At 36.5% G+C, this 144179-nt stretch overlaps 2 protein-coding genes across 2 annotated transcripts; both read left to right on the top strand.

Annotated features, from left to right (window-relative positions):
* Window positions 1–52139: 52139 nt before the first annotated feature.
* Window positions 52140–106795, top strand: Smp_139410 (hypothetical protein; the record flags this gene model as incomplete). The annotated part of the gene is made up of 12 exons (XM_018798812.1): window positions 52140–52181; window positions 56620–56900; window positions 64079–64199; window positions 68663–68771; window positions 68805–68992; window positions 82181–82302; window positions 85137–85272; window positions 88056–88166; window positions 90758–90885; window positions 93999–94068; window positions 101067–101168; window positions 106772–106795. 12 exons carry the CDS (start codon window positions 52140–52142, stop codon window positions 106793–106795), a joined length of 1434 nt encoding a protein of 477 aa, XP_018653717.1.
* A 10872-nt stretch (window positions 106796–117667) lies between these two features.
* On the top strand, window positions 117668–118075 carry Smp_188960 (hypothetical protein; the record flags this gene model as incomplete). The annotated part of the gene is made up of 1 exon (XM_018798811.1): window positions 117668–118075. The coding sequence occupies one exon, from the start codon at window positions 117668–117670 to the stop codon at window positions 118073–118075; it is 408 nt and encodes a 135-aa protein (XP_018653716.1).
* Between the last annotated feature and the right edge of the window lie 26104 nt (window positions 118076–144179).

Raw genomic sequence — 144179 nt, 5'->3', positions numbered from 1 at the left:
AGATCTGGTTGAACTCCACTGGTCACTGCTTCCCACTAGAACTCCAGGATATACCTCATGGAGCCAGTCACTAATGAGCATATGTTGATTAATATCAGAAGAGGTTTTGTGGATATTATAGTAATTTCAATAGTTGATGCCAGCTCAGTGGTCTAGAGGTTAAGCGCTTGCGCACGACACTGATAGGTCTTGGGTTCGAATCTCGCGAGGCGGAATCGTGGATGCGCGCTGCCGCTGAGGAGTCCCTTACTGGGACGAAACGGCCGTCTAGTGCTTCCAGGTTTCACATGGTGGTCTAGCTTAAACTGACTCATGATTTCAACTATATAAAATGACTTTGTTTTAAGAGTTATTTATGGATACTACTTATATGTTTTTCAAACTAAACGCAAACATCTATCCAATGTTCATTGTTTCTAATCATTCCTTGATTAACGAAGTAATAAAGACGATTCATAATAGAAATAAAATAAATAAGGACCTCCGAATAATAATTCAGTGGAAAATTAAATTCTACAAATCAAGTCAGTAAGTAGTATTGTAGTGAACGAGAACAAAACTGAGGACAATTGAATGTATTTGAACTGAAAATTACAGAATCACTTAGTAAAATCTGACAACTACACAATAAATACTTCATTTGTAAAATGTCAATCAATTGTCTTGAACCTCACTGTTCTTTCGTTCCCACATCAATCATTCTTTGTTCTCATTCTCTTTCTTTCAATGTTTTTAACGTCGTGTCTCCGGTCATTTCACTTTTGATTGATGATACATATTACTTATATCTGTCGATGTCATTCATACTGGTGGTTGATTTTCAATGTTCTCAAGGGCCATTGTCGTTGGGACATTGTAAGGCATATCATCATTGCTAACATTAATGAGTTTGACTGTCGTATATGAGGAATAGGTCAACTTTGGCCTGTTCATGCTGTGCATAATTTATTTACTCAATGAATGACCGGAATAATTATACATATGGTGTATATATGTATGTAAATGTTGAGGACGGTCCAACATGGTTCTGGGAGCCTGTGTTGAGCTACAGGATTGAGCTATAGTATTCAGATTGTGGCGTTAAAGCCTATATGGTTCTCCTGTGAAGCGGGGTTGAGCCGTACTGCTCGAGTTATAAATTTTTAAGCCTGGGTAGTGTCTACCTGCAAGTGAGATTGAGTTGTACTGTTCATGTTATACCTGGGCTATGTCTCGCTCTCCTGTTAAACGGGATTAAGCTGCATTGATTGGGTTGTCATGTGAAAGTTTGGATGGCATCCGGTTCTCCTGAAAATCAATGTAAAATTACCGTAGCCTATAGGAGCATATATATGTTTACATTTGACAATATTATTTTCTTTTCTATGAGCTATCCATTGATAAAGGCTACTTTGTGATTGACTGAAAACTAACTGTAAACGTATGGTGATAAACTTCACTCTCGTTCATGGTTCTAACCCTGCAGCTGGTAACCAACCAAAATGAGGTGGGAATTACTATTAACACTATCGTACCCTATGATAGATGGAGTGTTTCACTTTCCGTCGTTTTTTGTTAGCTTACACGAAAAATACAAGTTTTTATTGGACGAAAATACCACCCTATTACGCTACGAACGTGTCAAGTATGGAACAGTCAATCATGATAAAAGAAAAATTACAACACACAAAACGTCTTACCTTCAGTTGATTTCATGATAGAAAGTATTTCAAACTATTTAAAATTGTATGACAAAATAGATGAAAACATAACCATCATTACTAATTACGATAAATCCAGATGACTTGACAACGTGAAGTTTATACCCAGTCTCTTCCCTATTGAATGTATCGAATCTTCCACACTTACTGACATGAACACAAATAGGTCTCACATGCATAAACTCACTTTGATTGACATGATGTTATCAAACCTATTTGATGTGTCGGAGAGGATGATAATAACTAAGTCATAAAATATTAGTAAATGATGTTTGAAGCAAACGGTACTGGGTTCGAGTTTCAGAGTAGATATCAATATGTCTGGGATACAGATACATCCAGCCAACGAGGCTCAAATAGGACTAAACGAGAGTCCTCGATTCCACTCCTAACCACTATCCATCTTTGCGTTGTGATTTTAAAAGGATTGACACACTCATCATTAGCTCGTACTTATTATTCAGTTTTAACATAAGCTAAAAATTAAGTGTATCCAATTTTGTTTGTCCTTTATTTCTTTGTTTTACATAAGTTAAAATACGCTATGACCTAAGATGCTTAGATTGTTTGTACTATAATACATTAATCATCAAAGTTTATGTTTATCTAATATTATCATATTTCATAGGACAAACTATACATAACATAAATCATAAGAGAGATAAATGTACTTTGTATTGTTTGTTTGAATCTTCCCATTGATGTGTTAGGACTGCAATTGATCAATCTCTTATTGGCATATGTGCATACTGTGCGTATTGCTTCGATATAGCCTTGATTCACAGGCATGATAAGCAAAGATGGATAGTGGCTAGCAATGGAATCCAGGACGCGCGTTTCGTCCTATTTGGGACTTATCAGCTGGATGTACCTGCATCCCAGATATACTGATGTTCACTTTGGGACTCGATCCCAGTACCAGAAATCACCTTCTAGATTCCACTGCTAGCTACTATTCATCTTTGCTTATAAGATAGATAGTTAATTTGGTAGGAAATAAAGGCATAAGTCCGGGAGTAACCATTATCAAGTTTAGAACGCAGGTACATCTAGCTGAAGACTGCCGAATAGGATGAAACATGATTCCTTCATTCCACCGTTAGTCATTATTCATCTTTGCTTATAAAGAAAGTAAATGTTTTCTTCTTCTGAAATATTCACTCCTTCAGAAAAATGTTGACCCAGTATATTTTCTTTATTGTCATAAAAAGATCAAATTGATTACATCACTGTGTGATTTATTGATGGAATGATCTTTTTCTTTGATCAGTTAACTCATCACATTGTTACTTAGTGAGATAAATCACATGAATATGACAAAAATAAAGAGATCCGATATATTGAAATGTCAACGATTTGAAGAATGTATTACATCAAGATAATACAAACTGAACTAAGGTTGTCAAATACTATTTTATCAGTATGGGGTTGTGGAGATGGTTAAGTTTTTGATTAAGATCATGAATCGATTGAAACATCATTAAAAACCTGGAAGCACTAGACAGGCGTTTCGTGCTAGTATGGTACTCCTCCGCAGCGCGCATTCACGATCCTCCACGCAGGATTCGAACCTAGGGCCTTCAGTTTTGAGAGCGAACGCTTAACCTTTAGACCACTGAGCCATCATCCGACGGCGTTAATGCCTAACTTCCATCGATCCACGAATGGTTGATTAGTGTTTTTTGGCTGCCCTCTTTTCAAGGGATGTTTGTGAATCGCATGCCTGGCCCTTCCGAGCCGTAATCGTAGGAGGGCTGCAGACTGAGTTATATTTTCAATGTAGGATACCTAAACGTTTTGTCACAATTAGAACTCACAAACTTGACATTGTGTGTCTGAATGCTTCTAGTATAGTAATGAACAGATGTCTGATGTTGTGTTGTAAACTGAGTAGGGAACTATTTTGATAAATGCTCTCTTCATCTCCTTAATGTCATAGCTCGGCCAATTCTGTTTCATGCATATGCATCTATAATTTTAGATTATTTTAATGAGCCAGTCTTAGATCAGAGTCAGAAACTTCAATACGAACGTCAACACAGTTCTACTGTGCGGAGATGAAACTTGGAGCACTACTACAACCATCATCAAAAAGATATAAGCATTTATAAACAGTTATCTACACAAGATACTCAATATCCATTGAACGGATACCATCAGAAACAGTCTACTTGAGAGAGAATAAACCAGGTTCCAGTTGAAGAGGAAATTAGGAAAAGACGATTGATGTGGATAGGACATACATCAAGGAAATCACCAAACTGCATCACGAGGCAAGCATTAACTTGAAATTCTGAAGGTAAACAGAGACGAAGAAGATGGAAGAACACACTGTATCGAGAATTAGAAGGAGATATGAAAAGAATTAATAACAACTGGAAACAACTGGAATGAATTGACCAGAACATATTTAGATGGAGAATGCTGGTTAGCGGCCTATTCTCCTCGACGAGTGGTGACAGGAGTAATTAAGTATGTATGTCAGTTTATGAACAGAATGACGTTTAAAATACTTGATGGAATTACATTATATTTCTCAGATTTAGAGATATTCACTTTTCGTCCTCTTAATTTCGTAAACAACATCCGTAGTGCAAGAATGTAGTGAGTAGGACTTCCCTGATAGTGGTTGTGTATTCGTGGCTATGTGAGAGCATTCGGAGAGGGAGAGGGATTCTTTTCACCCTCAGCCATATCAAGAAATTCGGGGGCTAGAATGTCAGTGAAAACTTCATCATGAAATCATCCAATTCAGAGAACGTAGATAGATGTATGCAAACGTTTAGTGTAAATACATTACTCTGTTTATGGCTGTTTCTTTTATTCATACATGTAACTTACTTTTCCATTGAAATTGGAATCAATTTAAATTTATTTATCATAATAAACACTTTGTTTGAAGCTCTATAATGCTTGTACGGATTTATGTGTCATTGGGCCCGTTGATAAGTCCCTGTTCTCTAGGTGTCGATATCGTTATGTTATATATTAATAGGACAGAAGGTCAAAATAGATGACTTATTCACCAGTGTACAAGTAGAGTCATTTGAGCATTTAAGTATCTTCGAAAATTCATTACAGAGTTGTGTAGAGTGTTGAGTTTTAATTGATATCATAAACTTATCAGTGTTAGACCACCACTGAAAACCTGTAAGCACTTGACAGCCATTCCATCCTAGTATGAGATTCCTTCTCAGTGAGCATCTACAATCTAACATACGAGACTCGAACCCAGTACCTTCGGTCGTAGCCTAGTCGTCTGGTAAATAAGCGGATGGATTGACCAGAGTAGTGTTGGATAGAGAATACTGGTGAGCGACCTATGCTCATCCACGGGGAGTAACAGGCATAAGTAAGTAATTAATTCAGTAACTTGTTTAACCTAAAATTCTATTAACCAGTATGATAACGTATTTGTGAGTGATTATCATTGTGTCGTGATGTGTGGAAATGAAAACGGAAAAGGAAATATTCAAGGTCATGTAATTTTAAACAACTTTGACAGTCATGGTAAGCAGAGATGGATAGTAGCTAGCAGTGAAATCCAGGACGCGCGTTTCGTCCTATTTGGGACTCATCAGCTGGATGTACCTGCATCTCAGACATGTTGATGTTCACTCTGGGACTCGAACCCGGTACCCTCGCTTCAAACGAAAGGTGCGTCCACTGCTAGCCACTATCCATCTCTGCTTACCATGCTTGTGAATTAAGGCAATATCGAGGTGATATGCATAGTATGCACATATGCCAATTAGAGACTGACCAGTTGCAGTCCTAAACATCGATGGGAAGATTCAAACAAACAATACTAAATGAATTTAACTTTAACAGTCATTTGTAGTAAAAGTACAAATTGTGAGTATTAACAAAAGAAATGAAAATATTTCTTAAAACTTAATTACAAAATAAGTCTGTTATGACTATCTGCAATCAACACCAAGATCAGAATTTTCAATACAAATGTCAAGATAGTTCAACTGTATGGGGCGGAAACATGGAGAACTACGAAGGCAATCATCCAGAAGATACAAATGTTTATTAACAGTTGTCTACACAAAATACTTCGAATTCGTTGGCCGGACATTATCAGCAACAACCTTCTATGGGAGAGAATAAACCAGATTCCAGTGGAGGAAGAAATCAGGAAGAATTATTGGTAATGGACAGGACACACATTGAAGAAAGCACCCAAATAAGTCACAAGGCAAGCCCTCATATGGAATCCTGAAGGTCAAAGGAGAAGAGGGAGACCAATGAACACATCACGCCGATAAATGGAGCAGACATGAGAAGAATGAACAAAAATTGGATAGAACTAGAAAGGAAGGCCTAGGACAGAATGGGTTGGAGAATGCTGGTCGGCGGCCTATGCCTTATTGGGAGTAACAGACGTAAGTAATACATAAGTAAGTAATGATTATCTCCACATAGCTCCATTCAGAGTGTCCAGAGGCAACACTGAGATGTTTAGTATGTTAGTGTACAGAGTTATATGAATGTAGTCGAGTACAACAACAACATCGACAAATATAAATAGTATCAAAGAGTAATCGCAAAGTAAGTCTATTGTGACTAACTCCATAAGTGTTTCAACTAACATCTAGATGTAAATAACAAATTTACCCTTACAACTGTTCTATTTATTTACCATTTATGCAAATTATAAACGAATCATAGAAAATTTCCTTCCTTCTTTTAAATTTCTCATAGATACTAATACATTTTGTAACATTCATCCAAATTGATTATTTTTTGTGTGAAAAAGAACACTGGTAGAAATTTCCGACTGAAGTATATCAATTATTTTGCTTAAAAACTATCTTGGAAGTTGAAGGATCCTCCCATAGAAGAGTTATGGCATCTCATGGTGAAAGTCTAGATTCTTCAAAAGCCAATAGGCTGATCCACCTTCTGAAAATCAGAGCAACATAGATGTAGGTATACGGAATGTTTAGATAATATGGGAGACTAGGAGAGTCATTCGAATAGCCACAGAAATGAATAGACATGACCTGATCGTGATTGACACAAGTTAGACTTGTTGAATACAGTTTTGACAGGAAAACTGACTTTAGGAGAACGTTTACTGTATTCTGGTCATGGAGGAAATGTTTATGATCAGTTGCACTGTTCAAAGAGGTACAACAAGCATTTATGGTATATGAAACCTATGCTTCTAGGGTCATAGGGTATTCTTCAAAGCAAAGAAGGCAAACATTAAAATAAATTTCATTTAGTGTTATGTACCCACCGATGATGGCAATGAGGACGATAAAGATCAAACGATAGAAAGTCACAGTTTGTCCTAGAAAGATACCCATGAAAAGACCTGACCATTTTGGTGGAGAACCTAAATGCCAAAGTTGAGATGGACAGCAATATGTAGCAAAGCATTATAGGGTACGTTTCTCGGCTCTTACGGACAATGAATGGACGTGGCAAAGGTAGAAAGTCTCGTGGTAAGTCCAAAACACGATCAGTCCGTGCTGGTCTGCAGTTCCCGGTTGGTCGTGTCCATCATCTTCTTCGCAAGGGGATCTACGCAGAACGTGTCGGGGCGGCGAGACTATAATTTATGGACGACATTTGAACGAATCTTAAGTGACCTTGAGAAATATTAGCCAATCAGTGAACAGTCAGCATAGAGTAAAAATATATTCTTCAAAATCAAATAATTAAAGTGGATACACTTCTTTTACGTGGTCCGAAAACTTGTCAAGGTTAGAAGAAGATTCAAAGGTTCCGAAATCGCAATGCATAAGGTAGGAGAACTCATCCATATGGCTTCATAATAGTTGGTCTCTGGAATCATGAAAAGGTCACGAAAACCCTCTCAGCCTCGATCACATAGCTTCACTATATTGTTTGTGTGTACTCCGGTTGTATATGTTTATCATTTTTATTATGGATATGTCCCTACAATACTCATACCACTGAACAGCCGGAGCTTCAGTAACATCTGCGAATATTGCAGCCAATGTTACCAGTGCTTTTATTATACAGTTGGCTGCAATTATTATAATATGCCTTAGTCTCAATCTGGATAGAACGATAAAGGTTCCTATTCTAGCAAACGTCTTCCTTCAACATATATTACATCGAAGGGCAACATCACGGTAGTCTGTACAAAGTCTACAAGTAATTTAATACTCATAATTACAAATACAACAACTTCTTAGTAGTTTCGTTTGTTGTAGCCGCTTAATTGCCAAGTGTTCTCTAAAATTCTCTGTGAACCGATTGTACATGAGCATCAGGTACTGAAATTGGCGCCGTGACCTTGAAATCCCTCGAATGCTTCTGATTGACTCGTGCATAAATTATAGTCTCGCCGTCGGGGCTGGTGCACCTGTCTATTTGTCAGCTGTCCTCGAGTACCTGGCGGCTGAAGTCCTTGAGTTGGCTGGCAATACCGCTCGAGACAACAAGAATATCCGCATTATCCCTCGCCATTTACAACTGGCCATCCGCAATGACGAAGAGTTGAACAAACTCCTCGGTAGTGTAACCACAAGTGTTTTAACTAACATCTAGATGTTAATAACAAATTTACCCTTACAACTGTTCTATTTATTTACCATTTATGCAAATAATAAACTAATCATAGAAATTCTCCCCTATTTTTTTAAAATTTCTCATAGATACTAATACATTTTGTAACATTCATCTAAGATGATTATTATTTTTTTTGGTGTGTGTATGTGTGTGTGTGTGTGCGAATATTTTTTTTAATTTTTCAACGAACGGGTTAATTTTCTTATCGAATACTTCAAACAATCTGATTGGTTACAATTTACTGCTGAAATTTGATTGGTTAATAATTTATAAAAATCAAAAAAAATAAAAATAAAAAAAATTAAAGTAAACATAAATAGAATTTTATTCTTTATTGTACTTCTCTTTTTTTGGGAAAAAAAGAAAAAAGAAAAGAAAAAAAGAAAAAAGAAAGGGAAAAAAGTTTGGAATACTTGGATACTAAATTAAGATCTATTCATCGTTTAAATACAAAAAAAACTTTTTCCCTCGTTCCGTTCTCCTCCTTGTTCTTCTACTACTTCTGATAAACAAAAGACGGATGAATGTAATGTAAACTACATAAACAATTACAGTCTACTAATTACTATTTAGTAGTAAACTCATAGAAAAAATTGAAACTTACACACCAAAAAATTTTTTCTCTTTTTTCTTCAATGAGTGAAGAGGTATCAACAACTGAAATCCCCTTAGCAACTAAAAATGATAATCATAATGATGATGATAATACAATGAAATCAAATGATTATCTGAATGGATTAACATTATCTACATATTGTACACCACCATCAACAGAATTATCAACTCCATTACTTATGATCACTAGTCCAAATGATACAATCCAATTAGATAAATTATATAATATGGATGATATATGTTATCATGATGATCATCAACAACAAGGAATGGATAATCTAACCGTAGATAGATCACATTTATATTGTATAAGTCCTTCTGATAAGGATCATGTGACAATACATTCATCTATGAATAAAATAAGACGACATAGTGATCAAGGTAATAGATTATCATTAAAACAATCTAATCTATCTACTATATATAAACGACAAAGTTTATTTAATATTAATACAAATACTACTAATAATAGTAGTAGTGGTAATAGTAATACTACTAATAATAGTAATAATATACATGACTTTTATAAAACACGTTTATATCCACCGACAAGATTAAAAAATTCTTCATCATCTAATGTGGATTTATTAGCTGAAGCTATATTGAAAATGCATGGAACATTGAATTGTAAGTCTTTATATTTAAAAAAAATCTTTTTTCTTTGTATTGCTTGCTTGTCAATAGGCAAATAGGGGATCCAATGTCGACATTCTAGAATGTTCCTCTAGCGATGATTGGATTGAATGTCTTCATCTCGTTCTAAGCTTCTTGAGTTTGTCGACGAGTCATCCTTACAGTATTTAATCAAATGAGGGAATAAATTTGGCGCCAAAATCCATGACATATTATCCTAAATCTGATTGGTTTGTTCATAAATTACACATTGAATCATATTAAATGTGTATGATTAGAATGATTTATATGTGTTAAATAGTTGATCTAATATGATTTTATGCATCCTGTACTTACTTACTTGATTACTTATGCCTGTTACTCCCAATGGAGCATAGGCCACCGACCAGCATTCTCCATCCCACTTTGCCCTAGGACTTCCTTTCTAGTTCTATCCAGTTTTTGTTTATTCTTTTCATGTTTGTCTCCATTCCTCGACGTAATGTATTCTTTGGTCTTCCTTTTCTCCTTTGGCCTTCAGGATTCCATGTGAGGGCTTGTCTTGTGACGTTAACCAGAAAAAATTATTCAAACCATTTTTTTATTGAGTTTAATTTAATAATACATTCTTTATAAGTAATGGTGAATAGATATTGGTTAGTAGTGGAATCTAAGACGCATGTTTCGTCCTCTGTGGGACTCGTCAGTAGGATGTACCTGCATCTCAGAAATGTTGATGTCTACATCGAGACTTTGTTTCAAATATCATTGTGTTATTCATTTAGTTACTGAGTTCTGATGACCATTTATTTGTACAATGGAGTGAAGTTTAAATTCATTTGGTATTGTTTATTTGAATCTTCCACTGCTAGCCGTTTATCCATCTAGGTGATATGTACAGTATGCATATATGTCAATAAGTGACTGATGAATTGAAGTCTTAAACATCAATGAGAAGATTCAATAATATTTGGAATTAAATTGTTATGACTTTATAAAAGAAGGCCGTATGCCAAGTTGTTATGATCTTATGCCCGGCTTTTAACATGTGAGTTATCCGCCAATCGGAATACGACTTTCTCCAATCTTAGCACTGTGCAATATCAATGACGTTCGACCAGTATGAGCAGTCTAGCGTCCTTATTGGTCCCTTGTCCTCCTAACCCTTCCAATTGAGTCCAGGACGCCAATTGCAGCTTCTCCAATGCCAATCATTTATTTCAAGCATAGTCGGTTTATATACCAGACAGACAGACCGCACCACACCATAAAATAGAAAATAATATTTGTACAAGATCAAGCCAAATGTGGCTGTGAATGTGGGAGACAATAATCATAAACTGAATATAATTTAGGAACAGTAAATCGTACAGTAATGATCCATAGGTCCAAATGAAGCTTATAATAAGATGAATATAGATATATACAATCTAATTACTCGATAGTTAAACAATAAGAATATATATAGAATAATAGTCCATGAATAGGTCCCGGAAGTTACCCGTACTTATGTCTTCGCTAGGATATAACACTTATCGTCAACAACAGGGACCCATAGTTCAAGTAAAGATATATTATATTTTTGTGATCAACCTTTTCTAACATCCTGTCGCCGTGCCTATGTACCCTCGTCAATACAGTTTCGCCTTAAGACAATAGATTCTCTACTTTAATTGTTATCAGTTTCCAATTGGCTCGTTTTATCAATTGTTTGTTTATGAATGGTATGTTGTGCTCTAGGAATTATATGAACGATAAACTTTAAAAATGGAACTAAACATTTAGAATGCTCTGTAGAATGTTGATCAAGAAAACTTCTAGAGTTATGGTATTCTTAAGTTAAATACTTTTGTAAATGTATACTTTACCATTGTGAACGAGAACAGAAGTGGGAGACAATCGAATGTATTCGAATACAACAATACAGAATCTCTTATTAAAACCTAAGAACTAGACTTGATTGTTCTTTCGTTTCCGCATCAATCACTGTCTATTGTCGTTCTCTTTTCTTTGATCTTCTTAACTTTTTGCCTCTAGGTATTTCACTATTGATTGATGATACATACTATTTACATACTACTTATACTGTCGACATCAGTAGTACACATCACCATTCATTATTCATGACAAAAAATTGTCCTCTTAGAATTAAAGCATTTATTATATAAATGATTATATTTAAGGTTCAAACTGTATCATCGATACTCTTGTTTTGAGCTACTTTACAGTTTCACAACCCTTCAATTACACATATATAGGTAAATTGACTATGAATAGTGACTGTAAATGTTTTCAAATGAGATAATTGCGAATTCTGTCACTAAACCTTAGAATTACCGAAATCAGCGGTAATTTTGAAAACGGTAATCATACACTAATCTATATCACACTGTTGTTAATGTAATGAAACTGATATTCCAGTTTCAACCCTGCCCCGGATAATTCTTTAGAGTTAACAATCATCCTTTTCATGTTTGCTTCTGTTTCCCGAATGTAATGTGTTCTTTGACATTCCGCTTTTCCTCTTACTGTCTGGATTCCAAGTTAGGCCTTGCTTCGTGATTTAGTTTAGTGATTCGCTTGATATATGTTCGATCCACTTTCAACGTCTTTTCCTAATTTCCTCTTCAGATGGAACCTGGTTTGTTGTCTCCCATAAAACTCTGTTAGTGATAGTATTCGGTCAGTGAATGTTGAGTACTTTGCGTAGAAAACTGTTTATAAATACTTGTACCTTCTGGACGATGGATGTAGTAGTTCTCCACGTTTCTGCTCCGTTCAGTAGCACTGTGTTGACGTTCATATTGAATATTCTCACTTTGAAATTAGTTGACAGTTGTTTTGAGTTGCATATGCTCTTCAATTGTAGAAATACCGCCCTTGCTTTACCAATCCTCGCCTTTACATCTGCATCCGATCCTCCTTGTTTATCAATGATGCTTCCCAGTTACGTGAATGTTTCCACCTCTTCCAGAATTTCGCCATCAAGTATGATTGTGTTGGTGTTCTTCGTGTTGTATTTACGATTTCACTCATAACTGACAACATTTTAACTATTTATTATCTTGAAGGATAATCTTATTTGGTATATCGTTACTGTCTATATGTATAACATATAATTTAATAGTTAAATTAATGAGTCATTTGAAACTAAACCATTATGGAAAACCTGAAAGTAATGGACGACCGTTTCGTCCTGCCGTGGCACTCCTCAGTAGTGCTCATCCACAATCCTGCCTCACGAGATTCGAACCAAAGACCTATCGATCTGGTGCACGAACGCTCAACCTCCACAACCATAAAATTACATCATTCTTTGTTCTCATTCTCTTTACTTCGATCTTCTCAACCCTCTGTTACTAGGCATTTAACTTTAAATTGACAATACATACTACTTATATCTGTCGACATCAGTAGCACACACACACACACCAACATTTATCATTAAAACCAGGATTGACTTTAAAAATTCTTTATTCATTATATGTTTAGTATGAACAGTTGAAAAGTCCATTCATTACCGTCATGACATGGTTTGTTAAATATTCAATCCTTATTATTCAATAGTTCAATGGTGTTGACATCTCAATATTCAATTTAGAATAGGCGTAAGGGGGGGGGTTAAACCGAGAAAAACTGACAGATTCAATTTTATTGATGAAATGGTATAGACATTAGGAAAATCCTTCATAGAAACAAGGAGAGGAAAAAAATCGTTTTATCATCTTCATTCGGGAAACATTTTAAAAAAAGAAAAAAAGTTGCCTAGAAAGAAAGAAGATGGAGACAAAAATTCTCTACATGAAACCATTCAGAATAGATTGTTTAGTTAATGTCTCTAGAGTAAATGAGAGATTAGTGAGTTAATTTATGTTTATTACCTCTCGTGAAGGATCACAGGTAGCTGGTGGATGTGTCACTCGATTTCATGAATTGGTTGAAGTTAGACATTAACACCGATGGATGTCGGATAGCTCAGTGGTCTAGAGGTTAAGCGCTCGTGCGAGAGACTGATAGATCCTGGGTTTGAATGTGCGAGGTGGGATCGTGGATGTTCACTGACACTGAGGAGTCCCATGCTGGAACGAAACCGCCTTTCAGTGCTTCTAGGTTTTCCATGGTAGTCTAGCTTCAATGGATTCATGATTCGCGATTGAAATTTAACTTATTCTAACGTTTCATCTAATTAACTTGTCTGGACTTCTTCAGGCAATCCCTCCCAGTTCTTTATAGTTGCTATTCATTCTTCTCATGTCTGCTTTCAATTCTCTATATAGTGTGTTATTAGACTTCCCTCTTTTTCGTTTCCTTTCAGGATCCCAAGTTAGTGCTTGACTCAATGTGTATCTAATTAACTTTCATCGTCTTTCCCTAAATTCCTCTTCGAACAGAAGTTAGTTTGTCTTCTCTCATAGTAGACTGTTACTGATTGGTATCCAGTCAACGGACATTGTGTATTTTGAATAGACAATTGTTTATAAATACTTATACCTTTATGATGATGGTTTTCATAGTTCTCCATGTTTCAGCTCCATGTAGTCGAACTGTATTGACGTTCATATTGAAGATTGTGACTTTGATATTAGTTGACAGTCAGTCAGTCAGTTACAACGTAGAACTTCGTACGTACATACATTAGTTCGAGTTGTCATACCACATTAGCACAGAAATGCAGTTGTCGATTCAAATCCCTTAGTGGTAGAAGTAGTAAAAGCATAAGAAGTAATCGGAAAGATTGGGGTTTGAAGATGTTATCGAAGGAGTATAATCCAGTGAAATAAATTTGGAGAGAGAAGAAAGCTAGAGACATGAAGAATTCGGAAGATTAGAATATGGGAGAACACAAAGAGTGGATGCACCTTCGCCATTACAAACGATTTTTAGCCATGTCATTCAAGGTCTCTAACCATCGATTGCTATTATCTCGCGAATCCCAACCAGGTAGTCTACACCTACCAACATGGCTCAGTACACTTGTCAGTGACTTCATGGATTTGTTCCAAGTTTTGGTCTAATCGCCTCTAGCTTTCTTGCAACGTAGTCTTACGCCACAAAACATTACACGTCGTGGAAGTCGGTGGTTGGGCATACGTAACACGTATCCCAGCCATCTCAACTGATGAAGTTTCATAGAAACATGGTATTGTACTAAACAAGAACACAAATGGAGACAATCGAATGTATTCAAACACAAAGTTACAGAATCTCTTCATTAATTCTGAAAATTATCCAGTCAATACATCATTTACGAATGTCAATCAATCATCTCAGACTTTATTGTTCCTTCATTTCCACATCAATCATTTTTTGTTCTCGTTCTCTTTATTTCGATTTTCTCAACCTTCTGTTAGTAGGCATTCGACTTTGAATTCATAATACGTACTACTTATATCTATCGACATCAGTAGTACACATACCACAACAGTAGTATTCTTTACATCTCTTCACGTTAATTCCTACTTTAAAAAAAGGTCACCCTTACCGAATATAAATTTTATGATACTTCTATACAATTCTCTCGAGTAATACCATACTAACCATATGAGAAAAAATCAATTCAGATGTTATTATTGTTGTCACCGTTACTAAAATAATTTTTTTCCGTTTTTTTGTTTTCTTCTTTCAATTTATTGATGTTATTTCTATCTTAGTTTCTTTCTTAGTTTATCCATATTATATATTTATACTTACTTACTTACTTACTCACTCACCCACTTACTTACTTACCTACCTACTTACTTACTTGCTTACTTGCTTACTTACTTACTCACTCACCCACTTACTTACTTACTTACTTATTTACTTACTTACTTACTTACTTACTTACGCCTGTTACTCCCAATGGAGCATAGGCCACCGACTAGTATTCTTCAACATTTAGTAAATAGACACTTCCACTTGTTTATTTCTACTAATAACTATGAATGTACTAAAGACTTAAAAATGATAAAATTATTAGGTCATATCACTTCAGGCTATATAGTTTCATTTAGAATACAATCAAAGTTTCTTAATGTAAGATATTAAGTTACTTATCAGCTTGAAAACAACTAGTATTTCAACAGTTGAGTTCATGAGTTCATGTAAGCTAGATCACCAATGTAAACTTGGAAGCACTAGACGGTTGTTTAGTTCTAGTACGAGACTCCTTAGCAGTATGCATCCACGATCCTGCCTAATGGATTCGAACACAGGACCTATCGGTCTCACGTACGAATGCTTGATCTGTGGATCACAGATCTAGCCGACATCTGACGGTATTATTTTCTAACTTCAACCAATCCACGAAATTGAGCGACACATCCACCATTGTATTCAGTGAGTTACTATCTCACAACAGACCCAGTTAAAATCCACTGGTTACTGCTTCTCACTAGAATTCCAGGAAATACCTCTTGTAGCCAGTCACTATAAAACAACAACTCTGTATAACAGAGGAAAGATGGTATTTAGCTTCTAACATAAATAATGATATATAAAGTTTGTTGTCAGCCTGAAAACAACTAGTATTTCAATGGTTGAGTTCATAAGTTCATGTAAGCTAGATCACCACTGAAAACTTGGAAGCACTAGACGGCCGTTTTGTTCTAGTATGAGACTCCTCAGAAGTGTGCATCCACGATCCTGCCTGAGGGATTCAAACACAGGACCTATCGGTCCCATGCGCGAACGCTTAATCTATAAACCATTGATCTGGCAGCATCCAATGGTGTTAATGTCTAACTTCAACTAATCCATTAGTATTCCATTAAAATTTGTAATGTAGATGTGTTCGACTTATTACATTGTTTATATTCTTGATTAAGCTTTTAGTATAATCCATGGTAAACCCCGAATATAACAGAGGTAAAAAGAAGTATATGGATTAGTTCATATTCATTTCAATGTATAAACTTTGATTAGTGCATGTCAATTGACCACTTGGATACTTAGTTACGCCTGTTATCTATTGTCGAGAAGTATAAACCATTCACCATCATTCTCTATCCAACACTGTTTTGGTCAATCCATTCCAGTTGTTTTTAGTTGCTATTCATTCTTTTCATGTTTGTTTACGATTCTCGACACAATGTTTTCTTTGGTCTTCCTCTTTTCCATTTCTCTTCAAGATTCCAAGTGAACGCTTGCTTTGTGATGCAGTTTGATGATTCACGCAAGGTTTGTCTTATACACTTCCAACGAATTCTCCTAATTTCCTCAACAACTGGAACCTGGTTTGTTCTCTTTCACAGTAGACTGTTGCTGATGGTATTCAGTCAAAGAACATTGAGTATCTAGTGTAGACAACTGTTTATAAATACTTATACCTTTTTGATGATGGTTGTCATAGTCTCGGCTCCATACAGTAGAACTGTGTTGATGTTCGTATTGAAAATTCTCACTTTCATATTGATTGATAGATAGTTATTTTGTGTTCCATATGTTCTTCAACTCTAGTAATGCTTTACCAATCCTCAACTTTACATCTGCATGAGATCCTCCTTGTTCATTGATGATACTTACCAGATAAGTGAAATATTCCATCTCTCCCAGAGTTTCTCTATCAAGCGTGATTGAGCAAGCTAACAAACATAGTAGAAATAAACATAAAAATTGTACTTTTGATTGATTTGATATTCTTTACCCTATTTTCAAACCAAAAAAAAAATGACTCCACAGAAATTTGTTTCTCTTTATCTTTATGACTTATCTTAACCTCATATTCTTATGTACTAAGTATTTAATACAACTCGAAAGATTGTTGTCTGTCAACAAATATGTTCTGATTTAGTCAATAAATATCAACAGTTAAGTTTGATTTGACAAACCAGATTTCAGCTGAAGAGAAAATTAGGAAAAGAATTTGGAAGTGAATAGGACATACACTGAGGAAATCATCAAACTGCATTCCAAGGCAAGCCCTAACTTGGAATCTGGAAGGCGAAAGAACACATTACGTAGGGAAATAGAAGCAGATATGAAAAGGATGAATAACAACTGGAAGGAACAGGAAAGAGTTGCCCAGGACAGAGTTGGATGGAGAATGCTGGTGGGTGGCCTATGCTCCTCCATGAGGACCAACAGGCGTAAATAAATATGTTTGATTGCTTACTGAATTCAATCTGAACACCACTGCAAATCAGGAAATAATGAATAATGATTTTGTCCTTATCTCAAGGGGTTTTGTGGAGATTTTAGTAATTTTATAGTTGAATTCATGAGTCAGTTGAAGCTAGATCACCATGAGAAATCTGGAAGCAATGGAAGGCTATTTCGTCTTATGGTGGGACTCCTCAGTAGTGCCCATCCACGATCCTACCTCGAGAGATTAGAACCCAGGACCTATCAGTCTCGTGCATGAACGCTTAACATCCAGATCACTGAGCCGGAATTCAACGGTATTAATGTCTAACTTTAACCAATCCACGAAATCGAGCAGCCATTCACCATTGTCTTCAGTGAGTTGATATCTCACAACAGACCTGATTGAACTCCACTGGTCACTGCTTCTCATCAGAATCCCAGGAAATGCCTCTTGAAGTCAGTCTCTTCAAGGTAACAACTCCATATAACAGAGGAAAGGTTGTATTTAGTTGTTACAGAAAATAATACTTTTCTTTTTCGATAGATCAAAATTCGACAATGTTTATGATTGATTGGCTGTCAGATATATTATAGAGTTGAGATCATGAGTCAATTAAAGCTAGACCACCATGATAAACCTGAAAGCACTGGACGGCCGTTTCGTCCTATTGTGGAACTCCTCAGCAGTGCACATCCACGATCCTAATGTATTAGCATGCTATCAATGATTTGCTATGACTCAGTTATAAAAATGTTCAGGAAATCGTTATTTGAGTGAGAAATCTGGCATAACTGAAGTTTAATTTATTGTTTTTAATCACAGAGTGATTTTAGTTAGACAACTATTATAAACTAGAATGTATTAGACTGTGATTTCTTTCCATTATGGAACTGTACAGCAAAACACATCTACTGTCCCACTCAAAGTCGAAACTAGCACCATCAAGGTCTCACAACGAGCAAGTAGGGACTGTACTCACAGCCAATGATTAAAATCCCTAATATCAATCAATTCTAGATATTGTTACCTGAGAAATGATATGGTTGAACTCCCCTGATTACTACTTCTCACAAGACATCCATGAACTACGTTTTGCAACATCAGTCATATACTATGGTAACATAACTATTCATCGCTTCCTAGCTTTTAATGATTGTATAACAAAAAAAAACAAATTAGTTATGTAGACTATATAAATTCAATAATTTTCAGAATCCTTACCGTCTCAAATGTAGGAACAACATAAATTAACTGAATGTTCTAACAAGTGTAGGTGACTTCACAAATCAAAATAGTGAATAATTTTAATGGTTGAATTCATGAATCAATCGAAGTTAGATCACCATGGAAAAACCTGGAAGCACTAGAATGCTGTTTAGTCCTACTATGAGACTTCTCAGGAATGCACATTGGCGTTCTCACACGCAGGGCTCGAACCCAAAACCTTCTGTCTTACACGTGAACATTTAAACTCCAGACCTGTGAACCGAACTGGTTGAAGTTAGTCATCAACACCATTAGATACCCTCTCATTGGTCTAGAGTTCAAGCATTCACACGCGAGACAGAAGGTCTTGAGTCCTATTCCTGCGGAATCGTGGATGCACACTGTTGAGCAGTTCTGTACAGAGACTAAACAACCATCCAGAGCTTCCAAATTTTTCTATGATTGTCTAACTAATATAGATTCATCAACAACTCCTCAAATCTCCCTTTCTCATGATAAATATAATGTGTCATTTTGTTTTATTTGTAATTCAATTGTTTGAACTATAGTCAAAGAAACAAACAACATTCAAGATTCATATTACTGATTATTCCCTAAAGATCGGATTGTAATTTTGATAATACATTTACTCACATTTATATGTATGTATACATCAAATAGAAGGGGAATATTATCATTATTATTATGATTACTTTTGTACTATGGATACTAATGTTTACATTATCCTTACTGGTAATCAGATTACTTACATATATAGAAAAAAAACATTCATCAAGAAACCTGTCTGATTAGATTAGATTAGAAAAACACAAGATAAAAGAGATTAGTAACGGTAATCGATTATTTTCAACTGAAGTAATGGATTATAAGCAAAGATGGATAGTGACTAGTAGTGGAATTCAGTTTGACGCGTGTTTTTGTCCTATTTGAGACTCGTCAGCTGGAAGTACCTGCATCTCCAACATGTTAATGTTTACTCTAAGACTGACCAGTTGCAGTCCTAAAACCATCAATGAGAAGATTCAAACAAACAATACTAAGTGAATTTTAAGTAATGGAGTTAGTAACTGAGATGAATAAAAATTGATCAGTATATTATAGATTACTCAAATACAACATGAAGAACACCAACCCAATGACACTTGATGGAGAAACTTTGAAAGATGTGTAATAATTCGCGTACCTAGGAAGCATCATTGTTGAACAAGAAGGATCTGATGCAGATGTAAAGGCGAGGATTGGCAAAACAATGACAGCATTCCTACAATTGAAGAATATATGGAACTCAAATTAACTGCCAAATAATTTCAAAGTGAGAATCTTCATTAGGAACGTCAACACAGTGCTACTGAACGAAGCTGAAACGTGGAGAACTACTACAACCATCATCAAGAAGGTACAAGTATTTATAAACAGTTGTCTACGCAAAATACTCAAAATTCACTGACCGGATACTATCACTAACAGAGTTTTATGGGAGACAACAAACCAGGTTCCATCTGAAGAGGAAATTAGGAAAAGACGTTGGAAATAGATCGGACATACATTGAGGAAATCACTAAAACCGCACCACGAGGCGAGCCCTAACTTGTAATGGTGAAGGTAAGCGGAAAATAGGAAGGTCAAAGAACGCATTACACCGGGAAATAGAAGCAGATATGAAAAGAATGAATGTTAACTGTAAAGAACTGGAAAGGATTGTTGAGGACAGGGTTGTATGGAGAATGCTGGTGTTCGACCTATACTCCTCCACGAGGAGTAACAGGCGTAGTAGTAGTATATCATAGATTTAATACTTGTTTTACATAATATCTGATAGTTGTTATGCAAGTCGTGTATATTTGTAAGAAAGAGTTATTATTATCCTATTGTTACTGAGTAATTGAGTATGGTTAAAGTAATTCAGTATATGTTTAGTTAATCAATTAGTAGTTAATCAATAAATTTGAATTATGTTTAGTAATAGGATCTAGGATACGACTTATTTACTTACTTACGCCTGTTACCTCCAATGTAGCATAGACCAACGACCAGCATTCTCCAACTCACTCTATCCTGGACCTCTTTTTCTAGTTCTCTCCAATTGTTCTTCATTCTTCTCATGTGTGTCTCCATTTTTCAGAGTAATATGTTCTTTGATCTTCATCTTCTCCTTTGACCTTCAGGGTTCCAATGTGATACTTCTGATTAGCGTTTTTTAGCGAGTTAGTTTTCTACGAGATGGGGTCGCTAACCTCATGCCTAACCCTTCAAACTTGGTACCGGCAGAAGGCCCCGCGGAGGGACTATAGACAAAGTTATCTAGGATACGAGTTTCATTTTATTTGGGATTTGTTAGCTCAATGTATTTGGATCTCAATGTTGATATTTATACTAGAATTTAAACTTAATATCTAACCAATCCGATCAAGATTTATATACCCTTATAAAATTTGATTACCAAGGAAGCTCAACATTGAATTCTTGACTAAACAAATTACATAGTGATCTATTATCATATTCCTTTCAATTATCATCAAAGGGATATATAAATATAAGTTAATGGTATAGTATTTAGGTGAAGAAGATATCTGTTACCATGTGAACTATTACATTCAATTGAATGTTATGAATAATAAAAAGGTTCTATAACTTCAAAATGATCATTGATTAACCTTTTGAATTGATGATGAAATGATCAAATACCCAAGGTGTAATAAACTTTGAAATCTTTAATTCATTGATTCAATGATTGTTTATTATCAGAAGAGGTTTTGCAGAGATTTAGTATTTTTTCATAGTAGAAATCATGAGTCAATTGAAGCTAGACCATCATGGAAAACCTGGAAATACTGGACGGCCGTTTCGTCCTATTATGTTTGTTTATTAGTTCAATTTAAGGAAATGAAGGAATCAACAAATAGATTGTAGCACCGTAAATCTGATTCCTTTTTAATCGTACATACTATCTATCATTGTATATAATAAATGACTTAATCCGCGTTAGTGAATAATGGAGTTAAATAAGTCAAATACGAGAATGAAGTTAGAATACATGTAATTTCTATACTCATTGATCTGGTTAGAGAATCAAAGTGATGAAGCGAATAAAAGCGAACAAGGCGAAAATGACATACAATGGAGATGGCTGGGAAGCCAACTTGTTATAAGTAAGCATTACTCAATATTTATAATCAGATAAAAATGAATGATAGACATATGATGAATAAGATACGAAGGGTACCCATATACGCTCATATAAAAATATAGTCAAGGTTAATAAACGAATAATGAACAAAATCAAAGTATAACTCATAGTGTATGGGTGAATTAGTTCGGCCAGTAGCTAGAATAAAGTATATGGGCTTAACATAACAACCGATACTACAAGATTTCTGAAAAAAAAACACTGGATTGTAAGCAAAGATGGATAGTGGCGAGCAGTGGAATCCAGTTTCACGCGCGTTTCCTCCTATTTGGCACTCGTCGGCTAGATGCACAAACTTTATTTTACAATGCTTGTGAATTGAAGCAATATCGAGGCGATACGCACAGTGTGCACATATGGTCAATAAGAGACTGACCAGTTACAGTCCAAAAATATCAATTGGAAGATTCAAACAAGCAATACTAAGTGAATTTAAACTTCGCCTCATCGCGCAAGCAAGTGGCTATCAGGACTGAGTAGCTGAGTCGATAACCCGATTGTGTTTAAAGCAAATGGTACTGGATTCGAGTTCCAGAGTGAACATGAACTCTGATATATAGGTACATACATCTGATGAATCCCAAATAGGACGAAACACATATCCTCCATTCCACTTCTAGCCACTATATAAAATTACCATAATATCCATAAAGAAACCCCTTCTGAAATTAATAAATATTCCTTTAAAATAATCTCTATAATTATATTTTTTTGCAAAACTGTCAAAATTGAACAGGATTACGATGGTTCTTTTTCTTTTTCCTTTACTTTTCCTTTTTTCCCGTTTTTTTTTCTTTTTTTAAAAAAAAATTTATGATTCCCTTAGGGGTTTTGGTTAAATGGGGGGGGAAATCGAGTATTTTTCATTTTTTGTTTTTTATTTTTTATTTTTTTTAATATTTTTTTTTGGAAAATGTTTTGTTATTTCATAAGTTACCATTTTACTTTTATTGACCGTCTCCCCCCCCTTCTGTCTTTTTATTACATCATTGATATTTTTGTTATTTTTTTGCAAATGGGTAAAGTCGAAAACACATTTTCAAAAAAAATGTTTGTTTAAATCGTTATATTGATTTTTTAGGATTGTAATTGATCAGTCTGTTATTGTCGTCGTCATGTATGTATCCTGTATAGATTACCTTTATTTATAAATATTATCAGCAAATATGATTGATGGGCAATAGGGGAGTCTAAAACATGCGTTTCATAATATTTGAGATTCGTAAGCTAGATGTACCTGCATCACTGACTTGTTGTTATTTACTTTGTGACTCGAAACCAGTATTGTTTATCTTCAAGCAACATCTTGTTATCCACTTAGCTACTGAGTCCTGATAGCCACTATTTGTTATTATTATTTGTTTATTTGAACACATAAACATTGGTACAAGTGGACACCAAATACATATGCGCCACACAGTAACAATGAAGTTAGTAACAGTTATCATTGATATGTGTGAGGAATGTGATACTGCCCGAATGGTCAAACCGAAGCAAGTGGATTTCTTAAAGAGCCACATTCGGAGCCTTTGATCTGAAGTTTTAATCTATTAGGTAGTGGAGCGACGTTAGAAGATGCAGTCCCATGTTAGCCGGTGATCACAACAGGTTCATACGCCTTTTGTTCTCTCAGGATGTGCACTATTGGTTTGAATTCAAGGTTTTCCATGTCCCTTAGGTAAATCCTCCTTCTGATAGTCTCTAGCAATTAATTAGTCTCTTAATGGCGTATATGCATCCTGTACAGAGTGCCTCGATATTGCCTTAATTCACAATCATTATAAGAAGAAATGGATGGTGCCAAGCAGGGGATCAGTGACTATCATGACTCAGTAGCAAAATGGATAACCAGACGGTGTTTGAAGAGAACAGTACTGGGTTTGAAGTGAAGAACAACAAGCCTGGGATGTCTGTAGATTCAGCTTACGAGTCCCAAATATCATGAAACGTGCGTCTTGGATTGCACTACTAGCCACTATCCGTCTTTACTTATACTTACTTACTTACGCCTGTTACCACTCGTGGAGAAGCATAGTCAGCACACCGGCATTCTCCATTCAACCCTGTCCCAAACAATCCTTTCCAGTTCTTTCCAGTTAACATTCATCATTTTCATATCTGCTTCTATTTCCCGACGTAATGTGTTCTTTGGCATTCCACTTTTCCTCTTCCCTTTCGGATTCCAAGTTAGGTATTGCCTCGTGCTTTACTTAGATAGTTTGAATAAAGTTTAAAACAATAAACTGGTCACTGTTATCTAAACACATATTAGGTACCTGCTCTAAGAAGGACTTGATATACATGATATTGGTCATTACTTAAGGATTAAACAATTATGAAATCCAAAATATATAAAAGGTATCTAATCATTAATCTCCAAGTTAAAACAACTTGTTGATAATAGAAATAAGCATAGACCTCATGTAAGTTTTACCATTTACTAAATATCTCTTACTTACACTTGTTACTCCTTATGGAGGAGCATGACCGAGTGTCCTGTTAATATATGACATGACGATTCCCGTCAACTGAAGAAGAGTAAATTATCGATCAGAGCAATGATACACGAAAACCGTACAAGCAGTCTAGAGTACCTGTCGATCCTGCTATCTGCCTAGCCCAGCCAGTTAAGTCCAAAACACCAATAACAACCTCTGCAATATGAATCATTATATTTCAAACATACTGAGTTTGTATACCAACCAGACAGAACACTTCGTACCATGAAATAGAAAATAACATTTGTACAAGATTTAGCCAAATGTGGCTATGAATAGGGGCAACAGTAATGCATAGACTGGGTATAACTCAGGAATAGTCTGTGGGTCAAAATAAAGCTCATAATAAAAGGAACATATATATGAATAGTTAAGCTACTCAACAAATATATACAATAGGAAACATACCCATCATATTGGTCCATAAATGGTGTTCAAAAGTTACCATTCATAATTGTTTTCTGGATATTACTTACTTACTTAAGCTTGTTACCCCCAATCGAGCATAGGCCGCCGAACAGCATTCTCCAACCCACTCTGTCGTGGGACTTCCTCTCTAGTTCTATTCAATTTTCGTTCATTCTTCTCATGCCTATCTCCATTTCTCGACCTAATGTGTTCTTTGGTCTTCTCGTCTTCTTCTTCTTTGGCCTTCTGGATTCCATGTGAAGACTTGTCTTGTGACGCGATTGGGTGACTTCCTCAATATGTGTCCCTTTCGGGATGTAAAAATGAGTAAATTAATCATTACATATATTAGAATAGGCGAATAACTTGTTAAGTATAAGCGATAGGATAATCAGTGATAGATATATAGTTACTTTGATCTTTAGAATTACTTCTTTACGGGGTTCTTTGTTTTGGTTTATTACTAATAAGAATGATTTAATCTAAAAGATTTTTGTTCCATGGTTTACTCTTTCTCTCCCCTCTCTCTTTCTTCCCCTTCTCTCTTCCAATCCTTCTCTGTTTTTTCTTTATTTTTTCTCTTCTTTCCTCTTTTTTCTTTTTCCTTATCTAATCTATCTATCTATCTATTTAACCATACATATATCACTCGTTTGTTTTAATAATGAAATGAATGTTAACACTAGATCAATGTTCACAAGAGGGTTACTACATCTATTCGAAATCTTTTGATGTTGCTATGGTAACATCTGATTCAAATTAAGATTATTTTAAAAAAAATTAAACATTCTATCATTTAGAATAGTACTGTAATGAAAATAATTAAGATTAGTAAAGGGGAAGGAATATAAAATTACAACATAGAGAACACCAACCCGATCATGCTTGGTGGAGAAACTCTGGAAGACATGGAAGCTTCACGTATCTAGGAAGCACCATCAATGAACACGGAGGATCCGATGGAGACGTAAAGGTGTGGATTGGCAAAACATTCCTAAAGATGAAGAACATATGAAACTTAGAACAACTGTCTTTTGTGTTCTGCCGAATTCTAATCTTCTGAATTCTTCATGTCTCTAGCTTTTTTCTCTTTCCAAATTTATTTCATTGGATTATACTCCTTCAATAACATTTTCAAACCCTAATCTTTCCTATTACTGCTTATACTCTTACTACTTCTACCACTATGGGATTTGAATCGACAACTGCATTTCTGTGCTAATGTGGTATGGCAATTCGAACTGATGTACGTACGTATGAAGTTCTACGTTGTGACTGACTAACTGACTGACTAAGAACAACTGTCTGTCAATCAATATCAAAATAAGAATCTCCAATATGAACTTTAAAATAGTTCTAATGTAAGGAGATGAATCTTGGAGAACTAGTACAGCCATCATCAAAAATGTATGTAAGGTACTCTATGTCGGTTGACTGGATACCATCAGCAACAGTCTACTGTGGGAGAGAGAACAAACCACGTGTATACACTGATTGTTATCCCTTTAACTGTGAGATTAAAATTGCTTGATATCTTTCTACGATCTAACTCTTTCTTCTTGTATTTTATCCTTCTACAAAATCTTTCTTTTATATATTACTACCATTGAAGTAACTGTATCTATGAATTCGGTGTTGATCTTGTTGTGCTAATGAGGTCTAGCAACTTTGACTGATGTATATATGTACCTGATCCTACGATCTAGCTAACTGACTGACTTGTATAATCTTATTGAGAGATCATGTCTTATCTCCGTTACATCGAGTGTTCCATGATCAGATATTTACTTATCAAAATAAGTATTTCTACCAAAAAAGTTTCATATTAATGGTATCACGAATCGGCTAGGTTAGTTATCGATTGAAAACCAGGAAGCACTGAACAGCTGTTTCGTTCAACATTGAACATTCATTACATAACTTAGAATCAAATAAAAAATCTTCAATATCAAGTGTAAACGCTTGACATCAAGACCATTGACCACAGATTCAATGGTATATACATCTAACTTCCATCAATTCATGATATTACACAATCATCTTTCATTGTTTCCTATATCTGTATATTGGTTACATCTTTCCACTAGAATTCAGTAATCATCTCTTAAAACTAGTTAACAGTAAGTATACGATTGAGAGTTATTTACATCAGGAACAGACCTAAGCTAGATATTCACTGAAAATCAGCTTAGGTCGATCGATGATGAAGATAACATCTCACTCTTATCGATTAGTTCAAAGACACTTTCAATTGAAACAAGACATTGAATGTTCCAATATCACTTTCATATTATTCAAAGTTTTCCATCCGCTGAATTACTAGTTTACTCAAGTCAGTCAGCATATATTATGACTGACAGCATGATACAATTACTGGCAGAGAGATATAGACTAAAAGAATATTTGGTATATTAGTTAGTAGGTTAGGTAGATAGATAGATAGGTAGATAGATAGATAGATGGTGTAGTTAGATAGATAGTTAGATATGCACATTAATGACCTACACTCAACTTATAAACTCTACACCACAAATTGCTAATTGATTATCAATTACCAGCTACTATTGTTTCCAGCTGTCTTTCATTCTCTCAGTTCATCATTAAAGTAGATTCGATTTTTCTTATGGATTATCCGTTTCATTGATAAGTTCACTTTAGTTTTTCAATTATTTCATCCAGAAATCAAAATTAGTTAATCCATTCAATATTAAGGAGAATGAATATTCATATCAGAAAGGGGGTTTTTGTGGACATTATAGTAATTTTAATAGTTGAGATCATGAGTTGCTCTATTTCATGGATTAGTTGAAGTTGATCATTAACACCTCTGTATGCTGGCGAAGTGTTAAAGAGGTTCGGCGTTCGCTTGCGAGACCGTTAAGTCATGGGTTTGAATCTCGCGAGTTGGATCGTGGATGCGCACTGATGAGGAATCCCACAATGAGACGAAACGACCGTCCAGTGCTTCCAAGTTATCCATGGTGGTCTAGCTTCAACTGACTCATGGTCTCAACTATTAGAATAAATATTGTTTGTTTGTTTGTTTCAATGGAGATCTCAATAAACTATCATTTTGATTCTTCTACATGAGCATATACATACATATACATACCATATCAACTAAACATTCATTGTCTATATTGTATGTTTGTTGTAATCTATCAAGTGTATGGAAGTTATGCAATGACTTCCATCAAAGCATTATTTCATGTTAATCAGCAATTTGGTTACAACTGAAATGTTCGTCTGTCAATTAGACTGACATTGAAACCTACCGAAATGTCCAACGATTACCGGTAATAAACAAGTAACTGTAGATTTCGGTTGTGTTATAAATGGAAATAGTCACTAAGCTCAATATTCAGTCTTGACCTAATCATTGAGTTCTCTTTTATCAGTTAAGTCCCAGTCAGTGAAGATTAATGGGAACATTTCCGACTGGTATTATGTGACGTCATTTGAAACCACATTTCAAATCTTTAAACATTGATGACACACAACGTGCCAATCAATCGTAGACTTCTTAGAAGGAACATCAAAAATATTCATCTTAGGTTCATTACAGTTCCAAAGTGTGAATGTCATGATGTTTTCTTAAGAAGAAATACTGTTCCTTTCCGTCAAACACCTGAGTGATTTCATGAGTTCATGTTATAGATGGGAATTATTTGGAAAGTATTCCTTCACCTTTAATAGTTTGTTTTATAAAATGTCTTACTACGTATTCGATCAAATAATCAGTCATCATCCATTAATGACATCATACAATACACCGTTAAGAACACAAGAGTATTGGATACCTGTTTCCTTCTTAAATAAGACAACTTCACAATCCACAATCATGAAGGATGGTTCAGCAACATTATAGATTAATGGAAACTGGGTGTAGTTTGAGTATACATTAAAGAACTTCTGTAGTGCCGTGATTCGCTAATCGTTCACCTTGATAACCGTTATAATACAAATCTTAACGGTGCATAAAATAAGAAGGCAAAGGGAAGCGGCAGCTACAGTTTATTAACAAACGACACACATTGGAGATGACGGATAAGCCAACTCACTTTAATCAAGCGTTAATCAGTGTTTATAGTCAGACAAGAATAAATGACAGGCATGTGATAAATAGAATAAGAAGTGTACACACACCTACGCTCATATAAAAATGGTCAGGATTGATAAGTGAAATACTAACAAGGTGAAAACATGACTCGTGATGGATAGGTGGATTGACTTGTCCATAAGTTAGAATAAGGCATATGGGCTTAACATATAAACCGATACTACACTCTGATTCCTTAGTCCGATTTCGGGAAGAATCGATGATACTCACTTCTCAACATTGCGGTGAAACAGATGTCTAGTGTTTTCTCATCTACTAATAATGCATAACTAAGATTAGTCAATCCGTTATGTGAAACATCAACAATATTATCATCAACCCACTATCAACTTAAAAGTTCTCAATGACTGTCATACAAATGCAGTATAGCATCTCTGACAGTCACACTCATCCACACATATTCGATTCTCATACAGAACATTAACATCGTCCGCTTCATTCATACCCAGTTTACTGACAATTTGTTAACTTGCACAAACTATTTCTCTACTAAACAATTCACATGAACAATACCCAAACATGATAAGTGATTCATTGGTGACAATGATGAAATCTCGAACGAAAACACTTTCCATTATTTATGTTAACAATTCTGTGTAAATATCTTGGATGAACAGTGTTGTTATGTAATCAATCATATGATCAGTAATGTTTGAGTGTGTGTGTGTGCGCGTGCGCACCTTTATATGTGAATTGTGGGTAAATAGTTATCTCATGATAACTATCGATAAGTAGTTTACATTAGTTGTAAATACAGATATACATCTGTTTCTTATATAGATCTATATACATATAATACCGGTTATTAGTAGTATTCACGCTGGTTAACATGTAGGTATTCATGAATTGTTTGCTTTACTAAATAGGATGTATAACTTGAATGTGTCCAATAATTTGAAAAATAGTCGATGAACCACTAACTGCCTAGGCCCCCAAATGCCGTCGTACGGCCGAGAGTGGGGAGAGTCCACTCTCCACGCTTTCACATGGCCACGCGTATATAGCCTCTACCAGGGAAGTCCTACTCACTGCATTCTCGTGGCATTAATGTTGTTTATGAAATTTAGAGGACGAAAAGCGAATGTCCGTCACGAACTTTAACCGGTTTGGTGGACACGGAAAGTTCACCTAGGGGAGTTGAAATACGCTGATTCCAAACCAATGGTGCACATTCGCTGAATCCAGTATCCCGAGGGAACAAATGGCATATGAATCAATCGTTGGTCACCGGCAACCATGTGACTGCATCTCCTCACGATGCTCCACTACCTTGTGGATCAGATCTTTAAATCAAAGGCTCCGGGTGTGGCCCCTTAGAAAAACCACGTGCTTCGGTTTGGGCACCTGGGCAGTATCACAGCTCTCACACAAATCAAACGAGATTTGTGCGGCGCATATATATCTGGTGCTTCCTTATACCAATATTAAATAAATAGGAACCACTGATAGACATTTCAAACAAAAGACCATTGATTAGGTTAGGTTATTTTGCAAAGATGAATATTTTGATGAACCTAAATAAAGATGCAAGCTATGGTGGGTTTTCATGTTTCTACTATTGACAACTTTTAATCCACATTATGTTCAGAGACTCAATTCCTTCTATTCTATAGATCATGATAATTCAACGCATAATCCCTGTTTGTATATCTGTCTATTGTATGGTGAATATTTATTAGCTTGTATTTGGTTACTAATCAAATCACAAGTTTGTAATAACAAGACGCATATTAATTAGTTTACGAATGTTAGATTCTAGTTCAGTGATTTAAGGGGTTGAAGAGCTACCATGAAGCTCGAAGTTCATAATTTCTATAGATCGTTGAATATTTGTTGATTGCCATTGAAGGTTCTTGTATAAGTACAAAATAGTTGCTCAATTACTCTTGGTTACCGATAGTCATCTCATTGAGATCAGTCAGTCATTTATGATAGAATATTCAATAATCTTCGCAATATCGTACTACTGTGGATGGCGTCGAGTCGAGAATGGACTATGATCACCACTAAAATGAGATTGCGCGCCCAGAAACGGCTTGGTCCCTTCGATAACTCTCAAACCAGAAAGCTTTAATTAGTCCAGATAAAGTATATTTATTGGCGATCTCGTGGTATAAAAAGAATACCGAGACGTGCCAACAAGTACAGGCGAAATGGGTAGAGCGTAAAAAAATTCGAACCAAACAAGGCGGATAGCGGGACGAGTAGTGAGTTTTATACCGTTAAACAAGTACAGTAAAACAATCGCTGGTACAATTGGTTACAATAATAATAATTGTTTCTATTATTTCAATCGTGTTCTCGTCAAGACAAGCCGGTCACTACACTACTCATCGTAACAAGAATTCTGTATTAAATTACAGATGTATATCTGTAATTTAGTACAAACTGTTTCTCATATAGATCTAGTATTATGCGGATGGTCAGCTCAATATAGATTGCGATATTTCAACCTATTTGAACCTGTTTGAAGTAGTCTGGTTTAAAAATTGTTTATGTAGTACATTTTTAAAGGTATTACATCATTATAAGATGTCAGTCAGGATCTATGACAGTTTGAATATAGTCGTCTATTACTAGAGATAATAAAATGAAAACAGATAGTACGGAACAACGAACATAATATTTATTAAGATAGGCAAGTCAGATCTACTACAATACTTATGCCAGGTTATAGTTAGGCAAGCCCTAACTTGGAATCCGGAAGGGAAGAGGAAAAGAGGAAGGCCAAAGAACACATCACTCCGAGAAATAGAAGCAGATATGAAAAGGGAGAATAGCAACTAGAAAGAACTGGAAAGGATTGTTGAGGATAGGGTGGGATGGAAAATGCTGATTTGCGGCCTATTCCCCTTCACGAGGAGTAACAGGCGTAAGTAAGTAAGTTAGTGAGTGAGTAAGTATCCATCCACATTTAGTCATGCTAAGCTCCAAATTTCATTTTCAGCACCACTAGGCTACATTGTTGAGCTGCATACTCATTCAGTTTTGCATATTGTTCAACTCATGAGGATAATTTGAATATGAAAGAGGCTTACCTATATAGAAGTAACCATAAATATCTTCTACATATAAACTAAAAAGAAAAAAGGATCTATAACACCATCTAGTAATACATTACTTTTGACTAAGATAGTATCCGACATAGGGGAATTCATTTTGACAATTTGGTGTCGATGACCGAGGAAAGAAATAAACTAAAGAAGTAGAAAGTTTTTGATCAGTAGTCATAACAATCATCTTATAATGTGACCTTTTTGATTTACATAGATGAAATATCACATATTAAACAAATTTACTTCATTAAGAACAATTACAAGGTTCTGGTTTCGATCCCTGGTAGAATCGTATATATACATTCAGTGCTCTCTGATACTCCAAGTCAGATCAGTTCATGATGATTATTATCGGATTAGGGTTTTGTGGAGATTTTAGTAATTTTATAATTGAATTCATTAGTCAATTGAAGCTAGACCACGATGGGAATCCTAGACGGTTGTTTCGTCCTATTGTAAAACTCCTCAGCAGTACGCATCCACGATACCGCCTCGCCGGATTCGAACCCAGAAACCATGGTTGTTTAGCTTCAATTGATTCATGATGAATAGTATGTATGAAACATACTAATATCCATTAAACCTTTTAAAGCAAACCATAAATCAAATCAGTCAACATTAGATTTAGTCTGACTGATCACTAATTCAATTGCGTAGTTTCTTCTTATTTCCTTGTCTCTGATTCTCTCTCTCAGTCTCACTCACCAACTCAATCACTCACTCATTCATTGTCTTTTCTTGTTATCTATTTATGAATGTAAATAAAACTAAACGAAAAATATTTTCTATTTTTTTCTGCGATTTCACGTGATCATTACGTAAGAAACGTGAGGAAAAATTGTCCCCTTCAATTGATTATTATTATTAGCATAGTTACTATTATTATTGTTATTATTGTTGTTGTTAACGGAAATCCATTTGCATCCTGTTTTTTTTGGTATCTAATCTGATATGTGAATAAAATATTTTGACAACCCCCCCTTTATATCTTTCTATTCTGACTTTCTTTTTCCGAATGAAATCATCGGTGTTCAACACAAACTATATCGTTTTAAGACAATAAACAGAATATCTGTTGATCAATCTAATGTTTATTGACATAAGCCTTTCACCGTCTTGTGGAGGAGCAGTAAAAGGCCATCCATCAGAATTGTCTATTCAACTTTGTACTGGATAATCTTTTAAAGTTGCTATTCATTCGTTTTGTGAGTGACTTCAATTGTTGATACAGTGTGTTCTTTTGTATTTCTCTTATTCGGTTACTCTCGAAATTCCAAGTTAGTGTTAGCTTCGTGATGCAGTTTGGTATAGTAGAAATATCTTGACATTCATATTGAAGAAACTGAATATGAGATTTATTGACAGACAGTTGTTTTGAGTTTGATATGTAGGAATGTGGCCCTTAGTTTTCCACTCCTCCCTCTTACATCTGCATCAGATCCTCCATGTTTGTTGATGATGGAATGCAGGTACGTGAAAGATTCCACCTTTTTCAGAGTTCCTAGATCAAGTGTGATTGAGTTGGTGTTCTCTATGTTGCATTTCAGAGACTCGCCTTTCCCTTATGTAAATTGAGGCCTACTGATGCAGAGACTGCTGCGCCGGACATTCGGTTTTTGTCCTTTCAATTTCGTAAACAAGACCCCCGTCACAAGAAGGCAGTGAGTAGGACTTCCTTGGCAGAGGCTATATACGCGTGGCCATGTGAGAGTATTTCGAGTGGGAGAGAGGACTCTCCCCACTCTCGGCCGTACCAAGGAATTCGGGTTTAATCACTTCTTATCTTGTTTCAACCTCCCTTTTGAATGTTCTGACACAGTATACATTTATGTGAGAAGAATTAAATCAGTATTCTTGATTATTATTATTTTTCATAAATTGAATGACAAAATGAGTTGCTATAAAAGGGGCTTATTATGATTGTTAAATTCCATAGTCTACACAATTGACTGATTTTAATACGACAACTAGTAACAACCAGAAATTACTGAAGATTTTTCTTGTTCAAGTTTGTAAATTCTGATTGTTGAACATGTACAGAACACTACTGAGAATCGAACATAGAAATTTCAGAAGGAGTTTCGCGGAGATTTCAATATTTGCATAGTTGAAGTTGAGTCAATGGAAGCTAGACTGGTAGATCTTGGGTTCGAATCTCGCGAGACGGGACCGTGGATGTGCACTTCTGAGGAGCCCCGCAATAGGATGAAACGGCCGTCCTGTGCTTCTAGGTTTTCCATGGTGGTCTAGCTTCAATCGATTCATGATTTCAACTATGCATTTAAAAAGTACTCAATCTTTACACTCCTGAGATAATATCCAATGATTTACATGTGTAACATCAGTCGATTCACGATTTTGTTCAATCATCTTCTGATGCTACTGATGAATAACTGTTTCATATCTGATATAGTTGAATCACATTCATTCAGTCCTTTCTGAACTAACTAATATCAGTCAATGTTGTAGACAATGAAAATATTCCTTGAACATATTAGAAATGTACTTTTTGTAGTTTCATAGAACTTCTCTTCTATTCCTTCATCAATTCTTGACCACTGTTATACTTTACATCATAAATTTACATTAGGTAGGCAATCAACACTGTACATTCACAACCCTATGAGAGATCGTACCTGGGATCAATTAAGTCTTATTTCAACTGGGTTACTTTAAGATTGAATTATCGTATTATTTCCGAGTACTAAACAGTTTATTCAGTTAAATTCACTTAGTACTGCTTGTTTGAATCTTCTCATTGATGTTTATAGGAGTGCAACTGGTCAGTCTCTAATTGGCATATGTGCATACTGTGCGTATTGCCTCGATATTGCCTAAATTCACAAGCATGGTTAGCAAAAATGGATAGTGGCTAGCAGTGGAATCCAGATTGACGCGCGTTTCATCCTATTTGGGACTCATCAGCTGGATTTACCTGCATCTCAGGTTGGTTGATGTTCACTCAGGGACTCGAACCCAGTACCTTTTGCTTCAAACGCCATCGCGTTTGTTCAGTTATTAGATGAATATCCTAAGCTGTAAATTCACTTGGTATAGTTTGTTTGAATCTTTACATTAATGTTTAGGATTGCAATATATCAGTATCTTAATTCACGAGGATTAAAAGCAAAGATGGATAATGGCTAGTAGTAGGATTCAGAACTGGCGTTTCGTCCCGATTTCATTAGTAAGTGATGTCGTTTGAAGCGAACAGTTCTGGTTTTGAGTCCTAGAGTAAAGATCAATAAGTCTAAGCTGCAGGCACATCCATCTGACGAGTCCCAAATTGGACGAAATGCCCGTCATGGATTTCATTTCTAACGACTATTCATCTTTGCTTAATCTAAGCTGTATATATCTCCATTATATAATATGTATATGTACTCAAAAACATGTCTGTGTGTACTACTTTTTGTCGCCTTTATTTTTGCATGTATCATACATTTAACCCATATACATGTGGTACATACACACACCCAACCACCCACCCACCCACACACTCACACACACACACATACAAGCTATTTTTTGAGTACACTATACAAGGTTAAATACCGACGTAAGAAACAATCCTTTTTTGTTTTTGTCTCCAATTCTATTAGTTGTTAATTGCTTTTCTTTATGATGATTAGCCTTTTAGGTTGTTTTTTTTTTAGTTTTTTCCCTCAATTTGTCTCATTATACAATTACTTATGTAAACAATGAATCGATTTAATGGATAGCGGTGAATAAAAAGAACAAAAAGAACAAAGGACAAATGTTTCCCTTTATCTGATTTAATGCTTACGTTAGTAATAGGTAATTTATAGGTTTATAATTTGTTCACACAAGTTACTAACCCAACTAAAAATGTTTGGCTTAATTTAGCAGTGAGATAGTATATGATTGGGAATTCTGTTGGATTCTTTGAAAGAGATGATTGAATTGATGAGTTCTGATGACTATCATAGAAAAGAAATTCATATGAGCTGTAATTTGTTTTCATCATTTCAAGTTGAAACATTTTAATGACAACTTACCTACTTACTTACGCCTGGTACCTATCGTGGAGAAGGATAGGCCACCCACCAGCATTCTCCAATCAACCCTGTTCTCAACAATCTTTTTCAGTTCTTTCCAGTTAACATTCATCCTTTTCATATCTGCTTCTATTTCTCGGAGTGATGTGTTCTTTGGCCTTCCGCTTTTCATCTTTCCTTCCGGATTCCATGTTAGAGCTTGCTTCGTGTTGCAATTTGTTGATTTCTTCAATGTATGTCCTATCTACTTCCAACGTCTTTTTTAATTTCCTCTTCAGTTAGAAGCTGGTTTGTCCTCTCCCATGGAAGTCCGTTGTTGATAGTATCCGGTCAGTGAATGTTGAGTATTTTGCGTAGACACCTGTTTATAAATACTTGTACCTTCTTGATGATGGTTGTAGTAGTTCTCCATGTTTCAGCTTCTTACAGTAGGACTGTGTTGACGTTCGTATCGAAGATTTCAACGATAAGCTTCATCATCATAAAAAAAAACGTAATCGTAATGCAATTGATTATACTCTACGAAGTTAATTACAGCAAGTTATTAGTCTTATAATAGTAATGACAGTTCTGTCAGTAATATTCAGTGATTCAAATTTCTAGAAGTCTTCTTGAAGTGGTTGATAAACCTAACGGCAAAAATATAATTTATAAATGAACCAATCATATTGAAGATAGAAGATCTCGAATTTCGGTACGAAATTCATATCCTCATTTCGTTAATTACTATTTTGGGCATTGTAGCTGATGTCAATTCGTGATGAAAACCTTAAATCTAATTCTTAACCCGAACCATCAACTGTAAATTATAATTCTAATTCCTCATATTGCTCTATAACTCTCATTTGGTTCTAGTTACTAGGTGGAGATTTTCAAGGTCATTTCAGCTTTGCTTAAGGTCATCTATAAATTATAGTCTTACCGACCTAACCGATATATACTGACTAGTATGAAATCGAATTAAACTATAATGATAATCATGTATATCTATACAATAACTTCATAAGTTGAAATCTAAACTGATAACATTCCACGCTTTAGTGTAACACCTCGACTATTCAGAGAATAATTAGTTTTTACAGGATACGAAATCTAAAACTCAAAACAACTGCCTCTCAACCAATACCAAGATCAGAATTTTCAATACAAATGTCAACACAGTTCTACTGTATGGGGCGGAGACGTGGAGAACTACGAAAGCCATCATCTAGAAGATACAGGTGTTTATTAACAGTTGTCTACGAAAGATACTTCGAATCCGTTGGCCAGATACTATCAACAATAACCTACTGTAGGAGACAACAAACTAGATTCCAGCAGAGAAAGAAATCAGGATGATGTGCTGGAAGTGGATAGGACACAATTTGAGGAAATAACCAAACTGCGTCAACAAGGCAAGCCCTCATATGGAATCCTGAAAGTCAAAGGAAAAGAGGAAGGTTAAAGAACACATTACGCCGAGAAATGGAGACAGATATGAGAAGAATGAACAGCGATTGGATAGAGCTAGAAAGGAAGTCCCAGAACAGATTGGAATGGAGAATGCTGTTCGGCGTCCTATGCTCGATTGGGGGTGACATTCATAAGTAAGTACAGGATACACAAAATATATTAGATCAACTATTTAACACATATAAATCACTCAAGTCACACAAATTTAATATGATTCAATGTATAATTTATGAACGAATCAGTTAGATTTAGTATAACAGGTAATGTATTTTGGCGCCAAATTTATTCCTTCATTTGGTTAAATACTGTAAGGATGACACGTTGGCAAACTCAAGGAAGCCTTAAAAAGCCCAGAAAGAGCCGAAGACATTCCATCTAATCATCTCTTGAGAAACATTCTACATTATCAACATGTAGCTTTCTTATTGGATGGATAAGAAGGATCCCTTATGTACCTATTGGCTGTCCGAAATGATGATTTACTTTCAGTCAAAAAACTATAAATACATGAAATTTTTGTACTATATTGGGACACTCTGTTGAGAATAACATTCCTACTTACTAGTCTTCTATCTTTTCTCTTGCGACATTGCGGATTCGAATCGTTCAAGTAGTCTAGTAGTACACGACATAGCAAAAATCTAAAGCTCTAGATATAACCAATAACATTTCGGCATTATAGCTGATATCAATTCGTGATGTAAACTCTTAATCTCATTCCAAGCCTTAACCATTAACTGTAAATTCTAATTCTTTACATTGATTTATAATCCTCATTTAACTCTAGTAAGTAAGTGGTCATTCTCATGATCATTTCAACGTCCCCTCAATCTTACTCCATAAATTATAGTCGTCTCATCGACTTCTCATGCCAATTGAACATTATACAATGATTCACAGATATAAGTTCACTTTAACAACATCTCTCCAAACCTTTTAAGTTACCATTAAGCATGAATATTATAAACCTTTAACTATCTATTCGAGTTTACTATTCTGATCTCCCTTCATCCCCCTTTAACTGGTATTCAATTCAGTTATCTTTTTCCCCAACAACTTTTCTATATAAAAAAAAAATTATTTTTCGAAATTCTACGTTGACTGATGATGTTGATACCAAAGACAGAAAAAAACAAAAAAAAGTTTTTTTTGGCTATTTATTTATGACAAGCGACTGAGTGAAAAATTGTCGGGGATTGTATTTTTTTCTTGTTTTTTGTTTTTGTTGTTGTTGTCAAGACGAATAATTTTTTTTCTTTTTTCTAAACACGACATCTTATGATCAATTATGTAACATTTCCATTTGAAATATAATAAGAATTCAATTTTAGAATGGGGATACTATTTGTGTGTGGATATTATAGTTAAAATCATAAGTTGATTGAATCTCATGAGGTAGGATCATGAATGAGTGCTGTTGAGGAGTTCCGCAAAACGACGAAACGGCTATCCAGTGTTTCTAGGTTTTCTATGGTGGTCTAGCTTTGATCGACTCATGATTTCAATTAAATTTCAGTGGAGATACTGACATGATAAATTAATTTATTTCATAGTTGAAATCATGAGTCAATTGAAGGTAGACCATTATGAAAAACTGGAAGCACCGGACGACTGTTTCGGCCTATTGTAAGACTGCTCAGTGGCAGTGCGCATCGACGATCCCGCCTTGCGAGATTCAAACCCAGGACCTATGGGTCTTGCGCGAGAGCGCTTAACCTCTAGAACCAGTCAGCTAGCATCCAACGGTGTTAATGTCTAACTTCAACTAATCCACAAAGTTGAACAATAAAAATGAAATAAATTCATTTATCATGTCGATATCTCAACTACAATTTGATTTTAATGGTCGAAATCATGAGCCAATTAAAACTAGACCACACGGAAAACCTGGAAACACTGGATAATCGTTTTGTTCTATTGTGGGACTCCTCATCGGGAGTGCGCTTCCAAGATCCCGCATCGCTAGATTCGACCCCAGGACTTATCGGTCTTGCGCGCCAGCGCTTAACCTCTAGAACAACTCAGCCGGCATCCAACGGTGTTAATGTCTAACTTCAACTGACCCACGAAGTTGAGCAACCATTCACCAATTGTCTTCAGTGAGTTGATATCCACTGGTCACTGCTTCTCATTAGAACTCCAGGAAATTTGAGTGCTTCCACATTTTCCTTGGTGGTCTAGTTTCAATTAACTCATGATTTCAACTATGAAAATACTGAAATCTTCACAAAACCCCTTCTGATTATAATTTATTTCACTTTTATTGTTTATATTATGATTCTTGGTAATTCGCTTGTCATTGTCTATTTAAATCTTCCCATTGTTATTTCGGACTGCAATTGATTTGTTTCTTATTGACATATGTGAATCCTGTGAGGATTGACTCAATATTGCCTTTTGTCACAAGTATTATAAACAATGATGGTTAGTGGCTAGCAGTGTGATCCAGGACACATATTTCACCCTATTTCTAACTCGTCACCTTGATGAACCTGCACCTCAGAGTTGATGTTCACTCTTGGACTCGAACCCAGTACCTTTCGTTTGAAACTCCATCGCGTTATCCACTTAGCTACTTGGTCCTGATAACCGCTAGCTTTGCGATAGGGTGAAGTTTAAATTCGCTTGATATCGTTTACTTGAATCTTCTCATTGATGTTTAAAACTGCAATTGATCAGTCTCTTATTGGCATATATGTGAATCCTGTAAGGATTGACTCGATATTACCTCCAATCATAAGCATTGTAACCACTAGATGAATGGTGGCTAGAAGTGGGATCCATGAGACACATGTTTCACCCTACTTCAGACTCATCAGTTGGATGTACCTGCATTCCGAAATTGTTGATATTCACTACTGAACTAAGTGGATAATGCGATGGTGTTTCAAGCGAATGGTACTGGGTTTGAGTATCAGAGTGAATATCAACAAGTCTGGGATGCAGGTTTATCCATTTGACCAATCTTAAATAGGATGAAACGCACGTTTTGGAATCCACTGCTAACCACCATCCATCTTAGCATATAATTCCCACTATCGCAGGGTGATTAAAGTCAGACTAGTAAACCACTGGATATTGGCTCATTGATCTAAAGATTGAGGATTCATGCGCGTTGCCGAATGTCCTTGGTTTAATCCCCACTTATGGGGTCGTGGATTATCACTCCTAAGGAGCCTCGTACTTGGACAAAGAAGATTTTTAGTGTTTACAGGTTTTATAATAGTTATCTAACTTTGATCAGTTCATGTTTTCAATGAAACTGTATTACTAATCACTGGATTATGTCCAATAGTAGATTTCAGGATACGTTCTTCATCTTATTCCGAAGTAATCGACCAGATATACCTGCATTCCAGTTTTCGTGTTCACACTTAAACTCTATCTTATTCATATAAACCAAAGTACAGTGAATATCACTATCGCTCTGTTCAAGGATTCTAATAGCAAGCTCCTTCCTCTAGAACCATCTGAGTTTATAGTTTAAGGTACTACCATCTCCAAGAATGTTAATTGTAAATCATAGTTGAACAGTTTCCAGACTATTTATACAAACAATATTAAGAGTAAAATCATAGTATTCTAAGAGTAGCCAGACATTCAAATGTTTGCATTTTTATGATAGACTTTACTAAGTTTACAACCTAGAAGTTACTAACACTTGGGAGTTCATTCTGGAGATTTGTTCTTAGAATGGTAAATTATGGGAATATATGAGTTCTAAGTGAGAATCTTCAATACGAATGTCAAGACAGTCCTACTGTACGGAGATGAAACGTGGAGAACCACTACATCCATCGTTAAGAAGGTACAAGTATTTATAAACAGTTGTCTACGCAAAATACTCAACATTCACTGGCCGGATACTATCAGCAACAGCCTACTGTAGGAGAGGACAAATCAACTTCCAGCTGAAGAGCAAATTAGGAAAAGACGTTGAAAGTGGATCGGACATACATTATTATACATAAAGGAAATCACAAAACTGCATCACGAGGCAATTCCTAACTTGGATTTCGGAGGGGAAGCGAAAAAGAGAAAGGCCAAAGAACACATTACGTCGGGAAATAGAAGCAGATATGAAAATGATGAATGTTTACTAGAAAGAACTGGAAAGGATTGCCAGGACAGATTTGGATGGAGAACGCTTGTAGGAGGCCTATGCTCCTCCACGAGGGGTAACAGGCTTAAGTAAGTAATGAGTTCTAATTCCATTGCTGTAGAAAATTAACATAACATTTAACCATGGAAATTGAATTCCAGATTAGAAAAAGGATTACTAAACCAAATCAATTCATATATAGTAATGTGTTATGTCCCGAATAAGGATAATGAATGGTAACTTTTGGGATCCATTTATGGACCAATATTATGCGTATACTTTTTATCATATAATCGCTAAATAATTAAACTATTCATATTCGTGTCCCCCTTATTACAAGCTTTATTTTGACTCATAGACTATTATTATACGATTTATCATTTACTTACTTACTCAATTACGTCTGTTACTCCAAATGGAGCATAGGCCTCCGGCCAGCATTCTCCAACCCACTCTGTCCTGGGCCTAAATTTCTATTTCTATCCAATTTTCGTTCATTCTTCTCATGTCTGTCCCCATTTCTCGGTCTAATGTGTTCTTTTGTCTTCCTCCTCTTCTTTGGCCTTCAGTATTCCATGTGAGGGCTTGCCTTGTGACGTAGTTGATCGCTTTTCTCAATGGGTGTCCTATCCACTTTCAGTGCTTCTTTTGCCTGATTTCTTCCTACACTAGAATTTGGTTTGTTCTCTCCCACAGTAGAATGTTGCTGATAGTGTCTGGCAAACGGATTCGAAGTATCTTTCGTAGACAACTGTAAATAAACACCTGTATCTTCTGGATGATAGCTTTCGTAGTTCTCCAAGTTTCCGCCCCATACAGTAGAACTGTGTTGACATTTGTATTGAAAATTCTGATCTTGTTGTTGGTTGACAATTGTTTTGAGTTCCAGATGTTCTTCAGTTGCGAATATGCTGCTCTTGTTTTGCCGATCCGCATCTTCACATCTGCATAAGATCCGCCATATTCATCAATGATGCTGCTCAGATATGTAAAGGTTTTCATATCCTCCAAAGCTTCTCCGTCAGGTGTAATTCGATTGATGCATGCTGTATTGTATCGGAGAGTCTTGCTTTTCCCTTTGTTTATATTGAGACCTACTGCTGCTGAGGCTACTGCTACACTGGTCGTCTTCTCTTGCATTTGCTTTTGCGTGTGTGATAGAAGAGCCAGATCATCTGTGAAGTGTAAATCGTCCAGCTGCATCCTGCCTATCCATTGTTTCCCGTGCTTCCCTCCAGATCTTGACGTCTTCATGATCCAGTCGATCAACAGGAGAAAGAGAAAGGATGGGAGTAAGCACCCTTGCCTAACACCAGTCTTCGTCTATCATTTACTATCTCCCTTACTCACAGTCACATTTAGCTGAATCTTGTAAAAATGTTATTTTTTATTTTATAGTACGATGTAGTCTGTCAGTTTGGTATATAAACTATGTTTGTAATACGATGATTCATATTGCAGAGGCTGTTATTAATGTTTTGGACTTAACTAGGCGGGCTAGGCAGAAAGCAGGACCGACAAGTACTCTAGACTGTTCGTACGGGTTTCGTGTGTCATTGGTCCGATTGATAAATCGCTGCTCTCTAATTGGCAGTATTGTCACGTTATACAATAAAAGGGCATCCATTCAGCCACAAGATATAACACAATGTCAAGTATCTAATTTTATTTTGAACATCATTAAGCTGCTTTATTCAACTTCATACTTACTAGCCTCATTTATCTTTAATATGAATGATCATTATGAATGAATATAATTTAACTACTTACTTACTTACCTACGTCTGTTACCCCGTTCTTTGAGAAAAGTTTTTGAAACATTAATCTTTCTAGTTGTTATGGGCTAACATATTTGTTTTAGAACAAAAATCATAGACACCATAGGTATATATATCCCTTGGATTATTAATTACCACGATAATGGACGTTGATTAGTAGTTGAATCAAGCACATGAGTTTCATCCTATTTGGGGCTTGTTGGTTGGATATACTTGTCAAATCCCAGGGTTGATGTTCACAGTGGGACTAGAACCCAATATCATTCGCTTCATCAACTCTGAGATTCCGGTACACCCAGCTGATGAGTCCATCACAGGACGAAACGCGCGTCCTGGATTCCATTGCTAGCCACTATTCATCCTTGCTTATAAAGCTTGTGACTTCAAACAATATCGAGGCAGTTCGTATAGGATGCACCTATGCCAACAAGAGACTGGTCAATTGCAGTCCACAATAACAATGGGAATATACAAGTAAACAACACCAAGGGAATTTAACACAAGTAACCAATGTATTAAAATAATCATAATCTCTAACCTAAATATTCACCATATCTGCTCACTTATGTAAACAATATGAATAAATATACCATAGATACACAAATACATACATACATACATGGATACATAATTGAAGGTAATGAAATAGATATTGGCTTATATCACTAAGCTAATCTCTTCTTATATGAATAGATTAATTCTTTTGTCATAATTGTAGATTAACTTGACTTATAAAGTGATTTGAATGATTAGTAATTTGAGAAACAAAGCGAGATCATAAACAAACTGATCTATACAATGGGGCCCTCCATTCTTTTTCGATGTCGATTACATCGGACGATGTTATCGGGTGGACTTACCACTTTAGCGGGTCCGATATCTGACTTCAATTGGATTGTATGAATGTTATTGAAATACACATACTGGCTATCCTTGTATATAATTGTCGATTAAATCTGCGTTGGTGGATATAACGCAATCAGGGAGAAGAAACAATGAAAAGGAGAGCGATGCAGATTGGAGAAGCGAAGCGAAATGACGTGCCATGGAGAAGGTGTATGAACCAAATTAACTTAATCAAGAGTTAATCAATATTTGTAGTCAGTCATGTGATGAGTAAAATAGGAAATGAACACACGAACACTTACATAAAACCAGTCAATGTTGATAAACGAATAATTAGCAAAGTCAAAATGTAGCTTGACGAGAATCAATAAGTTGGTTTGTCGAGAAGCTAGAATAAGCTATGTGGGCACGATTCAGGACCAGCCACTACATATATAGATATAACGCGAAATATTTTTCATCAGTTAGTATGTAGAGCTAAGCTTTAAAATATAGGTAAGAGTTGTTATATCTAGAGCTTACATTCTTGATATACTGTGTACTACTTGAGCATTTGAACGCTAGAATCTTCAAAGTGGCAAAATGACGATTGAGAAAGAATGCTATTCCAAACAGTGTCCAATATGGTACGAAACTATCAGGTATTTATAGTTTTTTAGTAAAAGCAAAATCATCATTATGGTCATCCAATCCGCATACTGTGATGTTTCAGCATCAGTTCAATAGGGAAGCTACATGTTGAGATTCCGTAATGTTCCTCCAGAAAATGATTGGATGAAATATCTTCGCCTCTTTCTGAGCTTCTTAGAGATTCCTTTAGTTCACTCGTGGGTCTTCTTCACAAGAATTTTTCCATAAATTCAGATCATGTAATAAGGAAATCAAATATATATCAGAACTTCGCAATATATGATTACTTACTTACTTATTTCTGTTAAACCTCGTTGAAGAGCATAGGTCGCGCACTAGCATTCTCCATCCAACTTTGTACTGAACAATCCTTCCCAGTTGCTATTCATTCTTTTCATGTCTGACACAATGTATTCTTTGGTATTCCTCTTCGTTTCCCTTCAGGATTCCAAGTTGGCACTTTTCTCGTTACGCACTTTAATGTTTTCCTCAATATGTCTCCTATCCAATTCCAATGTCTTGTGCCGATTTCCTGTTTAAGTGGAAACTGGTTTGTTCTCTGTCACAGTAGGCCGTTGTTGATGGCATTCGGTCGATGGAGATTGAGTATCCTGAGTAGACAATTGTTTATAAATACTTGTGCTTCTTTGATGATGGTTGTTATAGTTCTTCAAGTTTCAGCTCCTTACAGTAGAACTGTTTCGACGTTCGTACTGAATATTTTGACTTTGATGTTGGTTGACAGATAGTTGTTTTGAGTTGCATATGTTCTTCAATTGTAGGAACACAGTCCTTACTTTACCAATCCTTGTTTTTAAATATGCATAAGATCCTCCTTGCTTATCAATGATACTGTCCAAGTACGTGAAACATTCCACGTCTTTCAGAGTTTCAGTATCAAGTGTGATTGTATTGGTGTTCTCTGAGTTGTATTTGAGGATGTTACTTTTTCTCTTATGTATGTTAAGACCTACTGATGCAGAGAATGCTGCTATACTAGTTGTCTTCATCTTCATTTATTGATGTGTATGGGATAGAAGGTGTAGGTCATCTGCGAATTTCAAATCTTCTAATTGATTCCGAACTCTCCATTATATTCCGTATTTCCTCTCAGATATCTAGGTTTTTGTAATCTAGTCGATCACCAGAGAAAAGGATGTATACAGTAAACAATTTTATCTAACATAGTAGCTGTTCTATTCACTTGGTGCTGTTTACTTGTATCTTCCTATTGTTATTTAGGACTGCAATTTATCAGTCTCTTGTTGGCATATGTGCATCCTATGCGGACTGCCTTGATATTATCTGAAGTCATAAGCTTTATAAGCAAAGATGGATGGTGGCTAGCAGCGGAACCCAGGGTGCGCGTCTTGTTCTATTTGGGACTCGTCAGCTGGATGTACCTGCATATCAGGATTGATATTCTTTCTGGGACTCGGACCCAGTACCGTTCGCTTCAAACGCCATCGCGTTATCCACTGAGCTACTGAGTCCTGATAACCACCAACTTGTGCAATGGGGTGAAGTTGTATTCACTTGTTGTTGTTTACTTGTATCTTCCCATTGTTGTTTAAGACTGCAATTTATCAGTCTCTTGTTGGTATCTGTGCATTCTATGCGGAGTGCCTCGATAATGCCTGATAGTGTTCGAGTTCCAAAGTGAACATCAACAAGTCTGGGATGCAGGTGCATCCAGTTGACGAGTCCCAAATCGGACAAAACGCGAGTCAAACTGGATTCCACACCTAGCCACGATTCATCTTTACTTATAGTAGCTGTTCATTGTTAAACAGTCTTAAACTGACATAGAATAGTTGTTCGATGTCCTTCGTTCATTCTCTTTTTTTCTTTCTTTCTTTTTTTTCTTTCCTAGTTCCAGACAATGATTCTATCTATAAATCTAAATTAGATAGTCGACGTTCAACATTAAGCTCTATATCAACTACATGTTTTCCATTAAATTTTCGTCATTTAAAAAGAAAATCATGTTATGATGAAAATATAAAATTTAATGAAATGACACCATCCTTTGAAAAGATCTCTCAACCAACTAACGGTACTAATAATGATGATGGTGAAGGTGGTGGTGGTGATGGTGATAAGTTAATTTATAAGAATCAAACAAATACCATAGTAACACCTAATTGTAAAGTGAACTATGATCTAGATGAGAAAATTTGTACAAATCCGATTGTAAGTTTATTATTATTATTGAATAATCAAGGTCTGTTGTTTTTGGTTGTTTTTATATCATGGATTGATTTTAACAAAGGCAACTATTGAACAGTAGAAATCATTGAACAGTTGTGTTGGTCATGATATGAAACCTTCTAGAATTAAGAACTCATTGTTATGACTTTATAAAAGAAGGCTGTTGCCAATTCGATATTGATTTTTATGTTCGGCTTCTATCCACCAATGGAAATACAACTTTTCCGACCTTAATACTGTGCCAAATCAATGATGTTCAACTGGTATGAGCAGTCTAGCGTCCTTATTGGTTCCTTGTCCGTCTAACCCTTCCAATTGAGTCCAGACCACCAATTATAACTTTCACAGACAGATCACATCATACCATAAAATAGAAAATAATATTTATAGAAGATCAAGTCAAATGTGACTGTGAGTTTGGGAGACAATAATCAATAAACTGAATCTAATTTAGGGACAGTAAACCGTATAATAATAATCCATAAGTCAAAATGAAGCTTATCATAAGAGGAATATAGATATACATAATCTAATTACTGAATAATAGTCCATTAATAGATCTCGGAAGTTACCCGTGCTTTCATTATCACTAGGATATAACAATCATAGTTTTAACAGAAATCTAAATCTGGAAGTTTACCACCCTGAAATGAGTATTATTAATCACTATGCAATTAAAACAATTAATCCTTTTTGATAAACTTCGTTAGTGTTGTAGTGAATGAGAACCCGAGTGGGAACAATCGAATGCATTCGACACTACAATACAGAATATCTCACTAAATTCTGATAACCATACAATAAGTAGTTAATTTGCAAAATAATAATCAATGGTCTCAATCCTGACTGTTCCTTCTGTAAATATCAGTCCATCTTCTCTGATTTGATTGTTCATGCATTTTCATACCAATTGCGTGCCGTTCCTGTCTTTTCCTTATTCATCTTCCGCCAAAAATACATTCTATGCCTGACCACCAACATATACTACTTATGTGGATATAAGTAACCCATACCACAGTGTGATAAGAAGAAGAAGATTATCAGAACTATGTGATGATAACATTAGCACAATACATTTCGAACAATCTGATCACATGTAATATACTTGTTAAGAACTAGACCAGACTAGAAATGGAGGGTAAGAGAAGACAAAGATAATAAAGAAAATAATGCGAAAACAATTTGAACCCTAATCACTCTGGATAGTACGTTAATGTTACCAGAGTAGGTTTAAAGTGAGAACAAACTGTTTTTGAATAGACGCGCGTTTCGTCCTATTTGGGACTCGTCAATTGACTATCAGGACTCAGTAGCTGAGTGGATAACGCGATGGCGTTTGAAGCGAAAGTCACTGGGTTCGAGTCACAGAGTGAACATCAAATCTGAGACGCAGATACACCCAGCTGACGAGTCCCAAATAGGATGAAACGCGCATCCTGGATTCCACTACTAGCCACTATCCATCTTCGCTTATAGTGCTTGCGAATTAAGGCTATATCGAGGCAATACGCACAGTGTGCACACAAGCTAATAAAAGACTGATTAATTGTAGTGTTCGAATCTCGTGAGTGCGGGATCGTGAATGCACACTGCCACTGAGGAGTCCCATAATAGGACAAAACGGCCGTCCAGTGCTTCCAGGTTTTCCATGGTGGTCTAGCTTCAACTGACAAATTGGGTTTAATCACATAGTTCTGATAATCATCGTCTTCTTACATTCAGTGATTTAATGGTTGCTTACCATTAATTGATTTATAGTCATAGCATTGATATCATCCATTTCGTTTGATATTACCAGTCTCCATTGATATTAGTTTAACTTTATTGATTAGTTGTAATCATGATTCGATTGAAGCTAGATCACCATGGAAAACCTGGAAGCACTGGATGGCAGTTTTGTCCCATTTTGGGACTCCTCAGCGGCAGTGCGCATCCATGATCCTGCACTCGTGAGATTCTGAAGAGTCCCATAGTGAGACAAAACGGCCATCCAGTGCCTCCAGGTTTTCCATGGTGTTATAGCTTCAATTAAATCATCATTTCAACCTTGAAGAATATTGAAATCTCCACAAAACCTCTTCTATTTATCGATTAGATCTTCTCATAAGAAACATTAGTCTTATTTCTAAGGTAATAACAATATTTAATTGTACAAAATCAAAGAAGAAAAAAATAATTGAATTTACCATTGAACTATAAGGTCGATGGAAAGGTTTCAATGGTTTAACTAAGATTGATACACACCTTAATAATATCATAACTAATATAATTAGATTTCAGGTTGATCACAATAAAACAGAATGACATTAAGCAAATCTTTGATCTTTATTGTTTGATAGAGAAATATAGTTTTGTAAGCTGTTATGAATGAGAAGATCAATTAGGGACAATCAAAATCTAAGATCTATGCAGTAAATACTTTGTTACCACATCAATCATTCACTAAATTCATTTGATATGTTCACTGATGACTGGCTCCATGAGGTAATTCTTGGAGTTCTAGTAAGAATTCGTGACCAGTGGAGCTGATCCATGTCAGGTAGAGAGAGGTATCTATCTCAGTACAATGGAAGTTGGTCGCGCAATTTCGTGGATTGGTTGAGGTTAGAAATTGACACTGTTGGATGCCGGCCGGCTCAGTGGTCTATCGGTTAAGTGCTCTATATTTAGGTTCACCAACATATTCATCATTGCGAAATAACCTAACCTAATCAATAGTGTTTCGTTTGAAATTTCTATGAGTGGTTCTTATTTATTTATTTATTTAAACACATAAATATTGGTACAACGAAGCACCAGATAAATATGCGCCGCACAAATCTCATTTGATTTGTGTGAGGGCTGTGATAATGCCCAGGTACCCAAACTGAAACAGGTGGTTTTCTTAAGGGGCCACAACCGGAGCCTTCGACCAAAAGATCTGATCCACAAGGCAGTGGAGGATCGAGATGAGATGCAGTCCCATGGTAGCAGGTGACCAACAATTGATTCATATGTCATTTGTTCCCTCAGGATACTGGAGTCAGCCCATGTGCACCATTGGTTTGTAATCGGGGTTTTCCAACTCCCCTAGGTGGACTTTCTGTGTCCACCAACCCGGTTAAAGTTCGTGACGGACATTCGCTTTTCGTCCCCTCAATTTCGTAAACAACATTAATGCCACGAGAATGCAGTGACTATGACTTCCCTGGTAGAGGCTATATACGCTTGGCCATATGAGAGCATTTCAAGAGGGAGAACTGACTCTCCCCACTTTCGGCCGTACCAGGGCCTTTGGGGGCCTAGGTAGTGAGTGGTTCACCGACTATTCTTTAAATTATTGGACACATTGAAGCAAACAATTCATGAATATCTACATGTTAATCAGTGTGAATACTACTAATAACCGGAAATATATGTACATAGATCTATATAAGAAACAGATGTATATATGTATTTACAACTAATGTAAACTACGATAGTTATCTTAAAAAGATAACTATTTACCCCCAATTCACATAAAGATGCGCACACACACACACACTCAAACATTACTGATCATATGATTGGTTACATAACAACACTGTTCATCCAAGATATTTACCCAGAACTGTTAACATGAATAATGGAAAGTGTTTTCGTTCGAGATTTCATCATTGTCACCAATGAATCACTTATCATGTTTGCATTCACTTAGTATTGTTTGTTTGAATCTTCCCAGAGTGAACAGCAACTCTGAGATGCCGGTACATCCAGCTTACGAGTCCCAAATAGGACGAAACGCGCGTCAAACTGGATTCCACTACTAGCCACTATCCATCTCTGCTTATAATGCTTGGGTATTGTTCACGTGAATTGTATACTGGAGAAATATTTTGTGTAAGGTAGTAATTGTCAGTAAACTGTGTATGAATAAAGTGAACGATGTTAATGTTCTGTATGAGATTCGAATATGTGTGGATGAGTGTGACTGTTAGAGATGATATACTGCATTTGTATGACAGTCAGAGAACTGTAAAGTTGAATAGTGGTTTGATGATAATATTGTTGAAGTTTCATATAACGGACTAGCTAATCTTAGTTATACAGTATTAGTAGATCAGAAAACACTAGACAGTTGCTTCACTCTTGTGTTGAGGAGTGAGCATCATCAACCTTTCCCGAAATCGGACTAAGGAATCAGAGTTGTCTAATGTATACTTAAACTACATCCAGTTTCCATCAATCCACAATGTTGCTCAACCATCTTTCATGATTGTGTATTGTGAAGTTGTCTTATTATTATTATTATTATTTAAACACATAAATATTGGTACAAGGAAGCACCAGATACATATGCGCCATACAAATCTCATTCGATTTGTGTGAGGGCTGTGATACTGCCCAGGTGCCCAAACTGAAGAAGCTGGTTTTCTTAGAGGCCCACACCCGGAGCCTTTGACCTAAAGATCTGATCCACAAGGCAGTGGAGCATCATGAAGAGAAACAGTCCCGTGGTAGATGGTGACCAACGATTGATTCATACGCCATTTGTCCCTTCAGGATACTGGAGCCCATGTGCACCATTGGTTTGGAATCAGGGTTTTCCAACTCCCCTAGGTGGACTCGCCTTGTCCACCAACCCGGTTAAAGCTCCGGACATTCGCTTTTTGTCCTCTCAATTTCGTAAACAACACCACAATGGTGAGAAGGTAGTGAGTAGGACTTCCCTGACAGAGGCTATATATTCGCTGGCCATGTGAGAGCATTTCGAGAGGGAGAACGGACTCTCCCCACTCTCGACCGTACCAGGGCATCTGGGGGCAATGTCTTTATTTCGCAAGGAAACAGATATCCAATACTCTCGTATTCTTGACGGTGTATTGTATGATGTCATTAACGGATGAAAACTGACTATTTGATTAAATACCTTACAAGAGACTTTATAAAACAACTATCGAAGGTGAAGGAATGTTTTCTAACTAATTCCCAACTATAACATGAACTCACTCAGTTATTTGACGGAAAGGAACAGTATTTCTTCTTAAGAAAACATCATGACATTCATATATTAGAACTGTAAAGAACCCTAAGATGAATATGTTTGATGTTCCTTCTGAGAAGTATACGATTGGTTGGCACGTTGCGTGTCATCAATGTTCAATGGATTGAAATGTCATTTGAAATGACGTCACATAATATCAGTTGGAAATGTTTCCGTTAATCTTGACCGACTGAGACTTAGACGCTAAAACAGAACTCAATGATTAGGTCAAGACTGAATATTGAGCTTAGTGACTATTTCCATTTATAACACAACCGAAATCTACAGTTACTTGTTTATTACCGGTAATCGTTGGACATTTCGGTAGGTTTCAATGTCAGTCTAATTGACAGACGAACATTTCAGTTGTAACCAAATTGCTGATTAACATGAAATAATGCTTTGATGGAAGTCATTGCATAACTTCCATACACTTGATAGATTACAACAAACATACAATATAGACAATGAATGTTTAGTTGATATGGTATGTATATGTATGTATATGCTCATGTAGAAGAATCAAAATGATAGTTTATTGAGATCTCCATTGAAACAAACAAACAAACAATATTTATTCTAATAGTTGAGACCATGAGTCAGTTGAAGCTAGACCACCATGGATAACTTGGAAGCACTGGACGGTCGTTTCGTCTCATTGTGGGATTCCCCAGCAGTGCGCACCTACGATCCAACTCGCGAGATTCAAACCCATGACCTAACAGTCTCGCAAGCGGACGCTTAACCTCTTCAACACTTCGCCAGCATGCAGAGGTGTTAATGACCAACTTCAACTAATCCACGAAATAGAGCAACTCATGATCTCAACTATTAAAATTACTATAATATCCACAAAAACCCCCTTTCTGTTATGAATATTCATTCTCCTTAATATTAAATGGATTAACTAATTTTGATATCTGAATGAAATAATGGAAAAGGCTAAGTGAACTTATCAATGAAACGGATAATCCATAAGAAAAATCGAATCTACTTCAATGATGAACTGAGAAAATGAAAGACAGTTGGAAACAATAGTCACTGATAATTGATAATCAATTAGCCGTTTGTGGTGTGGAGTTTATAAGTTGAGTGTAGGTCATCAATGCGCCTATCTATCTATCTATCTATCTATCTATCTATCTACCTAACCTACTAACTAATATATCAAATATTCTTTTAGTCTATATCTCTCTGCCAGTAATTGTATCATGCTGTCAGTCATAATATATGCTGACTGACTTGAGTAAACTAGTAATTCAGGGGATGGAAAACTTTGAATAATATGAAAGTGATATTGGAACATTCAATGTCTTGTTTCAATTGAAAGTGTCTTTGAACTAATTGATAAGAGTGATGTAGTTTCTTGGCGTTTGAATAAGGTGTTTACGGTATGCTGTGTAATAAAACACTGATATCTTCATATACGATTTGACGTTTACGAAAGAACTGTTATTGAATTACCAAAGGGGAAAGTTTCTGATTGACTGAATCATCTAAATAATGCAAAAATGTTATGAGCACCATTGAACTGATTAAGAGCGTTCACTTAATGATTCCTATGCAATTATTCTCATTAGATAACTATAAAGGTGATTACTGATTGGCTATTTGACACTATTGATCTATCATTATACTGCTGAAGACGTCATGACTTTCCCGCCTTCCTCTCGTGAATAAATCCATTCCTGTTTATAGACATAGGTTTACAATATAGTAGTATTGTGGTGTGTACTACTGATGTTGACTGATATAAGCAGTATGTATTATCAATCGAACGTGAAATACCTGGCGGTAGAAGGTTAAGAAGATCGAAGAGAACAAGGCGAGAACAGAGAGTGATTGGTGTGGAATTGAAAGAACAATGAAGTCTGAGACAATTGATTAACATTTTGCAAATGAATTATTTTTTCTATTATCCCTATTCGATACTCTCGTTCATTACAGTATGTACGGTACAAGACGGATAGAAATTCGTCTGAGGAAAGCTATTTAATTCATAACTCGTATTCTATTCTAATTTCCTGTATATATGTTAATGATTGTGTGTTTAGGGAGAGATTAATGAAGAGTTTCCTTTATAAACAACTAGTAGTACGCATCCTCGGTCCTGCACTCAAGGGACTCGGAACCAGGAACTTCAGTCTCATGCACGAACGCTTAAAGTGTAGACCACTGAGCCGGCATCGAATGGTGTTAGTGTTTAACTTTAATCGATCCATGATCTTGCACAATTTTTCATTCATTATGTGAGGTGGATAACTGTCTCCACACGACATTCATTGGACTTTACTAGTCATGAATTCTCACTAGAACTCCAGGAGATACAACTTAAAGCTAGTTACTAATGTGAACATGCTTATCATCGATATGGGGACTTGTGGAGACTGTAGAATTTTAGCAGAATCTTAGCTAGACTACCACTAAACACGTAGAAGCACCGAGTGGCTCATTCATGATCTTGCTCGCGAGATGTATACTCCCAGTCTGGAATCCCGCCTACAGGATAGTGGTTACGTACTGCTGAAGAGCTCCTCACTAGTTAGTGTTTATTCATTGTTCAATGCTAACACTTTAAAATTATCCTAAGATTATTAATCAGTACAATCTGTTTATTGATAAATTTCCTTTATTTTCCCTCATTAAAACAATCAACTGTAACGATTTCAGTTTCATTTGAATCGAAAACAAACAAAAAAAGGAAACTTTTTGTTACTAAGTCAATCGAGAAAAAAAGAACACAGAATTAATGTTGAATTGATGGCAACCAACTGTTTGTTTGAATTAAATGATATAAAAAACAAAGGGGAAATATGTAGCTGTTTGAAATAGGAAAGAATTTCGTATGGCCAATATATATGGTTGCGGTGTATTTTTGTTCATCAGTTAAACGCTTCCGTTGCTTTGTCGCTGAAAAAAAAGCCATTGTGATTAACTTCTTTCTGTGAGTGTGTGTTTGTACGTGTGTAGTAGTAGTAGTAGTAGTAGTAGTAGTGTGTTGTAATCTACTTATATCCACATAAATAGTATATGGTAATGGTCAGACATAGAATGTATTTTGGCAGAAGATCGTTAAGGAAAGAACAGGAATAAAGAGCAATCGTTACGAAAATAAATGGACAATGAAAACAGAGAAGATGAACTGATATTTACAGAAGAAACAGTTAAGATTGAGAAAATTGATTGTTATTTTGCAAATTAACTACTGACTGTATGGTTATCAGAGTTCAGTGAGATAGTCTGTAATTTGTACTTAAAGACATTCGATTGTCCTCACCTGTATTCTTGTTCACTACAGTAGTAGCTGTAGTAGTAGTCGACGTCGTAGTTAGTATTAGTAGTGGTAGTCGTAGTAGTAGTGGTACTAGTAGACGTAGTCATAGTAGTAGGGATTTATAAGTAGTAATGTTTTATAATAGAAATGTTTTATAGGTCCTAAGTATTTTGGCTTAAAATATAGAGAGTACTTTGGATAAGGTCGGGCTATTATTATCACATGCATTCATACACTTACCTTTTTCTCCGAACGACTTATGAAAATCTAACCAAATGGTACAGAAAACAGAGTAAAGAAAATGATCCATTGTTCAATACCCTGGTAGAGCCTTTGAGCAACACTAAAATGACTTTGAAAATGTCCATCTTGTAACTAGGATCAAATGAGTAACACTAAAGTGACCTTTAGAATGTCCACTTACTAACTAGGATTAAATGAGGGTTATAAACCAGTGTGAGGAATTATAATTATAATTTACAATTGATGGTTAAGGTTAGGAATCAGATTCAATGTGTTCATCACGAATTGACATCAATTATAATACCAAAACTGTGGTTAGCTAAATGAATGAATGAGTTTCGCGCCAAAAATCCAAGACCTGGTATCTTAAATCTGATTGGTTCGTTCATAAATTATAGTCTCAGAAGGGGTTTTGTGAAGATCTTAGTAATATTTTTATAGTTGAAATCATGAGCCAATTGAAGCTAGACCACCATGGAAAACCTGGAAGCAATGGACGGCCATTTCGTCCTATTGTGAGACTTCTCAGCAATGCGCATCCACGATCCCGCACTCACAAGATTCGAACCCAGTACCTACCAGTCTCACGCCAAACCACTTAAACTCTAGACCACTGAACGGGCATCCAACGGTGTTATTGTCTAACCTCAACCAATCCACGATTTTGAGCAACCGTTTATCATTTGTCTTCAGTGAGTTGATATATCTACAACAGACTTGATTGAACTCCACTGGTTACTGCTTCCCACTAGAACTCAAGGAAGTATCTCTTGAAGTCAGTCACTAGTGAGCATATGATTATAGGTCAGAAGGGGTTTTGTGGAGATTTCAGTATTTTTCTAGTTGAAATCATGAGTCAATTGAAGCTAGATCATCATGGAAAACCAGGAAGCACTGAACGGCCGTTTCGTCCTACTATGAGACTCTTCAGCAATGAAAAAATTGTTTATAGAATGATTATTACTCATTCATGAGTAAATATTGATGAAAGTTTTTTTTTTCTTTTTTTTTTCTCCTAGCAACAAAAACATTGTTTAAAATATCATTCAACTAATTTAGAAATACCTAATCAATATAATGAAACTATATCACCAAGTATAGAAACTTATCCAGAATCAACAAATCAAATATCACTTCATGTACCAAAGTTACTATCCATCAATAAAAGTTTAAGTAATGATTGTGAACTATCATTACGTATAAGAAGAGTATCAATGATGTTACAAAGTAGACAAGATATGACAGCACATTCATGTAATAATCAATTGAATCAAAGTATTGATTATGGTACAAGTAAATTGTAAGTTATACATTTTTGTGTGTGTGTGCAAATTATGAATTTGTTCAATGTATGTAAAGATATTTCCATCTTCTAGATTTCCTTGAAGTAAAGCACAGTTTCATCTGTTGAGAACTAAAGGACTGAAGGTTAACAATAGTCCAATGGATGACAATATGACAGGTGATTTAACCATTTGTGAGGAGATGAAGTTTCATGGTAGCCGGTGACCAATAATTGATTCATATGCTATTTGTTCCCTCAGGATACTGGAGTTAGCTTATGTGCACCATTGGTTTGGAATGAAGGTTTCCCAACTCCTCTAGGTGGACTTTCCGTGTCCACCAACCCGGTTAAAGCTCCTACTGGACATTCGCTTTTCGTCCTCTCAATTTCGTAAACAACACCTCCACCACGAGAATACAGTTAATAGAACTACCCTGGTAGAGGCTATATATGCGTGGCCATGTGAGAGCATTATGAGAGGGAGAGCGGAATCTCCTCACTCTCGGCCGTACCAAAGCATTTGGGGCAAAAGTAAAACTGTCAACAAAGATAAAGTAGGTAGTCCTACCAGTAAATTATCGAACGTGGGAATTAATAGATACCTAGAAACTAGTTTACTTTAAAATTAAAATCTTGCGCTTATTTAACCACTGGAATTCAAGAGGATGAAGGTATCGCTTATCCAGGTTCTTTCTGAAATAGTATATGGATTACAGTCAAGGCATTTCAGATAATTCTCAGTGATGAATTAAATGCAAAAAATCTTAATGTTATCATCAAACGATAGCATCTCTTAACTATGAGGTATTCTTACCAATATCTAAATATTTAAATTTTAAACTATTTTCATTGCTAACAACATAACCGAAAATGCGAATTCTATTAGTTGAAAATTAATATCAGTACAGGATTATAGAGGTCGTTAAATTGTAATGAGATCACGAATCTAATGAAATTATATATTCATCGAAGTCTTGGAAGAACTGAACTGCTGTTTTGTTCTAGTATAAGACATCTCTTCAGTCCTTATTAAGCCCTGTGGCTTCAGTCTCACGAGCAAGTACTTGGCCTCTAGACCATTGGATCGATATTCAGTGATTTACAAGTGTAACCTGAATCAAACGAGGACATTGGGTGATCATCTTATCATGCACTCATTAGTGAGTAACAGAGAGAGATAATTAGAAAGTTCCAGATCGCAGTCGTGAATAGCGAAGTTCAACCATATCGAGTATGAGGAACTTACTCACCGAAGATAATGAAAGGTGGATTACTTGTACACCGTTAGATGACGGCTTAGTAATCTAGAGGTTAAACATTCACTCCTGAAACTGAAATTTCTCAATTCGATTTCTAGTTATGGAGTTACGGATAACCATTGTTGAAGATTGCTGTACTAGTATGGTATCCTTGTTGAGGGCTTCCAGGTATAAAAGAAATGGAATTTACACTGTCTCTGTATGTGTGAATACTTTAAATGTACTGATTGGCTTACAGTCTCTGATGTCGGATTGCTGATATGAGATAATACACATTATTTATGTCTAAGAATGGGAGTAATTCTTATAAGAGTTTAATATCCGTTAAAGAATTATTGAAAACAAAGCAGAAAGTGACAGTTCACGTTTAAAACCCTTGCAATACATATGCACAACTTCATATGATGAGGTCAAACTGTAGGATTGTCATATCATTTAGAAATCACAGTACATATGAAGAAAAATCTAGGGATATGCTTTTACAAATCCATTCAGTCAGTTAAACAATTTGACTTTGATTCTGAGTTCACTTCAGCTTAAAGTTATGAGTTCGCACTACTAAGAAGCGGTAAATTAGAACTAACTGAACAACTTATAACTCCGCTTGTAGCCCCTCCAAGAGGCTACTTACGGTCACAAGCCCGGATAAAGGACAAGGGTTGAGCATGGGGTTGTGTACTCACTTTTACATCACTGATTCTGTCATTAAAGAATCTGAAAAAATTAAAACATTAATCAGAAAATAATCAAATCTCATACATCCATCATCTTCCAGGTTTTCTATGGTGATCAGTCTTCAATTAACTAATGAACTTACTTAGTAAATTACTTTAATATACCTAAAAGCCCATCTGATATTAATCAACATATGCTCATTAGTGACTGGCTTCAAGAGGTATATCGTAGAGTTCTAGTGAGAAGCAGTGATCAATGGAGTTCAACCAGGTCTGTTGTGAGATAGTAACTCACTGAAGATAATGATGTACGAGTGTTCAATTTCATGGATTGGTTGAAATTAGACGTTAGGAATAAGATTTATATTTTGATGATTGGGGTTAGGAATTAGATTTAATATTTTCATCATCAACTGGCATTAGCTATAATGTCAAAAATCTATTTAGCTAGATGAATGAATGAATATCGCACCAAAAATCAAGATGTGTTACCTTAAGTCTGATTGGTTTGTTCATAAATTTTAATCTCTCCAGAAAAGGTATATTCAACAGATATAATTGTCTAATTTCTACGATTGCGCATTATTTTAGATTGGTTGAAGTTAAACATTAACACCACTGAATGCTGGTTTAGTTGTCTAGAGGTTGAGCATTCTCATGCGATACTGTAAGTCATAGATATGAGTCCTGAGTGCAAGATTGTGGATGTGTACTACTGAGTAGTCTCATACTATAACAAAACAACTCTACAGTACTTCCAGATTTTCCAGAATGTTCTAGATTAAATTAATTCATGAATTCAACTATTAAATCACTGCAATCTACACAACCCCTCACCCCTCTTTTTTAGATATAGTTAACTTTAAAATGTCACATAGTTACTTGTAAAAAAATCCATATCATAAGTTATTCACGACTTAAACTCATTAAAAATCTGTCCATCATAACAGGTTAGTTCAATATTTCATTAATAGTCTTATACCATTTTTATACTACTTATATAAATAGGTATTAAACACCTTAGATTTCGAATTATTCATTTTTATAATGTCATATTCTATTCTTTTCAATGAATGACTATAGTCCTTATATATATATATATATATACTCATAGTCTCTAGGGTATGTCTTTCTTCATAATCAATTAAAATTTCTCGGTTTCCCTATCCACCCCTCTCTCATTCTCCCTCCCTTTCTCCCCCCCCCTACTGTTTCCCTCTTTTAATCCTCTCTTGTTATTTCTTTCTGTTTTTTTCTCTTTATAAATCTGTGAAATAAAAATTGATTGATACAATGAAATGGTTGAATAAATAAAAGGGTCAACCTATTCTAACAAATAGTTGAAAGAAGAAAAAGAAAAAAAAAGAAAACTTGATATTGTTTTTTGTTCTTTGTTTTTTTTCATTTATTTATTTACATTTATGAACATTCCTAGTAACAATAAGTGACAAAAAAAAGTGGGAATGACCTTCATCCTTCTTCTTCTTCTTCTTCTTCCTCTTCTTCTCCACCTTAGAAACTATCAAAAGATATAATTTCAGTAGTATCGTTTATTTGTACAAAAAAACGAATAGATTTCTCTTTTTTTTTATATGTGTCAAAAAACTGTTTAACATATATTCATGTCCAATAGTTTGTATGTTGCTTAGTTGTTTGTTTGTATGGGTGGGTGGTTGTTCGTTTTGGTTTCTTGGGGTCGAACGATTTGTTTCAGTTCATGACCGAAATAAAGTGAAATGCGTGCAAATTGAAAAAAAAAAAGAAGGATTGAAAAGACTTTAGGAAAGATTTTTTTGAAAAACCAGAAAAAACAAAAAAAGAAAAGCCGTGGAATTATCTGTGATTCCAAACCAATGGTACTCATGGTCTCCAATATCTTGAGGGAATAAATGGCGTATGAATTTGTTGTTGGTCACCAGCTACCATGGGACTAGATCTCCTTGCGTCGCTTCATTGTTTTGTGGATCAGACCTATAGGTTGGAGGCTCCAGGTGTGGCCCCCTAAGAAAACCACCTGCTTTAGTTTGGGCATCTGGGCATTATCACAGCTCTCACAGTAATCAAATGAGATTTGTGTAGTGCATATGTATTTTGTGCTCCTTTGTACCAATATATATGTGTTTAAATAAATAAGTAAATAAAATCAATAGTTGAGATCATGAGTCAATTGAAGCTAGACCACCATGGAAAACCTGGAAGCATTAGACGGCCGTTTCGTCCTATTGTGGGAATCTTCAGTGGTAGTGCGCATCCACGATCTTGCCTAACGAGCTTCGAACCCAGGACTTATTGGTCTCGCGCGCGAGCGCCTAGCCTTTAGACCACTGAGTTAGGCGGCATCCAATGCTGTTAATGTCTATCTTCAACCAATCCATGAAATTGAGTGACACATCCACCACTGTCTTCAATGAGTTGCTATCTCTTACCAGTTAGAAGCTGGCAGTCTAGTCAATCGACATCTAAATAATGTACATTCTTTTCGATGTTTATTGTCTGCCAGCAATCACGATATCTCTGATTGGGACTTTTGTAACTTGTACATAGAAAAGTTGTACACTTTTCAGAAACGCACAAGAATAGGTTATGCGATTAATAGCCATAATGGTGTATTAAAACCAACAAAATTAAAAAAGTTGTTGAAATAAGTAGCCTAGATTCACTTAGTATTGTTTGTTTGAATTTTACCATTGATGCTTAGGACTGCAACTGGCCAGTCTTTTATTGGTATATGTGCATACTGTGCGTATTGCCTCAATATAGCCTTAATTCACAAGCATAATAAGCAAAGATGGATAGTGACTAGCAGTGGGATCCAGGACGAAACAAAGCATTTATTTGAGACTCGTCAGCTCGATGTGCCTGCACTGTAGAGCTGATGTTAACTCCGGGACTCGAACCCAGCTCCTTTCGCTTCAATAAGATACTGACCAGTTACAGTCCTAAGCATCAATGGGAAGATTCAAACAAACAATACTAACTGAATTCAAACTTCACCCTATTGTACTAGCAGTCGGCTATCAGAACTCAGTAGCTGAGTGGTTAACGCGATGGCGTTTGAAGCGGACGATACTGGGTTTGAGTCTCAGAGTGAACATCAACTCTGAGATGCAGGGACATCCATCTGACAAGTCCCAAATAGGACGAAACGTGCGTCAAACTGGATTCCACTGCTAGCCACTATCCATCTTTCTTATAGGTAGCCTAGATGTTCAAGTAAGCCGCCAAATAAATAAAGAGACGCATTGTATCTAATGTGAAGATTGGTCAATGTTAGTTTATGTTAGATTGTGAACTATTACAATAAGGATAATAATGAATATTTGTTTCATTCATCTTCACATTATGTCATCATTGAGGAAAATATTGGGGTTTTGTTTAATCGTCTAAACATCATATACATTCTATAAAACTAGAATGTCATGTGTTCAGTCAGTGAGTTGGACTGCGAGCAAATATTATTAGTAATCAACGGACCACGATGAAGTAAGTATAAAGCTGAATGCTTCCCAACCTGATCTCATTCCATGACCAAAGCTGTTATGAGCTGTTTAAATCATTGTATGGTAACTCAGTGGTGTGAAGGTTAAGCCCATGCAACGAGACACGTAGCTCTTGAGTTCAGTTTTTGAAATGGAAGTGAATATTCATTTGTGTTTAGTTGGATACTGATAGAAAACAGATATCAAATGGGATTTGTATGAAGTCAGTTCGTGACTTCGGTTCCGAAGGAAAAATTTATATTTATCTACCATATAGAAGTGAATCCAACAGTATGCTTTTAGGACAGAAATTGGAAGCAACCATCGAGAAAACCTGTTATGCTAATAAATTAGTTGTGACTGAAAAGACTAACCCCATGATTCCCGTTAGACCTAGACAATGCACGACTGATTAAGTCACATCTTATTGCATACATACATATACAGGTAGGAGTAATCGAACAAACTGATCAAAGGTCATGGAATATGTGCCTAGATGGCTTCAAAACCAGTTAATATCAAGTGATCCGATCAACTTGAGATATAGTGAACTATGTTGATCGATAGCGAAACATATCTTTGAAACGGGGAACAGAATCGACATCAATACAACAATTAAAAGGTTTTATAATAATTGTGAAGGACGAATTCTCAGGTTAATTGAAGCTTTGTTTATTCGTACATTTAAACTCCCCCCCTCCCCTATGTGTACACAAACAATTTGTCGCAACCTTGAATTTACCCTGGTAATCCTGGTAAGTTGTTTTATGGCTAAGGTAATGCGACAACTTCCTGTTCCTTTCTATGCGATATTAAATATTTTCTCCCTCTTTAATTACTTTGTTTATTTGAACTTTCATTCAATTGACCTTTATTAGTCTTCAACAATCTATGCTCCATTGGGGGTAAAAGGCTTAAATAATTATAAGTAATATAAGTATTAGTCTTCATATAAAATACCCTAACAAATATATATGTATTTTCATAGTTGAAATCATAAGTCAATTGAAGCTAGACCACCATGGAAAATTTGGAAGCACTGGACGGCCGTTTCGTCCTATTATAGGACTCTTCAGCGGTGCGCATCCACGATCCCGCACTCACAAAATTCGAACCCAGGACCTACCAGTCTCGCAACAAGAGCACTATGAAAATACTGAAATCTCCACTAAACCCCTTCTGATCTAAAATATATATGTGACTAGATTGTTCTAAATGTCACATTGTTCAGGTCAACTCTGTCTTCTCATGACTCTATCAAGATTATTATCAGAAGAGGTTTTGTGGAGATTCAGTACTTTCATAGTTGCAATCGTGAGCTAGACCACCAAGGAAAACCTGGAAGCACTGAACGGCCGTATCGTCTTATTGTGGGACACCTCAGTGACTGACTTCGAGAGGTAAATCCTGGAGTTTTAGTAAGAAGCAGTGACCAGTGGAGTTCAAACCACGTCTGTTGTGACATAGGAACTTACTGACGACAATTGATGAACGGTCGCTCAACTTCGTGGATCGGTTGGAGTTAGACATAAACACCATCGGATGCTAGCTCAGTGGTCTATCGGTTAAGTGCTCTAGTGCGATACTGGTAGATCCTGGGTTCGAATCTCGCGAGGCGAGATTGTGGGTGCACACTACTGAGAAGTCCCAGAATAAGACGAAACGGCTGTTCAGTGCTTTCAGGTTTCCCATGATGGTCTAGCTTCAATCGACTCATGATTTCAACTGTATAAAATATTCAAAAACTTAATCTCTACATTGCTTTCTCTGTATCATTTCAGGAATACTTCTGGATCTTCTACAAATCCTTTAAAAAAGAATAATCATAATGATTTAATCATAGAACATATAAATCCTATTGATGATAGTCCTGTCATGAAGAAAAGTAGAACATCTCCTGAAGTGATTCAATCCACATTATCCAAGAATACTCCTACTACTCCTACTACTACTACTACTACTATTACTAGTACTACTAATAATAATCTATTGAATACTTATGAAAAGGGATCCAATAATAAATTAGCCAATAAAAATTTATTATTATTTAATAAATTTAAAAAACCATCACCATCACCACCAGCACAACAACAACAACATTTAACTGATAAGCTATCTAAAGGTATTGGATATCATCTTGGTAGAAGACGTCGTTTATTAGAGAATCGTAGAAGAATGGCTGATTTTGCATTGGCATTTAGTATATTTGGTATAATTGCAGCATTTCTTGATATTGAATTTATATCACGTTCATTATATAATAAAGTAAGTTGGAATAGAGAAAGATTTATAGGTGAGATGGATGATTTTGATGAAGTTTTGTTCTTTGAACTAGATGATTTGATTGTGGAGGTTCCAATGTTCTTCCGAACCAATGAGATAGATAGTAGCTAGCAGTGGAATCCAGGATGCTCGTTTCGTCCCATTTGGGACTCGTCAGCCGGATGTACTTGCATCTCAGAGATGTTGATGTTCACTCTGGGACTCGAACTCAGTACTGTTCGCTTCAAAATTCGTCGCGTTATCCACTTAGTTACTGAGTCCAGATAGCCACGCATGTCCTGGATTCCACTGCTAAACACTATTCATCACTGCTTATAAAGCTTGTGACTGAAGGCAATATCGAGGTAGTTCGCATAGGATGCACATATGTTAATAAGAGTCTGATCAATTGCAGTTCAAATTAACAATGGGAAGATGCAAGTAAACAACACTAAGTGAATTTAAACCAATGAGAGATGTAAGGTCAGAAAAAACCATTCAACATCGAGGTGTACAAAACAAGTTGTCAATCATCTGTGAAGATATTCGAACATTTTGCTTCTATCTGAAGTTTGTACTGATGATGTTGTTCAGAAGAATGATGAAAGCTTCATGACCAAACTATCCAGTTCAGAGAGTGAAACTCCAGGAAAACAAATTAAGTCATATGAATTTTTATCTTTCTTTGAATATAATTGGTTATCATAGATATATTTAGTCAAGAAAACAGATGATTTACAATTTAGGCGCTAAATACAGTAAATGGTGGATTGTAAGAAAACCCGCAGACTATTGAAACCATTAGGAATACTATTTTTAGGATACGTAAAGAGAAAGAAGCCCCTAAATGCTCCGCTACGGTTGAGAGTGGGGAGAGTCAGCTCTCCCTCTTCAAATGTTCTCACATGGACACGCGTATGCACTACTGTCAGGGAAGTCGTACTCACTGCCGTCTCAAGAAGAGGGTCGTTTTTTGCAAAATTGAGAGGACTAAGATCGAATGTCCGGCTCGGGCCTTAAGCGAGTTGATGGACACGGAGGGTCCACCTAGGGGAGTGGTCGAACCTTCATTCCAAAGAAATGGTGAACATCGGCTCCAGGATTCTGATGGAATATATAGCGTATGAACCCATTGTTGGTCATTGTCACTGCATCTTCTTACGTTGCTCCATTGCCTTGTGGATCAGACATTTAAGTTGAAGGCTTCGGGTGTGTCTCTATGAGAAAACTACCTGCTTCGGTTTGGGCATCCGGTCAGTATCCCAGCCAACACACAAATCAAGTGACTTGTGTGGCACATATGTATTCGGTGCTCTTTTAAACCAATGTTTATGTTTTCAAATAAGTTAATGAGGGAGAAAGAGAAGAAAGAAAGACAGAAAGATGGACGGATAGATAAGTAGACAAAGAAAATGTTTCTGAAATATCAGATATTGATGACACATTCCGATCTTCTTCTTTCTTTTATCTACTCAAATGCGTTAGCTTTCTGTTGATCTGAATAAGATTCAGACAATTCAGTTATCACTCATTAAATGGATGCATCAGTTCAACAAAAACTGATCGGACTTCACTCATAAATTTTAACAAAAACAACCCAAGGCCTTACTCCTAAGTTGTTATCTTAGTAAAAGGAATAGCCTAATTCCAAGTGTTCGAAAACTTTCTTTTTATCCAGTTGATAGAACATTCGTCGTTAAAGTATAAACCGTTTCTAACTGACTGAATTTTGTATAAAATAGGAAAAATATACAATTTTAACTCTGTTCTGGCATATGGGTGTCCTACGTGGATCGCTTCGAGATAGTCATTGAATAACAAACTCTTTTAATTAAAATTCGTTGCTGGCTAGCGATGTAATGTTATTGCCTGTTTTTTACAGTGAATACAGAACGCGCGTTTCGTCCTATTTGGGACTCGTCAACTGGATGTGCCTGCATTACATCTTTGCTGGTAAACCTTGTGACTTCAGGCAATATCGAGGCAGCCCGACTAGGATGTATATATGCCAACAAGAGACTGATCAAGTATATTCCTAAATAACAATAGGAAGATGCAAGTAAACAACACCAAGTGAATTTAAACTTCAGTAGGTAAAAGGATAACACGGCGTTTGAAGAGGACAATACTGGGTTGGAGTCCCAGAGTGAACATAAACTCTAAGATGTATTTACTTCCATCTGACGAGTTTCAAATAGGACGAAACGCGCGTCTTGGATTCCACTGCTAGCCACTGTCCATCTTTGCTCATGAAGCTTGTGACTTCAGGCAATATCAAGGCATTCCGCATAGGATGTACATATGCCAACAAGAGACTGATCAATTACAGTCCTAAATAACAATGGGAAGATACAAGTGAAAAGCACCTAGGGAACTTTTACAGTAAATATTTATCGTTGAATAGGTAATTGATTTCTATATTCTTTGTTTTGCTTTTAATAATTCTTATAGAATAGTATTTATTCAACAACTATGAGAATCCTTATCACTTTTTCAACAATCATACTTCTACTACTTATAATATGTTATCATACATATGATATAATGGTAAGTACGTAATGTCTATTGTATATCATTAAATGATTATTTCAGTAGTATATCTCACATTCATTGTATTCTTTGACTAATAAGAAGTAGGAAACAAACCCAAATCATATTGTACATCACTAACTTAGATGATCTATGCGGAATGACTAGGGGCCTACTGGAGTTAGACGGGAATAGTGTGACGGACCAGCTAACTTTGAAGTCACACCTCGTGGTCAGTATTTAACGTGGATTACCCCTTCGACGTATTAAAGTACTATGCCTAAGACCGTATAACACAAAGGACGTTGTTATGGAAATATATTAGTAAGAATGAGTACAGAAAAGATAGCTAGACCACCACCACATGCGCCAGTCCATGGTATACGATTAACTGATGAGCGTTGACTGTCCTTGACTTCGACAGGAATCGATGATCTGTTCGATATTCAGTCACCCAAATGCCGGATGATTTACGTAGAACTCAGTAACATTTCACTGGTCCTACAGTATGGATTAGTAATTTAATTGACATCATTCAACATATCTATCTGACAATCTATCACAGTTGGATTTCAATTTGGAAGCTTTTAACCGATAATATATTGTATCACTTATTTGATTGATCTGTTCTTTCGGTGACAAAGTCTTTACCTCATCTTTTTATTGTAAACGACTGGATAGAATATAGTCGTATGTGTCATAAAATAGTGTGTATCAATTAGCTATTTACCATATAAGATCTTGTGGATTTTTCATATTGAACCCTATTCACATGATAAATTAATGTAGAGAATATGATCAAACTCTTTAATGATGTGATGACTTTGATTACATAACAGTATGTTGCCGCTGGATATGTCGCCGACGTATTCTAGAAACTCCTTGTACACGAGTTAACATATGTTCTTCCTCAGTCTTACTGTGGTGGAGAAGATTTGTAGCTCAGGTGGATGATTTGAATGGAGGTTTGTTCTCTGAATTGGATGATTTGGTCGTGGAGCTTTCATCGTCCTTCTGAACAACATCATCAGCACAAACTTTAGGGAGAAGTGAAGTGTTTGGATTTTTCCACATGTGGTTCATAGCTTGTCCTGTACACCTCAATGTTGATTGGTTCTTGTTGACCTTAATTCTTTAGAAGGAGTTTTGTGGAGATTTCAGTATTTTCATAGTTGAAATCAATAGTCAATTGACGCTAGACCATCATGAAAAACCTGAAAGCACTTGACGGCTGTTTCCTCTTACTGTGAGACAATAATTAAGTACAGCTCAATCTCGTTTCGCAGGAAAGCTAGACACCCCCCAGACTTAACTCGAGCAGTACAGATCAATTCTACTTTCAGGAGAGTTAGACATCACTCAGGCTTTAAATTTATAACTCAAATAATGATATATAGTTGAGATCATGAATCTATTGAAGCTAGACCACCATGAAAAACCTGGAAACACTGGACGGCCGTTTCATCCTTATCTAATGTATTATATCATTCATTATCGATTGTACTTATTTAAAATACAAAAAAAAACAACAACAACCCACCCTTCTGATTTTCCTCTATATTTTTTCTGTTTAGGTGTTTCTATGTGAAGAATATACAAAAGATTGGAGAATATGTGTTACTAAGCATAGAATTATACAAATTATTACAGAATTATTGATTTGTTCCATTCATCCATTTCCTGGTATTGATTTATTTTTTAATCATTCATTCCCAGTAACTAATTATATTAATTATAAACGTAATTATTTATTATCATCAAATCAATTAAGTGATCATTTTAGTCCATATTTATTATTAATATTACCAATGTTAGGTAGATTATATTTAGCATTAAGGGCATTATTATTACATTCAAGAATGTTCAATGATGCTGGTTCAAGAAGTATTGGAGCATTTAATAAAGTAAGTTATGAATGAATCATTTATTTTTGATATATTATTGAACTAATTTTTGTTGTTGTTGTTGTTGTTGTTGCGGGAACCGTGGATGTGCACTGCCACTGAGGAGTCCCGTAGTAGAACGTCCAGTGTTTCCAGGTTTTCTATGGTGGTGTAGGTTCAATTGAGTTATGATTTCAACTATGAAAATATTGAAATCTCTACAAAACCCCTTCTGATCTATTTATCAGCGAAGATGGATAGTGACTAGAAATGTAATCCAGGATGTGTGTTTCATCTTATTTGGGACTTGTCAGATGGATGTACCTGCATCGTAGAGTGGATGTTCACCCAGTACCGTTCGCTTCAAACGCCATCGTATTATCGACTCAGCTATTGAGTACATTGTTAGCCACTATCCATCTTTGCTAAGGATGCTTGTGAATTAAGGCTATATTGAGGCAATACGTAGAGTATCCACATATATTAATAAGAGATTGACTAGTTGCAGTCCTAAGCATCGATGGGAAGATTCAAACAAATAATACGAAGTGAATTCAAACTTCAACCCATTGCACAAGCTAGTAAATATCAGGACTCAGTAGCTAGGTGAATAACGTGATTGCTTTTGAAGCGAACGATACTGTGTTCGAGTCCCAGAGTGAACAACAAATCTGAAATGCAGGTACATGAAGCTGACAAGTCCCGAATAGGACGAAACGCGCATCCTGGATTTCACTGCTAGCTACTATCCATCTTCCCTCAGAACGATTGTGAATTAAGGATATATTGAGGCGATACCCACACTATGCACATAGGCCAATAAGAGACTGATCTATTTCAGTCCTAAACAAACAATACCAAGTGCATTCATTTACAAAAAGTATTTGTAAATGATTGTATGGTTTAAACTGTTGGCAAGAATTGGTGGTCTACCTTCAATTGATTCACGATCTCAACTATTAAATTACTATAATATCCACAAAATCCCCTCTGATATCACTAATTAACGGGAGTTTCCGATGTAAACCAGTAGTTCTAAGGCCTTTTCAATTGATGGTTCTTTATTCAATTTATACTCGCTCATTAAAGAGTGATAACATCTTTACTTGAACGAAACATCTGTATTGATTGTTTGCATCTTCCACTTGGTATTTATGGACAACGGTTGATCAACCTCTTTTGGTACATGCTCATCATGTGAGGAATTCACTACTAAATCACAAGTATCCTAAAGAGTTGGATACCAAAAGGGAATGATCAATTATGGTCCCTAAATATCAATGAGAAGATTCAAACAACCATTGGAAATGAATTAAGATTCATCTCATTTCATAAACTATTGATTATCTAGAATCGTTAGCTAAGTGAATAACGTTATGACGGACTGAGTTCAAACTTTAAAAGAACCATAAACTCTGAGACACAAGTATATCCAGCCGAAGAGTCCTTACTTACTTACTTAAGTCTATTACTCCCAATGGAGCATAGGCCTCCGACTAGCATTCTCCAACCCACTATGTCCTGAGCCTTCTTTTCTAGTTCTATCCAATTGTTGTTCATTCTTCTCATATTTGTCGCAATTTCTCGGCGTACTGTGTTCTTGAGTCTCAAATCGATGACATATACACATTGACAATTCCACAAATCCATCTATCCATACCCTTACATACCCTTTCAATAATTAATATCAATGTCAACTTCAACTTCTTCGTTCTTCATATTATTGATTTGTTTTCATCTCTATTATACCCAATTCGGTTCTATTAATTATTATTATTATCAATCATTTAAATAAACAGGAAGCTAATTAAGATTCAATTGGCTATATTACTGATTAGAATCTATTCAATTTACCATCTACCATTACTACTACTACTAATACTACTACCAATACTACTATTCATTACATATATAAGTAGTATAATGAAAGGTAAGTGTAACATACCTTTCTTTGACATGAAATCAACTTGACTTAACATTAGGGATTTTTCAAAGAATCTAAATGTTCAGTTTTATATTGATTCAAGAGTAAGCTATTAGCCTGTCATAATAATTCAATTTTTATAACTTTGGTATAATTAATGACTCTGTTTAACTGGTAACTAAGGCGAAAAAAAAAGAAAAAAAAAAACTGGAAAAACTTACAAAGAAAAAGAACATCATAACAATCAATTGTGCATATATGTATGTAAGTAAGTGGAACGTTTTCTAGTGGAGAGTAATGGCGTTTCTACTCAAACTGTTTCCCATCCTCCCCCCTCACACACACACATACTCATTTATTCATTCACTCAATCATTCTCCGCCCTCCCTCCTTGTCTCTCTCTCTCTCTCGAACTTTGGATAGAATATAAGACTTAAAAATATGGAATGAAATTATGTTTCTTATTTATAATTTCTTTAAATTAACTTACCGTTCAAACAAAATAAAACTTAAGTAATGAATTAGTTTCGGTATGGGGTTGTGATGATTGTTAGATTTTCGATTGACCATAGGAGTTCGATCCGTATCAGATAGAGATAGGTATTTACCATAGACAATTGATGAATGGTTTAGGAGCCATTCATAGATCAATGGAAGATAGATATTAACACTGTTAGATGTCAGCTCAGTGATCTAGAGGTTAATCGTTCACGCCTGAGTTTGAAGGTCCTGGGTTCGAATCCCATATGAGAGATCATGGATGCGTACTGATGAGGAGTCTTATACTATGACTAAATGGCTGTTCAGTGATTCTAGATTTTTCATGGTGGTCTAGCTTCAACTGACTCATGATTTCAACTATAAAATGTTCTTTTTTGTCTGAAAACTAATCCATAGTTTGAGCCTGAATGTGTATGCATTACAAGTGTAATATAATTTACTAGATATGATGAAGTTAATTTAAACATAACCTTTACAAGTTATATTACTTACTTACGTCTGTTACTCATCGTGGATGAGCTTAGGCCGCTCACTAGCATTCTCCATCGTAATCTGTCCTGGGAAATCCTTACCAGTTCTTTCCAGTCGCTATTCATCCTTTACATACCTGGTACGGCCGAGAGTGCGGGGAGACCGCTTCCTCGCTCAAAATGCTCTCATATGGCCACACGTATACAGCCTCTACCAGGGAAGTCTTACTCACTGTCTTCTCGTGACGGAGGTGTTTTTTACGAAATTGAGAGGACGAAAAGCGAATGTCCGGCGCTTTAACAGGGTTGGTGGACACAAAAAGTTCATCTAGAGGAGTTGGAAGACCCTCATTCCAAACCAATGGTACACATGGTCTGACTCCAGTATTCTGAAGGAACGAATAGCAAACGAATCAATTGTTGGTCACTGGCTACCATGGGACTGTATCTCCTCACGATGCTCCACTGTCTTGTGGATCAGATCTTTGGGTCAAATGCTCTGGGTTTGGCCCCTAAGTAAACCACCTGCTTTGGTTTGGGCACCTGGGCAGTATCACAGCCCTCACACATATCAATTGAGATTTGTGTGGCGCACATATATCTGGTTCCTTTTTGTACCAATATTTGTATGTTTAAATAAATAAATAATTCCCGATGCAGTAACTTCTTCAACCACCGACGTCAGAAGGTATTGACAAAGTAGTTTAACTGTCTCCATCGCTTCGAGTGCCTAACCGCAATAGTGTGTTCCATCCTTAAACGACATAAATCTCCTAGCAGTAGTGGGCTTTTAAGTACAAGAATCAAGCTATCTCTTTGATCCGATGTCACGGGAATTCTTAACAATCTTCACAACCCCATACTGATAAAATAGTATTTGACAACCTTAGTTCAGTTTATATTATCTTGATGTAATACATTCTTCAAATAGTTGACATTTCAATATATCGGATCTCTTTATTTTTGTCATATTCATGTGATTTATCTCACTAAGTAACAATGTGATGAGTTAACTGATCAAAGAAAAAGATCATCCCATCAATAAATCACATTGTCTTCGTTGATGTAATCAATTTGATCTTTTTATGACATTTTTCTGAAGAAGTGAATGTTTCAAAAGAAGAAAACATTGTCCTATTCGGAAGCCTTCAGCTAGATGTACCTGCGTTACAAACTTGGTAATGTTCACTCCCGAACTCATACCTTTATTTCCTACCAAATTAACTATCTATCTTATAAGCAAAGATGGATAGTGACTAACAGTGGAATCCAGGACGCACGATTCATCTTAAGTAGGGCTTTTTGGCTGGATCTACCAGTACGCCTGTTACTATTTCGTAGGTGAGCATAGGCCACCCCTTAGCATTCTCCATCCAACTTTGTCCTCAACAATCTTTTCTAGTTGTTTCCAGTTTCCCTTTATTCTTTACATGTTTACTTCCAATTCTCGACGGAATGTGTTTCTTGGTCTACCTCCTTTCCATTTTTTTCTGGATTCCAAGGTAGGGCTTACTTCATGGTGCTGTTTGATGATTTTCTTAATGGACATTCTATCCACTTCTAATGTCTTTCTCTAATTTCCTCTTCATCTGGAGGCTAGTTTGTCCTTTCCTATAGTAGGTTGTTGTTGATGATATCCAATCGACAGATATTGAGTATCTTGTATAGGCAACTGTTTATACATACTTGTAGTTGTGGTAGTTCTCTACGTTTGAGCTTCATGTAGTAGAACTATCTTGAGGTTCGTATTGAAGATTGTGACTTCGATGCTGTCTGACAGATAGTGTTTTCGAATTCCAGTTTTCTTCAATTGTATGAATGTTGATTGATATCATCACGGTCATCCAGTATTTTTAGGTTTTTAGTAGTGTTCTTTATTTATTATTTACTTGAACTTATAAATGTTGGTAAAAGGGGGCACCAGATATATATGCGCCGCACAAAAAAATGTCATTTCGTTTAATAGTGTGAGGGCTATGATACTGCCCGTGTGCCCAAACCGAAGCAGGTGGTTTTTTTAGAGGACCACATCCGGAGCCTTCGACCTAAAGGTCTGATACAAATGGCAGTGGAGTATCGTGAGGAGATGCAGTCCCATGGTATCCGGTGACCGATAATTGGTTCATACGCCATTTGTTCTTTCAGGATACTGGAGCCCATGTTCACCATTGGTTTGGAATGAGGGTTTTTCAACCACCCTAGGTGAACTTTCCGTGTCCACCAAACCGGTTAAAGCGCCGGAGATTGGCTTTTCTTCCTCTCAATTTCGTAAACAACACCTCAGTGGTGAGGAGGCAGTGAGTAGGATTTCTATGGCGGTGGCTGTATACGCGTGGCCATGTGAGAGCAATTTGAGAGGGAGAGCGGACTCTCTTTACTCTCGGCCGTACCTCATAGTGTTAACACTATATGATGACAACAAGATACCTTATCAATCAGTATTCAGTTTAATACTTAACCATCTTACTAATTTCAATCAATATTCATTTTAAACGACCTTCAAACTATTCCACCTTGAAACTTCTTTGAGGTGACAGAGAAGTTCAATTAAAATTCATTATCAGTGAACTGTTTTATTTTAAAGATCCATTTGAATAATGTTCCTTCTATATGTCGTATGCATCATCGAATAATTTCAAAATTGAATTAATTATGCATCAATGATTTGATCTAGGAGAGGAATATGATAGAGAGAATACTTATTTACTGTCAATAAGTTGAAAAGTCGAAATATGATAGTCTACTTAGTTACTTAAGCCTGTCACTATTCGTGGAAGAGAATAGGCCGTCCACCAGTATTCACCATTCAACTCTGTCCTCAACAATCGTTTCCAATTCTTTCCAGTTAACATTCATCCACAGCATATCTGCTTCCGATACTCGGCTCAATGTGTTCTTCGACCTTTCTCTTCTCCTTTTCAATTCAGGATTCAAAGTTAGGGCTAGCCTCGTGATACAGTTTGGTGATTTCCGTAGTGTGTGTCCTATCCACCTCCATCGTATGTTTTAATTTCCTTTTCAGCTCAAAGTTGGTTTGTCCTCTCTCACAGTAGACTATTGCTGATGGAATTATAAATCTTTTCAACATAGATTTGTTACAAGTTATGTTTAAATAAATTAAGAACAATGTCTGTCAAGTTCAATTCATGAGTCAATCTAAGCTAAACCGCCATTGAAAACCTGAAAGCAATGGGAGACGTTACATCTCAGTATGAGACTCCTCGGCAATGCGCATCCACGATCCCATACTCAAGGGACTTAAATTCAGCATCTTCCGTCTCACATGAGAACGCTTCACCTCTAGATCACTGAGCCGACATCTAACGTTGTTAATATCTAACTTTAATAAATCCATGATTTAGCGCAACCCTTCACTCATTGCCTGAGTTAGAGAATTGTCTAAAACCAGACTCGGACTGGTTCAGTCCAGTCCTACCAGGTTTTCAATGAGGAACAAGCTTAAATCACCTTTGAAGATGCTACAATCTTCACAAATCCTCGTACTGATAACAGTGTTTGCATGATAATTACTTACGGATTGATTTGTTTTGTGAATGCTGGTATCAAAATGAATAGTATGTTCTTAGTACTAATGTGGTATACGCTACTGATGTCGACAGATATAAATAGTGAATGGCCTAAAGGCAGGAGGTTAAGAAGATCTATGAGAAGAGAATAGGAATAGTCAATGATTATTGTAGAAAAGAAGAAACAGTCAAATTTGAGATGATTGATTGACATTTTGCAAATGTAGAATCCACTGTATGATTCTCAGATATTTACTAATGGATTCTGTAATGATATACTCGAATACATTTGGTTGTCCCTACTTGATGTTCTCGTTCTCTACACTACAACTATTCATCATTATCAGAAGGGGTTTTGTGGAGATTGGTAGGTCTTGGGTTTGAATCTCGCGAGTGCGGGATCGAGGATGCGCACTGCTTAGGCGTCCCATAATAAGACGAAACGGTCGTCCAGTACTTTCAGGTTTTCCATGGTGGTCTACCTTCAATCGACTCACGCTTTCAACTTTGAAAAATACTGAAATCTCCACAAAACCCCTTCTGATTATAATCATATGCTCACTAGTGTCTGGCTTCAAGAGGTATTTCCTGGAGTTCTAGTGGGAAGCAGTGACCAGTGGAGTTCAACCAAGTCTGTTGAGAGATATCAACTCACTGATGACATTGGTGAATAGTTGCCCAATTTCGTGGATTGGTTGAAGTTAGACATTAACACCGTTGGATGCCAGCCGGCTCAGTATTCATCATTAGTTTAATAGTGGATATAACGTTGAGATTTCAATATCCTTCATATCATAATGAATCAGGAAAGAAAACCAAATTACTTACCACTGAACTATTCAAACTGTAACTGACTTCTTGTAAGACTGAATTATATTTATGGTTGATAGTCATTGATTACTGGACGATAGAATTCGATCAGAATTAAAAAGGGACTCCACAACTATAGCATCAGTTACTACTCAGTGATCAATCAATTGTAAATATATCTCAGTCTTATAAGAGGCAAGCCGTATTTCGAGTAGCTCAGTAGTTACATCTCTAACTATGAAACTGGGTGATAAAGAATCGATTCCTCTAAGGTTCATGAGTACCCTTAAGATTACTAGTACACCTTGTTGACGCTTACCAAAAAGCATGAAACCTTGGTCAATAGTTCCCTACCAACTATATGCCGCCAATATCTTACACAAAACAATGGTGATGAATACCGTCAAGATTAATAATCATGTATAATTTAAACAGGATTTCATTAGGTAACAACTAAGAAACTACTTTATCCTTCTATAGAATCTATCAGTAATAGAATATGGAATTAAAATCACCACTTTTGAGTATATCCGTATGTTTCATAGTTGAAATCATGAGTCAACTGAAGCTAGACCACCATGGAAAGTGCGCTTCTTATCCCATTCATCACATATCTGTAACTTAGTTTTGTTCTACTAGGAATATTGACTACCGATTAGTGGTTAGATTGAGTTGGATCATTCGCTGAATCCACTGCACATTATTTCGTTTCACTCTCTTCTCTTCGATTCACCTCTCTGATTGTCTGTTCAGATCATTGAGTGCATGAAATGTACATATTCAAAAATCCCTTCTCTCATTTGTCTTATTCAATTCCGTTATTCACTAACGTGGATTAAGTCGATGATTATATAAAAGGATTGGTAGTATGTGTATATTTCAATAACGATCATTTACACGATCTACTTGGAATCAGATATCGGGCTACAAAAAGCTCGAATGACATAAAGCGATATTTTATAATCAGAACAGCATTTTGTGGAAATTATACCAATTCATGAGTAATAGTTAATCAGGTCAAGTTTCTATGATAAAATTATTCGATTTTTTTTCCGGAATAAAACTCATATAATTAAATATTCACTTTATATTCAATGGTATAGATTTACATAAACTCATCTTATTGATGATAAAAATATCTCTAGACCGCTGAGATGGTCGAGGCAACCAACGACATTAAAGTGTAACGTCAACCAATCCACGAAATTGTGCCACCTTCCACCATTGTGTTGTGAGATACTATCTCACAACAGATCTGATTGAACTCCACTGGTCATGACTTCTTGTGTTCTAGTGGGAAGTCATGATCAGTGTAGTTCAACTGTATCTGTTGTAGAGGCAGTTACTAACTGAACACAATGGTGAACGGTGGTAAAATTTTGTGGATTAGTTGGAGTTAGACATTAACATCGTTGGTTGCCCAGACCAGCTCAGTGGTCTAGAGGTTAAGCGTTGAATGGCAAAACCGACACGCCTTGGGTTCGAATCTCGTGAGCAGGGTCGTAGGTGTGAACTGATGAGAAGTCCCATACTAAGACGAAACGGCCATTGAATGCCTCTAGGTTTTTCAAGTTGGTCTAGCTTTAATTGACTCATGAATTGGTATAATTTCCACAAAATGCTGTTCTGATTATAAAATATCGCTTTATGTCATTCGAGCTTTTTGTAGCCCGATATCTGATTCCAAGTAGATCGTGTAAATGATCGTTATTGAAATATACACATACTACCAATCCTTTTATATAATCATCGACTTAATCCACGTTAGTGAATAACGGAATTGAATAAGACAAATGAGAGAAGGGATTTTTGAATATGTACATTTCATGCACTCAATGATCTGAACAGACAATCAGAGAGGTGAATCGAAGAGAAGAGAGTGAAACGAAATAATGTGCAGTGGATTCAGCGAATGATCCAACTCAATCTAACCACTAATCGGTAGTCAATATTCCTAGTAGAACAAAACTAAGTTACAGATATGTGATGAATGGGATAAGAAGTGCACACAGCTACTGTTACAAAAAAGTAGTCATGGTTAATAAACGATTAACTGACAGTGTCAATTGTGACATGATGTTCAACAGTTTCTAGGCTGGTATCATTCATTTCAGCGTTTTGTCAGTACCACCAAAAGTTTTCAACAGAGTGTTGATGAACCGGATGAAAGACGCAGTAGACACTCGACTTCGAGATCAACAGACTGGATTCCGTAAGGATCGGTCGTGCACAGACCGAATCTAGACATTACGGATCATCATGGAACAATCAGTTGAGTGGAATTCGTCATCAGACATCAACTTCATTGACTATGAGAAGGTGTTTGACAGTGTTGACAGGAAAACATTATGCAAACTTCTTTGACACTATGAAGTTACTGAGAAGATTGTCAACATTATCCGGAACTCATACGACAGACTACAGTGCCAAGTGGTGCATGGAGGATAGCTGACAGATACATTTCCAGTAAGGACCGGAGTCAGACAAGGCTATCTATTCTCTCCTTTCCTCTTTCTTCTGATGATTGACTGGATTATGAAAATCTCGACATCTGACAGAAAGCATGGAGTACAATGTACATCTCAGAATCAATTAGACGATTTGCACTTCACAGAAGACCTAGCTCTCCTCTCTCATACACACGAACAAAAACAGACAAAGACAACAAATGTAGCAGTAGCCTCTGCATCAATGGGCCTCAACATGCACAAAGGAAAAAGCAAGATTCTCAAATGCAACACCGAGAACACCAACCCAATCACACTTTATAGTGAAACTCTGGAAGATGTAGAAACATTCACGTACCTGGGGAGCATCATTGATAAACAAGGAGGATCTGATACAGATGTAAAGGCAGGGATTGGCAAAACAAGGACCGCATTTCTATAATTGAAGAACATATGCAACTCAAAACAACTGTCAACTAAATTCAAAGTGAGAATCGTCAATACGAACGTCGACACAGTCCTACTGTATTGAGCTGAATCGTGTAGAACTAATACATCCATCGTCAAGAAGGTACATGTATTTATAAATAGTTGTGTACGCAAAATACTCAACATTCACTGACCGAATACTATCAGCAACAGCGTTTTATGGGAGAGGACAAACCAGCTTCCAGCTGAAGAGGAAATTAGGAAAATTCGTTGGAAGTGCATCGGACATACATTAAGGGAATCACCAAACTGTATCACGAGGCAAGCCGTAACTTGGAATCCGGAAGGGAAGCTTGAAAAGAAGAAGGTCGAAGAACATGCTACGCTGGGAAATAGAAGCAGATATGAAAGGGATGAATAACAACTTGGAAAGAACTGGAAAGGATTGCCCAGGACAGGGTTGGATGGGGAATGCTGGTATGCGGCTTATACTCCTCCACGATGGATAACAGATGTGGGTAGTAGTATCATTCATCTCAATGAAGTAACGTTATACCCTAAGAGATAGTTTCATTTGAATACATTTACAATAATATAGTTGAACAACTGACTTTTCATTGGAAATAAATCCACATATTAAAGATTGTAACGTATGTTGCTAGGGGGGTGGGATGGGGTGGGGTATGGATTGATTCATTATGTAGTATGTTTCCATTTTTTCTAGTGGGATCAAACATCAATATCGATTAATTTCTTCTCAATTATTCCATACATCAAACTAACTATTATATAATGCATTATATGATCCATTTCACCATTCTTCCCCCCTTCTTTCTAAATTACTTTATTTCAAAAATTGAATTATACTACTTATATTGAGTAAGTTGAAGGAAACGAAAAGAGAAACAAGGAAAACAAGTTTTATTCATTTACTTAATCTCTCTCCCTCTTCTATTATTCCTTGATTTATGACACTTCAGTAAAGTGGTTATACTTTATGAAGGTATTCAATGTATATATATATATATATATCTCTTTATGAAGTAAAATGAAATCGATTTTTTTGGTCACTATTATTACATAATTTAGGTGGTGGTACTTTTTTGTTGTTGTTGTTGTTGTTGCTATGTTGTTTGTTCCATTTCGTTTTATGTTTACTCAACAACAACAACGAAAACCCCCCCCCCCCATAAAAACACAAATAGTTGAGAAAATGGATCGATTGAAGTTAGATATTAATACTGTTAGATACTGGTTCAGTGGTTTAAAGGTTGAAAGTTTGTTCATAGAACTAAAAGTGCTGAGTTCGAGTCCTGCGAATGGAATAGTGGATACATAATGCTGACGAGTCTCATATTAGGATGAAACGGTCGTTGAGTGCTTCTAGGTTTTTCATAGTGGTTTAGCTTTAATTGATTCATGAATTGAAATAATGAAAATATAATACCCTATTTAATGACCGATTATTCAATGACGATTTAGTGTCAAGTGGTCAGATACTACCTTATTGAGTGTGACAGCAGATTTTATGAGTAACAATTTCAGGGTGTAACTATTACTCTATTAGGGTTGAAAACATAAATGACTGACTACTGATAGCTTTCATGAATTCCTTTCACGTAACTCAGGTTGTTTAAATTCACGTTATTATTATTTATTGTTAGTTGAACACATAAATATTGGTAAAAAGATACACCAGATATATGTGCACTACACACAAAATTGTGTGAAAGCTATAATACTGCCCGTGTGCCCAGATAGAAGCAGGTGGTTTTCTTAGGGGACCACACCTGGAGCCTTCGACCTAAAGGTCTGATCCAAATGGCAGTGGAGTATCGTGAGACGATGCAGTCACATGGTAGCCGGTGACCGATAATTGGTTCATACGCCATTTGTTCGCTCAGGATACTGGAGTCAGCCCATGTGCACCATTGGTTTGAAATCAGGGTTTTCCAACTCCCCTAGGTGGAATTTCCGTGTCCACTAACCCGGTTAAAGCGCCGGAGATTGGCTTTTCTTCCTCCCAATTTCGTAAACAACAGTAATGTCACGAGAAGGCAGTGAGTAGGATTTCCCTGACAGAGGCTTTATACACGTGGCCATGTGAGAGCATTTCAATAGGGAGGGTGACCCCTCTCCGCTCTTGGCCGTACCAGGGTATTCGGGCGCAAAACATAACATAATTCAAACCAACCAGTTATTTTTAATTAGTCAAGCATTCACTTTCTGGATACTATCAGCAACAGCCTTTAATGAGAGAGGACAAAACAGCTTCCATCTGAAGAGGAAATTAGGAGAAGATACTGGAAATCATCTAACTTTAGCACAAGGCAAGCGGTAACTCGGAATCCTGAAAAGAAATAGAATAGAGGAAAGTCCAAACAACACACATGCGATGAAAATTAAAATCAAACATCAAAATGATAGATTACTTACTTACGTCTGTTGCCTCCAATGGAGCATAGGCCGCCAACCAGCATTCTCCAACCCACTCTGTCCTGGGCCTTCCTTTCTAATTCTATCCAACTTTTGTTCATTCTTCTCATGTCTGTCTCCATTTCTCGGCGTAATGTGTTCTTTGGTCTTCCTCTTCTCCTTTGACCTTCAGGATTCCAAGTGAGGGTGGATGATTTCCTCAATGTGTATCCTATCCACTTCTAGCGCTTAATCCTGATTTCTTCCTCCGCTTAAATCTGGTTTGTCCCATCCCACAGTAACTTGTTGCCGATAGTGTCCTTCCTTCAACTTCCAGGGCAGAGTTTAGATGGTTTGAATTATTTTTTTCTGGTTAGCTTGTTTTAGCGAGTTATTTTTCTACGGGATAGGGTCGCTAACCCCATGCCCAACCCTCCACCTTTATCCGGTCTTGGAACCGGCAGTAACCTTCTTAGGGGCTATAGGTGGAGTTAAAATGATAGATAGTAACTGGAAACAACTGTAAAGGACTATTCAGAACAGAATTTCAATGGAGAATCCTGTTCGATGACCTATGCTCCTTCATCAATGTTAACTGTTGTAAGTAAGCATTCAAGTAAGTTATCATTAACAAATGTTTCGTTTTGTGTAATTCCATCATCTATCTTCCCCCTATTTTCTTTTAGGTCAGTTTCAATTTACAATTTGTATTGAAAACTTTAATGACGTTATGTCCAGCTAAAGCATTACTTGTTTTTATTACAACAATATGGATAATATTCAGTTGGACATTAAGAGCATGTGAATTGTAAGTTATAATGTTATATACATTCCATGGTAATGGAATGGATTGATTATAACATGTTTGAATGTTTCAAAAGAAGGCACTCTTTGATGACAAGCATGATAAACAAAGATGGATAATGGCTAGTAGTGGATAACGTGATGTCGTTTGAAGTGAAAGGTACAGGGTTCGAGTCCTAGAGTGAACATTAACAAGTCTGAGATGCAGATACATTCAGCTGAAGAGTCCTAAATAGGACGAACTGCGCATCACAGTGGATTTCACTTCTAGCCGCTATCCATCTTTACTTATAGTTGCAATATATTGTTTGTCAATAAAATCTTATAAAAGTAGTGATCATATATCTGGGAACCATTACGTGATCATTCCAAAGGTTAGTAATGGGGTATTAATTAAAGATGGTTTATCGATTGATTGGAGAGTAAATCTTCATTGAAAAAGACTAAAGGGATATGTATTACGTAGTCAAGACCATCGCCTACCTCAATTTATGATGTTTACTGGTGTGAGAGTAAGTCAGAAGGAAGCTAAGAGTGGTATAACTAAGGCCTAATATTAGTTCATGAAATCAGTCACCGATATAAGGAGCTGTATAGGTATGTGGAGACGTCTGTGCGACGATTTTAATCAACTATTTTAGACGTTGGATAAAACAGAGCGGAATCATTCACAAAAATGCATTCATCCATATTGAATCTTATTGCCTCTAATCTTTCTTAGTACTACCGATATTGTTACTATTACCGATCACAACATCCTATGCTAGTTATGCTGTTGGATTGTAAGAGAAGGAACCGATACATACATGAAACGAGTGAATACAAGTAGCTAAAAATTGTCCTTCATTTACTGAAAATGTGAAGTACGCTAGAGGTGGCATAACTTTTTGATGGACGTATGTATATATAATCCCACTCGCGGGACTCGAGCTTAGGACCTTCGGTCTTGCGTTTGAGCTCCTAACCCCTAGACCACTGAACTGGCTGACATCCAATGGCGTTAATGTCTAACTCCGACCAATCCACAATATTGTGCCACCGTTCACCATTGTATTCAGCGAGGTACCATCTCTGAATAGACCCGTTTGAACTCCACTGATCATGGTTTTTCACTAGAACTTCATGAAATACCTCTTAAAACCAGTTACTAGTGAGCACATGATTATTACTATCAGATGAGGGTTTTGTGGAGATTGTAGAAATTTAATGGTTGAATTCATCGGTCGAAGCAGCCGTCTAATGCTTCCATATTTTCCATGGTGTTATGACTTTAATTGGCTCATGAGTTCAACTTAGATAAAAGAAAAACGTTTTCAATGAAATTCAAACCATCTGCATAATGTATCATAGGTCAGACGTAGATAATCAAATCACTATTCGCTGTCTACATCATCATTTCAAAAAAACTCACCTCGGCAGTCGGAAGTAAAATTACCTGAAATCGTATTATGGGAAACATGTCATTTTACATGAAAATCATGGGCATGTTAATGGTGCCGCCAGAATATGTTGAAGTTGGTAGTAACCAAAGCTCTATGTTCAACAACTCATTAATCTTTCATCGAAATCACTCACGAATCTAAGTTTGGCAATCATGGAAAACCTAAAAACCATTGAACGACCATCTCGTCTCAGTGTGAGACTCCTCGACAATGGGCATCCATGGCCTGGCAACTGGTAATTGAACTCAGGATCTTCACAAACATATACTGTAAATTCATTTACCATTATTACAGGTTGTATATCACAAACCAAAATCAATGTTCATCTTTAAATTTATTTCCTATTGTTTGTTTGGATCTTCCCATTGATGTTTGGGACTTCAATTGACCAGTTTGTTATTGGGATATGTGCAAACTTTCTGTATTGGCTTGATATTACCTCGAGTCATAAGCATTATAAACAAAAATGAGTGGTCGGCAGCAGTGGAATCCAGCTCTTCAGCTGGATGTGACTTCATTCCAGACCTGTTGATGTTCACTCCGGGACTCGAACCTAAAAAGTGAATAACGCAATGCTGTTTGAAGCGAACTTTTACTTGGTTTAAGTCCCAAAGTAAACATCAACCCCTGAATACAAGTACATCCAACTGACGAATCCCAAATAGGACGAAACTCTTATCCTGGATTCCACTACTACTCACAATCCATTTTTGTTACAACTTATGTCTATATAACATTCAAGAAGCTGAAATTCCTATCTTATCTTATATACACTAATACATAAATCAATATTATACATTACAATAAGTTAACTATGTAAACAATAACAATTATCTACATTGATAATATTGACATTGTTTACACTGAGAATTCCATATCCAAATAAGAAATGTTACAATCTTTTTTTCTTTTCACATTTTGTAGTCAAGTTATTGTTAATAGCTGAGATTATGGGTCGATTGAAGCTAGACTACCACGGAAAATCTGGAAAAACTGGACGGGCGTTTCATCCTATTATGGGACTCCTCAGTGGTAGTACGTATTCACGATCCTGCCCCACGAGATTCGAACTCACGACCTATTGGTCTCGCGTGAGAACACTTAATTTCTAGACCACTGAGCTGGCCGGCATCCAACGGTGTTAATGTCTAACTCTAACTTATCCACGAAATTGAGCGACACATCCACCACTATGTTCAGTGAGTTACTATCTCATAACAGACATGGTTGAACTCCACTGATCATTGTATCTCACTAGAACTCCAGGAAACTACCTCTTGAAGCCAATCACTAGTGAGCATATGTCGACTCATAATCTGAACTAATAAAAACTCCCTCTGATACTAACCCTTCCTAAAAAATAACGATCTCTATTTTATTTATATATTTATTCAAGGGAACAAGGTGATAATCATTTATCATTATTAAACTCAGCTTGGCTTATATCTGTTACATTCTTAAGTATTGGTTATGGTGATATTGTACCACATACGAGTTGTGGTAGATTAATTGCTGTGGCAACTGGACTTATGGTAAGATTATATTTTATTGAAGTTATTATTTTTCAAAGTTGAAATCATGAGTCGATTGAAGCTACACCACCATGGAAAACACTGAAAGCACTGGATGACCGTTTCGTCCTAATATGGGACTCCTCAGCAGTGCGCACCCACGATCCCGCACTCGCGAGATTCGAACCCAGAACCTACCAATCTCGAGCCAGAGCCATTAACCGATAGACCACTGAATAAGATACTTCTTTCTAAGAATGAGTATGAGTATAATTCATGGACAACTTTTGGGTGACACTAAAATGACCCGATGAATGTCCACCAACATACTAGATTTAATGGAAAGTTATAAACTAGTGTGAAGAATTGATGATTAGGATTAGGAATTAAAATTAAGGTTTTTATCATGAACCCCTCGTGGAGGAGCATAGACCGCCCACAAGCATCCTCCATCCAACTCTATTCTCAACAATCCTTTCCACTTCTTTCCAGCTGTTATTCATCCTTTACATGTTTGCTTCCATTTCATGACGTAGTGTGTTCTTCGGCCTTCCTTTTCCTGGTTTAATTTTAGGATTCGAAGTTAGGGCTTGTCTAGTGACGCAGTTTGATGATTTTCTCAATGTGTATCCTATACACCTCCATCGTCTTTTCCTAAATTCTTCATCTGGAAGCTGGTTTGTCTTCTCCTACAGTAGGCAGACTGTTATTAGTTACATAATAATCTATTATATACAAAAACGTGAGTCGTACACATAGCGAGTTTACAAACCCCATGACGCAACTGGTAACTTGAAACTGACGTACTGGAAACATATCTATCTTAATAAACAGATCAGAAACGAATAAATGACATAATTTCAGAAGCGTAATCGAGGGCGCATATTTTGTCTGATGTGGGACTCGTCAGTTGTATACATCTGATGTTTACTCCAGGATTCGTGCGTCCTGTATTCTATTGTTAGCCACATTCTGTCTATTTTGAAACAACTTGTGAAATAATATCTTTAATGTGACATTCTGCACTGTATGCATGGATACCAATCAAGACTGGTAAAGTTTCAGTCTAAAAAGATCCTACGACAGGATTATTCAAACCATTACAAGTTAAATTAGATTAGAAACTGTTCTTCATTACACTGGAATCTATAAAATTATTTAACATTGTTTGAAAATTCAAGCTTTATATAACCTTCAATGGATCCTCAATGATTAATCCATAACTTATCACATCAGGAATCGGAAGCAGATATGAAAGGGTTGATTAGCAACTAAAAAGAACTGGAAACGATAACCGAGGACAGGGTTGAATAGAAAGTGTTGGTGGGCAGCTTATGCTTCTCCATGAGGGGTAACATGCGTAAGTAAGTAAGTAAGTAAGGATCACATATCAATGAACTATTAGTGTCGTAAAGTCATAGCATTACAATTAACGGTGATTATTGGATAACGTAAATCCTTAGATTGACCGCATTTTTGATAATAAACAATTCTCTTAAGAATAAATACTAAAGTTCCATATTTGCCGTTTTCTAAATATTACTTACTTACGCCTGTTACATAGGCCGCCCACAAGCATTCTCCACCCAACCATGTCCTCAACAATCCTTTGCAGATCTTTCCAGTTAACGTTCATCCTTTTCATATCTGCTTCCGATTCTCGGCTCAATGTATTCTTTGGCCTTCCTCTTCACCGTTTCTCTTCCGGATTCCAAATTCGGAGTTTGCCTCGTGATGCAGTTTAGCGATTTTCGCAATGTATGTCCGATCCAACTCCAACGTCATCTCCTATTTTCCTCATCAGCTGGAAGCTAGTTTGTTCTCTCACATAAAACCTTGTTGATGATAGTATCCGGACAGTGAATGTTGAGTATTTTGTGTAGACAATTGTTTATAAATAGTTCTAATTCGTTCTTCACATTGGTTGTAGTAGTTCTAGAAGTTTCAGCTGTGTACAGTTGAACTGGTTAGACGTTCGTATCAGTTTTCATTAAATGTAAAAGTGCGCTTTATGAGAGAATATCATCCAACACGATTTAAGCTTAGGGTTTACTGAAGATTACTTTCAACTATCTAACGGTTATATAGTTGAAATCATGAATCGATTGAAGCTAGACCACCATGGAAAGCACTGGAAGCACTGGACGGCCGTTTCAGCCTATTGTGGTTAATTTAGTCTAATATTGTTTTTACTGTCCTCATAATCATAAAAGTAATTCATTCATCAAGTACAGATTTATTGATTTAATTCTGAACTATATTTTACCTATACTGGCTGATGATACTATATGCTTATCCTAAGTGAAGTAGGTCAAAGAATTCTCGAACTGATGACCTATGAAATGGAAGTTGAATTCCTCAAACATTGAACCATCATTCTATCTTCATGGTACTATTCATACTATTGTACATTGCTAGTATCATCAGTATTTGAGCATATTGTAGTGAACGGGTGGGGACAATCGATAACCATATTGTAAATAGTTAATTTGCTAACTATCAATCCATTGTCTCAATCTTGATTGCTCCTTCTGCAAATATCAATCCATCTTCTCTGACTCCATTGTTCATGCATGTTCATACCAAGCGCGTTCCGTTCCCGTTCTCTCCTTATCGATCTTTCGCGAAAATACATTCTATACCCGACCATCACCATATACTACTTATATGGATATAAGTAACCTACATCACAATAATAATTATTGGAAATGATTTCATTCTATCTAACCAATTCATAATCTTACGTAATCTTTTCTTTGTCGTTGTTGTTGTCTCATTTCTTTTTTCTTTTCTTTTCCATTTAGGGTTCCGCTTGTACTGCATTATTAGTTGCTGTATTTTCAAAAAAATTAGAAATGACCAAAGCTGAAAAACATGTACTACATTTTATGGAATCTAGTAAACTAACCAAAAAAGTATAGTGATCTATATATTGTATTATTATTATTATTATTACTCTTATATAACTGTATTATACATCGTATATTGTTGAATAGAAGACAATTGTGATAGAGGGGGACCCTTTAATACTAAATGGACATTGAAGCTGTTCATTTTAATTATAAGCAAAGATGAATATTGGGCAGCAATCGAATCCAGGACGCTCGTTTTGTCCTGGACCTGCACCTGAGTGGATAACGCGATGGTGTTTGAAGCAAAAGGTACTGGGTTCGAGTCCAAGAGTGAACATCAACAAGTGTGCAATGCAGGTACATCCAGCTAACAAGTCCCAAATAGGAAAAACCGCGCGTCCTGGATTCCACTACTAACCGCTATCCATCTTTGATTAGAATGCTTGTGAATAAAGGCTATATCGAGGCAATACGCACAGTATGCACATATGGCCAATAAGAGACTGATCAATCGCAGTCCTAAATAAGAACAAGAAGATTCAGACAAACAATACCATGTGTTTATTTTAATCACTACAAAAGATGTTAATTGCCTAGTATTTAACGAAATTCTTTACATTTCCTTATGGATTCGGATAAATCTTCAGTATCCTAAGCTGTTCTAATAACTCACAGGTTAAATCTACACAACAACTTGAACATGAGAGAAAAGGTGCGAAATATGAAAAAACCGCCTTACTCCAAGGCTCGTTTATTTACAGAAAATCTAAGGTTCTTATAGTATTTTAGATGACTTTGAGTTTCTAGAAAGTTCTAGAACTCTAATAAACATAGTACCAGTATAGGTTATCATCCAATCAGTAACGTGACATGGGACTTTCCACTTTCTGAATGTTTCTGGCTAAACTTCTATCAAATAAGATGTTTCTCAGTGTTTTCTGAGCCTTTTCTGGCTTTTTTTTCAAGGAATATTCTGGATCTTCCCAATAGATTCCAGTTGAAAAGCTATTAAATAAGCCTTTTATTATAGTTTGGTAATATAATTAATCACAAGTGACTAACTCATTGGTCTACAGGTTGAGCGTTCATGATCGTGATCGAAGGTCTTGAGTTCGAGTCCCGAATGTAGGATCGTAGATATGTACTGCTAAGGAATTCTGTACAATGATGAAACAACCATCCAATACTTTCAGGTTTCCAATGTTGATCTAGATTAGTTTGAATCGTGAATTCAATTATTAAGTTCATAAGGTCATAACATAAAGATGAATAGATATGGATTAATGATTCAATTGAATCCTATTTAAGAACAAACTAACTGAAATTGTAAGCAAAGGTGGATAGTGGCTATCGGTGGAATCCAGGACACGCGTTTCATCCTATTTGGGACTCGTCAGCTGGATGTACCTATATGTCAGACCTGTTGATGTTCACTCTGGGACTCGAACCCACTACCTTTCGCTTCAAACGCCATCACATTATCCACACAGCTACTGAGTCCTGATAGCCACTTGCTTGTGCAATGGAATGAAGTTTAAATTCATTTAGTATTGTTTGTTTGAATCTTCCCATTCATATTTAGGACTACAACTGGTCAGTCTCTTATTAACTGGAGTATTTTGTTTATTTGTTTGTTTATATAAATAAGTCCATTAAGATCAACTTCTATGGATAGTTCAAAGTAGGATAAAGTAAGTTACGTACCAAATATAGAAGATTTGACAGGGGGTTTCAACAATTACATAAGCTTCAATAATGCAATGAGAAGACGAAGTTTATCAGAATTATGCGATATATTTGCGTAATACATTTCGAAAAATCTGATCCTAAATATACTTTCCAATGGTCAAAGAAGATCACAGGATAGATAGACATCTTTCTGCATTGTGAAACCTTCGGTTAAGACTGGTCATAAGGTTGACATCGAGTCAATACTTCTAGTGTTATACAAAATCCTTCAAGGGCATACACTAAGGTTTATTGAAACCCTAGGCTATACGGAAACTGGAACCCCCTCTTTATTTGTTCAAAAACAAGTTGTTCTTACCCTTCACCTATCCTGGGAATGTTGATTTATTATCCATAATGGTTAACACACTGTTTCTGTGTACTTTATGTAGTTCTTTTCTTTGGCAAATTTAAAATGGATGAAATAATGATTAGTCGGATGATGATGATGTAATAGTATTAATGATTGTTATCACTTTTGGGCTATTCATATTACAATGTAATGATATCGATAATTAGAGAACAATGATTTATCAACCGTACCAATAACTCATAAACCAGTATGAACAGTCTAGAGTCGTTATCGGTTCTTCTTCTTCCTGACTAGCCCTGCCTGCCTGTTGAGTCCAGAACATGAATCTCGGCCTGTGCTATATGAATCATGTATTTCAAACATACTTATAGTATAGATGTGTGAATGATATATTCTTCAACTGTAGGAGTGTTGTCCTTGAATTGCTAATCCTCTCCTTTTTCGTCTACATCAGATCATCGACGTTCATCGATGATTGAGTTCAGATACATGAATGTTTCCAAATCTTCCAATTTGAGCTTAGGTATCTAATCAAAATTGTTATTTCAATCTACTTATAAGAACACATCGGAGGTCATTAATCGTTTCTATTCTATGCTTATTATAAATTTAGGTTAAACATTGTGCAGCTAATGTACTCCGTGAAACTTGGTTATTATATAAACATGCCAAATTAATGCCAACATTTAATTCACATCGTGTCAGAGCACATCAACGTAAATTCTTACAAGCTATATACAGGTAAGTTTGTACTACTTTTTGTTTTCTAAATCATTCAAAATGTAACCAGGGGAGTTCAACTTGGTTTGTTGTAAGATAGTAACTCACTGAAGACAATAATAGACAGTGGAGCAATAATGGGGTTTGGTTGGCTACCAGTCTAGGTGACTCAACATTGAGTGAACTATGTTGAGATATGTTAGTGGTTGAAGGTAGTCAACAGGAAACCTTGGACCTAGGTTTCATGCTATTTGGCACTCGTCAGCAAGGTATACTTGTGATCTTGAGGGAACTGATGCTCCCTGACAGATTAGATCCCTTGTCACTCAACTTCACATTCAGAGACGTTACCACTGGGTTATCCTGGTACCAAGAAGGACCTGACACACATGACACTGATCACCATCCAGTGATCAGTCAACTCTAAATACATCTCAGTCCTACAGGAGGTCAGCCGCGGACCGATAGGTCTTGGTTTCGAGTCCTGTGTGCGGAATCGTGGATGAGCACTGATGATAAGTCCCATATTAGAACTAAACGGCATTCCAATAGTCACAGAAAGGACCTGACACACATGATACTGATCATCACTCAGTGATCAATCAATTGTACACACATCTCAGTTCTACTAGAGGTCAGTCGCGGCTGGCTAGTGCCAAATAGCGCGAAACCTAGGTCAACGGTCTCTTGTCAGCTACCTTCAGCCACTATCATATATAAACGTCGTTTTAGAGTTGCTCAAAAGTCGTTCATAAAGTATAGTCTCATTAGTCTCATCATATGCTACAACACTTCAATCTTAAGTCAAATTTTAAAAAAATATTCTGAATGAGCTCTTTGGAAGAGTTAAAAACTACGATAAATCAACTACCTAGCGATTCATGATAAGTAATCTGATAACCATACATACAAGACTACAAATCATCTCAACCATTTGTATTCCTGTTTGACAGTGAATACATTCCATCGAGAAAGCCCCATAGGAACAATATTTATATTGTTACTATGATAATCAATAATAGATACCTTCTTAGAGATATAAATGGTTGAGATGATTTGTAGTCTTGTATGTATGGTTATCAGATTAATTATCATCAGTCTCTAGGCGGTTGATTTATCTTAGTTTTTAACTCTTCCAAAGAGCTCATTCACAATACTTTTTTTACAAATTTGACTTCATATTGAAGTATTGAAGCATATGATGAGACTATGAGACTATGGGCGACCTTTTGAGCAACGCTAAAACTGCCTTTGTATATGATGGTGGTTGAAGGTAGCTGACAAGAGACCCTGGACATGGGTTTCGTGCTATTTGGCACTCGCCAGTCGCGACTGACCTGTAGAATTGGGATGTATTTCCCATTGATTGATCACTGAGTGGTGATCAGTATCATGTGTGTCACTGGAATACTGTTTAGTCCTAATATGGGACTCCTCATCAGTGCGCATCCACGATCCCGCACATGGGACTCGAACTTAAGATTTACCGGACGTACAAGCGATAGCTCACCCTCTAGACCGCTGAGCTGGCCGGCATCCAATGGCGTTAATATCTAACTTCCATCGATCTATGGAAGACTGCGCAACCATTCATCCATTGTCTGAGGTAGATAATAGTCCCGGTTTCCAATGGTGGTCTTACATCAATCGATTCATGATCTTAATAAAAAGGTCACATATAAAAGCTGGTTAATCACAATCAAGATTACTAGTATATAACTTTCAAGATCAAATATATGTGTTCATAATGCCTTAAATGATCTATGAATAATAATCATACGTTTACCTTCGACTTCAACTATAAACTGCAATGTACTTAATTACCTCTGTAAATATATATTGCCTTATATATTGACTAATCATGTCAACTATTACAATTACTATGATATCCACAAAAACCCCCTTGTGATATTAATCAACATATGCTGACTAGTGACTGCCTTCAAGAGGTATTTCCTGGAGTTCTAGTAAGAAGCAGCGACCAGTGGGTTTCAACCAGCTCTGTTGTGAGATAGTAACTCACTGAGAACATGGTGGATGTGTCGCTCAATTTCGTGGATTAGTTTAAGTTGGACATTATATCCGTTGGATGCCGGCTCAGTGATCTAGAGGTTAAGAGTTTGCACGCGAGACCGATAATTCCTGGGTTCGAATCTCGCGAGGTGGGATCGTGGATGCACACTGCTGAGGAATCGTATACAAGGATGAAACGGCTATCCAGTGTTCCTAGGTTTTCTATGGTGGTCTAGCTTCAATTGGTTCATGATCTCAACTATTAAAACTAATCTATTTGTATAGGTTGTTTGATTCGTTCCACGACAGCGCTTGAAGCAAACGATACTGTGTTCAAGTCTTAGAGTGACACATTAACTTAGATCAGGTACATCTAGCTGACGAATCTTGAATAGAGCTGAACTATGATTTGTTTGAGACAAATATCAATGATGGCACCAAACGGTGACTTTGCAATATCATGAATTGATTGACAGTAGACATTAAAGTGTGTGCTATGAAATCTAAGTATATTGTGTTTGATTACTGATTGGTTGTGAATCTCGGCTTTCATCATGAAGCGTCATAATTCTTCCTTCAAATCCCAAGGCAGAGTTTAGATGGTTTGAATTATTTTTCCTTGTTAGCGTTTTTTAGCGAGTTAGTTTTCTACGGGACGGGGTCGCTAACCCAATACCCAACCCTCCTTATTTATCCCGTCTTGGAACCGGCAGTGGCCCTCGAAGGAGCTACAGGAGGATTTAATACATATAACTGTGAATGTATATTACCATAAATGAAGAGTTTCATAATGTGAAGAAACAACTGCCTAGTGATTATCAGTCTTCATAGATTGTTTAACTAAGACCATTCATGGTTACTAACCACTTTTTTGATGGAGTTTTGTTCTCGGAGCTGAATGGTTTGTTCGTGGAGCGACATCATCAGCACAAACTTCGTTCAGAAGAACAATGAAAGCTCCACGACCAAATCATCCAGCTCAGAGAACAAAACCCTTATCAAAATCATCTACCAGAGCTACAAATCGTCTCCACCATCTTACTAACCATTGTCGATCTACATTTGTTTAAATTGAGTGTTTATCAACTTAAATTTGCTTTAAATGAATAATCTCATTTTAGATTAAGAACAATGAAAGTGAAACAACGTGAACTACAAGATAAATCAAATTCTTTAGTGGATTTAGCAAAGGTAAGAAAGTTAATTATACTACTGAAAAATGTTTTATTCAAATTAAGTAGTAAAATTTTCTGTGTAAAATTTGACATTCCGCTACGCAACCTACTTCGAGGTTCTTTTAAGAAGAAAACTGATTTTTTAAACAGATTTATCTTAAGCAAAGATAGATAGTGGCTAGCAAGATTGTGTAAGTAAGTTGCTATCAGGACTCAGTAGCTAGGTGAATAATGCGATGACGTTTGACGCGAACGGTACTGGGTTCGAGTCTCAGAATGAACATCGACTCTGTGGTGCGGGCACATACAGCTGACGAGTACCAAATAGGATGAAACGCGTGTTCTGGATGCAACTGCAAGGTACTATTCATCTATCCTTATAATACTTGCGACTGTAGGCGTTATACGCACAGTACGCACATTTATCAATAAGAGACTGATTGATTGAGGTCCTAAACATCAATGGGAAGATTCAACCAAACAACACCAAGTGAATTTAGATTTATTTCGAGAATAAAAAGTTCCACCTAATACAAAACCTGATTAATTCATATCTACTGGAAAAACATACACAAACATTGTGTATAATCGACTAAAAAAGGTCAGTTAATATCCGACTCACTATAAGTATAGACTGTTTTACGAGGATAGTGCAAACTCATTCCTGGCCATTCTATCCTATACACATCAAGAAATGCAGATCAAGACAACTAGTGTAGTAGCGGTCACTGCATCAGTAGGCCACAACATACATAAGGGAAAAAGAAATATTCTCAAATACAACACACAGAACACCAACCTGATCTCACTTGATGAAGAAGAGGTGGAAACATTCACGTACACGTTCAGAATCATCGATGAACATGGAGTATCTGATGCAGACGTATAGGCGAAGATTGGCAAAGCAAGGGCATCATTCCTACAGTTGAAGAACTAATGCAACTCAAAATAACTGTCTATCAACCAACATGAAAATCACAATCTTTAATACGAACGTCAAACCAGTTCTACTGTACGGAGTTGAAACGTGGAGAAATGCTACAATCATCACCGAAAATGTACAGGTATTTATAAACAATTGCCTACTCAAGATACTCAATGTCCGTTGAATGGATACCAATCAACAACAACCTACTGTCGGAGAGAGCATACCAACTTCGAGCTGAAGAGAAAATCGGGACAAGACATCGGAAGTGGATAGGACATACATCGAGGAGATCATCAAACTGCATCATGAGGTATTCACTAACTTGGAATGCTAAAGATAAAAAGAAAGGAGGAAGACCAAATAACACAATGTGTCGAGAATTGGAGTGAGAAATCAAAAGGATGAATGGCAGCTGTAAAGGATGAATGAATAGATTGACCTGTGCACTAGCTACAATAGGTTATGTAGGTTCAACAAAGGACCAGCCCCTACAGTAAGCCATTGAAAAGTTTCAGACTAATAGAAAACTTATGTTCAATACTCTCTCTCTCTCTCTGTCTATCCACCAACGTACATGAGCACGTGAAAATGAAGTCCCGAATCAACTACTTCCCTTCTTTATTCCTCTTTCTTTGTTTCGTCTTTTTCGCCTTCTTCTTCTACTTCATTATATTTTCATAGTAATTAAATCTATATAACATAAGTGTGTTTTCTTTTCTCTCTCTTTATTACCTACTCAGTTATATTATGTATGTCAATATTATTATTTAATTGAAAACAATTGCCTGACAATTACCTTTATTCAACTTTCTATAAAGAAAACATGGTGATTTACATGAAGGGATTGTTATTGACATACCACTTATAGTAAATGAAATACTCACATATATACAATTTAGTCAAATTATGATTGTTATTATTGGTAGTAGTCGTAGTAGTAGTAGCCGTAGTAGTAGTAGTAGTGGTGGTGGTAGTAGTCGTTCTAGTAGTCGTAGTGGTAGCAGTAGCAGTAGTAGTAGTAGTAGTAGTGGTAGTAGTAGTAGTAGCATTAGTGTGATTGATAGTGTGATGTGGGTTACGTATATCCATATAAGTAGTATATGGTGATGGTCAGGCATTGGATGTATTTCAGTAACAGATCAATAAGGAAAGAACAGGAACGAAGGACAAACTGTATGAAAACGCATGAACAATAATAATCGGAGACGATGGACTGATATTTGTAGAAGGAACAGTCAAGATTGAGACAATTGATTGTTATTTTGCAAACTAACTGTTTACTGTATAGTTATCAGATTTTATTGAGATAGTCTATAATTCGTGCTGAAATACATTCGATTGTCCCAACCCGTATTCTTGTTCACTACAGTAGTATTCTCATTATCATTAGTAGTAGTAGTAGTAGGAGTGGTAGTAGGAGGAGGAGTAGGAGTAGGAGTAGTATTAGTAGTAGTAGTTGTTGTTGTAGTAGTAGCAGTAGTAGTAGTAGTAGTAGTCGTACGCTACACCCACCTTTCATCATACTACTTATATATGTAATTGATAGTAGTATTAGTAGAGGTAGTAGTAGGGGGAGGAGGAAGAAGAAGAAGATGAGGAAGAGGAGCAGTACTAGCAACATTTTCAACGTATTTTTGTTTTTTTTCTTTTTTTGAAATAATAAAACACTCAAATTTGTTTAAAATTTATTCACAAGTTACACGCAATTTTTGAAGTGATTTTACTTGTTTCTATTGAATTACTTGTTTTTGTATAGAAACAAAATTTTGATGTTTTAAGCAAATGAAAACACTTTTTCAATGAAAAATAAAAAAGATTGTAATGGTTTAATTCAGTAGTTGATCTAAGCTATATCATCATTGGAAACCTGGAAGCATTGGACGTTTGTTTCGTCATTGTGTGGGATTCCTCAGTAGTACGTGGACACGATCATGTACGCCAGATTCGAACCCGAGACCCGATCTCGAGCTTGAAAGATTATTCCATTGACCAGTGATTGTAATCATATACTCATTAGTGACTAGTTTCAAGATGGATTCCTTGGTGTTCTAATGAGAAACTGTGACTAGTTGAGTCCAATCATTGTAGGGTGGAGACAATTATCCACCTCAAACAATGGATGCAGGGCTGAACGAAACATGGGTTGATTGAATTTAGACATTAACACCGTTGGATACTGTCTCAATAATCTAGACGTTGATCTTTCACCTTCGAGATCGGAGGTTTCGATTTCGAATCCCGTTTGCAGGATCATGGATAAGAACTACTGGGGAGGCGCATATTGGGACAAATTGAATCTTCCAGTGCTTCTAGGCTTTCAATGGTGATGTTAGCTGAGATGTACTCAAGAATTCAACTGCAAAGATACTTCAATCTCCACGAATTTCCATCCTGAAAATAGTACTTAATTATGAAAAGTATTAGAAAGCATATGTATATATTATTTAAAAATCGTGGAAATTAGAGAATAGAATTGGTGGAGAAATCAGTCAACCATAATCAACTTAGAATCTATCATACATGTGCATTGATCCATCTTCCTACAGAAGATCATTAAGACAAGATGATATTATCATAATGAATACCAAAATTGTTAAAGTGGAACTTAGTCGTAGTGCCAATATTAGTCGTTGAATAAGACATAGATACTATGATCCATTATGAAAGAATGAATCCAGGAAATAAAAAGCTTAAAAGTGTTTTATAAGAAAAACTCTAAGAGATAGCCAAGACTTAATGCATTTGGGCCATAGTAACTTATTCTGAGCTATATCAGAGAACATCGCTAACTTATGATCATGATGATCTCGATCTTCATTTAACAGCATAGATTACTCCAACAATTGATCACTATATGGAATGATGTTACTTTTTTGATTTCAGCTTCGTTAACATTCTTTCAACCTACACGTGAGCCACTTACTTACTTACGCCTGTTACTTCCAATGGAGCATAGGCCGCCGACCAGCATTCTCCAACCCAATCTGTCCTGGGTCTTCCTTTGTAATTCTATCCAACTTTTGTTCATTCTTCTCATATCTACCTCCATTTCGCGGCGTCATGTGTTCTTTGGTCTTTCTCTTTTCCTTTGGCCTTCAGAATTCTATGTGAGGGCTTGTCTTGTGACGCAGTTGGGTGATTTTTTCAGTATGCGTCCCATCCACAGTCCAGTGCTTCTTCCTGATTTCTTCCTCCTCTAGAATCTGGTTTGTTCTTTCCCACAGTAGGACTCATGAACCAGCCAACATAGAACATCAAAGTAGGCAGAACTTCAGCATGAGTAATATATGTAGCACCCCTACTTCGTTACTTAATTATATCCAATGATCGGTAGTACGTTTTGTTAGTTAACGAGATAGAGATTATTCATTTTGTAGTTTACATCATGAAATGATATTATCTAGACTATCAATGAAAATCAAGTTGTACTGTATAGCTGTTTTGTCATAGTGTGAGATTCTTCATCGTGTACGTATCCAGTATCCTGATAGGAAAACTTAAAGTTCTCAGGCTTCAACTGTGAATCACTGAGTTGGGATGTAATGGTTCATATTTTTAATTTCTATGAGATTTGTTATACTTCAGTTATACCTGTTTCATCGTCGATATGATTAAACCACATGTAGGTTCTAAATGGAACTTCGGGAGTCTTTCTGGATATCTTTCATTAGTTTAAACAACTAGTTCACGAATCAAGTGTATTCCACATATTGTATTCTGTAATAATGTTTGCACTCCGCCCTATTTCTTGATTATTGATCCTAATAAACTCATGTTATACTTTTGTGTTACTACCCTATTAACTTAATCTTCAGTCAGTCAAATGATGGTTGTGGAGTGTAGGATTTTCAGAAAACAATACATAATGAATTATAAGCAAAGATGGATAGTGGCTAGTACTGGAATCCAGGACGCGCGTTTCATCCTATTTGGGACTCGTCAGCTGGATGTGCCTGCATCTCAGAGTTGATGGGACTCGAACCCAGTACCTTTCACTTGAAACGCCATCGCGCTATCCAATCAGCTAATGAGTCCTGATATGTACTTGTTTGTGCAATCGGGTAAAGTTTAAATTCACTTAGTATTTTTTATTTGAATCTTCCCATTGATGCTTAGGACTGCAACTGGTCAGTCTCTTATTGGCATATGTGCATACTGTACGTATTGCCTCGATATAGCCTTAATTCACAAGCATAATAAGCAAAGATGGATGATCATTTGCAGTCTTAAGCATCAATGGGAAGATTCAAACAAACATTACTAAGTGAAAATAAAGAATTAATTTTAAATCAATTATTGAAGATCAGGAAACACAAGATATGTGTTTAATTCTAGTAAGGGAAACCTCAGTAACAGTAAGTATCTAAACTATGTAGGGCATTGAATTCAAGACCTTGGTTTCACGTATGAATCCTCGATCTCAAGACCATCAATTATGCCATAAACTTGATTGTTATTAAGAAAACTAATCCCATGATTTTATATGACAACAGGGTGAAGCCTAGTAGACCCTTCTAGAGAAGAATACTACGTCGAAATACGGCACAACTAACGACGCTCAATAGCTGTTTTTGCATTGCTTACGCAGCATCATTACATCTTTCTTTCTTGCTGTATTTTTTGGGCAGCCTTATTCTTTATTTCCTTTTGAATCAATAACAATTATGCAATGATTCTTTGGAGCCTTCGTAATCATTTGTGAGTATAGGCAGAGTGGATGATTAGGCCGATCTCCACCACCCGGGTTACCGCTCATGTTAGTTCATGGAAACAGTCCCTCTATCCAGGAGGCATGACGAGGACGTGTGAGTCAAGTTTTGCTTCCCTAATTATACATAGACATCATTATCATTATCTCAAAGATGTCTACAGTATATCCTACTGTTTACACCACTTCATGGATGTTAAAAAGTACATAGGAAGGAGGAATCAAACATTCCAATCAAGTATGATGTATCATGTACTTAGAATATTTTGAAGTCAACGGAGATCAGAATACTGAGATAGAAGTTAAGAACAGAAAATAATTATCCTTCACTGTCGTAAATTGCAAATGACTTCTTATGAAAACTTGGTCTGTACGGTCAATAGTCACGTATAACAAACAGTTGATAAGGCTTTTCTAATATAATATATACTTACAAAACTCTTATTTTCTAGTTTCATAAGTGATATAAATAGAGTGATTATGAGTCTATTGTAAGCCATACTTACTTGCTTACAGTTGTTACCAGTCATGGAGGAGTATAGGTTGCCAAACAGCATCCTTCATCAAACCCTGTCTATTCTAGTTCTTTCAAGTTGTCATTCATCCTTTTCTTGTCTGACTCCAATTACCTGCTCAGGGTGTACTCTAGCCTCCCATCTTTCCTTTCATCTTCTGCATTCCAAGTTAGCATTTGCCTCGTGATGCAGTTTGATGATTTCCTCAATGTGTGAACTATCCACTTCTAACGTCTTGTCTCTATTTCCTCTTTAACTGGAAGCTGATTTATTGTATCTCACAGTAGACTGTTGCTGATGGTATCCACTCAATGGATATTGAGTATCTTGATTGGATAAATGTTTAGCAATACTTTTACTATTTAAATGATGGTTGTAGTAGTTCTCTACATGTCAGCTCCATACAGTAGAACTGTGTTGATGTTCATATTGAAGATTCTCACTCTGGTATTGGTTGACAGACAATTGTTTTGAATTGCAGATGTTCTTCAATTATAGATATACTGCTCCCGCTTTGCCGATTCGCACCTTCATATCTGCATCAGATCCACCGTGTTCAATGATGATGCTGCCCAGATATGTAAAGGTTTTAACATCCTCCAAAGCTTTTCCGTCAAGTGTGATTTGATTGATGCATATTGTGTTGTATCGGAGAATCTAACTTTTCCCTTTGTATATGTTGAGACCTACTACTGCTGAGGCTGCTACTACACTGATCATCTTCTCCTACATTTGTTGTTTCGTGTACGATAGATGAGCCAGATCATCTGTGAAGTCTAAATTATCCGATTGTATCCTAGCTTCATTATCATCAATATTCTTTTCTTTTCTTTCTTTTTCTTTCTCCATATAATATCTAATAGCTTCAAACAAATGTTTATGAAAGAGTTGCTGATATATCATTACGTCAAGAGGATTTTCAAAATCAACTTACAACAATTGAAGATATGCTCAAAAGTATACAGGTAAGTGATTGAGAGATAGATAGACAGATAGGGAGAGATTATTACTGTGTGTAAGTAACGTATAAAAAGTTAGTTAGTAACTTACTTACTCATTTGATTTGTGTGAGGGCTATGATACTGCCCAGGTGCCCAAACCTAAACAGATGGTTTTCTTAAGGGACCACACCCCGAGCCTTTGACCTAAAGATCTGATCCACAAGGTAGTGGAGCATCGTAAGGAGATGCGATCCCATGGTAGCCGGTGACCAATGATTGATTCATACGCCATTTGTTCCTTCAGGATACTGGATTCCATGATCACCATTGGTTTGGAATCAGGGTTTTCCAACTCCCTAAGATGGACCTACTGTGTCCACCAACCCGGTTAAAGCGTCGGACATTCGCTTTTCGTCCTCTCAATTTCGTAAACAACACCCGTAGTGTGAGAAAGCAGTGAGTAGGACTTGTGTGGCAGAGGCTATATATTCGCGTGCCCATGTGAGAGCATTTGGAGAGGGAGAGCGGACTCTCCCTACTTTCGGCCGTACCAGGGTAAGTAAGTAACTTACATAAGTTTATATAGTCTAATTGGATATACATTGAAATGAATAAATCAAATGAAAATATCATAGTATATTATGATCTATTAAGTTCTTATCATTTGAACATATTCACATTACCCTATCGTTTATAGGCGAACTAATTTACCAATTTACATATCTATATAGAGACATATATACATAAGAAACAATAAGTGTAACTTGAAAACAAAAATGTTTTGAGGACACACCGGTAAATTATATAAAGCCTATCTTCCTCTATTACTTAAACAGATGATCATCACAATTTGATTGGATGAATACTTTTTTGGTAGAGCTTACGTTCGTTAGCTGAGTAGTACAATTGAGTATGGACTTAATCACTAGTGTTATACTTTAGATGGAAATGAAGTTTCGAGAGTAAACAAAAACAGTGATAGATGTATCAACCTGTAGCTAATTTCAGTCCTAGTCAGAAGCTACGATCAGTCAAGTGTATTCATATGTCGTTTTAGATAGCTACCTGCTGATAATACACTGCTCAGAAGTCCAATACTAGGACGGATCAGCTACTCAGTGCATCCTCGTTTTCAACAATTATTTAACTAAGATCAGTCAGTGATACTAACCATATAACAAGATAATTTTGAGACAGTGGAGAAGATTTGTAGCTCAGTTGAACGATTTTGATCGAGTTTTGTTCTATGAGCTGAATGGTTTGTTCGTGGAGCTCTTATTGTTCTTCTGAACAACATCATCAGCACCCGAAATTTGGAACGAATTTTGAATGCTCTCCAATCAATGTCTAACCTCTCTAAAAACTATCTTAAAATGATACGAATAGTCATAAATCACTATAAAGAAAATAACTAGCAAATTTCTTCTGTTGTCTTCCTGATAATGAGTTCTTCTAATCTAGCTGTTACCTGAATCAACGTCCAATTAGTGACTAGATCTGTACGACAAAAAACACACAATCACTTTTTTCGAACTTTATTTTTGGACTACTTATGAGTAGAAAAAAGTGTACCGTTAAAATATCGTCGAATTTGGAAGGAAGTTCATTCAATCACTGGTATAATTAGATTTATCGATTAGTTCATGTTTTTTTTCACGTAAAAAGAATGACCAGCTTACCGTTTTCACGACGGAAACTTACAGAATAGATTTTATTCAATCATTTATATTACTAGTTATCATTAAAACCCTGGCATTATAGCTCTTTAATTTAAATTTCCATGTACTGTATAATTTCAATTGTTAGTCTTTGTAATTGATAGTACCAAATATCCTTCACGAACGTTATAACGGATTACTATTATCACTATCTAATATCATTGGAAAGCAAACAGTCTTAGATTGGTTACCTTGTTAAAGGTTTAAACTCCAGGAAAGTGTAAACACCAATATCAAAACTTTTAGTAATCTGAATACTTTTACACTATTAGTTCAGTACTTAAAGTTCGTATTGCTTTAGTAAGTGTTGATAGAACACTGTCACAAAAATTTCAATGTCAATGAATTAACTGCCTCATAAATACTGGTTCTCAATGGTTCTCTAGTTAGAAACAGTTCTTTATGAATGTTTATTTATAGGAATTATTACTTTAAATATCTAATGTAAGAATAATCATCAGTACGGTGTTGTGAAGATTGTTAAATGTTTGATTAAGATCATGAATTCATTGATGTTAGACCACCGTGGAAAATCTGAAAGCACTGGACATTCATTTTGTCATAGTATGGAACTCCTCAATAGACAATACGAACCCACTATCACGAACATAGGATTCGAACCCAGAACCTTTGATCTCGTGCACGAATGATTGACCTATAGATCATTGAGCCGGTATCCATCGGTGTTATTATTTAACTTCCATCGATCCATTCATCTATTATCTGAAGTAGATACCTGTGACTTTATCTGACACAGATTGAACTCCAATGGTCACAGTTTCTCACTAACATTCGAGGAAATCATTTGGGAGCCGGTCACTAGTGAGTTTCCAAGTTTCCAATTGTGATCTAACATCAATCAATTCATGATCTTAATTTTAAAATCAATAATAATCTCTGATTTATATATTTCACTAATTCAATTCGTATTCATTTTTAATACAAACATTCATTACTATCTATTTAGAAAGCATTAATACAACGGAATATGATCAATTCTGGTACGGTAGATAACAGATGAATTCAAACTAAGATGAAATGTATATTATATTACTTATCTTTCAATGTAATTTTATAAAACAAATTCGATTCAAGCTCTGTTCATAAATGTATATTACCTTACTTACTTACTTACTTACTTACCTACCTACTTACTTACCTACATACCTACCTACCCAGCTACTTACTTAGCTACCTACTTACTTACCTACATACCTACCTACCCAGCTACTTACTTACTTACTTACCTACCTACCTACTTACTTACTTATCTATTTACCTACATATCTACCTACTTACTTATTTACTTTCTTACTTGTAAATGTATCTATATACATATAAATTCTTCACAATGTTTTCCATTGTATTTAGTTGTATAACTTAGTTATATATAAATGAATGAATGATTTCTTTATTTTATTTTTTTGTGATATAAATATACAAGTATATATGTGATACATTTATGGTTCTTTGATGAACGAGGAAGGAAGGAAGGAAGGAAATAAAGAAGGAAACTTGTTCGTTTTTTGGATGGAGTTTCATACTCTGAGTTCAGCGGTTTCATCATGGAGCTTTCATCGTCCTTCTAAACAACATCATCAGTATAAACTTTAGGAACTTCAATAGTGTTCTATGACTAACGGTGAAGTCTAGTATTGTTTTGGATAATTAAGTTTTGTAGGGGATTATTCAATTGAAAGTAGCATTAACTGTGAAAGATGAAGTGTCGGTCAAGTGTTTTGTCATAAAATGATACTTTTCAAAAGCAGATGAATGTGGATAGAACCTTTAAATCGATAAAGTTGAACCCGTTTGAAAAGCATCATGTTAACAACAAGACAGGAAGATTTTTTAACGATCACTTGTGTAAGCAAAGATGGATAGTAGCTAGCAGTGGAATCCAGGGCGCACGTTTCGTCCTATTTGGGACTCGTCAGCTGCATGTAGCTGTATCTTAGAGTTAATGTTCATTCTGGACCACATCCTGAGCTCCACCGCTAGCCACCATCTATCTTTGCCTACAATGCTTGTAAAATAAGGCTATATCGAGGCAATACGCAAAGTATGCACATATGGCCAATAAGAGACTGACCAGTTGCAGTCCTAAACATCAATGGGAAGATTCAAACAAACAATATTAAGTGAAGTATCAAATTAGTTCGAAGAATCTTGATTAAGATAACAATAGTGAAGAAGAATCGGAATAGAGTAGATACGTTTTATGGAAGGATGCTTGCAATTCATTTTAGGATCAATGTATTCACTTGTGTATAAAAACTCATTGACGAGGATGTAAGATTTTTTGCTTACATTTTTACAAAACAAAGGTGTGCTACTTATAATTTGTCAGTAGCATATTACAAATCACTGATTTATTTTCATATTTCACAATTCCACATATTTCGTACAAAAATAACTAGAATACAGAAAGGTGATAATATTATAGAAAGATAATATGAAGAACACTTCTATGGAACACTTCATGGATATTCACTGTAGAGGAGTCCCATTGCGAGACGAAATAACCATCCAGTCCTTGCAGGTTTTCAATGATGGTCTAACATTGTCCCATTCAGTATATCAATTTAGACAGTTCTATAATTTAAATATGAGGCATAACTTCGACATAAGGGGAACCCAAATTCAAATACATTGATTCGCCTTAATTAGTTTTTCAGACGACTTAAATTCAACAAACACTGGACAATTGTTCTTTTCTGATATTTGACTACTCAGCAGTGTGAATCTGCAGCACTACTGGAGATTAAACCCAGGATCTTTAATTCTTATGGAGAGCCGTCACTCAATGGTATACATACTTAACCTATAGTACTTAATCGTCTTCCAATAACATTGATGATAACTCACATACTGCTGAAATTGTTGAACTATATAAGACAGTAATTCTTATTTGTAGTTCGGGAATAACACTCTATAATTGGTCACTAGTGAGCATGACCATTACTATGACTGTAGATGGTGTATATTCATTATTCACGAGTCTCATACAGGGACAAATAAGCTGTTCAGTACTTTCTAATTCCCAGTGTATATCCAATCAAGATCAAATCATAATGTGATCATTGAACATATTTGTGTCATCAATCAACGTTAATGATACTATAATATCTAGTTCTTAACTGTTGATCTGATATTTTTTATTCACATAGAACGTTATTAGGATGATGGTTGAATTATCTACTATCAGTGTCTCTCTATTATACTAAGTCGATTATCCTGTAAACAATACCTCACATCTATGATATTATCGTATTAAGTCGTGGCATATAACAAAACTATTTAGTTGTTATTTTAAATCAAAAATCCTCAGTAGTGCGCATCCACGATCCTGCACTCGCGAGATTCGAACCCAGGAAAGTATAAGAACTATTGATTTGTGAAATAAGAAGAGTTGTATTATTCGAACCCAGGACGTATAAGTCTCGCGCGCGAGCGCTTAATCACTAGACAAGGCGGGTTCGTGGATGCGCACTGTTGAGGACTAAATGGCCGTCCAGTGCTTCCAGGTTTTCCATGGTGGTCTAGCTTCAACGGACTCATGATTTCAACTATAAAATTAATGAAATCTCCACAAAAACCCTTCTGATAATAATCATATGCTCACTAGTGACTGACTTCAAGAGATATTTCCCAGAGTTCTAGTGAGAAGCACTGAGCGTTGGAGTTCAGGCAGGTCTGTCGTAAGATATCAACTCATTGAAGACAGTGGTGAAAGGTTGTTCAACTTCGTGGATTAGTTGAAGTTAGACGTTAACACCGTTGAATCCCGGCTAGCTCAGTGGTCTAGACGTTAGGCGCTCGCGCGCGAGACTGGTAGGTCCTGAGTTCGGATCTCGCAAGATCGTGGATGCACACTGTTGAGGAGTTTCGTAATTACTACCCTTTCAGGTTCAACGTAAAATAACAGCTTAGATATTGTTTGTCTGAACTAAAATGATCAGATTAAAAACTGATAAATCATCACCACTTTTGGAATATATATATTGGTTTTTGATCTGTTTTGCATATGAGTAAGATTATATAATCTCCTACATCATTTCAAAATGTACTATAGTGTCAGTTGCTATGTTAACCCCGTATAACTTAGTCGAGCTTCCGGGCACGCCAATTTGTTTATTTTTCTGGAGTCACATTTTGATCTTGTCAATTAATCGCTTATCAACTATGACTTTGTATATGGGCGTATGTGTGTGTACACTTTTTATCCTATTCAACACATATCTGTAACTAATTTTTATTTGGCTATAAAGATTGGTTAACGCTTGATTAAATGGGGTTGGCTCATACCCCTTTTTCTCTGCTGTGTGTTATTTCGTTTCTCTTTCTCTGTTTAGTCCTTCTGATTGTCCGTCCACTAAAGCGGATTAAGTCAATAGTTTAATACAAGGATAGACGATATGTATATTTCAATAACAAGCAATCAGAAATGATCAAACTGAAGTCAGATACAAGGCTACCAAAGTAGTACTTGAGGGGCTACAGGATCAGTGTTGATCAAGTGTTCAAGAATAGAACTATAGAGCGTTTTACATTCTGTGTAGAGCTTGGCATTATACACATATAACTGTAAGTGAAACGATTCGGTAAACTTTTAAACCTCAAGAGGATCTGAATGTCAATTGATGAAATTTCTTTGAATCTTATAGCAGAAGGATTGATAAGTTACAGAATGAAAATTATCATAGAATGACTCAAAACCCATCCAACGCCATTGGACATTAATATTGATATGTTATCTGTGAATTTCCCTAATTCTAAGCTTCTAAGTGATCCATAAAGTATTGTTGGTATATCTAAAGCTTTAGATTCTTGCTATGCCACGTACTACTAGACTACTTGAACGATTTGAACCCGCAACATCGCAAGGGAGAAGACAAAAGTCTAGTAAGTAGGAATATTATTCTCAACACAGTGTCCCGATATAGTACAAAAATCTCATATATTTATAGTTTTTGGCTGGAAGTAAATCATCATTTCGGACAGCCAATAGGCAGATAGGGGATCCTTCTTATTCATCCAATAGGAAAGCTACACGTTGACATTCTAGAATGTTCCTCTGGCGATGATTGGACAGAATATATTCGGTTCCTTCTGAGCTTCTTAAAGCTTTCTCACGTTCACCTGTGGACTGCCCTCACAAAAACCATAAATCTAATTCTTAACATTAACCGTCAATGGAAACTTTATTCGTTCGATCCAGATCGAGACTAAGACAAATTATGATAATTGTTCTGAACTAGATAATAAAAGCACCACTAACACTGACTGCAACATTTGCAGATTTAACGGAATCTTCAGTTGTTCAATGGTATGAGTATTGCAGAAATATATGCGCAATGAAAATGACAAGCTTACACAAGTTATTTGGAGGAGTAGGGAGAATCGTTGAAATAGGCGAAACTTGTCAGAAATCAAAAGTTCAACAGAGGACGTAGTTTTAACGAAGACAGAGTGAGTAGCACTTCCATAAATATACTTCATACGTCCTTGGAATAAACGACAGGTCATCTCAAAAGGGACACTTCCAGCGTGTTAGAAACCGAAGGGCTACAACGAAAATACCAATTATACAGGAATATATGCAGCCGGGTACTACGATATATACGGGTGATTGAAGAGCATATAGATACCTACATAGGCTTGGTTATGTGCATCGTGTCGTTGTCCGCAAGCGGCATTTCTTGAACCCAACAAGCACACAAGCAATATTGAAGCTATGTGGTCGAGGCTAAAAGAGGTTTTGCGATCTTATCATGTCTCGAGAGGTTGAGTATTATGAAGTTATACGGATGAATTTCTCTATGTTCCACATTACGATTTCAGAAGAGCAAGACCCTCAAATTCAACACAGAAAACCCTAACCCAATCATACTTGATGAAGAAACTCTAAGAGAGGTAGAAAGTTTCATGTACCTGTTCAGCATCATCGATGAATAAAGAGGATGAGATGGAGATGCAAACGCAAAGATTGGTAAAGGAAAGACAGAGTTCCAACAGTTGAAGAACATATGCCACTCAAAACAACTGTCTATCAACCAATATCGACCTGACCGTTGCTGCTGCCTTGACGTGCTGGTCGAGTTTGCTTATCGTGATGAACCAATCGAGCTATACTGGCTGGAACAATCGTTACTCAAGGTCCTACCATGCCAGGCAGGTCGGCCGAAGAACGGTAAGACAAACCCAAGGTCCGAAGGTGAAATCGTACTACTGACTGTACAGAGGTGTGACGGCAGTAAGGTGTTTCCTTCAAATGACCAGCATAACAGCGATGCTGCCTTCCCACAAGGAGGGGTGGGGTTAGAAAAGGTCGACCCTAAAAATACACACCTCACCTTATCCCACAGATTTCCGTCTCCAGCGGTAAGGTCCTTTGAAGAACGGAGCTAACACAAAAACTACCCACAAAACGGTCTTGTGTGACCGACCTCAAGCGGTTGTCCCCTGGGCACTGCGGTCACGCTCTCAGGTCATTAAGACCACTTCTAACCAATTTACTTTTCAGGTACCTCTAGAAGAACCCTTCCACGGTGTGAGCAACCGGAAAGTGACAACTGCCCTCATACTTCTAACAGCACTCAAGACCACTGTATTCAACTAATAAGGAAGTCTTAATCTTCAATAAGAACGCTGAGGAAGTTCTACTGTATGAAACTGAAACTCCAAGAACTACTACAACCATCACCAAAATGGAACATGTATTTATAAACGTGGACACTTTTTACATGCCTTCTAAATTATTGATTGGTTAAAATTTTTTTTTAAATTTAACAGTTTCTGTTAATTCATTACATAGTCATGATTAGTGAGAGGTTGTTGTAAATGGAGTTCAACTGTGTTAGGTGTGAGTCAGTTACCCACGGAAGACAATGGAAGATGGTCGCGTGAGATTTTGGATTAGTTGAAGTTATACATTAACATTGTTAGATACCAGCCAGCTCACTGATCTAGAGGTCATCTAATCTTTAAAACTCTCTATAGTCAACACAATTTTATATAATTATCAGAAGGGGATTTTGTGGAGATTTTGGTAATTTTATGGTGAAAATCGTGGGTCAATTGAAGCTACATAATCATGGGAAACCCGGAAGCACTCGACGGACGTTTCGTCTTATTGCTGGACTCCCCAGTGGCAGTGCGCATCCACGATCCCGCCTCGCCCCATTCGAACCCAAGAATTATCAGTCTCACGCGCGAGACCACTAAGCTGAGCGGCATCCAATGGTGTTATTGTCTAACTTCAACGGCCGTCCAGTGTTTCCACGTTTTTCGATGGTGAATGAATATACAATACATTTCCTGACGTTTTAGATCGAACCACAACCTAATGATTAGAGTTTTAACCCAAAGGACTAAATAAGTGGGCGACAATTTGCTTTAACTGTTCAGAAGCTTCTATTTATCAACAGAGATTGTGAATATTTAATCTACATCTGTTATCTGCTTGAAAAGATCCTACTTTAATCTGAGGATTAGACAGTATGATCTTCTAAAGACTGATAACTCTTGTTCTTTTTCGTCGTACTTAGCTACTTGCATAGTTTATTCTGTTAATTCACTTGTTTACTGAAACTTGTTATTAAAAATGACTATTATCATTCACATTGAAGGATGTCAGCAGTTAAACTGCTGAGAGAACTGACAAAACTCTCTACAAAACTCCTTCTGATAATAATCACATGCCCACTGCTGAATGGCTTCAAGATGTAGGTCCGACTTTATTCAGTCACTGTGGAGTTTTATTTTGGTTCGCTATCATCACAATTGGGCATATATATCTTATCGATTGTTGGACAATAAAGTCATTGTTTCAGTCTTTTGTGTGATCATTGATGTACACCACTAAAAAGTATTCACCTAGAATGAGATGGTATTTCAGTTCACCCTAGTACATATATGTTTTTGTTTTCTGTGAATTTAAATTTCTAAATGTATTTAGGCTTATAGCAAAAGACGAATGTCATAGATTTGGTCATGTGTATGAGCCTTAAAACAACAGTTTTACATAGATCTAAGTTAATAAATAAACATCCTAATAATTGAATTCATGAGTTCATCTAAGCTAGATTGCTATTGAGAATCTGAAAGCACTGGATGGCAGTTTCATCCTCCTCTAAATACCCTGGTACGGCCGAGAGTGGGGAGAGTAAGCTCTCCCTCTCGAAATGCTCCCACAGTACCAGACGTATACAGCCTCTGCCAGGGAAGTCCTACTCACTGCCTTCTCGCATTACGGGTGTTGTTTACGATATTGATGGGACGAAAAATGAATTTCCGACACTTTAACAGGGTTTGTGAACACTAGGGATTCACCTAGGGGAGTTAGAAAACCCTGATTTCAAATTAATAGTGCAAATGAGCTTCAGGATCCTGAGGGAACAAATGGCGTATGAAACAATCGTTGGTCACCGGCTACCATGTAACTGCATCTCTTCATAATGCCCCATTGCCTTGTGGATCAGAACTTTAGTTCAAAGGCTCCGGGTGTGGCCCCCTAAGAAAAGCACTTGCTTCGGTCTGGGCACCTGTGCAGTATCACATCCCTGACACGAATTAAATAAGATTTTTACGCTGCATATATATCCGGTACCCCTTTGTGCCAATTTTTATGTGTTAAAATAAATAAATAATCAAGTACGTGACTTCTCAGCATTACTTATCCGCGATCCTGCACGTAGGACTCATAACCTGAACCTACAGCCTCGCATGCCAATGCCCAACCTGTAGACCATTGAGCTTCCATGTTTTTGAAATGTTGGTCTAGTTTAGATCGATTCATTAATTCAACTATTAAAATTACTACAACCTTTACCAACTCCCTACCCCCGTCATTCTGAAAATAAACATTCATCAAATACTTGTTAAGTTTCAATAACATTTTAGTTTTTATTCATTAACAATAAACAATCCATTTTGCGATTCACCTACTTACTTACGCCTGTTACCCCCAATTGAGCATAGGCCACCGACCAGCATTCTCTAACCCACTCTGTCCTGCTACTTCTCTTCTAGTTCTATCCAGTTTTTGTTCATTTTTCTCATATCTGTCTCCATTTCTCGGCGTAATATGTTCTTTGGTCTACCTCTTTTCTTTTGACCTTCATGATTCCATGTGTGGTCTCGTCTTGTGATACAGTTGGATGCTTTCTTCAATGTATGTTCTATCCACTTCCAGCACTTCTTCCTGATTTCTTCCTCCATTGAAATCTCGTTCGTTCTCTCCCACAGTAACTTGTTGCTGATAATGTTTGGCCAACAGATCTGAAGTATTTTTCATAGACAACTGTTAATAAACACCTTTATCTTCTGGTCGACAGCTTTCGTAGCCCTCCAGGTTTCCATACGATTTCATTACATATAATCACTTGTGTTGTACTAGTTTTAACTTTCAACAATTAACAATCTAACTATGTCATCAATAATGTTTTCTTTTTTTGGCATCATAGATATTCTTAAAATGGAAATGTTCTATACTTTCAATGATCCGATCATTTGATTATCCATATAAAAAAAAAAGAGAACTGATTATTGAATATTGAACTAGTTTACGACATCATTACTACTTAAATACTTTACAAGTATATGACTAATTAAAGATACATAATGCTTAATGATGTTTGTATTCTGTGTGTGTTTGTTTGTTTTTTTCATTATAATTTTAAAGAAATTGAAATCTATGTTTAAAAGCAATTTTGTTCAATGATTATTTTATTGAATAGTTGAGGTTATGAGTTAATAGAAGTTAGATGGTGGATGGTCGTTTTGTTCTAGTGTACTACTCTTCAGTAATGAGAAGGGTGGGATCCTGGATGAGTACTACTGAAGAATCCTATACTAGGACGAAACGTCCATTTAGTGCTTCTAGGTCTTCCATGATGGTCTGGCTTCAATTGATTCATGATTTCAACTATAAAATTACTAAACTCTCTACAAAACTCCTTCTGATAATAATCACATGGCCACTGCTGAATGCCTTCAAGAGGTATTTCATGGAGTTCTACTGAGAAGCAGTGACCAGTGGAAATCAAATAGGTCTGTTGTGAGATAGTAAGTCACTGAAGACAATGATGAACGGTTGCTCAATTTCGTGGATTGATTGATGTTAGACATTAACAGCATTGGATGTCGGACAGCTCAGTGGTCTTGAGATTAAGTGCTCGCACGATAGACTGATAGGTTCTGGGTTTGAATCTCGCGAGGCAGGATCGCGGATGTGCACTGTTTAGGAGACCCACGACAGTCATACAATGCTTCAAGGTTTTCTATGGTGTTCTAGCTTCAATTCATGAATCCAACTACAAAATTACATCATTATATCGATTAATCATATAACCTATTCAAGTGCGTTTATCATAAGTTTACTACCTTTCTCTGTACAACTTACAAAAACGTATTGTGATGGTTGGTAATATCCATCGAAAAGAATGTAGATTAATCCGATGTCAATTCCTAAACTACTAATATCTAACTAGTAATCACTCCGTATTTATCGTCAGTCTCGATCAAGAGGTAAGTAAAGGAGACTTGTTGAAATACTTTGTACTAAGAATTCTATATTATACCAAGTATAATAATACTGAATATAACCAGATTAATAATAAATGTTTATTATTAACGATCAACATTATTCACTGAACTGATGGAAATAATCAATAACACTATCATTCGGCACCCATTACACTTCATTACGTTGAAAGTAAGAACTTTAGATCATTTGGTGAATATGATATATCAAGATGAATCAGCTGGAAATGAGTGTCAGTGATGTTATATCCTAGTGATGACATACGTACGGGTAACTTCCGGGATCTATTAATGAATGATTATTCTATTTATATTCTTATTGTTTAACTATTCAGTAATTAGATTGTGTATATCTATATTCATCTTATTATAAGCTTCATTTTGACCTATGGATTATTATTATACGAATTACTGTTCCCAAATTATGTTCGGTGTATTGATTATTGTATCCCATGTTCACAGCCACATTTGGCTTGATCTTATCAGTCAGTCAGTCAGCTACAACGTAGGACCAGGCACATATATGCATCGATCCAAGTTGCCATACCTTACTCGTTAGCACAACAAGATGAACACCTGATTCATAGAAGTAGTTTATTTAGTGGTGGTAGTATATAAAAGAAAGATTGTATATAAGAATATAGTATAGGAAGGAAGAACGTTATGGAACAATTTTAAGATTTAAGGTAAGATAAAGAGTCTATACACCTACACCATTGTGGTCGATTCTGAACCATGTCACCTTAAGTCTCCAACCATTGGTTACGATAGTCACGCGGACTCCAAGCAAGTAGTCTGCATCTACCAACATGGCTCAGAATAGAAGTTAGCTACTTCATGCTCTGATGCCACGTTTTGGTTTGGCCACCCCTAACTCTCTTACAACCATCGCCAATACTAGTCAGCTTAGCGCGTCGTGGTAACCGGTGTTCAGGCATACGTAACACGTGGCCCAGCCATGTCAGTCGATGAAGAATTATGACCTCATCAACTGATCTTGTACAAATGTTATTTTCTATTTTATGGTGTGATACGGTCTGTCTGTCTGTCTTGTATATAAACCGAGTATGCTTGAAATACATGATTCGTATATGAGAAGCCGCAATCGGTGTTTTTAGACTCAATTAGGAGGGCGGACAAGGGACCAATAAGCGGGCTGGACTGCTCATACTGGTCGAACGTCATTGATTTGGCATAGTGGTAAGATTGGAAAAGTCATATTTTGATTGGTAGAGAATTCACACGACATAAAATCGTAACGAATTGGCATACGTCCTATTTTTTATAAAGTCATAATAAGTCATAATAATATGCTGTTCCACCAGTCGTTAGCTTCCTACTTGAAACAACAAGACATCTATATCAAAATTAATCATCAATGAGATTCGAATACTGGATGGAGGTCATAATCTTGTACGATTAGTGAATAACCAACCAGATGAATAACTTACTCATAATTTCTTTTTAGTTTACTTGTAATGATTGAAAAAGAAAACTTTTACACAATTAGATTCTAACTCATTGGTTTTAAAGGCTAATCACTTGTGAATGAGATCAAAGATCCTAAGTTCAATTCCCAATGATGAATCATGAATGCTCACTTTTAAGAAATCCTATAATAGGATGAGATAGTCATTCAATGCTTTCAGTTGTCTAACCTTAGGAATTTCATACAATTGATTCTGGTATTACAGTCTAAGATTATACTTCATCAAAGTCTCTAGAAGCCCAGAAAACACCAGGAAATGCTTGATTCATTCAGTATTGAATAAAAGCTTTGTAGAAATATCTAGAAAAATGAAGAATCGTATGTCACCTTTTAGATTGAATAGTTATCTATACATTAGTACATTTAATATTTTTACAGAAGATTCTTGAAGATCAGGGTTATATACAACTCAAAAAATACTCTTGATTTTCTGAACATGAACCGAAATTGATGTAGAGCTCTTAAATTACTCGACTTACATCTATTGTTCCAGTTTACGCGTCAAAGTAGTATGGGTCTATAGGACTTATTTACTTATTTACACCTCTCACCCCAATGGAACATAGACCGCCGACCAGCATTCTACAACCCGCACTGTCCTGAGACTTCCTTTTTAGTTCCATCCAATTGTTGCTCATTCTTCTCATATCCGTCTCCATTTCTTGGCGTAATGTGTTCCTTGATCTTCCTTTTATCCTTTAGCCTTCAGAATTTCAAATGAGAGCTTTCCCTGTGACGCAGTTGGGTGATTTCTTTAATATGTGTCTTATCCACTTCCAGCGCTTCTACCTATATGGGGTTATAAGATGTGGCTCATTAGTCAGTAATAAGTGTTTGCGTTAACAGACTTACCAACCTAGTGTCCAGTGTACGACAATACTGATTTTACAATTTCCACCGGTACACATTTATCTCATACTAAACATATGAACTGAATTAAAGTATAGAACATAATGTGTATAATGTTTCCTGATTGTTAACTTTTCCATTGAACTGTAGTGAACAACGAGACTAGTGAGGACAATTGAATGTATTCAGGCAGAAAATCTCATCAAAATTAAAGAACCATATAGTAAATAAATTCATTTAGTATTGTTTGTTTGAATCTCCCCATTGATGTTTAAGACAGCAACTGGTCAGTCTCTAATTGGCATATGTGCATACTGTGCGTATTGCGGGTATCAGGACTCAGTGGCCGAGTGGATAACGCGATGGCGTTTGAAGCGAAAGGTACTGGGTTTGAGTTCCAGAGTGAATATCAACAACTCTGAGATACAGGTACATCCAGCTGACGAGTCCCAAGTAGACACGAAACGCGCGTCCTGGATTCCACTGCCAGCCATTATCCATCTTTGCTTATAATGCTTGTGAATTAAGGCTCTTTCGAGGCAACACCCACAGATGCACATATGCCAATTAGAGACTGACCAGTTGCAGTCCTAAAAACATCAATGGGAAGATTCGAACAAACAATACTAAATGAATTTAAACTTCACCCCCATTGCACAAGCCATTGGCTATCAGGACTCAGTAGCTGTGTGGATAACACGATGTCGTTTGAAGCGAAAGGTTCTGGGTTCGAGTCCCAGAGTGAACATCAACTGCTAGCCACTATCCATCATATAGTAAATAGTTAATTTGCAACATAACAATCTATCGTCTCAAACTTGATTGTTCCTTCAGCAAATATCAATCCATTATCTCAGATTTCATTGTTCTTAGATTTCCATACCGATTGCTTTTCGTTTCTGTTCTTTCCTTGTCGATCCTCTGCCCGAATACATTCTATACCTGACCACTGTGACATACTATTTATATGGATATAAGTAATCGACATCACAAAACAAAGATAAATCAATAATTCTTTTGGAAAGATGATAAATATTTCATAGATATTTAATATGTAATGGATAAAATATTGATTTCTGATATGAGAGTCATGTGAAACAACATTGTATTTCACTTAGCAACTAAAAATTATGCCAAATCTATAAAAGAAAGAATTTACTTATTTGAATAATAACAATATCGATCAATAAAATTGTGCATTATATTATTGATTTTACCTACATATTTTTCAGTAATGTGAACAATTTATTCTTTTTCTTTGACAAGAATGACAATTGACATATTCAACAAATTCATAGATTATTATCAGAAAGGGGGGGTTTGTGGAGATTTTAGTCATGTTATATAGTTGAAATCATGAGTCGATTGAAGCTAAACCACCATCATGGAAAACCTAGAAGCATTGAACAGACGTTTCGTCCTAGTATAAGACTCCTCGGCAGAGCGCATCCACGATCCCGCCTCACAAGATTCAAACTTAAGACCTATCAGTCTCGCGCGAGAGCGCTATGTGGATGGTTCCTCAATTTCGTGGATTGGTTAAAGTCAGACATTAACACTGTTGGATGTCGGCCAGTTCAGTGATCTGGTGGTTAGGCGCTCACGCGCGAGACCGATAGATCCTGGGTTTGGGATTGGAAGAGGCGGGATTGTGGATGTGAACTGCTGAGAATTCACACAATAGGTCGAAACGGCTGTCCAATGTTTCCAGGTTCTACACGGTGATCTAGTTTCAATTGACTCATGATCTCAACTATTGAAATTACTATAATATCCACAAAAACCCCTTCTGATATTCATTAACATATGCTGACTAATGACTGGCTTCAAGAGGTATTTCCTGGAGTTCTAGTGAGAAGCAATGACTAGTGGAGTTCAACCGGGTCTCTTGTCAGATAGAAACTCACTGAAGACAATGATGAATGTGTCGCCCAATTTTGTGGATTGGTTTGGAGTGCTCAAGTAATCATTCTTTAGATCAATGTCAAAAGTTTAAAAACAAGAATGTTAGAGAAACGAAAGAATTCGTTCTTAGACACAAGTTATGTAATGTTTGTCTAAAGGCTAACCATATAGCAAAAAACTGTCGATCACCGACATCATGTGTTGTTAAAGGATGCGGTTGGAGACATCATACCCTGTTACACAGGAAGCAGGAAGAACAGAGAGATAGTAATAGTGATGCTTATATTAATACTCAGTTCTGTACGAAGGGAAGAGTTAAGCATATGCAGAGACCAGTATCATTTGCAGCAATGCCTGTATGGATAAAAAATGATGAGAAGATTATACAGTTAGTTAGTTACTTAGTTGGTTGGTTAGTTAGTTAGTTAGGTAGGTAGGTAAATAGATAGATAGATAGATAGATGGATAGGTAGGTAGGTATGTATGTATGTATGTATGTATGTAGGTAGGTAGGTAGGTAGGTAGGTAGTTCATCACATTCGACATTTCGTGAATAGGGCTTTGTTAACTTAGTATCTCTGTTTATATCATCCATTGTGTCCACCTTTGGCTTTAATCTAGACTCAGTTTAAGTAATTTATTCAACTTCTACCAACAACAATGACAATAATAATACTAATAATTAGGTTGTTTCCATAAGTTAGTTTATTTGTTTGTCCAAAAGGTCGGTAACACAATCATTCATTCATATATAATCAAAAATTCAGCTGAGATTCATGCATTAGTCTAACAACCTTTGAGAAACACTAAAGTGACCTTGAGAATGTCCACCTATTGACTAGAGCTAAATAAGAGTTATAAACCAATATGAAGAATAAGGATTGATAATAAGGGTTAAGAATTGGGATTGATGATTTTCATCACCAACTGACATCAGCTAGAATGCTAAATGATTGAAAGAATTGTGAGCCAAAATCCAAGGCATATTATCGTAAATCTGATTGGTTCGTTCATAAATTATAGTCTCGCCGTCACAAGCATAAAACATGTACATCATCATCATCATCATCCAGATCATCATCATCCAAATCATCATCATCATCATCTTCTTCTTCTCCATTATCATCATCATCTTCTTCTTCTTCTTCTTCTTCTTCTTCTTCTTCTTCTCCATTATTGTCATACATGTATAGTTTGATGGATTTTGGATTTCATCTCAAGCCCTTACGTTCACTTTTGTTGTTCATCCGACAAATCGAGATGCGCTATAATGGTCTGACCATAGATAATAGATATTAAGGTAATTTTAAGTGATTGAAATGAAATCTTCATAGTTGAATTCATGAGTTGGTTTAAAATAGTCAACCATTGAAAACCTAGAAGAATTAGACGGCCGTTTCGTCCTAGTATGGGACTCCTCGGCAGTACACATCCACGATGCAGCATTCGGGTCTCGGACCCAGGACCTCCAGTTTCGTGCACGAACGCTTAACCTATGAACTACTGACCCGAAATCCAACGGTTCCGGGGTCTAACTTCAATCAATCCATGATTTCGCGCAACCCTTCATCCATTGTCTGAGGTGGATAACTGTCTCCACCTAGGTTTTCAATAGACGTCTAGCCTAAATTTACTCATCAATTCAACTATTAAAACCAATCCAATCTCCACAAATCTCCATTTTTATGGAATAAAATCCCCAGTGAAAATCATATACTTTCGTACAGTGCCCATTTACCACGTGAATGAAAAAAATCCTCGATGTTTCATATTAAACCATTTATCAATGTAAGCAAAGATGGATAGTGGCTAGCAGTGGAATCCAGGACGCGCGTCTCATCCTATTTAGGACTCGTCGGCTGTACGTAGCTGCATCCCAGACATAGCGATGTTCACTCAGGGATTCGAACCCAGTACCTTTCGCTTCGAACGCCATCGCGTTATCCACTTAGTTACTGAGTCCTGATAGCCACTTGCTTGTGCAATGGGGTGAAGTTGAAATTTACTTAGTATTGTTTGTTTTCATTTATCAATGTATTGTATGATATGATTAACACTAAATTCACATTCGCATACAAACAATAAAACTTGTGTTCAATGTACATCTAACTGATTAATAAAATAAAATTGTATTTTCATAGTTGAAATAATGAGTCAATTGAAGCTAGACCACCATGGAAAACCTGGAAACACTTGACGGCAGTTTCGTCCTACTATGCGACCCAGGACCCACCAGTGGTGAAAGGTTGCTCGAACTTCGTGGATTGGTTGAAGTTAGACATTAACACCGTTAGATGCCGGTCAGCTCAGTGGTCTATCGGTTAAGTGCTCTGACGCGAGACTGGTAGGTCCTGAGTTCGAATCTCGCAAGGCGGGATCGTGGATGCACCCTGATGAGGCGTCCCATAGTAGGACGAAACGGCCGTCGAGTACCTCCAGGTTTTCCATGTTGGTCTAGCTTCAATTGAATCTTGATTTCAACTATGAAAATACTGAAATCTCCACAAAACCCTTTCTGAAAATAAAATTGATTGTAATTATGCTTCTTATATTAAATAATTCATGGACCTATTTCATCTAAGAAAGCAATATGATTCAACTCAATAGTCATTTCTATTCTTCAAAGATGTATATATTGAAAGACATTTGTTTGAAATGATCAATTATTCATTCAAACCATACCATTGTAGTGAAAAAGAACACAAGTGAAGACAATCGAATGTATATGAATATAAAATTACAGAACATCTTAGTAAAATCTGAGAATCATACAGTAAATACTTCATTTGTCAAATGTCAACCAATTGTGTAAAACTTAACTGTTCCTCCATTTTCATACCAATCATTTTCTTGTCCGGTTCTTTCCTTCTTGATCTTCTTGACCTTCTGCTGCCAGACATTCTATTCCTAACTAGCATTATAAACTACTTATGTTTATATAAGTAGCGCATACCACACTATCATCGTAGCAGTTGATAGATATTCCTCTTAACGAAACGACTATCAGTTTGTTGGATTAGATTATGTATTATCAGACAAATTATGTGAGATAGAAGAATATCATCGTTGAAATACTGGTTGAAGACTAAGAATGCTCTTCATATTTTTTGAATCATTTCGGTGAACAAATGATTTTCATAGTTGAAAGCGTGAGTCAATTGAAGCTAGACCACCAGGGAACACTCTCTTCGACTGAATCTACAGGAATTGATCTCCTACCAGGGGGACCACTAAGCGACTTAGAATACGCAGATGACATAGTCCTGTTTGGTGAAGACGCTGGCAAAATGCAGAGTCTTCTGTTGGAACTCAGTAATAATGCCAGGATGTTTGGGATGCGTTTCTCCCCATCCAAATGTAAATTGTTACTCCAGGACTGGCCTGCGTCAACACCCGAACTAAGGATAGGGAGTGAAGTAGTCGAACGCGTCGACAACTTCACTTATCTTGGAAGTCTGATCAGCCCTAATGGGTTGGTGTCTGACGAAATCTCTGCACGGATTCAAAAAGCTCGTTTGGCTTTTGCCAACTTACGTCACCTATGGCGTAGACGAGATATCCGTCTATCAATTAAGGGACGAGTATACTGCGCATCAGTTCGTTCTGTTCTTCTTTACGGCTGTGAAACATGGCCATTAAGAGTAGAAGATACTCGTAGGCTACTAGTATTTGACCACAGATGCCTTAGAAATATTGCTCGCATCTGCTGGGATAACCGGGTAAGTAATAGTGAGGTTAGACGCAGGGTATTAGGGAACGATGGTAAATCAGTTGATGAGGTGATGAATCTTCATCGACTGAGATGGTTGGGCCATGTGTTACGTATGCCTCAACACCGATTACCACGACGCGCTATGATGACTAGTATTGGGGACGGTTGGAAGAGAGTTAGGGGCGGCCAAACCAAAACATGGCATCAGTGCTTGAAGTCACTAACTTCTAGTCTGAGCCATGTTGGCAGATGCAGACTACCTGGTTGGGGTCCGCGTGACTATCGTAACCAATGGTTGGAGACTCTGTGTGACATGGTTCAGAATCGATCACAATGGCGTAGGTGTATACACTCTTTATCTTCCCTTAAACCTTGAGATTAAAATTGCTTCATATCTCTCTTCCTTCCTATACTATATCCTTATATACAACCTATAATTTATATACTACTACCAACACTAAATTAACTACTATAAATCCGGTGTTGATCTTGTTGTGCTAACGAGGTATGGCAACTTGGACCGATGCATATATGTGCCTGGTCCTACGTTGTAGCTGACTGACTGAGACCACCAGGGAAAACCTGGAATCCGGTCCTAAGCCCGGATAAAGGAGAAGGGTTGTTCATGGAGTTAGTGACCCCATCCCGTAAAAAACTAACTCGCTAAAAAACTTACTTACTTACGCCTGTTACTCCCAATGGAGTATAGGTCGCCGACAAGCATTCTCCGACCCACTCTGTCCTAGGCCTTCTTTTCTAGTTCTATACAGTTTTTGTTCATTCTTCTCACGTCTGTCTCCATTTCTCGACGTAGTCTCTTCCTTGTCTCATTTGACCTTCAGGAGTCAATGTGAGGGCTTGTATTGTGACCCAGTGGGATGCTTTCCTCAATGTGTGTCCTACCCATTTCCAGCTCTTCTTCCTGATTTCTTCCTCCACTAGATGGAATCCGGTTTGTTGTCCCCCACAGTAGATTGTTGCTGATAGTGTCTTGCCAACGAATCCGAAGTATTTTACATAGACAACTGTTTTTTAAACACTCGTATCTTCTGGATGATGGCATTGTTGTTCTCTACGTCTCCGTCCCATACAATAGAACTGCCTTGACATTTGTACTGAAAATTCTGATCCTGGTGTTGATTGACAATTGCTTTGAGTTCCAGATGTTCTTCAGTTGTAAATATGTTGCTCTTGCTTTGTCGATCCTCGCACTCACATCTGCATCAGATCCACCTTGTTCATCGATGATGCTGCCCAGATATGTAAAGGTTTTCACATCCTCCAAAGCTTCTCCATCAAGTGTAATTCGATTGGTGCATGTTGTATTGTATCGGAGAGTTTTGTTTTTCCCTTTTTTTATATTGAGATCCACTGCTACTGATTATGCTGCTACACTGGTTATCTTCTCCTGCATTCGTTGTCGTGTCTGTGTGATGGAAGAGCCAGATCATCTGCGAAGTTTAAATCGGTCCAGCTGCATCCTAGCTGTCCATTGTATCCCGTGCTTCCATCCAGATGTTGATGTGTTCATGATCCAGTCGATCACTAGGAGAAAGAGAAAGGGTGAGAGTAAGCAACCTTGCCTCACATCGGTCATTACCTCGAATGAGTCGGTGAGTTGTCGGTAAAAAAACGCTAACCAGAAAAAATAATTCAGACCATTTAAACTCTGCCCTGGGAGTTGAAGGAAGAAAATTATGACGCAGTTATAAGTGATACAAAACGACAGTAATGAAACAATAAGATATAACAGCGATTTAATAGTTAAACAAAAGTCAATCAGTCAGCTATAACGTAGGACCAGGCACATATATGCATCGGTCCAAGTTGCCATATCTCGTTAGCACAACAAGATGATTCATAGAAGTAGTTAATTTAGTGGTGGTAATATTTAAAAGAAAGATTATATATAAGGATATAGTTCGGGAAGAAAAAAAGATATGAAGCAATTTTAATCTTAAGATTTAAGGTAAGATAAAGAGTCTCTACACCTACACCATTGTGATCGATTCTGAGCCATGTCACACAGAGTCTCCAACCAATGGTTAAGATAGTCACGCGGACTACAACCAGGTAGTTTGCATCTACCAACATGGCTCAGACTAAAGGTTAGTGACTTCAACCACTGATACCACGTTTTGATTTGGCCGCCCCTCACTCTTTTCCAACCATCCCCTTCACTAGTCAGCATTGAGCGTCGTGGTAATCGGTGTTGAGGCATACGTAACACGTGGCCTAACCATCTCAGTCGATGAAGATTCATCACCTCATCAACTGATTTACCATCATTTCCTAATAAACAAAAGCTTAGAGATAGAGGAATATAACAGTCTAATTGTCTACTAATTTTACAGTAGTAAATATAGACTACAATCCTTTATGAGAGAGTCCTACGAGTTACACATCCACACTATACAACTCATTACATGTGTCATCGATGTGTCATAGATTCTTACATAACCCATATGAATTCAAACAAGTATAAAAGAGTGACGATATTTAACGAGCCAGAGAGAGATTCACTGAGACTCAAATGTGACTCCTGATTTTAAAAACTACACAAATGATTAATTTGTCAATGAATGTTTATATCGTTATCTCCCTGTTGTTGAGTTTTTTGAAATATATTCAATTAGGATTTGAATATATGTACTTTGGTATGTAGGCTACTAGTTTTGACCATAGGTGTCTTCGAAGCATTGCTCGTATATCCTGAGACCACTGAGTAAGTAATGTAGTTGTTAGGAAACGGATACTAGGTAAGGATGGCAAATCGATTGGTGAAGTAGTGAAACTTCATCAGTTGAGATGGCTGGGATACGTGTTACGTATGCCCAACCACCGACTGCCCCAACGTGCAATGTTTTATGGTGTATGAGTAGGTTGGAAGAAAGCTAGGAGCGCCCAGACCAAAACATGGCACAAATCCATGAAGTCACTGACAAGTGGACTGAGTCATGTTGGTAGGAGTAGACTACCTGGTTGGGATTCGCAAGATGATAGCAATCGATGGTTAGAGACCTTGAATAACATGGCCCAAAATCGTTTACAATGGCATCGGTGCATCTACTCTTTGTGTTCTACCAAATTCTAATCTGAATTCTTCATGTCCATAACTTTTTTCTCATTTCAAATTTATTTCACTGAATTATACTCCTTGAATAACATTTTCAAACCCTAATCTTTTACATTAATACTTATACTCTTACTACTTCTACCAGTATGGGATTTGAATCGACAACTGGATCTCTGTGCTAATGTGATATGGCAACTTGAACTGATGTACGTACGTACAAAGTTCTACGTTGTGACTTACTGACTGACTTTGCTGTGTGTTACTGATGTGGATAGATATAAGTAGTATGTATCATCAATAGTAAGTGAAATGCTTAGTGACAGAAAGTTAAGAAGATCAAAGAAAAGAGAACGATATCAAAGAAGGATTGGTATAGAAACAAAAGAACAATCAGGTCTGAAACAGTTCTTGGATTTTACTAAATGACTTTGCAACTTTGTATTCATATTCATTCGATTGTTTCCATCTGTGTTCTCGTTCACTACAGTACTATGAATAGATTATTGATTTGATCATCACAGTTATATTAGTGTATATTTATTCATTAAACATGGTTGAAAGCATGAGTCAATCGAAGCTAGATCACCAACGAAAACCTGGAAGCACTCTACGGCCGTTTTGTCCCAGCATGAGACTCCTCAGCAGTGCGCATCCATGACCTCGCCTCGCGCGATTTGAACCTAGGACCTACCAGTCTCGCGTCAGAGCACCTAACCGATAGACCAATGAGCCTTCATTCGATGGATGTTAATGTCTAACTTCAACCAATCCACGAAGTTTTTGTAATAATTTGTATAAATAAAGTGAAATATTACTTTATGACTTACTTTTTATCTTCTTAACAAAAGATGACTTATCAAGCGCGTGAGGGTGAAAAACACCCGGTGATGATATTCTCAACTAGATTTCTCTATGAGAATTTTAATTCTTTTTTTTTCACAACACCACCGAGCATATCCACCCACAAACTCGCATGATTATATCGTTCTTTTTTTCATCAGCGAAGATTCATTCCAATATGTATATTGAACATCGAGAATTGGAAGTAACAAGTAAAGGATGAATAGCAACTGGAAATAACTGGAAAGGATTGTTGTTAAATGGAAAGTTTTAGTGGACGACCTATGCTGTTACATAAGGGATAACAGGAGTAAGTAAGTAATATTGTACGTTAAGTCAATCAGCTACAACGTAAGACCAGTCACATTTATGCATCGCTTCAAGTTGCCATACCTCATTAACACAACAAGATCAACAGAGAATTCATAGAAGTATTTAATTCAGTGGTGATAATATATAAAAGATAGGTTGTATGTCAGGACATAGTATAGGAAGGAAGAATGTTATGAAGCAGTTTTAATCTCAAGGTTTAAGGGAAGATAAAGAGTGTATACACCGACGCCATTGTGATCGATTCTGAGCTATGTCACCTTAAGTCTCCAACCATTGGTTACGATAGTCGTGCGGACTACAACCAAGTAGTCTGCATCTACCAACATGGCTCAGACTTCAAGCACTGATGCCACGTTTTGGTTTGGTCACCCCTAACTCTTTTCCAATCATCACCAATACTAGTCAGCATGGCGTATCGTGGTAATCGATGTCCGAGCATACGTAACACTTTGAAGTTAGTCTTTAAGAACATCTCTGAATGATATATGAATCCAATACAGTGTACAGTAGAATATTATCTAGAAGTATTGTGTATGGTATGACATTTAGATTTGATGTCGTTGATTCATTTCATAGACAATCTCTACTTCCTGACACTTAGTATAGTTATAACAATGATGACATTTTGTATACTGTTTAATTATAACTTCAATATTGACTATAAATGGAAATCATCTTAAATGCCCCAATACTATTCGTTATTGTTTTGCTTGGATCAAATGTAATGTAATAATGTTGTTGATATTTATAACTTTCATCAATACTTACTTACTTCCACCTGTTACCCCTCGTGAAGGAGCATAGATTGCTCACCAGCATTTTCCATCCAAACCTGTCCTAGGCAATCCTTTGCAGCTGTTTCCAGTTGCTATTCATCCTTTTCATGTCTACTTCCAATTCCCAACGTAGTGTACTTTTTGGTCTTTCTTTTTTTCTGCTTCCATTCACGATTCCAAGTTATTGCTTACTTCGTGATATTCATCAATAGGTTAATAAATAAGATGATTACATGGATTGTATTCCATCGAAGTGTAACTGACGCTGATTTTATCTCCTTTTTAATATTTTGAATTATACCTGATGTCACAAGACGTTTTTACTTCAGTTCCCAATTGAATATCTCTCAAACATACAGTTTGGTTTCTTACAATAACAAATATAACATGATAATATAATTGTAAAATTTACTTACTGTAAACAATAATGATCTAACTTAGATCAGTTCATCATTTCAATAAACTCCCGCTAACAGGATCGTGGATGTGCACTGCTGAAGAGTCATGCAATAGAACGGAACGGCCATCCAGAACTTCCAAGTTTTCAATGATAGTCTAACATCAATGAGTTCATCATCTCAATCTGTACATCACCATACTGACAATTTGACGTTCGTTCGACGAATTTCTTCTATTGAATTGATTCCAAGAAGAATTTAACTGTTACTTACTTCTTTACGTCTGTTACTGCCAATGGAGCATAGGCCGCCAACCAGCATCCTCCAACCCACTCTATCCTGTGACTTCCTTTCTAACTCTATCCAATTTTTGTTCATTCTTCTCATATCTGTTTCCATTTCTCGGCGTAATGTGTTCTCTAGTCTTCCTCTTCTCTTTTGGCCTTCACGATTCCATGTGAGGGATCGCCTTGTGACGCAGTTGGGTGATTTCCTCAATGTGTGTCCTATCCAGTTCCAGTGCTTCTTCCTGATTTCTTCCTCCACTGGATGGAATCTGGTTTATTGTCTCCCACAGTAAGTTGTTGCTGATAGTGTCTAGTCAACGGATCTGAAGTATTTTGTGTAGACAACTATTAATAAACACTTGTATGTGCTGGATGATGGCTTTCGTAGTTCTCCACGTCTCCGCCCCAATACAGTAGAACTCTCTTGACATTTGTATTGCGTTCCAGATGTTCTTCAGTTGTAAATATGTTGCTCTTGCTTTGTCGATCCTCGCCTTCACATCTGCATCAGATTCACCGTGTTCATCAATGAACACACTAACCAGAATTTAACTCTATAAACCCAAAAAGAAAACCATTCAAAGACCTAGATCGAACTTACCTTCCAAAGCAAAATGAATTAAGAATTTGAATAGATCTACTTTATATTTATACTAACTATTTAAATATTCAAATATAAATTTAAGGTCATCATCAGTTCAATTCAAGGACAATTTCAGAATTAACCAATCAACATTGTCATGTCCTTAAATAACTTTTTTCATGGATACATAATAATGATGGTGCTATCAATGACCTACTTTTCCTTAACAACAAAAAAAAGTGGCCTGATTATGAATAAAGGTGAATACTACTGAAATATTTATTAAAAAGCAAATTAATAATCAGTCATTTTTATGTTAAACTAAAGAGAAATGAATTGGTTGAAGTTAGATATTAACACCGTTGGATATCGGCTAGCTCAGTGGTCTAGTGGTTAAGCGCTCGCGCTTGAGACTGATGGGTCCTGGGTTCGAATCTCATGAGGCGGGATCGTGGATGAACCCTGCTAAGAAGTCCCACAATAGGATGAAACGGCCGTCGAGTGCTTCCAGGTTCTCGATAGTTGTCTAACTTCAACTGACTCATAAAAGAATACACGTTCATATTCTCATGAAGTATACATTGCGCAGTGAAGTGTGTTAACGGATGACTTGTAGAATGTCATTTCAAGTAAATAGAAAAGAAACTTCTGCAAGAATTCATTGAGAGAAAAAATTAATATCAGTAGGGAGTTTGTGGAGATTTCGGTCATTTTATAGTTCAAATCATGAAACCATTGAAGCTAGACCACCAATAAAAATCTGGAAACACTCGACGGCTGTTTCGTTCTATTGTGGGACTTCTTAGCAGTGTGCATCCATGATCCCACCTCGCGAGACCGGTAGAGTTCAACGAGGTCTGTTGTGAGATAGTAACTCACTGAAGACAAATGGTGGATGTTTTGCTCAATTTCGTCGATTGGTTGAAGTTAGACATTAACACCTTTGGATGCCGACCGGCTCAGTGGTCTAGAGGTTAAGCGCTCGCATGCAAGACTGATATATCTAGGGTACGAATCTTGTGAGGCGGGATGGTGGATGCGCACTGCTAAGGAGTCCCACAATAGGACGAAACGGCTGTCCAGTGCTTCCAGGTTTTCGATAGTGCTCTAGCTTCATGATTTCAACTATTAAAAAAATAATAAATTATAAAAATCTTCATTCAGTTGTCGGTCACATACTTCATTATTCTTCCAAATCCAGTTGTATTTTTAATTGTTCTCTATTTCCCTTCATATTCACTTCATTTCAATCTTCTACTGATAGGCATTCCACTTCCAATCGCCACTACATACTACTTATATCTATCAACATAAGTAGTATGTACCATAAGTTTTCTGTTACCATCGTTGATATTCAGAATACACGTATATCAACGCAAACTGACCAGACCTTTAATAATGAATATCATCTCCTTAATAATTTACTATCCATTCAGTATTATCAATTCCTTTTCTATCAAAATGAAATCAAGTTCCAATCACCTTGGTGATTATAACCTAATCCCTTCATTTGCTTACGTGATTTAAATATCGAACTTTCTAGAAGATTAAACAATCGGAATCACGATTTAAAATACTACTTAATTACTAACACTTCCAACTTAGTATATGTGTTCTTTTTAGTACACTAACTTTACAGGTTCATAATGTAATCATGATCATTTAACATGATAACACATTCTAATCACGAATCAATCAATTCCTTCTAATCCGGTTAAAACAAAGTTACTAAATCGATCCAGATACTATGCCACCTATTTTGATTTGATCAATCAATCAATTAATAGGGGAGTATTATATTATCATTACCATTCACAGAAACTAGTAATTTAGATATCATGAATTGTATCGTATAAATGATATAGATCATTCTATAATGAAGATTGGAACCATTTTTAACCATCGGTATGGATTTGAATGAATATTGCTAACTATGAAATGCAGGATGTGCGTTCCATTTGGACGTGTTCGAAACAGGAAATAAAGCACATCCAAGATTCTAATAATATTCATGGTGGCCACATTGTAATTTTGATCGATAGAATTCGATCTGCACTAAGAAGGACCTGACATATATGACATTGATCACCACTCAGTGATCATTCAATTGTAAATACATCTTATTCCTATAGGAGGTCAGTCGCTGCCCGGATAGTCCATTGGTAACGTCTTTGATTGTGAAGCTGGGTGATACGAGATCGAATCTGTCAGGGAGCACTGGTTCCCTCAAAATTACAGGTACACGTTGTTGAAGGGTGCCAAACAGCATGAAACGTAGGTCCAGGCCTTCCGATTGACTACTACCAACCACCATCTTATATTCCATCTAATTTATGTACACAAAATATGGCAACTTATCTTTAAAATTCTCCATAGTCAACACAGTTTTATATTATTATCAGAAGAAGGTTTTGTGTTGTTTTTAGTAATTTTATGGTTGAAATCATGAGTCAATAGAGGCTAGACCACCATCGAAAACCTGGAAGCAATGGACGACCATTTCGTCCTATTGTGAGACTCCTCAGTAGTGTGCATCCACGATCCTGCCTCACGAGATTCGAGACCAGGACCTAACAGTTTCGCACGTGTGCGCCTAAACTCTAGAACTACTGGGTTGGCCGACATCCAACCATCCACTATTGTCTTCAGTGAGTTGATATCTCACAACATACCTGGTTGAACTTCACTGATCACTGATTCTCACTAGAACTCCAGGAAATACCTCTTGAAGCCACTCAGAAGGGATTTTCGGTGGAGATTCAATTAACTCATGATTCCAATTTTATATTAATCAAATTTTAAAAGATCATAATAGTCAAATGGTTAAATGACAATCTAAACTTACATTTTGATATGAGGAGTAACATCTCTTGCATTCATAAAATTGAAAGTAATGAACAATATTCATTCTATACACAAAATTGTTCTCCCATTCACATTGTACTTGCTGTTTGTTTGTTTGTTTGTTTTTCCAGAAACTTTATAATATTATCAACATTAGGTCCTGGGTTCGAATCTCGTGAGGTGGGACAGTAGATGTGCACTGCCACTGAGGTGTCCCATAATAGGACGAAGCCGCCGTCCAATGCTTCCAGGTTTTCCATGGTAGCCTAGCTTCAATAGATTCATATAAGTTCAATAAGTTGAATTGTATTTCGTTTGTTTGTTTGTTTATTTATTCAATTCAAGTATTAAAACAAACAACAACAAAAAACAAAACAAAATGTAAACAACCATGTGTAACCAGGTGTAACTTAAGAAATCCCAAATTATTTCACTATTTGTTCCCCTATTTACTAAACTATTTATTTGAATTAACCAATAACAATTCAGTAAAAAATTAACCAATCAAATCAAAGATTCGAAGGACCAATCAATATATATATATGAGCCTAATCAATAGTATGTCATAAAAGACATTTCATTAAATTGACCGAATTAAAAGAAACTTAATTAAACTAATAGTTGGACAAAATTATTTTCAATTTATTAGAACAAAGATGGATAGTAGTTAATGGATAGTGGAATCTAGGATGGGTGTTTCGTCCTATTTGACACTCGTCAGCTGGATGTATCTCCTTCTCAGAGTTGATGTTCTTCGATAAACTCGAATCCAGTGTCTTTCACTTCAAACGCCATCGCATTATCCACTCAGCTACCGAGTCGTGATAGCCACTTGCTTGTGCAATGACGTGAAGTTTAAATTCACTTAGTATTGTTTGTTTGAATCCTCCCATTGATGTTCAGGAATGCAAATGGTCAGTCTCTTATTGGCATATGTGCATATTATGCGTATTACCTTGATATAGCCTTAATTCACAAGCACGATAAACAAAGTTGGATAGTGGTTAGCAGTGGAATCCAGGATACGCGTTTCGTCCTTTTTGGGACACATCAGTTGGATGTATCTCCTTCTGAGAATTGGTGTTGGCAATACGTACAGTATGTACATATGTCATTAAGAGACTGATTCATTGCAGTCTTAAACATCAATGGAAAGATTCAAACAAACAAGACTGAGGGAATATTAAGTAAGGTTCCTAGTTATTGCCCATTGTTTGTTTGCTTATTTTCGAGAATCAACAAGAGATGAATAGAATATGTTAGTTTATTCATTCATCTTTCATTGAATGATTCATATATGGAGTTATTGTTTATTATCCAGTATTATTATTATTAGTTGGACACATAGATATTGGTATAATGGGGTACTGAATACATATGCACCATACAAGACACTTGATTTAAATGTGTGGGCTGTGATACTGACCAGGTACCCAAACTGAAGAAGATGATTTTCTCAGATGAGCTACACCCAAAGTCTTTGACCTAAAAGTCTGATCTACAAGGCAGTGGGGAAATAATAAGTGCTAAATAACTATTGTGGGACTCCTCATCAGTGCGCATCCACTAGTGATTGGCTCCATGAGGTATTTCGTGGAGTTCTAATAAGAAGCAGTGACCAACCAGGTTTGTTGTAAGACATAAACTCACTGAAGACATTAGTGAATGGTTGCTCAATTTCGTGGATTAGTTGGAGTTAGACATAAACACCGTCGGATGCCGGCTCAGTAGTCTAGTGGTTAAGCGCTTGCGGACGAGGCCAATAGGTCTTGGGTTCGAATCTAGCGAGGCGCGATGGTGGATGAGCACTGCTGAGGAGTCTCAGAATGGGACGACACGGCTGTCCGTTGCTTCCAGGTTTTCGATGGTGGTCTAGCTTCAATTGACTCATGATTTCAACTATATAAAATCCCATACAATCACTCATTATTGATACTTTAGTTAATGTCTTGAAATCATTCTATTCAGTAGTTGATGATTCATTTAACTTTTGGTAATGAAAAGAAAAAAAAGGTAAATAAACCTTTTATCTTACTTTTGGACAAATTGGCAAATTATTGAATAAATACAAACAAACAAACAAACAAAAGTATACCCGGTTATCTGTGTAGGTATACAACTTCCAAGAATGCGTTCATATTCTTATCCCCCCTCTCTCCCTCTATCACCCTCTCTCTATCTCTATCACTCACTTTTATACAAATATGAATATGTATACACTTGAATAGATGAAATAATTGGTAAATAAGTAGTTTATATGTATATGAATAAAGATAGATAGATTTTATTTGTTTTTCGGTTAACCTAACTTTTGTCCAAGGAAAAAAAACTTTCTTTCCTGACATTTTTTTTTTTATATTTTCAATGATATTAGATTGTAAACAAATAAACAAACAAACAAATATAGGAGGGGTGTGGGGTGGAGCGGGGTGGGGTGTGGTGGGGTGTGGAAGGGGATGAAAAACAATAATAATAAATGTTGACATGAATGTAATCTCGTTTTTTTTTTTCCTACTCATATTCATTCTAATTGAATCAATAAATATGTACAAAAGGTTAACTGATCAATTGAATTCTATTTACTGGACTTTTACTCTCCCTCTCACTTTCACTCACTCTCAATCTCTCTCGCTCTCTCAATCTCTCACCCTTTGTTCATGTCAAGGTTATTCTATTAACTAGATTATAATGCGGTTTCATGTTTGTTTACTGAATGTAACCTCGTTTTGGTTGTATTGTGTGTGTGTGTGCGCGCGTAGGTATTTATCTCTTACGAGAGAGAGGGTAGCATTTATAAAATTACTTAGTAGGGTATATTTGTAAATCTATACTTTGAAAAACTTGACTGGAAATTTTTCAACATTTTCCGTATCTATGATGGGAAACCTCGATGTGAAATATATTGATGATATTCAATTATATAGTTGAAATCATGAGCTAGATCACCATCGAAAACCTAAAAGCATTGGACAGCAGTTTCGTCCTATTGTGGTTAATTTAGTCTAATTTTGTATGGGTATTAGCATCCTAACAGAACGAATGGCGCATACTTACTTACATAAGCCTGTAACCCCCAATGCAACATAGGCCGCCGACCATCATTCTCCAGCCTACTCTGTCCTGCGACTTTCTTTATAGTTCTATCCAACTTTTGTTCACTCTTCTCATGTCTGTCTCCAATTCTCGACGTAATGTGTCCTCTAGTCTTCCTCTTCTCCTTTGGCCTTCAGGATTCCATGTGAGGGATTGTCTTGTGACGCAGTTGGTTGATTTCCTCAATGTATATCCTATCCACTCCCAGCGCTTCTTCCTGATTTCTTCCTCCACTGGAATCTAGTTTGTTGTCTCCCACAGTAAGTTGTTGCTGATAGTGTCTAGTCAACGGATCTGAAGTATTTTGTGTAGACAACTGTTAATAAGCAACTGTATCTTCTGAATGATGGATTTCGTAGTTCTCCATGTCTCCGCCCCATACAGTAGAACTGTCTTGACATACAGGCATGAACTAAATTGTAGACTTTTACATAAATATGAATGATTATCAATGAGACTATAATTGATGGACAACCTGAGGGTGACGCTAAACTGACCTTAAAAGTGTCCATCAAATAACTAGGATTAACTGGGAGGGGGAAGATTATAAACCATTGTGAAGAATTAGAATTATGATTTACAGTTAGTGATTAAGGTTAGAAATTAGATTTAGGGTTTTCATCACAAACTAACATCAGCAATCATGCCAAAACTCTATTTAACCAAATGAATGAGTGAATATTGCGCCCAAAATCCGAGACCTGTTACTGTATATCTGATTGATTCATCCATAAATTCTAATCTCGCCTCATTGTCTGAATGATTATAGCAACTGTTAACAGTATAAATGTTTATTACTGATGAGTAATACATTTAGTCATAACAAAATTAGTATTCATGTATATATGTATGTATAGGTGCATATTTGGAATTCAATGAATTATTACTGTTCATGATTGTCTTGACAGTTAAAACAGATAGTAGTTAATTGCTGTTACTGAGTCGCGACACTATGAATAATTGTCTAACAATCAGTTGAATGGAACTTATCACCAGATATCAACTTCATTGACTATAACAGTGTGGATAGGAAGACTTTATGGAAAGTTCTTGAACATCATGGTATAACTTAGAAGATCGTCAACATCATTCGGAATTCATACGATGGACTAAAGAGCAAAGTGATGGATGGAGGATAGCTGAAAGACTTATTCCAAGTGATTCCTTTTTGTTTTTACTATATTCAATCAATATTCAATGATTAAATTGTTTAATTTAATCGTTTCATTTCAATAGTTTTAATAATATAATCTCATGTTGTTTGTTTTAAATATACTTGATCAATCAATATCCAATAATCAATAAGATAGTGGTCAGAGGTGGTCAACAGGAAACCCTGGACCCGAGTCACGTGTTATTTCCTACTAGCCAGCCGCGAATGACCTCCGGTAGGACTGAGATACATGTCAAATTGATTGATCATTGAATGGTGATCAGCGTTATGTGTGTCAGGTGGTTCTTGGTGCCTCGATAGCCCTGATAACGTCTCTAACTGTGAAGTTGAGTGAAATGGGATCGAATCCGTCAGGGAGCATCAGTTCCCTCAAAATCACAGGTACACCTTGCCGTCGAGTGCCAAATAGCACGAAACCTAGGTCCATGGTTTTCTGTTGACTACCTCCAACCACCATCTTATCTGAACATAGTGCACGCAGTGTCGAGTCACCTAGACTAGTGGCCATAATTGCAACTTGATCGATAGCATTCAATCAGCACTAAGAAAGACTTGACACGTATGACATTGATCACCACCCAGTGATCAATCAATTGTGATCCAATAATCAACGTTCAATAATATTATTTAATTAAAGTTTTTGAATATAAATCAACTATTGGACAATTTGAAAAGAAATCAATGCTAAACTACAATGATAATGATTGGATGAATCGATTATATAAACAAAGATGGATAGCGGCTAGCAGTAGAATCCAGGACCCGTGTTTCGCCCTATTTAGGACTCCTCAGCCGAATGTATGCATTATATCATTGTTGGTTAATACATATGGGATTAATCCATGTAGATTTAATTGTTTATTTATTTAAACACATAAACATTGGTACAAGGAGGCACCAAATAGACATACGCCATATAAACCATTTGATTTATGTTAGGGCTGATATACTGTCCGGGTGCCCAAACTGAAGCAGGTGGTTTTCTTAGGAGACCACTCCCCAAGCCTTCGATCTAAAGGTTTGATTTACAGGTCAGTGGAGAAACGTACAGAGATGTAGTCACATGATGGACGGTGACCAACAATAGCTTCATACACCATTTGTTTCCTTAGGATCATGGATCCCACGTGAACCATTAGTTTGGAATGAGGGTTTTCCAACTTCTCCAGATTGATCTTCTGTATCTACCAACTCGGTTATAGCTCCTGCAGGACATTCGCTTTTCGTTCTCTCAATTTAGTGAACAACACACATGGTGTGAGAATGTAGTGAGTAGGATTTCCCTGGCAGTGGTTGTATGCACGTGGCCACTTGAGAGTATTTCGCAAGAGAGAGCTGACTCTTCCCATTTTCAGCCGTACCAGGACATTTGGCGGCCCATGTAGGTATCAGAATATCATTCATTTTCGTTCGAATAAAACACGAGTATTCATAAAAACCCCTTCTGATATTAATCAACATATGCTCACTAGTGACTGGTTTCAAGTGGTATTTCTTAAAGTTCTAGTGAGAAGCAGTGACCAATGCAGTTCAACCAGGTCTGTTGTGAAATAGTAAGTAATTGAAGACATTGGTGAATATGTTGCTCAATTTCGTAGATTAGTTGAAGTTAGACATTAACACTGTTAGATGTCGGTCAACCCGGTGGTTTGTAGATTAAGCGCTCGCGCGCGAGATGGATAGGCTCTGGGTTAGAATCTCGTGAGACCGGCTCGTGATGCGCACTGCTGAGGAGTCCCATGCTAGGACGAAACAGTCGTCCAGTGCTCCCTGATTTTCGATGGTGATCTAGCTTCAATGGACTCATGATCTCAACCGTTAGAATTTCATGAAGTATTGAGATATGAATAACTCATGTATAATGAAGTCTGTTACATGATAAAACTTGATCTATTCAGTGAATAGAGATTCTAAGTATCTCACCTGAACATTAAAGATACCATTTCATTCGTTATTTAACTTCATACTGGTATTAAAAGTTGGATGTCTGATCTTAGTTCCTCACAGTATATGTGATAAGAAATTTACAATGAAAATATATTTAAGTACCATTACTCTGTATCTCACATGCTCTCAAAAAGAGACCAGTGTTGTTGTTATTATAGGATTAAGAAAATTGTTGAATTTCATTGAAGCCGCATGCCGTTGTCACGAAATATCGGGGATCGATTAAAGTTCGACTCATACACCATTGGGTCCTAGCTCAGCGCCTAAAATGTTAAGTGTTCAGGCATGATACCTAAGGACTTGAGTTTGATTCCTGATTACGTGATCATGAATAAACACTGCCGTTGAGTAGTCCAATGCTAGAACGAAACGGTATTCCAGTTCTTAGAGGTTTTGAGTGACTGTCTAGCTTGGATCAATTTGTGATATCAATGAAATATCCATGTACTGCGCAGATTTCGTTCAATTCAGAGAATTTTCACATCATGAACTGATATCAGGTGAAGAGTCAATAAGAATTATGGTCATGTTCAGTCAGTTTATAATAGAGTGTGAATATCAACCCATTCAATCTGTCATACCTCTCTCACTTTTAACGTGATGAAATCAAAGTAACAATAGCTTCTTATTCACTGAGATAGTTACTAGTAACCATATGATAGCGAAGTCTAGTTGACGATTATCATGACGACGACAAACATCTTTGTATCGAAGAATATCATAAATATATAAAGCTTAATCAGAGAAAGGCAGTTATGATAATGAACTGTTATGCATTTGGCAATCATTAAAAGTCAAGAGCTATTGAAAGCTTGGTAAGCAGAGATGGATAGTGGCTAGCAGTGGAATCCAGGACGCGCGTTTCCTCCCTTTTTGGGACTCGTCAGCTGGATGTACCTGCATCTCAGACTTGTTGATGTTCACTCTGGGACTCTAACCCAATATCATTCGCTTCAAACGTCCTAACACATCGATAGGAAGATTCAAACAAGCAAAACTATTGAAAGCTGTTTAATTCTACCATAGGATGCCTATGAGTGTGCACACACCTTTACATTAGAGATCTAATCTACACTTTCTAGATGATGTAGCCAGTTAGTCTAGTTTAGATAGATAAGTCAGTATCTACTATTGTTACTTTCCACCACATATCTACGAGTAGTATAATGCAAACATTGTATGTTGTTATCATAAGTGCCAAGTGCTTGTTGCTTCTTACTTACTTACTTACTTACCCCTGTTACCCGTTGTGGAGGAGCATAGGCCGCACACCGGCATTCTCCATCCAACTCTGTCCTCGACAATCCTTTCCAGTTCTTTCCAGTTAACATTCATCCATTTCATATCTGCTTCTATTTCCCGGAGTGATTTGTTCCTTGGACTATCTCTTTTCCGCTTCCATTCCTGATTCCAAGTTAGGGATTGCCTCGTGATACAGTTTGGTGATTTCCTTAATGTATGTCCGATTCACTTCTAACGTCTTTTCCTAATTTCCTCTTCAGCTGGAGGCTGGTTTGTCCTCTCTCATAAAACGCTGATGCTGATAGTATCCGATGTCTGTCGCTTCCAATATGGTTGAATTCAGTCGTTCATAGTTCCTTACTAAACTTTTGACAGTTATACTTGAAGTTGAAAACCCTCAATAGTTATTCAGCTTTCGTCAGTTCATCATAAGAACACCATTTAAGTTGAACAACATTTCTAGGATACAGTTATGTATAATAAAAGACATATAAATCTATTATTTGTCTTCTTTTGAAAGTGGTGATACTGTAATTTATGGACGAACCAATCAGATATACGTTATCAGGTCTCGGATTTGCGCGCGAAATTCACTCATCCATTTGGTTGAATAGAGTTTTGGCATTATGGCTGATGTCAGTTCGTGATGAAAATCCTAAATCTAATTCCTAAACTTAACCATCAATTGTAAATCATAATGCTTATTCCTCACACTGGTTTATAACCCCCCTCCATTTGATCCTAGTTATTAGGTGGAAACTCTCAAGATCAATTTAGTGCCACTCAAAGGTCGTTCATAAATTATAGTCTCAAGTGAAATGCAGAGTAACAGCACCTAAATATATTTTCACTGTTAATTTATCATCACATGTACTGGGGAAAACTAAGATGAGACGCTCAAATTTTAATTCCCATATACATAGTGTCTGCCAGGGAAGTCTTACTCACTGCCTTCTCGTGGCATTACTGTTTTATACGAAATTGAGAGGACGAAAAGCGAATCTTCGGCAGGAGCTTAAACCGGGTTGGCGGACACGGAAAGTTCACCTAGGGGAGTTGAAAAACCCTCATCCGAAACCAATGGTGCACATGGGCTCCAAATGGCGCATTAATCAATTGTTGGTCACCTACTACCATGGGACTACATCTCCTCACAATGCTCCATTGCTTTGTGGATCAGATCTTTAGATCAAAGGCTCCGGGTGTGGCCCCCTAAGAAAACCACCTGCTTCAGTTTGGGCACCTGGGCATCATTTCAGCCCTCACACAAATCGAATGAGATTTGTGTGGCGCATATATATTTGGTACCCCCTTGTACCAACATTCATGTGTTTAAATAAATAAATAAATAAATAATACCCATATGAAGTTAATTAACGAATAACTTATATAAAATGTCTGTTAAATCTCTCTAATCATTTCTTCTCAACAGTGTTATTGTTTATTAGAAAAGATGGATAGTGGCTAGTAGTGGAATTCAGGACGCGCGTTTTGTCTTATTTGGGACTCGTCAGCTGGATGGACCTGCATCTTAGAGTTGGTGTTCAGTCTGGGACTCGAACCCAGTACCATTCGCTTCAAACGCCATCACGTTATCTACTTGGCTACTAAGTCTTGATAGTCACTTGCTTGTGCAATGGGATTAAGTTTAAATTTACTTGATATTGTTTGGTTGAATCTTCCCATTAATGTTTAGGACTGAAATAGATTTACACAATGATATATTTCACTGGTTTTCTATTCGATCTACTCATAAGTAGTTAAAATAGTTTTGCAGTTATTTTTACAGCACCGATCAGTAACGTGCTTACCATATGTGTATATTGAAGAAGGGACATTTATGTTAAGAGTCATTTGATAAATGTGATAGTCAAGTGAAACGTGTATGATGAAGGAGAATAAATTTGAGCCACACAGTTTGATTGTTAGATAAATTGAGTGATATTTCAACAAATATGATAAGCAGATATGGATGGTGGCTAACTGTAGAATCCAGGATTCGTGTTTGGCCTCATTTGGGACTCATCAGCTGAATGAATCTTCATAACAGAGTTGATACTCATTTCAGGATCTGAACTCATTACCATCCGCTTTAGATTCCATCCGCCTTGTTCGCTCGAACTTTCTTACGCTCTGCCCTTACTGCCTGTACTCGTTGGTGCGTCTCGGTATTCTTTCGATACCACGAGATCGCCAATAAATATACTAGACCAGTTACAGCCTTCTGATTTATGAGCTATCAAAGGAACTAAGTCGATTTTGGGGCGCGTCGATCGCGACTCGACGCCATCTACATTTGGTGAGCCACATCACTTAGCTACTGAGTCCTGATAGACACTGGCTTGTATTGGTTGTTTGAATCTTCACATTGATAATACTTGTGATCTAAGGTAACATCACGGCAATCTGCACAGAATATACATATGTGAATAAGAATCTCATCAGTTACAACCCTAAACATCATCAGGAAGATTCAAAAAACCAAACTGTACTTTCAGCATTGAACAACACTGGAATTAAAACAGTAAAATTAGAATTTATTATTTTCCATATTCAGAAGGGGTTTTGTGGAGATTTCAGTACTTTCGTAGTTGAAATTATGAGTCAATTGAAGCTAGACAACCATGGAAAAATTGGTTAAGTGCTCTGGTGCGAGACTGGTAGGTCCTGAGTTCGAATCTAGCGAGATGGGACCGTGGATGCGCACTACCACTGAGGAGTCCCACAATAGGACGAAACTACTGTCCAGTGTCTCCAGGTTTTCCATCGTGGTCTAGCTTCAATTGACTCATGATTTCAACCATGAAAATATTTTCCATATGTTCAATTACACTTACTACTTAGATCAATGGTAGAATGTTGAAGATGCTTAATCATCTTCCAATAAAAAATCAATAATATATTGATGATTTCGTTGAATCTAAATGTGTTTACTTCTCTTTTAGATTTTCTACATCGGATTCGTCACAATCTTATCGTCGATAATGAATATTTTTCCGTTGTTGAGCTGCTGAAGCTATGATTTAGATTATTTGTTTAATTCAATCTTTGATCTCTACTATTTTCTGAAAGATTGATCGTTTACTTTATCTGCGGTAGAAAGAGAAAACAGGGACTGTCACGTCCAATGTAGTCGTAGTATGCATGGTTTCCTTTTTCCCATTAGTGAAACTGAAACTTGGGAAACTACTACAACCAACAGTGTCCGTCGACCGTATATTATCAGCAGCAACTTACTATAGGAGATGACGAACCAGATTCCAGTTGAATAGGAAATTAGGGAACGATGATGTTGGTGGAAGGGGTATACATTGGGGAAATCATCAAACTAAATGACGAGATAAGTGATATTTTAGAATCCCGAATAGAAAAGACCATGGGACATATTGAGTCGGGAATTGAAGTCAGATATCAAAATGATGAATAGCAACTAGAAACAACCGGAAAGGTTTATCCAGCACAGAGTTTCATGGAGAATGCTGATGGGCGTCTTATTCTCCTCCACGACGGATAGAAGGAGTAATTATATAAGTTAGTAACAATCTGAATTGATAAATCCCATATTATGATTCTGTTCAACTAATATGGTTATCTTTCTTACAGTTTACTTAATGAAGTAACAATGTTTAGAAGGAAAGAAATCTCATCTTTACACTATTTTCAGACAGATTATCCTATTTTTATGTTCTACAGTTTATTCACCATTTTTTATTGACATCATGAATCGACTGATCACTATTGGACCACTATTGAAAACCTGGAACAACTGAATGACCGTTTCGTCTTAGGATGAGACTCCTCAGCCGTCTAATGCTTCTAGGTTTTCAATGATGGTCTAATATAAATCGATTCCTGATTTCAATTGAAGTTTCTCATTTTGATATTGGTTGACAGATAGTTGTTTTGAGTTGCATATGTCGTTCAACTGTAGAAATGTTGTCCTTGCCTTACCAATCTTTGCCTATACATCTTCATCATATTCTCCTTGTTTATCGATGATGCTGTTCTAGTATGAGAATGTTTCCACCAGTCCCAGAGTTTCTCTAACAAGTGTGGTTGGATAAGTGTTCCAGGATTATATTTAAACACCCCACATACTTAATATCTATCTATTTACATGAACTACACTTAAAAAGTAAACAAACTCATCACATTCGGTTTTGTTTGTTTGAATCTTCTTGTTAATGTTTAGGACTGCGATTGATCAGTCTGTTATTGGCATATGTACATACTGCGTGTATTGCCTCGATACTGTCTTAATTAACAAGCATTATAATCAAAGATGGATGGTGGCTAGCAATGGAATCCAGGACTCACATTTCGTCCTATTTGGGACTCGTCAGCTGGATGCACCTGCATCTCAGACATGTTGATGAATACTCTTGGACTCAAACCCAGTAGCATTCACGTTATCCACTCAGCTACTGAGTCCTGATAGCCACTTGCTTGTGCAATGGGGTGCAACGGGGATTTCACTGATAGACACTATACATCTTTGCTTAAAATGCTTGTGAATTAAGGTTATATCGAGGCAATACGCACAATATACATACATACCAATGAGAGACTGATCAATTGAAGTCCTAAATATCAATAAGAAAATTTAAACAAACAATACTTAGTGGATTTCAAACTTATCTTAGTTTCAAAGAATCATTGGAAAACCAGGAATCTTTTGAAAACTACATTATCAAGAACCCTTCAATAGTATTCATCTACGACTCCACCAAAAACATTCAGCTGTTGCTTTGCTGTAAAATCTTATACAGTTTTTTTTTCAAACCTTTCTAAGTTTTCAACAGTTATCAAACTAAAAAAGAAACAGTCTTTAATCTATACAATTCAACAATCTTCACAAACACCCTTCCCCCTCCCCCCTACTCCCTATTCTAATATGCAAAACATCATTAGGTAGAAAGTTTCCGATTTATGTTAATGGGAAATTTTTTTTTAAAAAAAGCAACAATTTTTGTATTCGGAATTATAAACACACACCCACACACACATACACGCATAGACACAAATTATTGATGACATTGAATATTTTTCGTCTGTTTTTTCCCTTCCGGAAATCAATAATCATCCTAAATTGGTGACAATATTTTATGGTAACAAAAAACCCCCCCATTAAAATATAAAAAAAATTTAATGTACATTACCTTTGACTAAATATTTATCATGGGTTTATTTGAAAAATGATGGTGTGTACTACTGATATGGACAGATATAAGTAGTATATAACATCAATTGAAAGTGAAATGCTTGGAGATAGAAGGTTAAAAAGATCAAAGAGAAGAGAATGAGAACAAAGAATGATTTGGTGTGGAAACAAAAGAAGAATGCAATATGAGACAGTTGATTGCTATTTTGTATTCAAATACATTTAATTGTCTATACTGGTGTTCTCGTTCACTGAAATGGTACATCTGATGAAACAGTAATTGAATACGAATTCACTTAGTATTGTTTGTTTGAAACTTCCCATTGATGTTTAGGACTGCAATTGATCAGTCTCTCTCTTATTGGCATATGTGCATACTGAGTGTATTGCCTCGATATAACCTTAATTCACAAGCATTGTTAGCAAAGATGGATAGTGGGAAGATTCATATTTGCTTACAATACATGTGAATTAAGGCTATATCGAGGCAATACTCACAATATGCATGTATACCAATTAGAGACTGACCAGTTCCAGTCTTAAACATCAATGAGAAGATTCAAACAAACAATACTAAACGAATTTAAACTTCATCCTATTGCACAAGCAAGTGGCTATTAGGGCTCAGTAGATGAGTGGATCACGCAATGTCGTTTGAAGCGAAAGGTACTGGGTTCGGGTCTCAGGGTGAACGTCAACTCCGTGATGCAGGTACATTCGGCTGACGACTTCCAAATAGGAAGAAATGTGCGTCCTGGATTCCACTTCTAGCCTTTATCCATCTTTGCTTACAGTAATTGAATAAATTTCAAAAGACTGAAGAACGGGTGAGATAACGATGTAAACATTGATTTGTGTAGTTCTTAAAACAAAGAGTCACATTAGAATTTCAGTAAATCTCTCTCTGACTCGTTAAATGTCATCAATCTTTTATACTTGTTTGAATTCATATGGGTTATGCAAACATTTATGATACATCTATGACACATCTACGTGTTCTGATTAACCACTGGGTTAGTATGAGCTTCAGGACCAATGAGCATTAAAGTCTTGGTTGTTGTTG

This window comes from Schistosoma mansoni, chromosome 7 (assembly GCF_000237925.1).
Source record: "Schistosoma mansoni strain Puerto Rico chromosome 7, complete genome".
NCBI lineage: Eukaryota > Metazoa > Platyhelminthes > Trematoda > Strigeidida > Schistosomatidae > Schistosoma > Schistosoma mansoni.
This window is presented reverse-complemented; position numbering and strand designations above follow the sequence as displayed.